Source organism: Poecile atricapillus, chromosome 4 (assembly GCF_030490865.1).
Source record: "Poecile atricapillus isolate bPoeAtr1 chromosome 4, bPoeAtr1.hap1, whole genome shotgun sequence".
NCBI classification, from domain to species: domain Eukaryota; kingdom Metazoa; phylum Chordata; class Aves; order Passeriformes; family Paridae; genus Poecile; species Poecile atricapillus.
In genome coordinates this window covers 19,242,495-19,386,673 of record NC_081252.1, presented here as the reverse complement: position 1 = coordinate 19,386,673, position 144,179 = coordinate 19,242,495, and the positions used below count along the sequence as shown (strand labels likewise).

At 40.9% G+C, this 144,179-nt stretch overlaps 2 protein-coding genes across 5 annotated transcripts; one reads left to right on the top strand and one right to left on the bottom strand.

Moving 5' to 3' along the window:
* The first annotated feature begins 15,715 nt into the window (after positions 1-15,715).
* MMAA (metabolism of cobalamin associated A) lies at positions 15,716-22,241 on the top strand. 2 transcript variants are annotated; one of them, XM_058837517.1, is made up of 7 exons: positions 15,716-15,736; positions 16,638-17,114; positions 18,114-18,236; positions 19,304-19,474; positions 19,767-19,852; positions 20,278-20,427; positions 21,724-22,241. In XM_058837517.1, exons 2-7 carry the CDS (start codon positions 16,694-16,696, stop codon positions 22,009-22,011), a joined length of 1,239 nt encoding a protein of 412 aa, XP_058693500.1. In that variant the 5' UTR covers positions 15,716-15,736; positions 16,638-16,693; the 3' UTR covers positions 22,012-22,241. The 2 variants fall into 2 exon arrangements, with proteins under 2 accessions (XP_058693500.1, XP_058693499.1); XM_058837516.1 differs by lacking the exon at positions 15,716-15,736 and adding an exon at positions 15,949-16,026.
* A 19,535-nt stretch (positions 22,242-41,776) lies between these two features.
* ZNF827 (zinc finger protein 827) lies at positions 41,777-142,387 on the bottom strand. Of its 3 annotated transcripts, none has more exons than XR_009277536.1 (16): positions 142,007-142,250; positions 117,064-118,074; positions 113,064-113,236; positions 103,182-103,665; positions 91,417-91,650; positions 79,702-79,953; positions 78,950-79,007; positions 74,353-74,456; positions 55,785-55,922; positions 54,069-54,240; positions 52,485-52,651; positions 49,357-49,548; positions 49,072-49,262; positions 47,640-47,715; positions 46,537-46,697; positions 46,133-46,268 (listed from the first exon to the last, which is right to left on the bottom strand). XR_009277536.1 is itself a non-coding variant. In XM_058837515.1 (15 exons), exons 2-15 carry the CDS (start codon positions 142,047-142,049, stop codon positions 45,461-45,463), a joined length of 4,014 nt encoding a protein of 1,337 aa, XP_058693498.1. In that variant the 5' UTR covers positions 142,050-142,075; positions 142,314-142,387; the 3' UTR covers positions 41,777-45,460. The 3 variants fall into 3 exon arrangements, 1 of the variants encoding a protein (XP_058693498.1); XR_009277535.1 differs by having other exon boundaries at positions 47,640-47,784; positions 49,085-49,262; XM_058837515.1 differs by lacking the exons at positions 46,537-46,697; positions 47,640-47,715 and adding an exon at positions 142,314-142,387 and having other exon boundaries at positions 41,777-46,268; positions 49,085-49,262; positions 142,007-142,075.
* Between the last annotated feature and the right edge of the window lie 1,792 nt (positions 142,388-144,179).

Genomic DNA, 144,179 nt, shown 5'->3' with positions numbered 1-144,179 from the left:
ATCTTCAGCCCCTGCTACATAAACTCCCAGCTGTTCCCAACAGTTTCATTCCTTTTTATGGAATGCAGCTGTGAAGTAGTGACTTCTTTTTTAATTAGTGCTGTAACCATCCATCATGCAAGTCTTAAGGAGTGTTTCTACTTGGATGTTTTCATATTTGGATGATCCTGTGCAAGTTTTGATAAACTTTGAAAAAGCGTTGGAGTAAGAAAAGACAGTTTTATGTTGTGACTACTTTGAATGTTGCTGTCTTTTATTTTTTGGGCTGCAATGCCTCTCTGTTTTTCCTAAATAGGGATTAAAATTAGAATAGAGTAGCTCTGCAGTGTCTCAGAAACTTTCAGCTGTAATTACCAGGTGGGACGTGCAGGATCCCAGTTTTTCTGAGTTGTTTCTGTTGACAGTTTTCCTAAAATACTGTTGAAGTGCTGAGTACCTAATATTTTCATTATCTGTTATCCAGCTTTTTGCTTGTGGTGTGGAGACATTAGGTGCAAGGAGAAGGTGTACCTTCATATGAGGGCACAGAGTATCTCAGCTGTACTTCATTGAATGAGTGGATTGGAGTAGCACACAGGGGAGTGAGCTACTTTCAGGTGGTTTTGTTTTGTTTAATTTTTTTCACAGTACTGGTGTAGGGCTGGTTTGGATTTGTGTTGGGAACAGTGTTGGTAACACAGGGATGTTTTCCTTACTGCTGAGGAGGGCTTACACAGATCCATGGCTTTTTCTGCCTCCTGCCCCATCCCACCAGTGAAGAGACTGGGGGTGCACAAGGAGTTGGGAGGGGACACACAGCTGGGACAGCCATCCCCAGCTGACCCAACATATATCCTGCAACATACAGAGTCATGCTCAGCATGTAAAATGGGAAGAAGGAAGGAGGGGTGTTTGGAGTGATGGAGTTTGTCTTCCTGAGTTACAGTTATGTGTGATGGTGCCCAGATTTCCTGGAGATGGCTGAACACCTGCCTGCCCATGGGAAGTGGTGAATGAACTCCCTGCTTTGCTTTGTTTGTGTGTGCAACTTTTGCTTTACTTATTAAATTGTTTTTATCTCAACCCACAAGTGTTCTTACTTTCACCCTTTCAATTTTCTCCTCCATCCCACCTGGGGTGAGTGAAGGAGCAGCCTCTGCATGGTGATTAGTTATCAGCTGGGGTTAAACCACAGCAGACTAACAGCTAGAAACACAGGGGGTAGGACAGAAGTTACCTGGGAGGAAGCAACTACTGGCCTCAGGCTGCTGTGAAAAATTTTGGAGCATTTTGAAGAAGTTGTCCTACTGACTTGCCCTGCTTTGGATAGCTGGAGTCAGAAAGCTGTAAAAGCAAAGTGAAGAAAGAAAGGAAAATAGTTTCTTCCTGACCTCTCACAAAACAGAGAATGTTGAGAACTGAAAACATGGACAGAGCCTACAGTGTCAGCTCTGTAACCAGGTAAGTTCCTGCTGCTTATTTGTTTTTTTTCCCTTACAGTGTCCTCCATTTAGTCCCCTGAACAAAAGAGTTAAACACAGAGACATTACTTAAAAGCCAAGACAAGCCCCTGTTAGGAGAAACTGAAAAGACAGTGATATCTGTATTGAGGAAAAGCAGTGTATGTGGACACAAATAATGCCATGGAGCTGAATGTGTTTTGAAGTCCCTGCTTTGGCTTTTAAGTGCTGGAAAGCAAATAATTCTCTCCGAGTGGAGATGAATCTTTAACATTTAAGAGGATCTGGTAAGTGTTTAAAAGATTCGTTGAAAGCTAAGAAAGATAGTCATGCTTACCTGTACGAGTTTAGGAAGGTATGGATAAAAAGAATTCATTTTTTATCATATAGTGTGATCATGGGCCTGATCTTTCTATGCTTGCTAGCCTGGTATTGCTGTCTATTCTGTTAAAGCCATTTGCTGCTAAATCACTCCCCTGGCTACTATAGCTATTGTCCTTTATTGTCTTAAGACAACTATAGTTGTCTTTTTTAGCCTCTAAACCATACAGGTGTGAGTATCGTTGTTTGAAGCCAATAAATCAGTGTAGAGGTATCTGAAATTGATATGGACCCGTCTCCATGATTTTCCTTTGTCTTGTCCTACTCTGAACCTTTGATGGACATCTTGGAAGTTAACTGTGTTTTGGTGCTCTCTTTCATAACTGCTGCTGTTTTTTTCTGTGAAGCACACTGTAGCCTCTTAGTGTGCTCTTGAGATTTGTGATTCATGGCCATGAACTGGCAGTCACCTTTTTCTGGATGCTTGCCTAAATATACAACATAACTCTACCATCGCCAGCCGTGGTGGAGCAGTATATTTTTTACACGCATCATCTCACAGTTCATTTTCTTAAATACATTTGTGATTCTATGCAGGAGGGAAAGGAAAATAGCTCTTATTTTCCTCTGGCCCTCTCTGTCCTTGACTTAACTCAGTGGAGAGATACCCTTGCCCTATTGTCCTTCAGGGGATGTTCTCTCTTCTCTGTTTCCTGAGGTCCCCTCGCTGAATTCTGTAACCTGGATGGCTTTCCCTGTTTTTTTGAACTCTGCAAATGGGTTTTTGCTATGCTCAAGAGGTGCTGTCCCTGCCACTGTGGGTCACATGTCTATGTGTCTTCATGTGCTGGGAGCTGCTAAGGCAGAGGGTTCTGGTTCCCCGCTTCTGTTCAGTTTAATTGAGGTGGCTGACAGGTGGCTCCTACTTCATTCACCCCACCTGTAGGAGCTGATGGTCCCTTCAGCTGCGAGGACTGTGTCCCCTGCGGCGTGTGGTGAACTGTTTTTAATGAGGCAAGTGTGATGGAGAGGTGGCCTCCTGATCAAAGCCTGTTGCAAACACAAAAGTGACTCCAGTAAGATTTACCATGTAAGCATCCACTGGGCTGGATGTGCTTACAGAGCTGAGCAGGTCTATTGCAGGGAATGGACAAGATAGGTACAGTTTTTATGCAAGTCTGATGATGCCTCAGTGTATGTTGTTAACTGACCTTGCGCAAACAAAGTAATCAAGAATAATGTCAAATTTTACAAAAAGTCCAAAAGTGTGGAATTTGATTCAGTCATCTTTAAGGAATGTTTTTTTTATTCTAATGTGTGCAGATTGATCATTTTTTTCTTAAGAATTGGTTTGTGATTTCCCCTTTTCATCCTGCCATTAAAGCATGAAATGAAAAATCTGTGTGTTCTCTTCATGATCCTGGCAATTCATCTGAGACTAAATCTGGAGGCTGCTGTAGTTTAATTTTGAAAAGGTAGGCATTGTCACTTGCTCCAGATTGTAGACAGGAGTTAAGATATTTCATAACAGTGATAAAAACCTGCCACTTAACAGTTGTCTACTGCAGTAAATAGAAAATGAGCTAGAACTGTATTACAGGCTTTCTTTGCTGAAAGAGTTTGGTTTATGTGGAGTAGTCACTTGCTTAGATGTGTTGGGAAGAGCACAGTTTGCCTTTGTAAAACACCTGATTTTCCTGTTGCAGCTTTCCCTGGTTTCCCTTTAACGTGTAAAAACATTATTTTCTATAAAGAAAAATGGCATGCATAACTTTCCCTTCCTCTTTCTCCTAATATAACTTTGAACTTCTTGGTCTGCTGTTCCTTTAGATTACTGAGCTGAGCTTAGAACAAGCAGGAGAATGAGACTTGATGTGTGTAGTGCTGCATTAACACTACTATTTTTTTGGAGCGCTTGGTTCTTGGCAGGAGAGTAAGGTCTGTCTCATCTCTGAGCCCTTCACTTCTGCCTTCTGTTGATACTTTAGGGATTGGTAATCCTGAGTGTTTTCAGATATACATGTGGAGACTGAAAGGTGGCTGCTGTCCCATCAGATATTTCTCCAGGTTTGTGGACCAGTCTCCTCAAGTCAAAATCACCATGGGCCATAGCGTTGGCAACAGCATTATTTAGAAACTGGATCCAAGCATGGCTTCATTTTGAATGTGATTCGGCCGATGGTTTGACTACAAACGCTTTTCAAACCTCTCAAACACAGCTTGATCCCTCTGTCTGCTGGATTTGGGCCATGCTATTTCTCAAGCAGCACAGAAATAAGCTACCTTGATCTGCATGCTCTGGAGACTCAAAAATCCAGGAACTGGGTTTTAATCTTATGCTAGGAGAGCAGTTCTGTAAATACTCTTTCATGGGGTAGCTTTTAATTGCAGTGTGGGGTTTCTTTGTACCTCTACTGCTAATGATTGATATGGACCTAATTCAGAATACATTCTGGGCACTGGGGCCATTCAGTTTTCTGACCCACTGTGTTGCTCTTGGTCTTTCAGGAATCGTGTCATTGCCTCGGGTGTCCCTGATTTCCCCAGGTCACAGGAGCAAGTTTGAAGAGATAAAGTGGTAGATCTTCGGTTGAATTGGATCTTACACTGATAGAAAGCAGCTTACAATCAAAATATTATCTAGACTCTCTAGAAATTGACCATCTTCAAAAAGATTCCTAGGAAAGCACTGGGATGTATTAATGTTGGCAAGGGCTCATACAGCAGTTTGAGCTGTCACCTCAAGGCAGGAACCTGGAGTTTGGGGACCCTGACTCGGCAACTTGTACTTTGAATAAAGGGCCATCCATTCCCTCACAGGATCTGCTGGCACCACACAAACCCCAGATGAATCCATATTGTGAGTAATCAACAGAAGCAATGGAAAAAGATTCATGTATATATAGTGGCAAGAGAAGGTTCACAGCCAGGTTTTCTTACCACCACTTGAGAAAGTACAGGAAATGCCCATTTCTGTGCCAGCAGCAGTGGTTGGTGACAGGGGTGTGGCAGTGCCATTACAAGGAACAATCCCAAGCATGGTCAGACAGCTGAATGTCTATGGAGGCTGGTCTTGCATGTGAGCATTCTGTTGGATAAAATGGGGTGAAAGGATTGCCTGACCACACCGTGAGTGATCTTGTATTTGGTGTTTATCTTCACTGTTTCAGAGTTGTCTGGGTGCTCTTGCACTGTTGTTCCTTTGATAGTAAGGTGGATGAAAGGATATACAGAGTATGTGGGTTTTCCTCTGTTTTTGTCCGTGTTCTGGTCACCCCTTGTGTTTTGTAAAACATTACTGTGTCTCCTTGTGTTGGGATTTACCATGGCCTGACACAGGCTGGGTATGCAAGAAGCCCAGTCAAAACAGATTCTCTCAACAACGGTATCTGGAATGCCTGAAAAATGTGACATGGCCTGTCACATAAACAGGAAACAGCCCTGTAAGGCACTGAGTGTAGCTGAAAGCCTAACCCAAATAACTGTTAGTCATCTTCATTTGGGAACCTTTCAGTGCCATACAAGTTTGGAAAACGTGGTTGTGACTGGCTTCCACATGTGGGATGAATGGCGGGTACCAGATGTTGCCTTACACATTCAACTCTTTTTCTTTAAATTCCATCTGAGACACAAGTGTTCTGTGTACAGCACTTGTGGGTGAAAGCCTGTGCATGTGAAGGTTTTGGTGTTTGCACAGGAACAGGGCTGGACCTGCACCACTGGAAGCAGGGTTGAAATTTCTCTGGTCATCTGAATTTTCTGATGACAGTGAGCAGTAAAAACCAGAGGTAGCAAATTAAATACGCAGTTGGCAGAGGTGGAATGCACTGTACTTTTAAGTACTGGCTAGAATGTCTGTCTAGAAAGCTGGCTTTATTTCCTCAAAAAAACCACCATGGAGTGTAACAATAGGTTGATGATACCCTCTTTGGCATCTGTAATAATTAGGCACTCTTAACTTCCATATTTTCAAATGTATAGGCTGTGGATTATATAAGTCTGGTTTTAGTTTTTCAAATGCAGAACTAGAAGGCTCCTTGTGAAGTTCCTACCTCTCTGTACTTGTAGCCTGCTCCCTCTTTCCACCTTTCTTCCTCCATGCTTACAGAAGTTTGGAGAGCACAGCAAAAGGCCTGATTACTGAAAAAAGTAGAGTATAAGTTCATGTGGTACCATGAGAAAATACTTAGTGTATACCTGGGAAAACAAACAGTTGTGTGTGTGGGTATTTTAATTTCTGTTGTTGGGCATTTTTGAAGTATCCTGTTTATTTTTTGTGGGTTTTTAGAAATGTAGCTTGCAGACTACAAGTCTGAGATGGTTAACCTGGTATTGCTGGTTTGTTACTAAGGTACAAATGTTAGAATTGGAAATAATTTAAAATTCTGTTTTTTAGAGAAAGCAGATTCTGTATATTCCTACTTTTAAGGAATACTTCTGGTTGGGTTTTTGTGTTTTGTTTTTCCTGGAATGCTGGATACAAACAGGTGAGAAATTTAAGTCTTCATACCTGTGGAGGGGGAGTACAGGGATCTGCTTCACTTTCTTCCCTGCCACCTCCCCAAAATGAATTATTCTTCTGTAGTTTCATGGAAGGAAAGGGAAAAATCTGGAGGGACTTGCTCCATGTGGTTTCCCTCTGGCTAAAGCTGACCCAGCCACAGGGAGAGATCTTTCAATGGAACAGATGCTGTGTTCTTCAGATGAATTATGAATTTCAGCCTCTGAAAAGATCAGTCTAAAAGCCGGAGGGCTATGAGGGGAGGGAAGATAACTTTGAAAAACTAAAACATCACTTTGGTTGCATAAAGATTTGCGAGAAATTCTTTCAGGAATGCTGCATTGGAAGCGTATTTGAGCCTTGTATGTGTTGTGCAAGTGCAGAAGTGCATTAAATGCCTGTCAGGTGAAGGGCTGGCTGCATCGTGCATCCTTTCAGTGGGGATGTATGGGATAGTCAGAAGGGCTTTGTGTAGGATTAAAGTAAAATTTAGAAGGTATTTTGCAGCTTTCCTACATATCCTGCTTCACTTATTCATCACTTTTGTAGTTAGAATGTTTTCTTTCTACTATTTGGTTAAAATTCACCTTTCCTACAAAATGGGTTTGCTTTATAGTTATGTATTATGTCTAGGTATTTTATATTGTCTTTTGCATTTGCCTTTAGTGATTGTCACTCCACTAGAAATACAGTGGGCTTCCATCGTGTTTTCCTGGGAATCCTGAGGCATTCATCATGTCATGATGCTTTCATAAGGCTCTTGTGAGAATGAGCAATGATTCTATGAAAAAGTTGCCTTAATCTCGGGACTGTTACGTGATTGAGCTAAAAATTTTAAATTTTATATCTCCTGGAAACTGTTCATATGGAATGTCCAGATTAGAGCTCTGAAAACATTAAACTAATTGACAAAAATTATCCCCTTGGATTAAACTATTTTTTTTGTTCTTGCCCTTTCTTTTTTTCACTGTTTCTCTGTCTTCTCCTTTTAACACTAAAACTCCTAAAAGCGTTGTTTGCTTATTTCCTAAATATTCACTGTTTATTTTTAAATAAGAGTTAAAACATTTACCCAAGAATCATCCGAGAGTTACCGTTGAAAAAAATTGCCTTAAAGTGAGGAGGCAAAAGTTGGGTGTTTTTTTGATTTGTTTTGGGGTTTTTTTTGTCTTATTTAATTGGAAAAAAATGCACGTGCTGTCATCTTTTTCTTAGATCACAATGAACAAAAAGAGTTTTCTTTTACAGGTCAGACTTTAAAGTGTGATCTTTGTTATTTAGAATGTATTCATTAAGAAAGTATGTGGTTAGATAACTAGCATTAGGTCTGTATTTGTAGTCCTCTTCCAGAAGAGCTGACCAAAGTGTTTTCAGAAGTAACCTCTGCTGAATTACTTGCTGCCCTGATGTCTGAGCCTCTGAGACACTGCAGTCATCAGTAACTAATGCAGGAGTGTTTGTGTGCAAGGTGGCAGAATCAAGTGAGGAAACGGCCTGCACTATCTTTTGTTCTTAAACCTCATGGTAAATAAAATGTGCTTTAAAATTAACTGAAAGGGTCAGACCTGGAGGTTTTGAAATATGTGTAGATAGCTACTCTGAGGAAGAAGAGTTCAATTCCTTTTCTCTGCTTTGAAGGGAATAGGACAAGAAATAGCAGGCTTAAACTGCAGAGAACAAAATTTAGCCTAATACTGGGGACAGGGGGAAGGAATTTGTGTCTGTTAAGGTATTAAACACTAACAAGTTATCTGGATAAGAGAGTTGGTCATTGGAGATTGTCAATGACAGGTTAGAAAAATGCATATTGGGAATAGCAAAGGTCTTCTTGATGCTTTCTTGGATGCTTTTCTGCTGTGTGCTGTGAGTGTTTAGGGTTTGGTCTGAACTTTGAATTGCTGAATTCTGTCAGAGATGTTGAGGATGCCTTTGTCACTTGAATATATTTTCATACCTACTGAGATACAGTGATTTAATATAAAGCAGGGCAAAGCTATTTTCCCCCTCTTCTCCTTGTTCTATATGCCTGTGTAGTTAAAGATGAGTTGCAGCTAAAAGATGTGTTGATTTGCACAGCTATCCTAGTAACAAACCTCACTTTCTGCTCAGGAATGTGTTCTGTATGAGAATTTAACTATCATTGGGAATGCTAGAGTACAAATGCCTCGTACGAGACCATCTGGAAAAGAGTTTTTCCTGTAGCTTATCAATATTCCTAACAGGAACCTACAGAATGTTTGCTCTCAGAGTAGCAAGACTGAAGAAGCAGTGACACCTGTAATGGCAGGGCACTAATGACTTTGGAGAAATGTTACATGTGTAATTGGAGATGATACAAATACCATCATTAAAACAGATTGTTGATGGCACCTTTGTTCTTCTCATAGGCCTAATTGCAAGAATGGATTCACTCTTAAGGAGATGATATCAGAATTTTATGCTTTCTACAACTAGATGGTAGAATATGAGGGTTTAACATACAAAATGTTGTTTTTCCAGAACACCAGCTAAAGAAAGTATGGATTTGAATGACTGCATACTTTTCCTTCACTGGAACAGGAGCACTGGGAAGGTGAAATGTCCTTGATAATATGATTCTGAAATGTGGAATAAGAGCTCTGACTCGAACTCTAATTTTCTTGCATTTTTTTGATTTGGTGTTAGCAAAAAATTCTTTATAGCTCAGCATTTGGTATAAAATATGAAAAGACAAAATCAAGATCCCTTCAAGAAACATCTCATTCTGCAAGTAACTGCTGTTTTAATCCTTTGAGTCTCCACTCATTCTGTCTTTTTTAGAATAAGGGCATACAAGAAGTCAGCAGCAGAAAGGGATGGTGAGGGGGAGAGACTGCAACACAGGAGGCCTCCTAGACTACTTTTAATGCAACATTAACAATTTTTTGCTTACTCCATCCTTTTAGATAATTTAAAAAAACTAATGGGCCTGTAAGGCCTTCTGTCAGCCATCCATTATTGGTGACTGCACTCTCCTTGACACACTCAGTATCTGTTCTAGTATCAATCTTGCTTCATGAGAAGAAAGTACCACCAGGGATATGTTCTCTTGGAATAAATGGCAAACAGGGACAAGGGATTGGGGGGAGGGAGTGTAACACAGACTTGTATTTAAGAGTTCCCATGTTCATTTTTTGATTATTTGAATAGTCTGCCTCTGGCTGACCAAGACAGAGCATTCCTGGAAGTTCCTAGAAGTGAAGTATTCCTGGAAGTTTCCTTCCAGAAATGACAGAAAGCCTGAGTCTAGGCCAGACTAGAGACATGCATGCAGATAGATGTAAAATTCTGGACAGGCCTAGATAGAGTTTTGGCATCTGTCTGCTGCTGTTTCTTTCTACAGCACAAGGGCCATCTAACATGTCTGCAAGATTAGCTTAAGACAAATAAACAGCTGGGTTTCTCATGCTGAGAAACTGAAATGGAATAGCTGATCAGAAAAAAAGCAAACCCTCAGTCTATCCCCTTCCATACTAAAATTGCAAGACATCAGATTAATCCAGTTGAATCTGCTCTGTAAAGGTTGAAGGATGCTGATAACAACAAGCCATATGAGTTGTGAGTACTGCAGATTTCTTGTTTTCATTCTAAACAATAAAACAAAATCCTTTAATGTTAAAGCAACAAAGCAACTATTCATGCATTTCCTATGAAATTTTCTGTTTGTTTCCCACACTGATACTCTGAGCAGGTTTCTTAACATAGCAGCAGAATTCTTGTTAAAATGTATGCTTTGTATTATGTTTCTGGTTTAGGTGGGGAAATAAGATGACATTTCTGTGTAAGCCTTACGTTACAGAGAGATCCCTGACTTGCTGCAGTGACCAGAGATAGGGCAACAGCAAAATCCTGCTGGGAAGTCAGAAACTTGCTGTAAGGGACTCCTAAACAGGGTTACAGCCACTTGCTGCTGCAATCTTCTGTGAGTAATTCTCCAAACTGAGATGGAACCCATGCTTGCAGAGAGGCTTTTGTATTTTACATTCTGAAGCCTCCTGAATGCACTTTCAATAAAAGTTCGGTGTGTTTAAGTTCCTCAGGTAGTTAAACTCTGCCGTGGCCAGACAGGGCAGATGTACGATGGTGATGGTGACCGGAATTCCCGTGTGTTCAGAATCCAGCCAGGCTGTGTGACTCTACCACATAGCGCTAGCTTCCCCTTCTGGCCAGAAGAAGTAAGAGAAGCCTCATGGCAAGAGTCACGGGAATTACTTCTCAGTTTTACTCCTCTGCACTAAACACAAATTTTCAGAAAACAAATTAACGGCTAACTTCCAGTGGGGGGAAAACGCAGGTGGAACATCTTTAATTCTTGCAATATAATGATATACTGAGATGGGGTTGCTGCTTGAATGTAGAATTCTTTTCTAAACATGGACCTAATTGGGAAAGCAATTAGATGAAATACCAACTTCTTGGATCCCAAATTTCCCTTCTGGACCTCTATAAGCTGGTCCTCGAAACAAATATTTTGCTTCTTTTCATATGCTCTATGCTAATTTTCCCCATGCAACTGCATCAGTTACGATTGCAGGGGGGTTTGTTGTTTGGACGCTGGAGTTTTTTGCTTCCCTTTTTGTCTTATTTAAGGATTCTTCTTTCATCTTAATTCTGTGGTACAGAATTTTGTATCATTAGGCTAAGCTTTGTAAATGTAGGGTGTACTTACATGAAGGTGTTTACTTTGTGGTATAAAGCAATGACACAGTATGATCCAACAGGCTTTTTAACAAGCCCTTTCTGAGTCAGCCTGTTAGAATGCTGTTGTACTGTTTTTCTGGATGGGTTGATCATACAACATTGAATCTTAGCAGAATCTTCCCTTTTTGTCCTGTTCCTGCCCATCTGCTACAGCTGCCTGGAAAAATGGGACATTTAGCTCACACACAATTTTGGGTTGTATGACCAAAGTCTTGCTTTTGTGGGCATGTTGGAGAGTAAGCAAGCAAATACCTACACAGCAGAGACTTCCAGCATGATAAACAGTACCTCGTGTTTAAGGGACTTGGGCAGCCTGCCAGAAACAGCCTTCCCTGTTCACACCACAGGTTTGGTCCCAACTGGAAACACTTAGGTTTTCCTACATCTCAGTCTTGAATCCTGCCTATCAGATTTACCATGGCCTTGGTCTTCCTCCTCATCTTGGCTGTGTCACTTTGGAACAGAAATGTCTTGATATGTTTTGCTGTAATGTTATGTTCCTATGGATAATTCTCCCCACTATCTCACTTCTACCAATTGTGGTTTTCATGTGCTAGTGAGGCACTCAGGGTGGGACAAAGATCTCTGAGCACCAATGCTGCTGGAGATGCAGGGAAAAGCACCTGAATGTATGAGAGATTTCTGCTGTCACTCTCAGTGTTCAAATTGTCTTCAATGGTAAACTGACTTATGCATTCATCATTGATTCCTTGCCCCAATGGATGCTTCACCTTGTGAACCACAGTAGTCACTTTTTGGTGTATAAGACTGTGCTCATTTCAAACTGACTTAATAAACCTTTAGCACCCTGGGCTGGAGGGAAGGAGGGTTATATTTAGTCACTTTTAAGTCTCAGTCCTCTGCTCAGGAATTGAGTTTTACTACAGAACTTAAAAACTGCAGCCAATCAGGCCTTTCCTTAAGCAAAAAGTAGCTGGGAATGAGGGTGTCTCAGCAAAGTCAGGTGTCAGATTGTATTATATTTTTTATGCTTACTTTTATGCTTGCTTGCTAGCATATATAAAAATATAGCATGGTTGCTATGGTTTCATTGCTGTATTGAAAAAAAAAACAAAACAGGAGGAGGCAATTAATGATTTCCTTTTGAGCTGCGCAGTAATGAACTACATGAGAAATACTTTGATATCATGAGTCATTGGTGGCTATGAAGAAAAACATACTCTAAGTCAAGCTTTTAAATACTTTTTTAATTGAAAGCGAAAGAAATAATATTTTACTGGCAAGTGACTTGCTCTTTCAGGTTTATAATTTTAACAGTGAATCAGTCTTGGAGAACATTATTTAACTGGCTTTTACAACAGGTAGTAGTGTTATGAATGTTTGGGGGTTTTGCCTATATAGTAAATGTCTTTCCTTTTTTTACAGAAAAGATAGTTGCTTTTATAAAAAAGATAGTTTTGGCTGTCCCCTTTAAAAATAATTTCACATCAGGCAGCTCATCATTAACAATTAAAAATCTGGTGTATGAGCAGTAAAAACTTTTCTGTAATGGCTGATGTCTCACTACTGTGCAATCACTGCCCAGTTCATACCAACAAGCAAATGTTGAAGTCACTGCTGTAAGGTTTTGTAGAAGAAACTTCAGCTGCCTTGTTTATAAAAATGTTGCACAAATACAAACCATAGTTATTTAAGATCATTTTTCCTTCTGCTTTCTTCAGATGCTCTCTTACAGGTCTCAGCCAAAGCTCCGAGAAGAAATCTATTTTTTCCAGGCTTTTAAGCTCCAGCAGCCCTGACAACCTTGTGGCTCCTCAGCAGCACAGGTACATCGCATCTGCTCAGCTGGGGGTTGTCCCTCCCCTCTGTGTAGGTGGCTGACCCTGGGAAGCTGTGGAAAGGCTGTTTTGTTCACTGCTATCCAGGCAACTGTCCTGCTATCCTGTCCTGGCCTTTGTAGAAAAACCTTGGGATGCTCCAGTCAGCCATCACCTCTTGATGTAGCAGTTGCAGAGCTTTTGGGGAGATGAACTTTTTTTCTGGTATTTCCTTGCCTGAGTTGTGTTTGCTAATCTGAGGCCTGGGCTCAAGTTGCATTTCAAGAGGCAAACTTCCAGCTGTGAATATGCTTTCTAGTGATTTTGTTTCAGGTGTCCACCTATCTTTTAAGATAAGGCCGAAGGTATATTTTGTCTAAGAGTGCTAAGGACTTGAAAGGCTTAGCATTTCTTCTTGAAAGGAAGGCTGTAATCAGCAGTTACCTTACTTTGTGTTTTGCTGTAAAGAAAAGGTTGGATCAAACTTCTCTGTTTCTGTGAAAACTGAAATGAATTGAGAGGTGCCTTCTGAAATAAAGGGAAAATGGTCATTTGGTCACCACTGTACTTTCAGTTTGTACCATGGCAGGAACTGTGATTTTGTATTGGCCTTTTCTGTAAAGAAAATGTTTTACTGGTGCATTTCTGTAAAGAAATGTCTGTGACTGTATTAAATATCATTGTATTATTTACGTGCACAAACATTACTTTGGGGGTTTTTAAAGAGGGGCTGAACAGAGCAAGGAAATCAGTGTGGCCAGAGAAAGAAAGAATTAACTAATCCAACTAAAACTGCAAGGGCAAACCAGTTATAAGGAATGTATATTTGCATAGTTGAATTTTGGAGATTTTAATGTTAATAGCATTCCTGCTGTGAGAAGTTGCAGAAGGGTCTTTTTCTATTCTTTTGTAATGATCTGGGTTTGGTTGCACATTTTCCCTGAATATCTGTGCCTCCCTGCACCTCTAGGTTGTGGCACAATATTTATAACACTTTACAGGATGTTTGATTTAGTATTGGCTCAGAAGGAAGACTGCTATTTCATGAGTTACCAGCAGTACCCTTTTATTTAACACTGGGATAAATTCAAAGCAAGGAGGTTAAAACAGATAATTTTCTTAAATCTTGGACAAGTTTGCAGACTGGGAGGGAATAACTACGGGGTGCACATTTTTATTCTTTTGACACCCCTGGGGAAAAGAAGCAAAGAGAACACAGAATGAGAGTTAAATTTGAAATTAACCTCCCCCAAATCCACAAACACACTCCCCCCTCCCCAAATCGGAAAGATAATTTTTAAGATAAAGGAGAAACAGAGGCTGATGTGGAACACTACTGAATTACCCTCCTGATTAGCTCAGCAACAATGTTAAGTAAATTAATGATGAATGGATAAAGAATACAGAAGCCAAGAGAAATCTGTATGTTGGAGATGAGAAAGCACAAATAACAGTGAGTCTGACCAAAATTTATTGGGTGTAATAACAACCAAACCCCCCCCCCCCCTTTAGCTGCATAAATTAAAAGACCATAGGAGAAACAGAAGAACACTGTATAGTATGGCAGGATATAGATTAAGAAGACTCTAGATATGATGCAGCCTCTAAGGGAGTATTTTGCCTATTTTGGATGAGGTTAGAGTAAAAGAAAATCAGAGTGGTAGAAGAGCACATGGTTCTAGGAGACCTATATAATCTCCGATATATGAAAGAATATTGAAAGAAAGAGTGTATATAATTGACAAGGAAATAGAAAGTCTTCCTCTCATATATGGCATTTGGAGACTGTAGTCTCTGACTGATGGAAAGCAAACTTCTCAAATAACAGATTTGGGGGGGAAAGAGGAACAAAAAAAGAGGATGACTTGAGCAATTTAGAGTTCCAGAACTCATCAGTGTGTGAAGTCTTGCAAACAGTTCTTGCAGCAAGACACTCTAAAGCACATTCATGCCTGTTTGTGGCCATTTCAGATTGGCAGTACAGCTGATGGGCTGTATAAAAGAGCAGCAGTTTTGTTCTCAACTGCTGAGTGCACACTAATCTCATTCCTATTATTACGGTCCACAAGGTTATCATAGAGAACTGAACAATCCCCTCTCCTCTTCAGCATTGATGAAATGTGCAATTTTTCACGCCTGTTCGAGGTCACTGACAAAAGTATTCAATTTGAGAGAACGCAAAGGGGCATAAATTGAAGGATCAATTAAGTAATAATAGAATCGGGTTTTTTTGTTGTTGTTTCTGTTTTTATTAAAATAATAGTGGGGATGTATTACCTAGGTGTAAGCACAGCACTTGAAAGAGAGCCTTAGAAAGCTTGTTAATGAAGAGATTATAGTGCTCCATGCTAACGCTGGCGAATAAAGATTTGGTTAAACAGAAAGACCTCACAAGGCTATTTTGAAATGGAATTTCTCGTCTCTTTCTGCCGTGGTTTCATCCCATGCTGATAGGGACACAAAATCGTGTATTTTCTTAGCCCTGAAGTGTTCAGTTCTCTGTGTACCGTCATCTTCTGGACCGGAATAACAGCAGTGAAATTAAACCGTGCATTCGGCAGTTTGGAACAAAACTTTTACAATTTAATAGTCCGTCATTTTCACTGCCCGTGTTGATGACACTGAAAAAGTCTTTGCAGGACATTGCAAGGCACTGGGAACAGCTCAGCCAGTGGATTATGTGCATTTACGTTTATTGGAAATAGATCTGTGTACTTTAACAAGAAGACGGGCAGAAACAGGGTGATGAGATGGCTGGAGAAATAGTAATAGTTAAATAAAAAATAAGGAAGCAAAACAAACCCCGCCTCACAATAAACCAACATTCCACAACAGGAAACTTTAAAGAGGAGGTTTAGTAAGACTGAGAGTCAATGTGATTTAATAAGTACATGCGGTGATCTGAGCATTTCTTCTCCCCTTCCTGGTGTACGAAACGAAGCGGCAGGACTAGTAAATCGTCACGCACGGATTCAAGAGTGGGTATTTCTAAACCAGGCGAGAAATTCTTTGAAATATCCTTCACTGTAAGGCCAGGGCAGGGAGACAGTGACTCCATGGCCATAGAAGTTTGCGTACTCATGCGTACTCGGCCAGACCCGAGCCTTGCGGCCTTGACCCCTCGCTCTGGGGCCCGGGGGATGGCGGGCCCGCTCCCCGCCCTGAAGCACCCCCCTTTCCCGGCCCTGCTCGCCCTTTTCCCGGCGGGACAGCGGGTTCCGGCTCAGCCCGAGGGCGTCACTTCCCGGGGCGGAGCGGGGCGGCTCCGGTAGGTGCCGGGAATGGCGGGCAGCGGCCGGGAATGGCTGGGAGCGGCGGCTTTTCCCGTGCCCTCATCCCCTCAGCGGCCGCCCCGGGCTGAGGCGGCGAGCGGGAGCGGGGCTGGGGCCGCCCGGGGGCCTCAGGGAGGCTTCAGCTCCTCCTGTTTATTTCTAAGTGTTCTTGTGTCTGAACTCCCTGCCCAGCCCCCGTTTTTTCTTTTCATCTCTCTGATGGAAATAAGTGCAAATATGCTCTAGTTCCGAGTAATTGTTAAAAGCAGCCCGAAAAATAGCCCGTCAAACTAGAATATACCGCCATTTCCATAAGCGTAAGGATTGATTGTTCCTGGACTAGTAATGCGCTGCGTGTGCTCTCAGAGGCTTATTTGAAAGTACTTGCTTATATTTTCATTTATGAAGTATGATAATAAAGAGATGCTGTGCTTTTGATTCTATAGCTTGTTTTTTATTGTGTCTTTAACGGGAAAAGTGGACAGTCATATTTTTATTCAAGGCAGCAGGTACAGGTCAAATACAAGCTGATTATCATGGCTGTACGTACATTTGAAGTCCTCACAAGTACTTTGAAGAAAGTAAAGATGTTTTTTCTTCTCTTTAGGGTGTGTGCAAACAGAAGAGAACTGACAACTCTGGTACTTTTTAATTCCAAACAAGATGAAGATCCCCTCTTTGCTGCTGAGATTCCCTCGTTGTTATTTCTCCAGAAGAACTTACTTCATGAGCTTTTGCTTCACTTCCCGAGCAGATTTCCTGGGCATTGAATCTCTTGGGCCAGCACATCACTGTCAGACAAAATGGATTTGTTCATCAAATGCTTTGAGGAGAAAACTGTGCCAGCAAGCAGCCCCTGAGCAGCAAGTAGAGGGACTTTCTGACCAGGAGCAGAGACTTGTAGACAGGCTTTACCATGGGCTGATCCAGGGTCATAGAGCCTGTTTAGCTGAAGCCATTACACTTGTAGAATCAACTCAGAGTAGGAAGAAGAAAGTAGCCCAGGTGCTCCTTCAGAAGGTATTATCCTACCACAGGGAACAAGAAAAGTTAAATCAAGGAAAGCCACTTGCCTTTAGAGTGGGTTAGTCCTTTTATGCCTTGTCTAGTATTGCTTACATGTAATTACTGTCCTCACTGTTTATTATCACTGTTATTTGTGGTCTGTATTCTTGGATTTTTATCTTTTTGTGTTTTATAACCAATCTAGATTACTTCTGTTTTCCAGTGGAATTATGGCTTGAGATGAAAATGCTTTAAAAATTATCATTGCTTTTTGGGAGCGTGTTATTCAGGGTGGATTTTGTAACCATTATAAGGTTGAAACATTAGTTAATTTGCAGATTGATGCAGGTGTTATCTACACTTAGGGAAAGAAGTAGTCAAGCACACCTGGTCTTTTCCCAGAGTTTTTTTCTTGAACACTTTCTGAATCCCTTTTTTTAGTCTACAGAAGGGAGAACATGCACCTTCCTGTTTTATGGCCCTCTGTTAAGCAGCCTACTTTTCAGCTGAAGGAGACTTGAACCTGCATCTCTTGGAAGCTGTAAAATATTTTTCCCTTATAAAGAGATGGACTGCTAGCATGTGTCATGCCCAGCTGTCATCTCTCCTGTCTGTGCAACAGTAGTAAGAACAAGAACTGGGGCATGGGAGTGAGAAAAGTTTGGTGCTAATCTTAGTTTGTGAGCTTTGACATGCAAATAAATGGCCTCATTTTTTTGAAAGAACAGCTCTTCAAGGTAAGGGCTTGCTTTTCCTTTTGTAGTGTTTCTTTCACAGTAAATCTGAAAAATGCAGTTCTAATATATAACATTTTGAAAGTTCTGAAGGGTAAGTCATACAGTGTAAGTGATTTTTTTTGGAGAGGATAAACTCAATGTTATGTTGGTGTCAATAGGATGAGGGGTGATGAAGTGCTGCTGTGTTGCCAAACTCCTGTTTTGTTTTGGCATAGCTTTTATTTGCTTTTGTTGTGATGCTGTGTTAAAGTATGAATTGTTATCAACTTAGATGTTGATACATGAGATGTATTATTTATTTGACTAACAAAATGTTTTTTCTTCCTAATGTGATTGTTTAGGGTTGTCTGGTCCTCCTGGTGCTGGAAAATCGACCTTCATAGAATGCTTTGGGAAAATGCTTACAGAAAGAAAACACAAAGTGTCTGTGTTGGCTGTAGACCCTTCCTCTAGTACAAGTGGTGGTGAGTGTGAATTAAAGTTTGAGTCAAGTTTCTAATACTTTGTTAACTGCAGAAGTATGTCTTCAGGCCAAGTGGAAGAAAATTTGGTGCCCATAACAGTAAAATATAAAATAAATCAAGTTTTCATATTTTTTTCCTATGTGATACATAATTGGGAAATAGGAATCAGTGTTGTAATTCTTTCAGATTTCCTCTTCTCCAGTGTTCAAATATTGCCTTACAGTTTTTTTTTCTAAATTTGAATTTTTTGGAAGTTGTGCAGGATTACTGATGACAGGCTGTGATCTGTAACTCTCCAATAAAAAATTGTAGGGAAATTATAAGCTGACCATGCCTGATTTGTGGTATCTCTGATACAAATAATACAATCTTGATTTTCATCTTTTTGTAAAGGGCAGCTGCCAGGCAGCATCATTAATTCTTCCAGCTTCTGTGCTGTTAGAGGTGTGTAACTATTTATAAAGAAATAACTAGAGCATTGCAATGACATGGAGCTAAGACAGACTGTGTTCTTGAATGCATGCCTTCAGGATGCATCAGTAGAATAGCAAAATGTGACAGCAAGACTGTGCCAGTTGGAAGAATTGAGCATCTCTCATCTTTTGGAGTGTGCATCGAGTGTAGATCTCACGGAATCTGAATTACAATTTGTTTGAGTAGAAGGGAAGGCAGGGACACGTGTCAGCTCTCTTAAAATGAAATATCCAGCATCAAGGCACGTCAGAATCATAATGCAGAGATTTGTCCCCTTGGACAGGTACAAGGTAGAATCATCTGCGTGGCCTGATGTGTACAGGCTTCTTCAAAAAGCCATTCAGAAATTGTAGAACTCATTCTGACCTAGCACAAATTCTTTGTATTTGGTAGCAGTCAGGCCTTTCCATCTTCTGAGAAGTAGAAGAACCAGGCAGTAGCTTTCAGCTAAGTCTTGAGCAGCTATGACTAGGATATTCTTATTTGGCTGACTTTGTACAAAAGATCTGTCTTTACTCACTCATTTACTGGTGGGGTGAGGGGAGAAGGGGGAGTTTGGCTGTGTGGAACTTTTGAAATAATTTAACATTAAGGTTCCCTGCTGGGTGATAAAACACGGATGACTGAGTTGTCAAGAGACATGAATGCATACATCAGGCCATCTCCAACCAGTGGGACACTGGGAGGTGTCACAAGGACCACAAATGAAGCCATTCTGCTCTGTGAAGGAGGAGGCTACGATGTTGTTCTCGTGGAAACAGTAGGTATGTGTGTAGGGATTGCTTTGACTGTCCTGTTGTGGTATGAAAATAACATGTGCAAATAATGGCATACTTCTTGCCTTGATTTTGCCCATGTTTTCCTTCGTGGTCACTGGTTAAACATGAATGCTCATTCTGTCATATTTTCTAGTCCTCTATCTTTTACTAAACTGTTGTGTTTCCTATTGTCTTTGTTCTGTTAGTGGGATTTGTTTGTGGGGCAATGCTGGGATCTGTCATAATTATGTGACTGAAAGTTTGTAGTAAATGGTCAATTCTGAATTTAATTCTTTAGGTGTGGGCCAGTCAGAATTTGCTGTGGCTGATATGGTTGATATGTTTATATTACTGCTACCACCTGCAGGTGGAGATGAATTACAGGTATTTTTCAGTTTCTCTTATTGGTTACTACCTGGGACTAGGAAGAGAAACTTAAATTCTGCATGTAGTATCTGTGCAGAAAGTCCATATCAATAGTGTTTTGTGCATTATACTGTTATTAGGTATTTTCAGTGTCATCCACATTACTTACAAGCACAGTTAAGATCCCTTTTTAGGATGGAAACTTTTTATACTCTGTGGCTTAACTTTGATACATTTACTATATATATATCTATATATATATCTATATATATATATATATCTATATATATATATATATATATATATGTTTGGTTTTGTTTTTTTTTTTTTTTCTGGGGGGAGGAAACTAGAAACTACCAAACCATCTTGACCTTCTTTTTGTGATGAATCAGTGTGTCATGGCCCCTCTGGGTACTCCTGATTTCTGTCCCTGTTGCACTTAGGGCATCAAACGGGGCATCATTGAGATGGCAGATCTGGTTGCTATCAATAAGGCTGATGGGGATTTAGTTGTGCCTGCCCGGAGAATCCAGGCTGAGTATGTCAGTGCTATGAAGCTGCTTCGCAAGCGTTCAAAGGTTTGGAGGCCAAAGGTTCGTGGACTTCCCTGTGTTTTGTGGGGCTCCTTGGGTCTGGTTTGGTTTTGTTTGGGTTTTGATGATTTGTTTTGGGTTTTTTTTTTGTATTTTTCGCCCCAGAAAATTTGCTGATGCATTTAGATTGGTATCTTCTTATCTAGCTGTCCTAGTCTCCCTGAGCTCTTTTTAAAAATTGCAGTTGGTTGTTCAGTCTCAATATGCTGGAGAGGTGATTGCTACTGTCTGTGCTTCACCTCTGATCTCAAGGTGCCACATCAAACACTGCAAAGCCAGTCCTCCTGCCCAGGACTTCTGCCCTGAGCTACAATCTCTGCCCTGGCAGAGCTATTACTGACATCAGGGGTGCTGCAAACTTTACTTGCTTTCTGTAAACTGTGCATATCTAAAAATGTCCCTTTAATCTGCTTCTCCCTCTACTATAACTCTGAAGCCTGTGATTATCTTTGGTCTTTCACCAGTTCACGTGTTTCCTTTATTGCTTTAATTTTTTTTTAGTTTCTCCCATGATGAAAATTGCTAGATAATTTGAATTCTCATCCTGTGGATCTTCAGCTTTAATGCTGTATTTTATCTACTGGAAAGTTTTGGTGAATTTTTAAGAGGAAGATTCAGTACTACTTTTTTAATATGTATATATTGAACTAGCACACACACATTGTCACTTCCTTTATAAATAAACTATCTGTAAAGGAGGTTTGTTCTACCCTGGTATTGAAATTGGCCCATTAAGCTGAGTTTAAATCAGCTGGGCTGCCTGAGGATTAGCCTTTGTTTTGTAAGTGTGGAAAAGGAGAGGAGCTTTTTTTAAAAGAAACAGGCTGTTCAATTTGAAAGACTGTGCTGCATGTCTGAAATATTATTGGCAAAATTAATTCCTGGTCTGGAAAGCAAAGGCAAAAAAATTAAAATACTTCACTTCTGGCATATTTTAAGTGCAAAAGAATAGCTACCAGAATATGCACTTAACTCTAAATTTAAAGTAAAAGAGCAATAATGTACCTTTTAGCTGAAGAACTTACTAAAAATGATTCTCATAACAAGCAGCTGGACAAATATCCCAAATAGTATGGATCTCAGGGTCTACTTCTAGTTAGTAGAATCCCAAATTTGGGGGGGAGGTGGGCTTGGGTGGAGGGGAAGGCACAGAAATGCTTAGAGCCTCATGAAGTGAGTATTGAAGGAAGCTTCCCTCACACATTTCTTAATTTCCATGCAATCTACCTGGTCCAGTAATTGAAGCCTCAAGGCCAGCAGCTTACAGGGCTTTAACAGTTCCTCTGAATCCAACAGGTAATGCGCATCTCTGCCAAAACCGGGGAGGGGATCTCGGATATGTGGGATAAAATGACCGAGTTCCGTGAGCTCATGCTCACAAGTGGCGAGCTGGTTGCCAAACGGCGGAAACAGCAGAAAGTGTGGATGTGGAACCTCATCCAGGAAAACATGCTGGAGCATTTCCGGAGTCACTTGGCAGTCAAGGATAAGATCCCACTTCTGGAAGAAAAGGTTCTTAAAGGAGTCTTGTCTCCTGGGCTGGCAGCAGACCTGCTGCTGAAGGCATTCAAAGATGGTCTCTAAGCATTGTTTTCTACTCTGTTCTTGATAAGTGCTTTATGTAAACATGAACATTAAATACACTTTTTCTGTGTGTGAATTCAGATGTTTTACTGCAGCAGACACTAATAGAATCCAGTACTCTGCAAAAGGATTCTGTTGGATTCTGTATATGCAGCGATCATGACAAAGTTCATCACTCACTAAGAAGTTACTTCACACTCTGTTGGAAAAAAATAAATTTCCAAATCTTCTATTTGTACGTGCCATTGATCTGTTGATAAAAACTGGATGTCCATGTAAAATGATTGGGTTTGGGAGGGCAGGAGAGTGAGGTTTGTAGTGGTGTAGGGTTTGATTCTGGTTGTGGGGTCATCTCGGAGCAGTTGACACTGCAGCTTTCCATTCTAATATAGCAGCAGCTGTTGCCAGAATGGATTGCATTTTCTTTCCTCACCTTGAGTGACAGCAAGAACATTGGACTGCCTGACAGCACCAGACCACAGCCTTAGTTTTAAATAAATTGTATGCATATAAATAGAACACAGTGGTGTTTGGTCCCTCTTTGGAAGCTGCAGTTAGTTATTACTTGCTGTACAGTAGGAGAAGGGAATTTTAACCATCCTGGTTTCAAAACAGATGTTTTATTAAAAAGCAAAATGTAGTTAGACTTTTTTTTACATACAGACATCAGATGGAACAAATGTTACCCATGATGTTTTAATAGCAAATGTCTTAATACTAGAATAATTATCTCTAAAAATAATATTTTGTGGTTTTCTTATGTGACTTATTTTTTGGATTTAAAAAAAATGGCTAGTTGTGTTTGGTATTTTTTCTTTATCTTTTGCAGAAGACAGGACTGTTTCCAACCAAAAGCACTTTTATTTTTCCTTGAGAAAAATCTGGAGGAAACATTTTCCTGATCCATGATCTAGAAAGCAGAGCTCATCTGATACCCACTAAATGTTTAGAATAAAGTGGAAAAATGCTGATTCTTGGACATCTGACAGAGAATCTGAACATCTGAACAGAATTTGGACATCTGAAAGAGAATTTGTGAGCCTGTTGATGTTTAGCTAAATTAATTTTTAAAGAAATATGTTGGAAGTTTTGATTTTCTGGACATGTACATAAAAGATATAGTGACTTTAGCTCAATTTCACCAGTTTGACTTCTGGCAACCCAATTCCAGTATAGCAGTGAATTTGATTACTTAAATCCTCTTTTTAGCTTCATGGTGTTTATTTTTGTTTGGGTTTTTTCCTCTCAAAATAATTTTTTCTCTTCTTTCCCCTTGTTCCAGTTGTTATATTGTGTTCCCAACTTTTACCCGCTAGGCACCGCTTTGCAGTGAAATGCAGGAAGGGAATTGTGGTGTTTTGGGGGCCATACAGCTGAAGCATTTCTTTGGTAAGAAAGTTTGCGCTGGGGTAGCTGGTGTTAGTGGTTTCCACCACCTAAATTGTCAGAACTTCTGAGCTCTGGCCACTTATTCCTGTTTCTTAATCACTCCTTTGGGATTGCTGCAATCAGTCACAAAGAAGCAGCTGAAGGAATGTTTGGAGTGGCAGAAGCACAGTGACTTCGTTATGGCCATGCTGAATTGTGAGAGAAATGCAGTGCTTACAGTTTCTTTTTTATTTAAACAACCTCTGTTGAATATGACAGAGAGTGCCCCAAACCAAAAGCAATGTCTTGCATCCTTTGAGTCCTTTCAGCTTTAAATACTGACTGTATTTTATGGTACCTTGTAAAAGAAATGAGAGTGAGGTGGAAAATTAATTAATGAGAGCTGCAGCATTTTAACTGGTGAGTTTTCAACTTTTTGATCATCCCTTTGTTTCGGGTGGTAGTTTTTGAGGTGACCTCATTTGTGTTTTATCTGTTAAATCAAACCCTTATTATGGTCATTACTACTTCTGTCAGGGGCTGCTGTTTTCCTTGTCTGTTATACATGAGCTGCCAAGCGAGTAAAACAGAACCTGCAGCTTTGTTTAAATGGCACCTGCTTGAGCAGAATATGTTCTTCATAAGCTTCTTCAGTATTTATTTTATGGTTGCAGATATGTTGATCCAGTCAAGCCATGGACTATCATTACATTCTCATTTTGTTGCTGCTTTTATAGTATTATTAATTTACAAATGAACTCTTAGCAGAAGTTAGCAATGGCTTAAGCAGGTTCTTCAAACTGCATTTTCCTCTTAAAGCAGAGCATTAAATGAAAATCTGATTTGCCTTCTTTATGTGTTTGGTTATGCCTCATGTTTCAGTAGATGAAGAAGTATTCTTACATTGAAAGACGTCTTTGGAAGTAAAACAGTAAATGAAGGTCCCTCTTTTGTTTTTTCAGTGATTCCTCTACCAAAATAAAAAGCTGTCCTGTGCAAACTGTGAACTGGGCCTTCCATGTGGTAATGAAATAGTTTGTTTTACAGCCTGTAAAATTTTGCTGTGATGTGTTTTGGAGTCAACTGCTGTTCAGTTAATTCTGCAGATTTGTTTGTGCTCTCGTGGGGTGGGCAGGTGCATTGTCTTCAGAAGGACTGCAGAACTGGTCAGCTGCAACTCTGTAAACAATCCACTATGTCCCAAGATAGGGAGGAATGTTTCAGTTCATCATTTTTAGCTCTGTGGGATTAACTTGGCTAAAATGCATTAAAATATTGTTACCCAAGTAAACAGGCTTCTGAAAAAAGATAGTAAACAAATCTGTTGAGTAGAATGTTGACATATTCTTAGTTTCTGGAGCTGTCAAGCTGCTCTCATGTTAACACTTAAACCCACAACTATTGCAGAATAGTATGGGAAAATAATATAACTTCATGAGAAGCGAATAGCAAGATGAAGTTTGCAGCTGAAGGTATGACAAACTGTTAGACAAATCAGTATGGGAGGTAAGGAGTAAACTTCAGATACACAAGGTCGATTCCTACAAAGTCTTGCAGTTGTCTCTAAGTGTGAAACTTTTCCCCAGGTCCTTGTGTAATAGATGTTTCTGGTGTTTCACAGCTGGAAAAAACAAGTGTGGTGAGATCAAGTGATTTACCCAGGACTCTGAAACAGGTCAGAGAGTGTAAGGGTTGCAGTTCAATAGTCTTTACTCTGAGCCCCACGTATATTTACAGCCATGTTACTTAAGGTTGAAAAAATGCTCTTAGCAAGTTCATGCTCTTAGTGTGACTTATTCCTTTCATATCTAATCTCTCTGTTTTCAGTGACAGGACCCAGTGACCCCTTCCTGACTACTGTTCTGTTGTAATGTCCTGCTTTAAGTAATAAAAAACTTTCCTTTGCTATCTAATCTGCCCTTGGCTTCTGTAAATGCATTACTTCCTGTTCTGCATGCTGCTTCAGCCTTTATATTCTCCTCACATATATTGCTTATTTGTGAAATCTGCAATGTGTTGGCTATTCAAGATTTTGTGGCATGGGAGTTTAGTAAAGCTAAATAATGCAAAAGAACTTCTTTTAAAAAGATTGGATGTGGCACTTGGTGTTATGGTTTAGTTGAGGTGTTAGGACCTGGGTTGGGCTTGATGGTCTTGAAGGTCTCTTCCAACCCAGAGATTCTGTAAACTGTATGTACTCCCCTTCCTAAAGTTTTCTTTCTTAAGAAAGAAGATTCAATTACTGACTGGCAGGATTCAATTACTGACTTGCTCTCTACTGGTGCAAACATCCTTATTTCCCCTTTATTTTCCTTTGTCAGAGTGCTCTGTTGCTCCCCCTTGGATGCAGAGTCATAAGTAACATACTCCATGAGTTAAAATGAGAAAAACATTTTCACAGAGCTTAGTGCTTCTGTAAGTATTCCTACTGGACTGTTCTGAAACATCTTTAATTTGGTGAGAGATTGAACAAAAGTTGATAGAGAATGTATTTAAGGAAACATTAGCGTGTTCCCCTGAAGAGCTGGACAATCATCAGTGCACAGACTGACTAGCAACAGGATTCCTTTTCCGAAAACCAGTTCAGCTACTCCACAATCATATTCCTTACAGTTTATTTAAAAGTAACCCACCTCATAATGGAACTTTACCAGCATTTGTAAACTGAGAATAAAAATTTCAGAATTAAAAACTCAGAGTGCATACTTAGAATGAAAGGATGACAGACATACTCTGTTCCCTCCTGTCATACTGAGGTATGGTTCAGCTGATGAACAAGGAAGGAAAAGAAGAGCTGACATTCATGATAGTATATGGAGAAGGTACATTATGGAGCAGTTGGAAGAATGCCTATTTTTCTCTATTTTTCCTCCTGTGGGAGCATAAGAATTATCTTGGATAATTCACTGTGAAGCCACAGAAACTGATGTGACTGGCAGTGTTTGCTGTGTGAGGCTTACAAAAACTATAAATTCAACTCCCGTTCCTAACTTTTGGATTTGTGTGTTGCATGGGACCATGTGACACTTGTCCTTTGGCACTAGGTGGGTTTGTTTGCAATTGTGCTCTAAGTGGGGAATAATTAGAAGTTCTTGTAGTTGGAGTAAAACATTGTTTATTTCTATCAAGTTAAAAGCTTCACCTTTCAGAAAGCTTTATAAAATTCCTGTATTTTTCCTTAAAATACTGTGTCAGAGTGATTTCCTGCTCTGTTTTACTGTGTCTTATATCCTCTTCCACTGGTAGAGTAGCCTATAAAAGCTCTAGTTATGCACATTTTAACATGACTCACATATTCATGAAGTTAATCAGGGACTGACAACACTTCTGCTTTGTTTCTTCAATTGAAAGTGACCACTACAACGTAAAGATTACAACCTATGAGAAGCTAAAGGCTGCTACAGCTTCAGAGGCCTGGGCTGACCTGCCCTGTGCAGGCTGCAATGGCTGGGGATGCGGAATGTGTGTCTAATGAGAAGTTGCTGCACAAGCTGTGTGGCTGGGAGCAGTGCACACTCGCTGCTAAAGGTTTTCTCCCAGCCCTGAATCTGTGATCCTGTTTGTAGTTCTCTAATTGCAACCAGCAGAAGACAAGGGTGATGTTGGTTTTTATGACTTGTTGCTTAGCAGCGTTGATCAACAAAAGTGCAACCTTTTCTTTTGCTGTAACCTCGGTGAACCCGGGCTTGGACGGAGCTCACCAGCAGAGAACAAGGGTTTCTGAAGCCGTGTGAAACTCCTGTGCTGTGCCTTGTTAGCAGCATCTGAGGGAATGCGTCTCTTCTTGACCTCTTGGTTACCTTTGCCCTTTACTCCTCTTTCTCTCTCTCATCAAATCTTAGAAGAAAGCAGGCACCGTCCTAGGAAGATGTGGAGGATGGGAAATACAGGGACAAGTTAACTATACTAAGATGTATCCTGCCTCTTTTCAAGAAGAGGAGCTAAGCTGGTTCCCAGACTGTGATGTCAGACCCTCCTCTCATGGAAGGAAAAAGACTTCAGCCATCACTGTAAGGTCTAGTCTTATTTAGAGAACCTTTCCTAGGATTTTGAAGTGGGCAAAATAATCCATAGAGGAAAGAGAAATCAGGGTGCTAAGAATTTCTGGTTTAACTCCTTTAGAAGAAATTTCACAGACTGAACCAGAAGGGGTATTGAACGTGGTTGAAAATGATTGATGGTCTGCACTGAATGTGTGCCTTTATCTGATCAAATCTAGCAAAGCCTGTAAAGTAAGAGCAAGAAGTTGCTTGTTTCACCTTAACTCTAAATTGTAAATTGTTAGTCTGACTGGACAAAGGCTCTTTACTGACACCAGAAGCTGCAACAATTAATGTGCCTTGCAACATCAGAAGCTTAGACCAGGAGCTTTTACTCTTGCTCATATGCTTGTCTTTTACACCTGGATCTGAGTAAGAAACAGCTGGGTATACTTTTTCTGCCAGAAATGTTATCCTGAGCCACCTTTGTGCTCATGGACACTGGGTGGAAAATAATGCCTTGTCAGTATGGTGGTTTTCTCCTTTCCACCCTGTCACTTCGAGCACTGACTTCTCCCCTCTATTCATTGGTAGCTTTTCAGAGCATGACAGGTCAATGTGTTGAAAGGTCAGCATGTGTTTCACAAGCCTGTTATGCTCTGGTGTCCCTCCTCTTCTGAAGTTTAAAGAGAAACTCTGCTGTTCAGCTATCCCAGTCTTGTAAAATTCACAGAGGACTAATATTACTGTAATTGCATAGTTGAGGTCAGATAGATCAGATATTCATTCCAGAACAGGCAGCTGCATAATACACATGCTATATCAAAAGCATGGCAAGTGCATGGTATCTGGCAGAGCTCAGTCAAGTAAAACATTTAGCAAATGGGAAAGGGAATTATGTTGCAAATATTGTTATTTTTCTTTTTTTTTCTTTTGTCTTTTTTTTTTATATTGCATGAATCTTAACAAAATGATCTACCTGTAAATCTTGACTTCTCTTTGAGGCTGAGAGGAATGACTTTTCACGCCCTTGATGAACAGAGAAAATTGTGTTCATCCAAACAGGATTTCTTTATTTTGAGCTGTGAGTATGATTTGTCTGTCCTCACTGAACAACAGCTGCTAATATCTGATGTCTGCAGGACTCAAAACAAGAAGCTGAAGTCATGTTCTTAACTTCTGATTTACAGGAGAAGTAAGGACCTCTGGTCAAGATCAATAAGCTTTTAGAAACAGTTTCAGTAAAAGTAAAAAAACCTCTTTTTTGTTGTTTAAGACTGCTATGATGTGTCACTTATAACCTGACTGGTTCTTTTTGTATGCAGTGGCAATAGAAATGGATGAGATTTGAGAATTAATGTTTCAGATTTCAATTCAAATATTGTTGTCCTTCACTTTTCTTTTTCACTATCCATTAGAATGTGACATTCTTAGAAATGAAGGAGTCTTTAATGTGGGACTCTTTAGTACCGTCATTTCCATACCTGCAATGATGGAGCAGAGCACGGCCACTGTACAGCACTAGTACGACTAAAAGCCACTGAATGCTTTATTTCTGTAGTGGCATTAAGCAGTTATTCTGAATTATGATTTGTTGAAAGTCCCAGTTTCATGTCTTGCACAATGTACGTGGCTCTCAGTATAGCTGGAGACACTGCTCCAGACACTCACTTTCATCACACACAATTCCTTCCATGTCAGAAATGCTGCTGCTTCTCCACACCCTGAGGTCAGGAGAGGTCAGCAGTGGAGCATGTGCCGACATGTGATGGAATAAGGTCCTAGAATAAAGGCTGCCTGAGGTTTGTCCTGCTAGGCAGGTCAGTTCTCTGGTTTTGGGGTGATAAACTTCATCTGCAATGGAACAGGAAATCTAGGAGGGAAACTGGGATAATTCAAATAATTTTGTTTGGCCCATTGCCAATTCTTTCATCTGAGAAAACATTGCTGTGGAGACAGGCACGGATCCTGTAAACCAGTCTATTCTGAATATCTTTCATCTAACATTTTTAAATGTTGAACCTTAGTGAACATCTAACATGCAAGGGCATTTCTGCGGGACAGTTTGAATACTTTTGCTTTCATAATTTTTTTTTTTCTTTATTGGGTGTTCCTTGAGATTAAGGCTGGACTAAGTGGATCCTCTGGTTAGTATGGTATTTCCTTATGTAGATTGCATCACAAAAATACTGCAGAAGATGATATTTTCATGAGCAAGACTTGTATAAATTATGAAGAAAAAAAATTTGCCTGGAAAAGCTGAAATAGAGATTTAAATACTGCACAAGCTGGATAGAATTAAAACTACTCTTGTTTCTCAGTTTCTAAATCTAGAAGCTATAACATTTTTTCCTCCTGTTCTTAGAGTGTTTGTAATGAACCACCTTGTCTGCATGCCAAGAGGTTGCCACAGAAAGAAACAAATTGCTGCCGATGACAGAGGTAAATCTTGTTATTCTGAAAATTATTCCTCAGGCAGCTTCTCGGTAACTTTGTTTTCCAGGTGATTCCTGATGAATCAGTGGCAGTGACTCAGAGAGGAAACAGGTGCTCAGAGAGTTTTGCTGTGGTGACGCTGGTGTGTGCCTGGCTGGGAGCATCCAGGAGCCAATCCATAGGTGTCATTCCATACATCCCCTCAGCAGTACTTATGGAGAGCCCTTAGATGGTGCTGTATGGCAGCACTCGGCCCGTCGGCTCCTCCGCTGCCTTAAGGGATGCCTGTGCCCCACTTCAGGGCTAACATTTGGCCGTAATTCAGGCTAAAGAAGGTGAAAATGCAGTCTCTGGGCACTGGTAATTAGGAGGGTAAATGAAATCTGTCAGTAGAGACAGATTAAATATTAAATTCAAGCCTGGATTTCAATAACTGCTGTAATGTAGTCCTTATAAACCTGAATCATGTCATGCTTAAACTTCCGTGCCAAATGTATTGCTGTCTGTCTGTAAAACAAAGGGCTTTTAAATAATAGTTATGGAGTTTTTAAAGGGCATTTGAGGATCATCCTGATGGAAGAATAGTGCTCACCCTGGGAACTTCCTCATGTAAATATGGGTGTGGTGGTGTGGCTTTCAGGTTAAATCTTCCAGGCTGTGAAACTTAATTTCTGAAGAACTAGGGATACACATTTAGGAATTTGAGTTGTGCTGTCAATTATAATGGAATTGAAATGGAATTTCCTCTAGCAGGATGGGTTTCAAAGCCGCAAAGTAAATTTTATTTGGAAACTCTTGGTTAAATTATTAAAGAGAGTTATTAGACAGCTTCCAAATACTGATGGTATCATCTGTAACAACACAGGAGAGAAGTGAGGTATTGAAAACAAATTGATCTCTGCCCCTTGGAAAGGAGTTATGTGACTGATTTTTTTCTAAGTTGGGAATATAGCCTTCCTATAGTTTTACTGCATGCTTATTCATGTTCCTGTATTTTGTGTTTTACACCTGTTCCTGCAGCTTGAGGGGGTTAAGCCTGGGAATATTCTGCCAAAGCAAATAAAATACGCATATAAAATAGTTCATGTTTTCAGAATGACTTCATTTAGTCATGACTTTTATTTATTTATTTAGAGAGAGAGAAAGAGCTGGTGTTACAGTCTCCGCTCTCTCTGCTCTGTTTTTAATCTCTGAAACTTCCTATAACCCAACTTTTTTTTCTGACATTTGAAATATCCCAGGCTGAGTATCTGCTGTGTGTTCCTCTTGTCCCAGGAATTCTTATCCTGTGGTCCCTGTATGCTGTTATTTTAGGTGTATGGGTTGTTAACATTACCCTGAATTCTGCTGCCATGTAGGTGGGACCAAGCACTGACATTTTCTTTCTTGTGAGTTGAGAAAGAAACTCTGGCTTGAAAACACTGACAGGTTACTGGGTGGTGATTTGTAGCCTAAAGCTGGTGACTATAAATTCTCACCTGTGAAAAGAGAATCTTGTAGCTCAGCACAATATGTTCTTCCAGCTGCAGATGAATTTCTGCTCTGTTAATGTCCTTAAGCAGCTGCAGCAATGTGTCGCACTGATGTGGCATTTTGCACCCCCAAAGCTCTGCTAAAATATTTGAACTTAGGCACTCCACTGAGCTGAGAGGGAGGCCAGTGTCTACAGCTTTGTAGAAAAAGAAACAGCACCTGGGACATTAAAGCAACTTTCCCTCACCACACAGCAAGTCAATGGTGGAGCTGGAATTACAGCTCAGGAGGTTCCTGGCTCGTGCTACACCACTCTGTGGAGAAAGGTCATTTCCCAAAATAGTGCAGAAGGTTTGTTATTGATAATAGGACAACAAAGGGCTCTAGATGTATTAACAGGTCACTGTGTAATAGGTCACCCTTAGTAATACATAATTTAGCAACCGTGCAAAGTGGGCTACATCATATTTTTCTGCAGCAGTATCACTTTCACGGTTAGTTTTGTCTGCTATACTCTGGGTAGGTATTTTTGTTTTGGCTCTTCTAACAGTTTTATTTAAAGTAAATAGGGACACTTACTAAGTAGGCATGAAAAGCCTCCTGATTAGCAGCCACATTAAACTGCAATATCCAGCTCACCTTTCAGGTCAGCACAGCTCCTCTGCCCCTCGGAAGCCACTGAGCAGAGCTCGCTCTGCCTGAGGAGAACAGAGTGGTGACGGATTTTGGTGGCAGTCATACCTGGCAGTGCAGCAGCTGGGGTACAAGGATGGGAAGCCCACAGGGCTGCCAGGTTTGGTGATGGCCTTAGGCCTCCCCAGAGGGGCAGGCAAACCCTATCCCCACCCAGTGGGACAGGGTAGAGGGTACTGGCACTTGTGAAGGGGTTTCATTGAGATTTGGTCCCAGCTGTTCCTCAAATGACCTTGGGGATGGGGTATTTGGTAGCTGCTGTTGGATCTTGTAGATTTTTATTTCAACTTGCCTTTTATAAAATGGTGTTGATCCCCTTTGAACTCTTTTACTTCAGCAGTGTACTTACTGAAGGATTTTGTTTCTTCTCAAAATGAATTATTTGACCCGCTAGGTTATTCAGCAAATTCAAAAATACTGTGTAGGAAACAAGTTTATTTTTTCACCAAGCACCCAGATCTATGCATCTGCAATTGAAAGAAGAACAAAATGGTATTTTGCCTTAGCCAAGTCTGAAGAATTGCCGTGAATAATGGTGGGAAGAATGACATTCACAAAGCAAATAGGTATTGAATCAATTTACTAATTGATATTCACTCATTATGGTTTGAGTTTGGGGTGAAGAGTCTCCAAGCAGGGAAACACCAGGGAAAGAAATGGGGAAGCCAAAATGCGTAAGGAAAGTTAAGCAGAGCATGTACAGCATCCAGAGATGGCAAGGGTTCTGTTGTCTCCTCTGAACTCATGTCTGTGGATATATGTATTTGAATTAACAGAGCAATGTGAGCTTTATGTGCTGCACTTGCTTTTTAATGCGTGTTGCTTGAAGTAATTGGATCTATTGTTGTGGGCATTGGGAATGCCAGCTTGGCTCTTCCAGCCACTGACTTGTGAGCATGACCTTCTGGAGGTCAAAACACTGGAGAGCTTGCTCTGTTTCATTCTCAGAGGTACCAGTCATAATAATCACTGCTTTGAAAAAGCAATGTCAGTGTTCCCTGTCTTTATCTAGTTTGTTGTTTGTGCTGAATTGTGGTGTTTGATTTTGTTCTTGTTTTACTAATTCATATCTTTAACTATCTTCTGGTGGGTTCAGAGTTTTCGAAGTTTGGTTGACTTTTTTTTCCCACCGTGTGTTTGTGTGTTTTGATTTGGTTTTCTTGAACCACAGTTGAGTTTTCACAACTGAAACTTGTTGATCAGAGATTGAATTGTAAATGTTAGTGGTTTTGAGTGATGTTTGGTACTTGATTAGGCATCCTGCTTTCATTCTTTCAGATGATGAGGTCAGCCAGAGGTAGTCAAGCAGTGCCATGTAGGAAAAACAGTACACTTCCTGGGAGAGACAAAAAATCCCATCTTGTGATTGAGGCCAAATGATTCTTGGCAAATGCTAATGGATACATAATTTCAGCATTGACTACATCTGCTTTACCTACTAGGGAGCTCAAGAGAGACCCAAGTAAAACATCCAATAAAAAAAGAGACAAATGATTTCTCTAGAGTGTCCTTAGTTCATGCTCCTGGTCTGGAGCATGCTTGAGTTCTTGTGGCAGAAAGGGAGGTTTCAAAGTCTGTGTGGTTTGTATTTTCTGGCATCAGATGGTTTTGTGGTTCTTCATGGTTTGAATCCTTTCCAGGAGCTTGTGGAGTTGCTGTCATTCCTCAACTTTCCTTGTCTAAACACACAGGATTAAAGCACCAAGCATGGCATGAAACAACCCATAGATTTTGTTGGCCATCACTGGATTGGCTGGCCTTAGAGCAAAGCAATCATGGCACTGGTGATTAGATTGCCTACCATAAAATTCCTGGATGGTTCACATGGGGATAGCTGTGCTTCCTCAGAGCCTCTTTATTTCTCCCTAAAAACTCACCAGGATCTAAGCTATCATGTTGCCCCTATCAAAGATGTTGTTTTAGCTAATTTGAATATGTTATTTCCCAGTCTTTAGCCTTTTTGCACCACACTGCTCCTTAAAAATGCTCACATTACCAGCTGAAATTTGCATCTGTTATAGGAATTCTGTTTGGGAATGTGGGTGGGCTTACTCTGTCTAGGTAGTGGTGTTGTTTTTCTGGAGTTAGGAGAGTTTAGACCTCCTTAAAACTAAGAACTCCTGCTTACAATGGATTTGAGTATTTTTATGTCTTGCTAGAGAGCCTTATTTTTTTTTGTGCTGCTCTGTGGCTTGATCAGGGCAAGCAGCATGTTGTATATCTGCCTGCACTTGTTTGGAATTGACGCTGTGCCCTGGGTGTTGTGCTCAGATTTACAGCTGAGGTAAAAAGAACAACCACTTGTTACCATCTTTTTTTCCCTCCTCCTCAATGTGTCAAACTGCTCCATGGTCCTTCAGAAGCGTATTGGGCTACTTGGAACCAGGGGGAAAAAAATGGTGAGCAAAGTCCTAAATCAATTGTCTCAGGTCCCATTTCCTTCAGAGTTCTGCATTTCTGACTCTTTTTGGCAAGGGTTTTTTCACTGCTTTGCAACGGGCAAGACCTGCTGAGGATATAAAATGTTTTGTCGCTGGAGAAGAAGCAGGGTTGGGAAAATTCAGAGTCCCAGCTGTTGTGTAAATAACTTTAAGGGCATAACTTTTTTGAAGAGGCCTGTTTGTGATTAAGTCATTCCAGGCATTCTCTTAGGAAACCTGTTTTTTGTAGCCCAAACAGATTAAAATTAAAATCCATTTGGATCACCTTACACTCTTCCTTTTTTTTTTTTTTTTTTTTTCCCAGGGTATCTTTTGCTTATGTGATGTGGCTTTGCTAAAGCTATCCATTCCTCAAAGCTTCCTTCTGCTCATACTTTTAGATTCTTAGGAAGTACTGTACAATTCACACAGTGAATTGTATTGTGTATTCTCTTTTTCCTTATTTCTCCCTGTAGAGGGAAAGCTGCTAGAGCTGGGGTGAAATCCATGCTACCTTTAATTACTAGAGGCAAAGTCCCACTTTTGCAAAGCACTTCTCTTTCTTTCCACTCTGTATCTTTGCATCTTTGTCTTGTGACTTGTTTGGCAATGACTGACAGACCCCTTTCTAGCCTGAGAGGGCAATGCTGGCACAGGTGCCTCACAGGTGCAGCTCTCTTCACCACTGTTAGATGAGGGAAAATGCATTTTTCATCTGGAGTTAGAAAATGATCCGTGCTATAGTCTCTTGCCCAAAATCCTGGCTGTTTCTCTTCAAGAGATACTGAAGTTATATCCTGCATCTGACTGGCTGATGCCACAGTATGAAGCCTTTATTTATAGATGTGCATAAATAAAATCAGTCTTCTTCTACAAACTGTCAAATTGTGTTTCCCAAAAGCTGAGGAATCTGCAGTCCATTAAATCTGAAGGTAATGAATGAGCCCAACTCTCTAGAAAAAGCACCTTTTGTTCAGAAAGACTGGTTCGTTTTAATCTGGCTTCTGACATGAGTTGTCTACAGTTTTTTCCTGCAAAAAATTAAAGTATTATTTCTGATGTGTTGAAAAAGTTGCTGCACCGTGGCAACTTTTATTAAAAAATAAAATAAATAAAATTGTCATTTATAAAAAATGTTAATAATGTTTATTTTATTTTAAATTAAATAGTGTAATTATGTTAATTCATGCTTTGAATTAAAGAGATCCTGAACAGTTGAATGTGTATGTGATATGAGCACAGACAAACCAGCATGTGCAGGCAGGGGATGAGGAGGGGGAATTACTTAAAGAAGGTGTTCATCTTCTGACATTTGTGCAAGGGAGAGGGTAGATCATTGGCAGCAGGTGCCCTGAGCAGTTGGTAAGGCTGGCTGCCTTTCATCTTTTCAGGATGTGAGTTTGAATTACAGTGTTCTGTTTAATCATTATCAGGAAAAAAGAACCACATTTTGAACTGAAGTACCTCAAGGTTAACTCCCATGTCTTATAAATTAAGAAAAAACCCCAGTTGCTTGTCTTCATGGCCAGCCTATGAGATATGCATTACCCATTTCCTAGTTAAACTGCATTCATCTGTTTTCTGACACCTCTCATGTCCAAAACAACCTGCAGGCTCTGTCAGGGCACAGCCATATTGAGCTTGCTGGTGAGAAAGGGTTGGTTTCAGGACCCTCCAACAGGTCTTTGATTAGAGTCTCAAACTCCTGCCTCTCCATTCCTGGAGAGATTTATTGCCAATCTCAGGTCATGTAATGACTTGTAATGAGCTGAAGACTGGATGGGCTTTGGCACATGCTTGCTTGTGTATTAGCAAGAGAAATTGTGCTAATTTCCAAGAACCCCACAAGATACATTGGGCTGGGCAGACAGATGGTGTGAGGACAGGCTGCTGTCTTCTCGTGCCTCTGCCCAGTGTCCCAGGCTGCCCTGGAGTCAGAGGGTGTGATTTTCCTCTGCACTTAGCAGCAGTCTCTGTCTGTGGCTGGAAGGTTTCCCTGTGCTCTCTCACCTTGCTGGGAGATCTTTCAAAGACCTTTGAAAGAGTTGGGAGTGTATCTTTCCTTGAGGGTAGCTTTCTTTGCTGGCTGTTCTCTTTATAGCCAGGAGGGAGAGGGTAAACAAGGATACCCTCAGAACTCAAGCTGAATGCATCCTTGGGATGGTGTAAGATGTCAGATTTCACTTGGCTTGACTGACAATGTTAATTGTGTTCTTGGGTAAGTGCTTTTTCCTTTTTGGTTTACAGGAAAGGAGTCTTCAGAAAGTCCTTTCCAGAAAGCTTGTGATGATGTGAGGGACTTGGCAGTCTTACACTGGAAGCAAGAGAACTGACTTGAGTTCTTTATGATGCTGCAACCTGTTAAAACAAGCAGTCCACCCTCTGCAAGAGGAGACCAGGTACGTGCACTTCTGCTGGGGTGGAAGTTCTCTGGCTTCCAGTGTTTGCACAGTGAATTCAATGTCAACATATGTACAGACAGCAGATCTCAGAGGAGTCAGAGGTCAGTAGCCTGGCTTTTTGAAGTTTCTAGAAAGAGCTGCAGAGCTGAGGGATTTCTTCTGAGTTTTAGACCTGTCATGAACTGGCAGATGACATGGGAGGAGGTAGTCCCTGGTCATTTGGCAGTGCCAAGAGCAAGCTTTGAACCATGCAAGCTTCTGGCAGGTTAGGAAACATTCCCACTAGACATTTCAGAGTCCTGGCCTCTTGGCTGCCAGTGACAGTTTGGGGTGATCTTTTTATTTATATCTGGTCATCACTATTGAGTTGTCTCAGTTCCTTTCTTAAACTAGCCCAAGAAACTAAAAGACTTCAATGGGAAACAGATTTTCTGAACAGTGCAAAACCATACCACATCTGTTTTCTTTTGGCTCTCTAAATGTGGAGGATTCTTGAAGTCTCCATCACCAAATAAGAGCCTGGATCTTGACAAGCTATTGATTAGATGACAGAAAAAAAACTAATGACAGCACTCATGTGACTTGGGTTGAATGGCAAATACAAAAGTTGAGTGCGGTTACTAGTTTTAATGGACTAGTTACAGGATAGTAACAGTGTGAAGATGGGGAAGAAGACTGGCCTGACTGAATAAGAAGCTTTTGGTGAACTCAGGGAAGAAAAAGAATTTCTGATATTTGGAAGAAGGGGCAGGCAACTTAGGAAAAGTACAAGGATGTCATTAGGTCATACAGAGAGAAAATTAGAAAGGTGAAAACTCAGCTGCAACTCAATCTCACCTTTCCTGTGAAAGATAACAAAAAAAGTCTTAATAAATTCATTAAAAACAAAAGGAGGGACTTGGAGGTCTTTTCTAACCTTCATGATTATAGGATTCTGTGAAATACATTTATCCTTGAAACATGATACCCTAATTTTTGTGAAATGCTTAAATTCACCCTTAGTTATATTTTCCTGGTTGGAGTTGCTGGAGCACTGAATTTCCTGGCTCTGACTTAGAGAAATCTGTCACTTTGAGTAGGAATGAAACTTGACTGATGCAATCTTATCACAGTATCACTATATAAATGGATCTTATTTATTTTTAATTGAAATGTCAACTTAAAAGATGCAGTGCATATTTTTAAATCACACTGACATTATATTAGATCTTTTCATTAAGTTCTGGGTATGCAGTCCCATTAAAAATAGGGATCTAAGTATAAAAACATGAAGTCTTAATGCTTGCTTACTAAATGTTCAGAGTGCAAGTGGGCATTGCTCTGGTAACACCTGTGAACAGAGCTATTCTGGTACATTTAAAAAGTGTCACTTGCATGAGTGACAGCCACTGATGTATTCATATTATTTCAGAACCCTGCTGATGGAAGGAACTTTCCTGCAACTATTTATCTTTACTTACATTCCCATCCCATTTAAAATGTTTTCTCAGTTTCAGGAAAGAAAGATCCAGTGATTTTTATTGCTAAAACAAGCACTGCTTCTAACTGTGCTGGAATGCAATTGCACACTATGTACTGGAAGTCTGGATACCAGGGAAGTGTTAATCCTTGCAGTCGAGGAATACCAGACATGGATAGTTTGTCTTAATTTATTTTGCTGGTTCTAGCCCTGAGCAGGGCCTAGACCAGGCTCATGTGGTAATTTGGCAGTGAGAGCAAACTGGGAGAAACCTGCTCCTATTCATTGATGCAGTCTTGCATCTGTGGCTCCAAGGTCCTCCTCACCCATGTGAGAGCACCTTAGTTAGGGCATTGACCCTTCCAGCTGGCTTCCTGGTAAATCTCTGAAAAAACAAATTCTTCGGCCTGGCGTGTGAATGAACATTCCAGGCTTAAGTATCAGGGAAAGAAACAAGAAAGTATTTGATGCTTTGTTGATCAGCCAGGAAGCAAGGCCTATTTTTGGGTTTGGTCACTTTAGGCTGTGCTGCAAACATTGGCATGAAGGTCCAGGGGCTCAGCGAGAGAACATTTTTCTCTTCTTTATTTAAACAGGCACATTCCCAGAAGAGTAACAATCCAAAGTTTACACTTCCAGTGAAATGCTGTCTTAGAAGTGCTGGAAAAAGAAATGTGATAGAAAGTAGAGGTCTAAAAAATAAAGTAGAGCAGAACTAAATGCAAACAGAAGAGGAACTTCTACTACAGAAATTTGAAATATTTTAAAATCAACTATAGACTAAACTGGAAAAAAAAATTGGGGGGGGTTTGACTTTTTTTAAGAGATGTGTCATATGTTGATTTTAATTATGATTAAGGTGAAGGGAAATGAAACCATTACAAAGAAAACAAAACAAAGCATAAGAGAGCACAAGAATGGAAAGGCCCTCCCCATTTTTAATATGGAAATAGGCTGCCCCAGGCTGCCAAAAGAGTGCCATACTATCACTTGATGCGCTGTTCTTCTCCTGTACAGTTGTTGGGTTTTTTGGGGGGATGCTTTCTCTTTTCATTAAGTAAAAAAAAAAAAAAAAAAAAAAAGAAACATTTCCCATCAGTGTGTTCCCCTAGCCTTGCTACTGCTCAGTTCTAGCTCTAAGTTTCTTTCCCTTTCCCTTCTTTTGTCATACTTGTAAATCAAACTCCTGCCAGGGTTAGTAAAAGGCAGGTGTTGTGCCCATGTGGAAGCCCAACAGGTGCATTCCTGATGTATTTCCTGGCATTAGGCTATGTTCCCAAAAACTGCAAAGAGCCCAGCAGCCAGGTAAAATCACAGACTTTGGTTGAAATGGAACCTGTGGATTCAGTCAAGGTGTGCCCCTGTCCCTTTTCCAAGGGCTCTGCTGGACACTGAGGCATCAGCTGCCCCATGTTCAAGGTTAGCTGTCAGTTCAGGGATTTTTTTAATTGCATCTCAAGGAGTTTTGAAAACTTTGATGCAAGAGAAGGTGCCTTTTTCCTTTGCAGGCTCCTTGAGTGCTCTGTGCTGGGAGGATGAGGTTCCATTTGCTGCAGCTCCAGACACTGTGGTGGCTGGCAGACTCTAGGCAGGAGTGATTGCTCTGGTTGTTTTATTAGCTCCCAGAAAATATATAGCGGGGAAAGAGGCCATGCAGGCTCCAGCACGGTCTGCCTGAGCTTTGACCCTTCGGGCAAGAGGCTACATTGCTTTTACAGCCAGCACTTAACCTTGCTGCTGAGACTTGTCAACAAGGAGGCCAATTAGCAGCAGATAAGATGGTGGATGATATAATGCAGATGTTTTCTGTTAGGAGCATAACTGATGTATTTTTAACATAACAAGGATCTTAACACTCTGCATAAATGATCCCACCCCCTCCACTCTTGAGAAGTCCTGTTGAGACAGTGAAGTGTTACAGACAATTGCAGGTTTGTTGGTTTGGCTCCCCACCCCCCCCCCACATTCTCACTTAATGCCTTGTTCTGCTGGGCTTATGACTATGGCATGTGTAGGATTGTAAGAAATACTACTTGAAAAAATGCCAATTTAAGTTTATTTTTAAAACATATTAAAAATGTGCATAGATTTGGAATGAAAACAGGGCATTTTTTTGTTTTGCTGAAAGGGTAGTACACAACTGGAACTGTCTTCTATAATCACACGTGGATATTGGAATATTATTGGAAGAAAAGACTGATGAAATTTGAGTTAGTTGATTAAAATCATGCAGGTCTACAAGCCAGTTATAGCCACCTGCTGCAAAGGACAGGGGCTCCTTAGCACATCTCTGCATGTCACACTAATTCCCCTCTCTGGGTGCACACAGCAGTTTTCTGTCAGACTAAAGCTTCAGGGGATGATTGCAGGCAGTTCATGTTTTGGTTGAGACTGGGCTTGATCTTTTAAATAAAAGCTTATTATAAATGACTCAAGGACTGGAGTTTCTACAAGACTTGCACTTAACTGCTAGCTGACTACAGTCAGGATAATTCAGTAAGATAATTCAGGCCCCTCCCAGCTTATTTTAAGCAATTCTTCAGTCTGGTTTTGGTGATTTAGAACTTTTTTAAACAATTAAGCCACTTCTTCATAGAATCACAGAACGGTTTGCACTGGAAGGGACCTTAAAGTCATCCGGTTCCAACCCTCCTGCCATGGACAGGGACACCTTCCACTGGACCAGATTGCTCAGAGTCCCATCCAGGCTGGCATTGAACATTTACAGGGATGGGGCATCCACAGCTGCTCTGGGCATAATTTGCATGATTGCCTTTTAATTGCTAGGATAACTATTTATGTCTTGTGCAAGAAACTCCACAGAGAGCAACACTCTATATTTTCTATTACTGTATATTTTCTATTACAGATACAGCGTGGGCAGGAAGAGAGAGAGAGAGAGACACACCATGTCTTCTTGAGAGACACTGTGACTTACCAGCTCTGTGTCTAAGCTTTTCTTTCAGCTAAGGAGTCAGCAGCAGAAGAGGAGCAGTGAATTCCAACACCCAGCAACACGTACAAGGTACTGATAAAGGCCCTGAAAATTAGTATCCATATCTCAGTAGAAATAACTGGAAGAAATTTTTGCAGTTGAGTAGACATTAACACTGCCCTGAGGCAAAAAGGCAGTCTGCATTTATTTAATGTTAACATTAATATATCTGAGGACAATTCTTATCTAATGAACACCCTGATTATTTGCTTTCCTTGGTTAGTGTTTTAGTCTAACTTCTTTTTAGGATGTTGAGTATCTTTTCTTGTTCAGTGGAGTCAATAGTACCTTTGCTTCTTGGAAATTTGTCTGCTCTTAGGGTTTCCTTCTTTAGTGTCCTCTGTGCATTTTAATTATTCCAATAATCTCTGGTTAAAAAAATAGGTTTTTCTAAAATGCTGAAAAATGAGTACACAATATTTTTAAATTAAAAAGAATTATTTTCATGACAATGTTTTAGTGCATTGTGTTCTTTCATTCACTGCTTAGCTCATCTTTAAGGAAATTTCCCTGATTTCACTTGGGCTACTTCCAAGCAAGAGCAAGTCCACCAAACTACTGCTTAAGGATCTGATTTTTCTGAAATGCATGACTGAGCAGAGTGCGCAGAGGAGGAATTATCCCCCTTGCAAAGCTGACCTGGAAGGTTGCTACAAGCACAGAGCCTACAGAGTGAAGGCCTAGAGCTGTCCTAGGACTATCTGCTGTATTTCTTCATCAGGAGTAAGAGCCAGAGCTTTCCTTTTCAATTTCAAAATTAATATAAGATTAATAAATTTCAGTATTAATATAATTGATAAGAAGAAAAAAAGGGAAGATGTTGTCTTCTGGTCTTGTAGGAGAATCCTTTACCCCCCACTTCCAAATCAACTCTAAATCTAAAAAAAGAGAGGAAGGAAAACCAGAAGAAACCAGAATATAGCCAACCTTTTTAATTAGAGTATATTGTACTTCCAAACTGGATACACTAGAAATTGGCAATGCAACATAAGATGCAAAGAAATATACCAGTTACTGTCAAAATGACCCTGTACAGCCTTATAATGCAAAAAGCTTTATACAATACAAATTTTTATTAATGTACACAAACCTTGACAGAATGATATTTGAACATAATATAAGTAAACAAAAAAAAAAGAAGAAAAAAAAAAAGTGCTGAGGCCTTTAACTGAATTACTGAATGGAAAAACACGCCAGGTTTAGTTAAAGGATGCATAGTGAAAACCAGTATGAAATTACCTTTATGGTGGGGGGAATTTATCAGAACTGTTGGTCATTAATCAGTAGGGGGAACCTCTGGAGAACATTCCTGTCTTTAGTCTTGAACTGCAAACAAATTATTTTAATATGCGAGAGCTCTGATAAATAGTGTATTTTTTTTCTTAAAAAAATAAAAACCTCCTAACACACTTTTCCTTACAGAGAAAACTTCTATAACTTGCCAGAAAGAATGAATTTATCCTTTCCAAAGTGCTAAACAAATTTCCCAGGTACACTAAACATTGCCAGGTGCAGTGGAATATGGTCAAAACACATGGCGGTCACATGCGGGCAGCTCATTCTTGGAAGTTCCAGCCCCATTTAAACTACCATTTGATTTAGATACTGTGGCCTGCTATTATAACAGTCCTCTCCTTCTTCCTCCTGGACAGCTGTACCTTACCTGTAGTTGGTGTGAAAAACAAGCTTTTTGATTTGGGAGCGTTTGATTTTCTGTGGTGGGGTCAGAGATGCACGTGTGGAGTGTGTTTCACAGAACTGGTAGAGCTGCTGGATACAGATTGCAGATGTCATGCTGTCAAGATAGTAACTATTTCATGCTCTGAGTACTTACCAACACAGTATTTTCTATTTTGTCTGTAGTCCCAGGGAGGTGTGAGCAGGAGCTCTGATGGAGTAAAGCATGGTGAGCAGGGCCCTGAGTTAGGCAAGTTGTTTATAAAGGTTTACAAGCAGTTTGGAGCAGATGGGTTTTCTTCGCTGCATACACAGAACCGCCAAGTGCTCATTAGAACCAAAACTGTCTGCTGGAATGTAAACAAATGGTGACACTTGTCTGTCCTGTAATTAATAATGCCAAAGGATAACCTGCAATGATTTTAGATATTCCCCCCTTGTAATTAACTCCCAGTATGGTAACAGGAGTGTGCAGGTTAGGATGTCCTCCACAAACAGGAAGAATTTGGTCATGACAGTGGAAAATGTTTGGCCATCTCAGTACAAAACAAATGTAGGACTCTTGCAAATAGGTTGAAGTGATGCAAGTTTTGCATCCAAAAAGTCTTTCTACACAAGCTTCATTTAAGACCTAATGAAGATTGAGTTACATTTCTACTTGTCCATACGGCTAAGAGCCCTTGTGGACAAGAAATGCCTTCCTGAACTGGGTCGTTGCTTTCCTGCTGTCACAAACAAGGGGTGGTTGGATCCCCCCATCCCACAACAACCTGCAGAGGAAGTTCCTTCAGGACAGCATGAGGGTGGGTAGATAGCATGAAAGATGTGACTCAGGGCACCTCTTACAGTGGCTTGGCCAAGGGACAGGGAGGGGACTGTGGCAAAAGCAAGGTCAGACAGTTCTAATAGCTGATAAAAGATAGCCAGATCCAGATCCAAGAAAAACCAGGGAAAACAATAATTCAGTATGAAGGCATTCCTGCATGTCATATGATCATTTTGAAATGTTTCACATTTTATACTTCCAATTGTAAAACAGAATGCTTTTAATCCAGATCTTTCTTCCCACGTATGATGTTGTCTAAGGAACAGAAATCAATTAACAGTCAGTTAGCTTCTCTTGCATTAACATCACTCTTGGCATTTTGAGATTAACACAGGTTATACAACCAATCTGCATTTGCTTCTTCCTGCAATAAAGTGCTACATATAACATGTCATTTTAATGACCACAAGTAGGAGCATTAAATAAGTACAAAGTTAGTTTCCTAGCAGGACACACTTTATCTGCCATCAACAGAAAGGAATAAAGTATTACTGATGACATGGAGGGGAGCGAGAGGACTGTCAAATTTGCAAGTACAATTGAAATACTGAGGGTATAAAAGAGAACTTTATGGTTCCAAAAGCATCTTTTTATAGCTTTATATTTCAAAGAAGTTACTGGTACCTTTTCAAATAAACAGTCTTATTAACTTCAGCCCACAATTTGTTTTTTTTTCTTTTTTCTTTTCTTTTTTTTTTTTTTTTTGCAAGTGAGAAACAAACTAGTGCAAGACTAAAGCACTGTGCAAAACTGCCTTTTTTTTTAGTCTGAGTATTTATACCCAGAATTTATCCATACCTTTTTTAAATCCCCTTGTTGGATTTTTTTTTTCCCACCATAGAATTCTAGTTATACAAGTTGTTCCTGCAAACTAAAAGGTAACCACTGCATAATACAGTATATATATAATATTTATATGCCCTTTTAAAACAAAAGATGTATGCTGTGGCCCAGAGGCAGGTGTTTGTCACACCTGTGCAAGAGCTGAGAATCGGGCCTGCTGTGTGGGTGTGTAGGCTGCACACACTGCGAGTGTGTGTGGACATACACACTCTTTTCATTATCGTGCTCTCATCCTGCAGTGCTGAAAGCAACTTTTTTTCCTCACCAGTTCTACCCCAAATCCTCAACTGAATGCAAGGCATCAAACAACTAAAGGAAGCTGCAAACAGCGCTGAAATAATACACCAGGTGCCCCCCTGCCCCGCCCCAAACATTGCTCCTTCTACAGCTCCACAGTTCAGGGGAAGGCAGGGGGAAGGCAGGGAGCCAGTGTGTGAAAAGGGAAAAAGAAAGATGATTAAATAAGCCAATCCAAGGGATGTGCAAAAGCAATGTCATGGCACGCTACAGGCAGCCTCTCTTCCACGCACCCGCACGCACACAAAGCCCAAAAATAAAATGCATCAATATGTCATCTTACAAGTGCTGATTGCCAATAAGGACACTCTTTTCTTTTTCAGCTTAACAAGACAAAATAGTTTCTTAGATAAGAGTACTGGGAACATGCCTCTGAAGGTAGAAGTATGCAGTAGGTCACCTCTTGGAGATTTAATAAAGCAGCTTTCATGTCAATGCAATAAGTATACACACAGAGCCATTTGCTAAACCTTACTAATGATATAGTACAAGTGTTCGTTACCTCTTGGGGCTACGTTTTGCAGCAATGTATAACCTGCTGGGTTTGTTGGGGGATTTTTGGTACAGAATGCAACTGCCCTCAGACAGTTTCTGCCCTTTCTGTTAGTCCAAGGTAGGCGAGGAAGGAGTGTTTAGGTGAAGAGGCACCTCCCGGTGCAGTCTGAGGTCTGGGTGGATGGAATGTGAGATCGTAGTGGTTTTTGGGGAAAAACATTGTTAAAGGAATAAGGTGGGCAAACTCTGAGTTCCAGTATTTATCAAAGCATAGGGAAGTGCCATTGATGGCCAAGGCTTTCACTGCCAAGTTTGGCTCTGCCCCGCTGCCGTGTGCAGCGGACATAGCTACTGTTTGCAGAGCCTGGGAGGCAGACATAACTGAGAGGGGTGACAGAAGGTTCCTGGAGCTGTTCACTGGTAGGAGCGGACTGGCTTCCTTGGAGGTCGAATACTGGCCCTTCTTCTCCTCTTCGGAGCAGTCCCCGTTCTGGTGCTTCTTCACGTGGCGGCTGAAGACAAAAGGGTGGGTAGTCTTGAACAGGCACTCGTCGCAGCTGAAGGTCTGGCGTGGAGCGTGCTTCAGTTTCTTGTGCAAGTTGAGATTGTCTTTGCGTTTGCAGCTGTAGCTGCACTGGTCACAGTGAAAAGGGCGCTCGCCGGTGTGGACACGCACGTGCTCGATCAGCTTGTTGGCCGTCTTGGACAGGTAGCCACACTGGTCACACTTGTAATGGTTGCCAAGGCGGTGCTCTCGGATGTGCATCTCCAGCTCCAGCTGGTTGGCTTTCACTGTCTGGCAGATCCGACACTTGTACTCCATCTTGTAGTGAGTCTTCAGGTGGCACTCCATGGCTGCGGGGCGGTTCGTGGAGTAGATGCAGAATGGGCACCTGGCAACACAGCAAGGAGGGGCAGGGACAAAGAAAAGAGGAGTCACTCAGCTGGCAGACCTGCGTTCCTGCTTCAGCCCTGGCACTCAGCCCCTTTCTGACCTACTGAGGAGGAGAAAAAGGAACTCAGTTCTTCCTGTGAAGCCTCTTTCCAATATTTGGTTCACCTTGTCACATCTCTACTTAGAGGAGGCTTTCCCATTTAATAGCATTCCTAGGAAAATACTGATTCACTCTGAAGGAGGATCCCTTTAACCTTCTGGCTTACCTTGATGGGGTCTTCCCCCAAAGCAGGCCGGGAAGTGCAGGGTGGGTGACTGATGCACGGGTACTTTGTGTAACGATTCCTAGTGTTTGCACGAAGTCACTTTGGCCATTTTTTCCATTAAGTGGTTTAAAGTGAGTGTTTACAGATGAGTATGAAAACAGCTGTTTAAGTAAAGATGGAATAAACTTGTAATACCACATGTACAGCAAAAGCTTAGGAATTCCCTTTCATGTGACCTTGAACAATAAGCTCGCTGGGTATCCTGCTAGGAGCAGCTGAAAGCCAGGCTGTTCAGATGATTTGTAGGGACTCTCATTTCTGGGAGATGAGCTAGCTGTGCTGAGAGGGGCGTGGGCTTGGCACTGTTTGCCTACAGCTGCCTCTGCCATGGCAGGAATTGCTCCTGTGTAGGAACAGGATGTGGGTTCTGCTTCCTCACAGCAGCAAGCGTCCAGCCTGGGGTGGACATGCCAAAGGGCCTCACCCCAGTTCCTGAGCCAGGAGGGGCCAAGAAGGGTAGAGGAAGGAATTGTGAAACTTTGGGAAGAAGCCTGAGCTGCACGTGGAACAAGCCTGGCCACCCACCAAACCCAAAACACACCCACTGTTGCTTGGTGCAGCTGAGAGGAAGTTGGTGGGGACAGCTCCCTGCCAGGGACCGCTGCTGTATCAAACCAAGCACACACCTTCCACATGGAACTGGTGAGCTCAGAGAGTGGGGCTGGACAAAAACTTGCAACTAAGGCAGCTGGCTACTGTCTTCCAACATCCCTAGCTGCCACACATCTGCATTCACTGTTTAGCAGGTCTGCTAATTGTGTTCTGGCATCTTGCATAGTTTCTAAGCTGAGATTCTCTCTCTCCCTATGCGTGTTTTCCTTGCTACATCTGGTTGCACATACAGGTATAACATTACTCTAAAAGTTAATCAAGAGATTTTTGAGGAAAGTGAGTAATAACAGGAGGACAAAGAGATACTAAAACACCTGGACACATATCCTGATGCACATCAAGTACTCTGATCCAGAGAGGGAACCTGTCACTGAGGCATCTAATGTGATTCTCTCTTTCACCAGAGGACTTGGCTGTCAATGCACACATACCTCTCCTGGGCTGGGTGCTCTCTGGATCAGAATCTCAGATTTTGACCTGGAGCTGGAAGAATCATGTTTTTTTTCTCTTCCCCCACAGCAAACAGGAGACAGAAAAATACAATTTACTTAGATCTCTTCAGGCTCTTCTGGATGCCTTAAAAAAAAATAAATCAGAGCTTTTTCTTAGATGCAGCTTTCAAGGTACCTAATTATCACTTGAGTTGGATAGGAATATAGACTGAGAAACCCATTCTGTCGGGAAGACTTGAGTCATACTGTGGTCCTGGTTTTTCCTCGGTAAATAGAGCAGATTTTATGCAGCTTAAACCAAATGTTCATTAGACAACTGGTCTGTATGTCCAAGGCAGACATCCCATCGTTCTCACAGACTTCTTGTTTCTCAATCTGGTCTTCTTCCTAGATTCAGTCATCTCATCTCATCTCAAGTTACCACAGATCCCAGCCTGTGGAACAACTGAGTTGGAGACCAGAAGCTGCCTGGCAAACAGAACCAGTTTTCCAAAGCTGCAGGCAAACCGAGGGAGCTGCACGCGGTAACGTTGAACGTGGTGCGCTCCTCGTGTCCCAGCCACAGCGCACTGAAAACATCAGTCTGCCCAGCAAGAGCAGTAGAAGCTGGGAGCCCTGTGCTGAACCCTAGCTGGGCTCCACGTGGTTCCAGCCTTTTTTTCCTGCAGCAGCTGGACCAGACAGAGACCAGGGATGTGCCTCTTTCATAACATGACACTGCCTGTCCACAGAGCAAGCATACGGCCCCAGCAGTCCCTCCTTCCCTCAGGAACTGACTTTGACATAAGGGTACATTCTTTAGAAACACTACTCTGCACCAAAAGACCTTAAAGGACACCACCACAGCCAAAACCAAAGGGCTTTTATCTCAAAATACTGCATTACTCATTGTGTTAATTTATACAATAGTGATTGTTATGGGGCATGCAAACAAAGCAGAAAGCGTCCAAGTTATTCATTCTTGGAGAGAAATAGCTTTGGATTTGGGTATACAAAAGCTATAACCTTTGAGGTTGTAACTTCATACTTCGTTGCAGAGGCCATACAGGATTCTTTGAGCCAGGTGCAAAACACAGCCCGTGCTGGGCGCTTCTTTTTGCTATGATGTCTTGGAAAAAAACCTTTATTCTGCCCAAAGCTCTTTGCAGCACTGCCTCATTCTCTGTAGGACCCATCACATACTGTCTTCTCTTTGTCTTGAACAGGGAAAGGACCACAGTTTGTTACATCTCCTCTGCTGCTAGGTTACCAATCTGCTGTAAAGATGCAAACCTGAAGAACAGGTCTTGCGTCATCTAAATACAAGGAAACCCCAAATCTGAATTATTAGTTAACCAACCCTTTCTGACTGACTGACTTTTGTCCTATCCCGACAGTATTAAGGTGCTTAACACAGTAAAAGTTTGTGTACTTGCTTTCCTTACTTGAGCCCACCAGTGGGGACAGTGTGGCATTTCTTGTGCTCCAGTAATTGCTCAGGTGTCTTCATGAACTTGTGGCACACGTCACACTCGAACATCCGTGTGATCAGGTGGATTTGCAGGTGACGCTCAAACATATTTTTTGTTTTGCAGACAAAGTTACAGAAAACACATTCAAAGCCTGAAAAATAGAGCAAGAAAACTTAGTCCTTACACTGTGGCCAGATTTACTGCATAAAGAGTGAGAGTTTGTATTTGTTAAACAAATTTTTTACCTTTCTCTGACTTCTCTTCAGTGTTCACTGAGGTCTGACTACCAGGCACTACAGAAATGACCAGCAGGTTATTTGACCCCTTGTTTTTTGGGGTTATATCTGCATCTTCTTTGCTGTTGGCAGAGTCACTCAGTGCTGACAACGAAGATGAAGATGGACTGTTAGATTCACTGGGTGTCTTTCTCTCTTCAGCTGAAAAACAAAGAACAATAACTAGGTCAGCAGATTAGATGGAATCTCCATGATTCTGTTTTAAACTTCAGGAAGTACTTATATTCAAAGTTAATTCAAAACAAGTCTGAAATTAATTGAGCTGATTAAAAAAACATTGTTTGGCCTGCTTCCTTTTTATTAGTGTTTAACCACAGTACATCTCTCAGTTTATCCTGCAATTGAGTGTTTCTGTGATGGTAGTGGGAAGGAATCAAGCAATTCTATCTCATTACTGGACTGAAAAAATTCCCAAGAAAACACTTTGATTAATCTGAGTTCAAAAGCTTGTCATTCAGAAGGGAAACAGTATTTTTGTAGGTTTGAGGGGCAGAAACCAAAAGTACCTACTGGTGCAAGCTAAACTTCCCCCACCTTTCTATTTATGTGGGTTTTGTCCAGTGAGTAAATTTGGGATGAAAGGTAAAGGAGAATAATTTCCCTCATTGTACTGAAGAGTGTCCTCAGTGTCATTGCAGAGGTAATAGCGTGGTCTCACGATTTTTACGTTTTTATTAGGATGTCCAAAATTATCCAAAGATAACTGAAAAGCATGTTATTTAACTGGACCTAGAGATAAAGCTTCTTTATGAAAGAAAGAAAGCATCAGAGCTTCCTTATGTGTGCAACAAATGTATGAAGTCCAAATCCCAAACCCTATCACACACTAGAACTGAACAAGAGAGAGAGTACCCATATGAGAACTGCCATAAGACAACGAGGCAAGGATGGGCAAATCACTCCCTCCTACCCATGTCCTGGTTCAATGAAAGCTGTGTTAAAAGGAGACCTCACTAAAACTTCAAATTCTCCATGTGATGCAATCCCCTGATCAAAGCCTCTGCAAACACCAGCACCTGTGTACTTAACTTTAAACTGATGAGTGGCACCTTTAAGATCAAAACGTAGGAATGCACTAATGAAATCTGATGACCCGAGCTGCCAATAGGGAGGATGACTGGAAATATACAGAAAGATTCACTGACCTTGGGGACAAGAGTGATACAAATGGAATGAAATTTAATAGCACAGAGAACAAGGTTATGACCTGAAGGGCCAGCAACAATAATTTTTGCTACAAATGAGAAGTGCTTAGGTTGGAAATAGTCAAGGAAAACAAAAGTAGAATTGGAGCAGAACAGGCGATGAATATGAGCAATCAATGTTGCGGAGCCTCCAAGGAAGGTAAATATGATCACAGAATGTTACTGTGTGACCTATCCCCAGTAGCTGCTACTGGTTTGCACTGCCACCACTGCTTATTTCATTTCAGCATGTACAGCTGTGATTGCAGATGTCCAGAGAAGGGGTTCCAACAAGAACACATGCAGTGAGGAATTGGTACAGCATGAAAACTGTGTTCCACATAGGAAAAGGCTCAGTGTTCATTAGAGGGGAGAGTGTTGTTCTCCAGAAATATACTAAGGGAGTAAATACTGTGGAAGGAGGGATGAAAGGTGGAGGGAGGAAAAGGCAGACTGCTGCTTCAGACAGAGGGCAGTTCTGGACAAGAACAATGTATGTGTAATCACTATGACACACAGAGGAAATTTTAAAAAGTTCCCTAATCTTTAATGCAAGAAAGTCTACAGCTGCCCATCGCTCAAAATAGTTTGTTTAAAACAATGACACTTCTTTGAAATCATATGCCATATCCTCACAAACAGTCCCTTTATGACCTGGTAACATCACAGGATAAGGAACTGGAGTCAAGTGACCCAGAAAAAACATTCTATTTTTTACTCTGTATTTGCCATATGTGTGAGCATTTGGCTGAATCACCAGCTGAAGGGCTCAGTTAGGCAGGGTGAAGGAAGAACAAGGGAGTTTTGCCTATCTTCAAAAGACAAGTAGCTGCTTCAATCTTTTAGCCACAATAGGAAAATACAGCAGAGCACAGCTCACTTTTGAGCTCTGAGGCTTTTCACATAGCTATGGGTGGTGTTTCTCATTTGCCTTCAACTCCTATTTATGAAGTGCAGTAGTGCTGAGAGCTATGCTGGCATAAAATCCCTTGAGAGCTTTCTAGTAGTTCATATTTCTGTAGTTCCATTTAACTTATGTATCTGTGAACACAACCAATTGTATTCCTCTCTCCCTTTTTCATCCCTCCTGTTTTCCCAATTTTATTCCTGGTAGGACAAGAAAAGCAATTTAGCGATGGAAAAGTTGTGCTGGATGCAATCAGGTTCCGTATTGTAAATACAACTGTGAGTAGTTTGTGGCAGGAAAAACACTACTGCCTGGTCTTATAAGAGAAATTAATGAGCAAGATCTCAATTTTCTTTTCCTTAAATTATGCCAGGCTTCGTTAGTTGGACTAAGCATATGGAGCTTGTTTGAAAACTGCTACTGCTCTTATCCTTGGCTATTAAGTGAGCAAGACCGGGGAGTGAGCATGACTTGTTCTGCTATTTAATATAAAATACATTTCTGGTATTGCTGAATCACAGTGTCAACTAAATATCAGTGTGAAATTCCAAACTGATGGACTGTGGGGGCAAACACAGTGAGGAGCAAAGCTCAACATAATGTTTATTTCAGATTTAGACCAGGTATGCACAATTAGCCCTCAAAGTCACCTTACCATTGCTGAAGTCAAAGCAGGATTTTGATGAAATAGTAAACCAGAAAAACAAATGAAATATTTGACTGACTCCAGCAGGGGAGGGGATTTGGGAGATAAGGGGAATAGGAAGAAGAAGGCTAAGTAGTCCTTCATTTATTTCACAAAACTTGAAAACTGATCTGCACTACCAGATAATTTGCCTGGCTGGAGTCCAATTCACTTCAACTTTGAGAGATCAGGCCTTAATTAGCAAGCATTTCAGTGAAAGCAGAGTGCTAATGGGAAGTGTGAAGGTTGCACCTAAAAAGCAAGGAAGAGATCACTGCAGCTGGGAGAGAGGGATCATCACCTGTGTGCTTGTTGTTGACATGAGCCTTCATATCTGCCTCTTCCATAGTGACAAAATCGCACGCCGTGCAGCAAATGGAGAACATCCACTGCTCCTTATCCACGTGGAGGGACATATGACTGACAAACTGGACATTCATCTCTGTCTCAAACCCACACACATGGCAGCTGCAGGCAGAAGAGAATTCAAGAGTAAAAGAAACATTAAAAACCAAACCACAAGCAGAAGCCTATTGCCTTTCCCCGAATTTGCAAGAGGAAACTCACAGCAGAGTTTTCTGCTCTACCTCGCTGCCCAGTGTTCACTGCAAAATTCTTTTGTCTGCTGAACTGCCTTTGAACTGATGGCCGTGCCAATGTGATTAAGGGCAGGCACAATGCAACAATCCTGTACATGCTATAATGATGCTAAATAATCATAAAGTTAATTAAAAACTACAGATTCCAGATGCTGTGCATCACCTAACTGATTCCTTTGGGCAATAAGAGGCACTGCAGCTTTGCCAAGATGTTTAGTACAGCTGATACACTGACAAACAGAGCTTGCTGCACACTCCAGGAGTGATTTTCGAGCCCTGGAATGGTTCCCATGCCAAACTGGGATCTTGTGCAAAACTGCCTGGCAGTTTCAGTGTAAGCAAGTAAAAATGGGTTCAAACATTTCTTATGCTTGACTGGAAAACAGCAGTCTTCAGCTATGTGAATAATTCGCAGGGATACAGATTTTGCAGCCAGCATATAAACAGAGTGATACTGAGAGGCAGTGGAAAGGACCCTTTAATTTAACTTTCTTTGCAGAGTCCTCCTCTTGCTTTGATTAGGCCATTAACATTTAAAACAAGCCAGAAAGATTGGAAAAGGCATATACTCCAGGGCACTATTTTGCTTTCCCAAAGGGAAGCACTAGATAATCTAATCCGGCAGGTCTCATTTATTTCTTACTTCTATGATTTTGTAATTAAATCTGCTCTTGGCACTTTGACTCAAAGTAAGAGTGATTTGGTAATCTGCTTGGCCACTAGAGTGCACATCACAGTTTGCAGAGTGCACAATAGTGCATACAACAAGAAGAATGTCTAAATACCCATTTTATCTGGGCAATTCCTTTCAATTTTTTAGGCAAATTCTCCTGAAGGTTTTCTTTCTTTCACCATGTTGGTCAGAGAATGTATAAACCACTAGCAAACAGACGAAATGTGTAGGTTGATTTCATGGATTTGGCTGAAGACAAGGGAACAATCAGAGGCAACTGGAAGCATCGGGCTTTAGATTTGCTGTGAATCCATATACATAACGAGATGTTTCCAAACACAGAACTTTAAGGAACACTGCTTAAAAAGTTAGAGATGCTTCTGAGAGGCCCAGCTCCCTCACAAAGCCACTTAAAAAACCAGCCCCACAGCAAACCCCCAAACAGCACGAAGCAGCCAGCCAGGGCTCACTGCTCATCCTAAACCAGATACGGGCAAGACAAATAATTCAGCCATGGCTCCAACCCCGCAGCACCAGAAGGGTGGCCCTGTCACAGGTCCCCAGCAGGCACAGGAGACGGTGCATGGCTCACAGCCCTCGCCTGGGTGCTCACCTGTAGTAATAAGGGTGCTTCTTTCCGTCGCTGCCCTCGGCCGTGACGGCACTGACGATGTCCTCGGTGTCGGTGCTCACCAGCTTCACCGAGTGCACAGTCAGGTGCTGGTTCAGGTTAGCACGGCACTTAGCAGCATAGGGGCACAAGTGGCATTTGTATTTTCTCTCTTCTGAAAAAAGGAGCAGAAAGATGTGAGCGTATACCTCCGTCTGAAGCCAGCTGCTTTGAAAGCTGCCAGTAACCAAGTGTGCATTCCTTTGGGTTTCTCCAAGCGGCTTTCAGGATGAGGTACTTTGGAAGCTCGACATTTTAGAAGTTTATAGGAGCAATTACTCAGAAAAAAACCCAACTAATTTGAAAGTAGTTTAGGGCTACTTAAAATTTGCTCTACCATTTGAAGTCGGATAATATAAAACTTTATAAACTGGAAAACTGGGGCTACTTCTGTTCGGGGAGCTGCAGCAAAGCCAGTGGAGAAATAGGTCAATAGTCTACAACTACCTCCTTTACCTAGCATCTTTTATTTGATTTTTGGACTTAGTTAATGTTGAGGTTACCTACGTGATCATTTTCAGAGAGCTGATAGTTGATAATTTTGTATTAAAATCTGAGGGTAGGAGACAGTGGAACACTGTATATCATCAGTCCAGTTCCAAAAATAAACTAATGAAAAAGCTCACTCAAAGAACAGTCAAAAAAATAAACTAATTCATTATGAGTTTCTAATGCTTCACATTTTTAAATATTCTTCTTTTTTTATTCTAAATTAATAATTTCTAGATATTGGCAGCACAGTTTTTGTGCATGCAGCAGACTGCGTTTTGTGAAGGGTCGATTAAAATAACCAAACGTTACATCAGCTTTTACAACCTTTTCCTTTGCAGGTCTGTGCCTCCAAAATTGAAATATGATGCTACAAGTGTATTCCATAAAGCAACTTAGGACTAAGGAAACCCCACTAGACCATGGAGCATCTGAGCCTTTACAGGATGGCTCTGCTGGATGGCTCAACATACACTGGCATTGTACCAACAGGATTTCTCAGCACTACATGGGAAATTCTTGCTTCTGAGTGTTATTTTGTGCCATGCACCTCAGCAGACTGACAGAGCACATCTTCCATGTAAAAACTCTGTTTGTCTCAGCTGATTTGAAGCAGATTCACTTTAAGAAAGTTGATATGGGGTAGAAACAGCCCCTGTGTTCCTTTCAGAACTGAGAGGATGAAAGCAAAGATGAATGAGTTATTCAATGCTTTCAGTTTCACAGATTTAAAACACCAAGGCCAAATCTTTTGTTGATCAGTGACACTTGAAAAGCTCATCAGTGTGGTGGGTTTAGCGCTAGCACAATCAGGTGAATGTTATTTCTGTCCAAAAAACCCCAAATCCATAAAAAAAAAAAAAGGCTGTGCCTTCTCTTCAGAACCCCATTACCAGTCTTGGTTACCAGTTGGTGTCTACAGTCTGGTGTGCTGGAACCTGGACAAGCTTGAATCGACAGGTAAGGAGAAATTTCATGGAGGCTGCAAAGAAATAAAATGTTCACTCCCTAAGCCCGCTCTGACATTGTGTCCTGTTCCAGCCATTGCCTCTGCTCCAGATGAGCCCAGGATGGCTCACACACTCCTCTCTTTATGTTCTTTCTCCTCCTCAAAACAAACCCCACAGAATTCCCGAGTGCTGTACCAACCACAGGTAAGCCCTGCCTTACCTGTGTGCAGTGAGAGATGCCGGGACAGAGTCTGCTGGCGACCAAACACTTTTCCACACACATCACAGGGAAACAGCTGGTCATTAAATTTCCAAGATGGCAATCCATTTCCCACCTCCAGCCCCAGCTTTTCTGTTTCTATGCCAAGAAACACAAAGTCATCTTAAGAACTCTGAAGACTTGCAGATTTCATTCAGTAGAGCCCTGTAGGCGTCATATAAAATGCAGCACTTCGGCAGCATGCTGTATGATCTGGCACATGAGTTCATTTAGAAAGGAAACTTCCAATGCTGGAAAGGAAATTAATCTTTCATACAGCATCTTTCATACACACTCTAAAGCAGAACACTGAGCCAAAGTGTTCTGGACATAGGCACAACCAAAGAGTTAAGCCAGAAAGAAAGTCAAGAGTGAGCAGGGCAAGCATTAACCTCTAATTATGGTTTTGTGGAACAACCACTCCTTCAGCTTTTTCAGTCACCCACCTTTGCCTGATGCATGAAGAAGCCTGGTCTGAGATGGTCTTACTTTATTCATGGCTGAATAAAGACTTTCAGATAGGTTTTTTTTCTACTGAGGCAGGAATTTTTGCTACATAGAATCATTTAGGTGGGAAAAGATCTCTGTGATCAAGTCCACCCATTAACGTAACATTGCCAGGTCCATCACTAAAGCCATGTTCTAAAGTGCCACATCTACACACACACGAGCAGTCTGACTCTGAAGACCAGAAGATTGCTCAGACAAACATTAGAACAAAAGGAAGCAGCACCCCAGTATATGGCTGGCATCCAAGGTAAGCTCTACCCAGCATTGCTGTCCTCTGGCATCAAAATCCCCAGCAGCTTAGAGGGCCACTGAAAAACTGTGACCCAGAGTGAGCTATTAGCTTTTAATAAGTGGTTTAATTGTTTCAGGAACAGAGAGAGTCTGCAATACTGAAAAAAAGAAACCCCACAGAGCATAGAGCACAGATATGAAAGCACTTTGTAAGGAAGTTGAGAGAAAAGAACTGGGAATGAGGAAGAGGGAAAAAGGTTACACAATGCTTCAAGAAACTGAAAGCATGGCCAGTTTTGATTTGGACAGAATGGAGCAAAAAGCAGGTAGAGACTGGGGAAAGCAGTGTACTACTTAAAACAATAAGAGAAAGAGCATCAGCAAGTCCTGAGTAAAAAAAAAATACCCTGTGCAAGGGTCCTGTTCCCTGAGGAGAAGGGACTGCTGCTGTAAGAAGTGCACAGAACTGCAAGGGTACTTTTTAAACACAGAAGCCAGCAGTGAGGGGCTTGGTGTAATTCTTCTAGTTCCACTGGAAGGAAAAATGCCACCGGCAGAGCACCTTTCCCCAAACCAACACTGCCTCTGGGATCGCTGCCCAGAACAAGCTCCACCAGTGCGTGTGAACATGCCCTGATGGAGGAAAACCACTTGGCTGGGATTTCCAGGTAAATGCAGGGAGAGGAGCTGGGGACAGGAGTTCAAAAACATTGTAGTGAGCATAAGTCAATATGGTGGAGTTTGGCATAAACTGCAGAATCTTCATTCTATGAAGCACTGAGGAATAAACACCTCCCCTCCTTGTAGTGGCAGCCCCTCACTGACAGTCAGCTACCACTGCAGATGTGAATACCATGGCTGAGAGAGTCTCCTTCAGACAGAGCTTTTCAGACAACTCCATTGTGGTTTAGGCAAAGAGCTGTCAAATACTGTATTTAATTTAAGCAATAATAAAAACAATGCCTCATTTGGGGCAGAGAGTCCACATAGCAATCTCAGCAAATTTAGGGCTGGCCATACTTGCCAGCCCCTTCTCCACTACTGTTTTGTTCTCCTGTGACCCTGTAATATGTACAATATTCACACCAGAGGAATTCTGAGCCACCTCTGAAAGCTACCATCCAACAACACATTTTTCTTAAAATAATTTCTAGTTAGAAAACAAGTTCTGCCTATTCAAAATACTCATTTTGTGAAATTAAAAAGGAAGACACCCCCCCATCTCCTAAGGGCTGTAAGTGACCCATAACCTCTAAGAACTTCAATAAAGAAGGATTCTTTTTATTGCTACCCTTGAGTTCCAAACAATGGAAAAATCTGACTCTGTGGTAGTGCCACAGATGTTTCAGCAGAGCTTTTTGATAATCAAAACAGTGCTTCAAACAAGGAAAATAGTAATAATTATAAGAGAAGGTCACAAGGGTGTAGGTTGCTTCAATATGGTCACAACAAAAATGAATTAATTGGGACACGTACCAAACAAGCAGGCTCAATTAAGTAAATAAGTTTCTTAACAATTCACTTCAGTATAAGTTTTCAGCCCTCTTTTATCTCTTAAGAAAAAGAAATATTATATCCTTCCCTATGAGGGATTGTCCTGGGAAGCTCATGAGAAGCTGGAAAAATAGCAGCTCTCTGATTATCTCAAGCTGGTGACAGCCAGTCCCTTGCAAAGCAGCTGCATATCTTCCATGGATGCAAAAGAGAACACTGAGGTGTTTTGAAAGTACTTCTGTTTACTTTAAAGAGGTATTTCTGGAGTCCTAACTACAGCGCTTCTTCTCTTTTGACTGAATCTTCTCTCTGCAGAAAAGTGCTTTTTCTGTTCAGCAGCTTCCTATCTTGCTCATGGCAAACCAGAACTGGTCTCTTGCAACAGGAGCCTCAGCACTTTGTGAAAGTTTTCTCAGCTCCAAGGAAAACCACCTATTTCCACCCATCCTAACCTCTGGGCAAGCTTTGACTGCATGCTGGAAACTAGAGCTCTGTGTCCATACACTGGTCCAGAAATCTTCCCAGAACATGCCCGGCACCTGACCTTGCCAATGACCTGAAGAGTCATGTGAGTCAACTTCCACATTCATTCCTTGGGCTCTGGCTCCAATTAATGCCAGGGAATGGTGTTTCCTGGGAAGTGAGTGCAGGCCCGGTGAGGCTCCAAGACCACAACACTGGGCTGTGCACAGTGTTCTCTGTGCATCCCTAAGCCCTATTCCAAAGCAGTCAGTATTGTTAGCCTTAAAGAACACCTTACACATTGGCCAGGAAGATGATGGAATGAGACCAACAAATGTTAAATAATAAATCACTGTTGTGAAAGATGTCTCACAGAAATCCATCGTTCACCATGACATCCCTGTACTAAAATGAAATGAGAAAAAAAAAGAGAAAAAAAAAAAAAAAAAAGACTTGATACAAGATTTCTGTAAATGTCCACAGCTAATTCCAAAACTCTTGTGTTAGAAAATCATACAAGACAAAATTATGTTGAAGTTATTAAGCAATAGACTGCATTTCTGTGTGAGTTTTGGAATTTAAAACAAAATATGCGCTCAGTAAAATAAAAGGCCTCCAAGTTCTCCAGTACAACATTAAAAAGAAACAGAAGGATTAAGACTCAGGATATTACAAAGCTAGTGATAAAATTATTTTGAAATAACTTTGCATAGAACCCTTAAGAGCTAAGAATCTTATGTAAAGGTAAGACTTTAATTAAATATAGTGACATACATCTTTATGGACCTTTCCTGTCCTCCTGCATCACTCCCCTTTTAGCCACAAGTCAACTTCATAATGAGTAGCTGCGTAGAGCTGATCATCCAAGAATGGGTTAGGAACTGCCACCATCTGTATTTTCTCTGAGATGAGGACATGAACTGCAGAAACATTGTTCTGTGCCTCCTCTTCCTTTTCCAAATAGATTTAATTTCTGACAAACAAAGCACTGCAGTTTGAAAGAGTCACCATTTACCCTTTTCCTGAGGTGTTGGGCATAATTCTGAACACATATGTATTTTCAGTTTTCACATTTAGTGATTAATCTTTTCCTCTTCCTCTCCAACTGGTGATATCAATACAGAAAGTGTGTTAACCACCCCTTCTGAAAAGTCTTTACCCTGACTTTTGTCAGGATATGTTTGGAGAGAGGACACCGTATCTGGCGGAAGCTGTAACTGAAGAAGAGGACAAGGTGTAACCTGAATACAAAAGTGACTGTCTGGAGTCACCCAATCAGCCTTGTGACTGCTGGTGGCTGTCAGGCACAAGAACTCCCCAGGGACTGGCTTTGGACTCTGATACTTTGATTATTTATTTTATTTGACATATTTGTCAATTACTGCTTCACAATGTTTTATGCTACATTGTGTTTTAATAAGCTGTCCAATGCCGTGACCAGCTTTATATCTTATATATTAAGAATGAAACCACTATTTAAGTGAAAAAGACAAGCCTAGAAAGACAAACAAAAAGTGTGCTGAGGCATCATTCAAAGAAGATAAATTCATGTTTATAACCTCTGCTGGTTTACTGTCTGCTCTCACATCCCGTAACTCACTTAAACAGCTGCTTCTCTGTTTTATCTTCACACCTCTGTAGACCTCAGAAGCAACCAAATCCACAAGGGCAGATCCTTATGGTCAGATGGAATCCCATGGATATAAATTAAATAGATTGTTCTTTGCAATAAGTATTCCTTATAGAGATGAGATTGAGAGGTGCTGATAAGCCTTAACATGGAAGGTCAAAATTCATTTTCTCTCCATTCTTCTGGAAGTGTATGTCAAAGTTATATTTTGGGTTATTCAGACAGTTTGACACCACACAAATGGTCAAGGAGAAACCAGGTAAGTACTTTTGAAAATTAAATGAACAGAAATCCTGTGAAAATAGAGAGTGGTGGTTAGAGTGTTTTCAATAAATGCTGCTTGCAAGCCACCAAACCAGAAAATTAATAAACTGGCTAAGAAACAGTAGACAAGGTAACCAGGGTTCTGTGAGCTCATGGCAAGAGGATAAACACTCCTGTGCAGATGTCCAACAGCAAGGCATCTCACTTTGCTCAGAAAGACTTGGGACATTAAACAGTTATCAGGTAACTTTTGGCTGCTCCCAGCCTGAGATGAATTGCTGCTTTTTCCTTTGAGATCTGTCAAGTACCTCACATTCACACAAGAGGTAAATACACTGCATGCAGCTCTACAGGAATGTCACAAAAGCTCGCTCCATTTGTAAGGTTATTTCTGTTTGGTTATGTCTAAAAGACAAAAACTTCAAGAAATTATTTATTCAGAAACAAGGTATTAGGGTCAGATAATCATCCAAACATTGCTTTATAAACATTTATTTGCTCAAATAAATTTTCTTTCCTTCTTCTGTCTGCATTTATCTATCCTATTACACAGTCTCCCTATTTCTGCAGTGTTCCCATCATCAAAGATGCATTTTATTGCTTTGGAGTCTTCCCCTTACATGTTCATCCATCACCTCTGGCAAGAACACTGTATTTAAAAATTGAGAACTCCTTTTATGAAATATGTAATTATGGCTCTGTTGCAAGCTTGTTTGCCAAAAGCCTGTGAAAGGTTCCCAAGCTCAAAAAATATATTGACTATGTGGAATTGCAGTGCTCCAAATAGTATATATCTTACTCCCTTTCCAATTTGCTTCCACAAAGGTTTTATTTGTAGGGCCAGAATCCTTATTTCTAGTAATTCAGTTAAAATAAACAGTGTAATCCTTCCAGGTACTGTAGTTCCTGACTAAGATATCTCTCAACTTATCTAAGGTATAAGAGATCCCCACTGGCCCTGTGCTCTTCATTTGTCACTCCCTGCATCACTGCATCCTGTCTGGTCTTGGTTCAGGGTGGATCTTTTACTGCAAGCAGACCCCTCCACTGATAACTGAGATAAGCAGTTGCTTTCTAGGCATAACATTTTTCTACATTCCCCACAGAAATACAAAGAAGATAGAGAGCTCTAGTTCCATGTGTGAGGGACTCATGTCCTTTTTGATTCATAAGCCCCAAAAAACTGCACATAATCAATCTGAACAACAGAACAAATGCACAGAGAAAGCATGAAAAAGTCTACTTTACAATAAAAAAAAACTTTACTAACAAATGCTCTTATTTTTGTCCCCTCAAAAGCTTTGCAATTGTGTAATGTTACTATGGAGCTTGATAAAAAGTAGTAATGTTATGATAATTTAAAATCCTTTATATGGAAGGAAGTAGAACCCAAGTGATTTTATGTATCAGTAGCACAGTACTTAACCTGCTCTTTCTGAAAACAGCAATCATCAAAGTTGGAAATACTTCAGTAAAGTGCTTGCACAGCCCACCAAAAGAAACATTAATATTGTGCACAGTAGTCCAAGCGCACAATAATAGACAGCAGCACTTGAAAAGGTCACTGAGAAACAATAAAGATGTCAGGGTTTGGGAAAAGAATAAAAACAGGTAAAAGATGAACTTTGAAACTGACTCCATAGAGAAACATGGTGGAAAAAAGTGAAGCCCCCCCTCTTCACTGCTGCGCCCATTGCACAAAAACGGATGATCAGAAGCAGAGGAGAAAGGGCAAAGAAAAGACTGGAACAACCAACTGACTTTAAAACACAAAGCCACTCCCACCATCCACCTCTGCATCAAATCTCACACCTATTTTCACTTCTCTTTTGCAACAGAAGACTTCTGAGCAAACCATGAGATACCTTGTGATAACCTTCATCTGCATTACAAAGCTCTGGGATTTGCTTTAATTCTCTGCATTAAACTCAAAACTTAAGAAACAACCAAGAAGAGAGAAAAAAATCCAATAAATTCTGTGCAAGGTGGCTGAAGCTACAGATTTTTAAGGAACCCTAAAGCTACAGTAATGTTTCATTACTTGAAAACCTCTTTTACCACGTGTACATCATGGCATCAATTTGAGGATAGTGCTGGGTATCAGCCTCCTTTTCCTCCAGCTTGTGTTTACCACTGCCTTGCTTTAGCATAAACAAGACTTTCTTATGGTAACTGCATCCCTTACACAACAAGAAAGAATAGAACAGTGTAAAATTCACAACAAATACAAAACCAGGCCTTCCCCAAGCTGTGAATTTGCTGGCTGAGAAGTAGCAGTCCTGGCAGAGTCCCCTTATCTCACTGCATGACTCCAAGAGCTCCTCCATCATTCAGTTATAGGGAACATCAGCTGGGTTTTGTGACTGCAGATGAAGTCATGCAATATGGCCCACAGGAAAAATGGTGGTTTTGCTTGTTTTTTTTTTCACTGAGAGTGCTGAGACACTTCAAGAAAGGCAAAGGAAGCACCAATGAATCTGCTCCCCAAAAAGCATTTTTCAAAGTTTTTCTGATCATTGTTGGCCAAGAACAACTGTGCCTTTAAGTAGCAAAAGGCTCTATCACCATTATGACTTTTTTTTTTCCTCGTTTAGAAATAACAGCTAAAGTTAAATCCTGCATCTATTGTCAGAGGAAAACCTGGTAATGTTCCCTCTTATCTTTGCATTATATATTTAATTTCATTTCCTCCCAAAAATATCTTCATGACAACAGTTAGATGTGCCGTAATAAACTTACATAAGTTTCCTCTAACTCCCAAGCACATGGGCCTCACATCTATCTCAAGCATTTACACTGCTTGTAACACTTACTTTGGGTGCTACAACACTGAGTTCCTATGAACTTAGGAAAGTATAATTTGGTCCGATTGCTATTTTTAAACCACAATTAATTCATTTCCATAATGCCTTTTTGACTTTTTCCCTACAATTTTGCTTAAGACACACATCCAAAAAAACTCTTAAAAATCACTCAAACATTTGTGCACATTAGGACCATTATGGGGCATACAATTTTTCCTTTTTTGCTTTTGTTTTTGTCAGTGTGACAATTTCTGCTTGTAAGTCCACGGGAAATACAGGTTTTTCTTTTGTAATGAGAAGATAATAAACACACCAAGGACACTTGGCAGAAACCAACACTAGTAGTTCCCCATCCAGCATTCAGATACAAATAAAGACAAATTGGCCTTTAGATTGTATTTTTCTTTTCAGCTTTCTGCCTCTTTTTGAGTGAAGCAAAAATCTCCTGTACTTGGAAGAAGCTGATGACCAGAAACCTCAGTGGGGGAATGCAAAATAAAGTGCCAAATGCAGGTTGAGTGCCTGAGCTGAGTGAATTAACACAAAATAATCAACATTGTATGAACAAGTAACTACAAACATTCAGCCAGAGCCACCTTTCCCAAAGTGCTTGTGATTGCTGCTGTGAAATAAATGTTTTTGCTGCTTTTATTGCAGATTCCCCAAGTGATAAACATTGATTCTGCCTTTCACTCACTCTTTTTAAGATATTAACATCTCTCCTTGCTCTCTCTCTCCTATCACCAGCACATCCATCTACGTGTAAACCATCCCCTCCTTCTGCATAATTCTCCCACCTGCATTCTACTTTTACAGGGCACCAGTGAGCACCACAATTGCCCCAAACTCAACTAAAACACCCAGCAACAAGTTAGGGTAAATTTGTACTCAGATTGAAATCATGCTGGTAAGAAGGAAAAAACCATAAACTTGCCTTCAGCTTTGCTTAGATTATTTTTAAACAATACTCTTTATGTCTATCTATCCATCTGTCCAAACAGCTGATGAATTTTACATTTAATTTACTCTTAGGCAGACAAATGTTATAGAAGACAAATTTGTACAAGGTAAGATAGGTGAAGACTGAAGAGTCTCAAGGTAACTCTAAAAAGAAATGTCAGGAATGATGTGTTCCAATTCCTTCTGCAGAGCTAGAAAAGTAATTTTAAAACCTGTCTTTCTATTTCATGTTGAGCTTGTATTTGGAAAAATTTCATCTTTGGGAAACAATTGGACTCAGTGCTGATGCTTACATTTACAAAAGATTCTGATATTAGGAAAGACAAAAGAGGATATGAAACCAGAGATAGGTTTGAATGGAATGCAGATTCTAAACCACAGCATGCTGAGTAGCTGTAAGCCAAATGCCTCATCTATCAAATCTCTTTCAGGAGGTTGTTCAATCACCACTCCAGTTTTGTTACTGAATTTATATCCCAGAATTAGATCTGGAAGGGACCCCAGGAGACCAGCTTGTCTTTCCCTCACCCAGAGGCGCATCAGCCACTCACCAAACTTACCCATCATCCTAACAGGTGCTTTTCATATTTTTTTAAAAACCCTCCTGTGATAGGGGCTCCAGAGGCAGCTCTGACTGTTGTGTCAGTGAAAAACACCCCACTGCTAGAAAGTTTCGCTTGGTGTTTAGCTCCGCATCCCACTGCTAGAAAGTTTTACTTGGTGTTTATCTGAAATCTCCTTTGCTGCCATTTAAGCCTGTTATTCCTTATTCTGCTCACATGAACACAGACAAGTTTTATTATTTTCCTCTCAAAGCTGTCATTTTACATATCTGTATGCCATTATCATATCTTCCCTCTTTTCTTCTCCAGACTAAATAAATTGGTAAAATTCTTCAATGTTCACACACAGCTCATGTGTTCTAAACCTCTGACCACTGTTGTCTCCTCCACATTGTTCTTGGATTACAGAGCCCAAAATTGAACTCAGGGCTCCAGCTGCAGAGCAGAATTACCACATGGGCCTTACACACAACATTCCCAACACCTCAGCCAGATGTTTGTCCTTTCTGCAAAGCCAGCTCTAAACACGGTGTCTGACCAACACTAATCTGAATCCCTGCCTTAAACTGAGCTGCCTGGGCATTCATCCCTCCCCTTTCTTCATGGCTTTCACCATTCCCCCAGACACAGAACTTTGATCTCACTGCATTGGCTGCTATTTTTCACAGTTTCTTCAGTTCCTCAGGGTAAGTCTGAACTCTAGTTCTGTGTCCTCTGAAGTGATTATAGCACCTCCTTGCAAGGCGTGTCCCAGACATTTAAGAAACATCCTTTCTCCTCCATCATCCACAATGTTAATAAAATGAATGACAGCCTCTTGCAGACCCCATGTAATCCCTGGGCTTTGACAGCTACACTTCACCCTTAATTAAAGCCGTACCCACCCTTAATTAGAGCTGTACCTACCCTGGGTTTCCCTGCTCACTATGGGCATATTGAGGGAGGACACATCGGAAGCTTCACTCAAACCCAGAGGTCATTAACAATTGTTAGGCTTTTTTCCATATGCATCTCCAAGTTGTTTCCAGCTGTCCTTCCTCAAGCCAACAGGCTTCATTTTGCTGTTTTCTTCCTTTCCCAATTCCAGTTCTACAACTTCGTGTCATTCTACTCCAAGCTGTCTTCTATCACCTGCATCAAAAGACAGCTTCCAAGAGCTTGCTGGGCAGCCCTGTGCATTCACTTCCCAGAATAATACATGGTAGACAAAGTCTCACATTTCTCACTAAGTACTTCAACAATTGTAGCTGCTCAAAAAACCTTTCTCAAATTTGACCTCCACTTGTGTTATCCGGTTAAGAATATTTGTGGCAACAGTGATTTTACTTTTTCAAAAATCACTTGCTATTGAGTAACTATTAGTCAGCAAACTTATTATGGTAAGTTAAATAATAAGAGTTGCCAAAATAATAAGACATGTCAATGAGTATCTCTGCCAGTTTGAGAACATTGCACAGTATTGGAAGATAAAATTTACCCTCTATAAAGACAGCCCAGAGTAAAACAAGAAACACAAGTTTTCAGATCGATGTCAAGTGCCTTTCAAGACAGCCATTAGACACAGACCTGAACTCCTTCTGCTTGTTTTAATTAACACCTTTCATCTTGAAGGTCCTTTAAACAGGAATACTGCAAAATAATCAGTGCAGTGACTTCACAGGGAAAAGAAGTGAAATCTATGTGGCCACATCAATTTGTGCGAAGTCTAAATTGGTATTTAGCCTGTATCGAGAGACTGGCCAGTTCACCAGGAGTTTCATGCGATGCTCAGAAGGATATGATCACATTCTCTGCCCAGTAAATACTGAGGGTTAATAAAAACTAAGACATGTACAACAATGCACATGCCACACATTTGACTTGTCCTGCTTTAGCCAGAGAACACACCGTACACATGCTTGAGCAAGAGGCTGCTTGCTGATTTGAAATGGTTTGTTCTGCATAATAAATGGTATTTTCAGCTCTGAAAGAGACTCTGCTACTTAAGAAAACTGTGTGTCTGCTCAGGACACAGCCTCTATTGCTGCACCACAGATCTGCACCACACCTGCAGGAGATGCAAATCTGCTTGGGAGCAGATCCAGAAAATGCTGCAATCAGTTGAAGCTGGCCTTTGTTTCAATCCCATGGAACCAGAAATATGGAAGCCTCTGCTCAATGGCTGTGGCACAAAGTGGTTGTCAAGGCAGCTGAGCACACAGGGAGAGAAGGCTGCACGCAGGCAGACGGTCATGGGAATCTGAAGACAGGATGTGATAGATGGAAAACGTGCCAGAGCCACTATCAGGCAGTTTAGCACTGAATTATGTTGAACAAATTCTGCAAAATCTGTCTTGCTTTGGAGAACTATGCCAAGTACAGTGCACTTCTATAGCAGTCCAACTATGTCACCTTCCTAGAATGACTTTCCACAAGTAGCTATCTGTCTCCTGCTGTCAGACTGCAGAGAGCCCTGGCCTTCCAAAGAGCTCACACCAGTCACCTGTACCCAGAGAACACACTTTTTATGGGAAGAATTAGCATGTTGGAGATAAGGAACTCTAATAAGTTACTAAAATCAATCTGCCACTCTGTCACAAAAAAAACCACTTTCCTACTGTCTATGAAGCTGTCATACCAGTTGATTTGTCAGAGGGACATCTCTCCAGTATCCTTTTTCATGCACCTGCATGGATTTTTATGCAGTCATACACGTGCACACCCACACACAAAGAAGAGTATTTGGTTGAATCTTACTCCCAGACAAGTACCAGAAGAAAAGTAAAATTAAAAGGGTACTTTGGAGGACCAAGAGAGGCAGACTTTGCACTACAATTGTGCCCTGCAGGTGGCAATGACTGTGGCAAAATCTGCTTTCAGCACCACTTTCCCCAAGCACATTTCACAGAAATCCTAAGACAGAAATGAACAGCAGGACCAAGTGCCTGATGGAACATGCCTTGGTAGTGAATTAAGTGCCACTCTCACTTTTCTACCCTGACAGGAAGCCAACAGGGGTCAGGGACTCTCATCATCAGGAAACTGAAGGGGGTATCCAATGTCTTGGATGGGCAGAGCTCATAACTCAGACCAAAACTGAAAGGAGATAAAATGATCATAGGCATTAATAATGGGATAAAGCAAGGGTGGAAAAAAGCACTATGTAAGTCAATTCACATGCATGTGCACTCCCCCTCTGCAATTACATTGGCAATAAAAATTGCTGTTCCATTACAGGGACAGAAACAGCTGCCAGGGTCTTGAAATGTTCTTTTAGGCTTTCAAAAAAAGCCCAAAAATCTGAAGTCTGGCAAACATGATTAAGGGAATGGAGCAGCTGTCATACAAGGAGACCCTGAGAGAACTAGGATCGCTCAGTGTGGAAAAAAGGTGACTTGGTGGGATCTTTCCGTCCTGGATAAATACCTGATGGGGGAAATAAGATGAAGTCAGACTCTTCTTAGTGATGTTAGTGGAGAGGAGGCAAGGGCACAAATTAAAACACAGGAAAATCCAATTAAACAGAAGAAGACAATTTTTCTTATGGTAAGCAAGGTCAAACATTGGCACAGCTGGCTCAGAGATTGTCCAGAGTCTCCATTCCTGGAGATATTCAGAACCTGACCGGACACAGCCTTGAGCAGCAAGATGACTCGGCTCTGAGGAAGGGACTGGAACTAGACTTCATACCTCAGCCATTCTGTGATTCTCTCAAAAATAATAATCCACAGGTTCTGCTGCCCTGAATAAATTCAAAATCGATTGCTTGTAATCATGCTCTTAAGCCCAGGCTTTCATTTACAAATTCTAACATTTGAACATTTTAAGAAAGCTTTCCTACAGTAACTAGGAATACCCACAAAGTGGAGTTAGAGTCTTTTTGGCAGATGTAAGCCAACAACTGTAAGAAGGTGTGAATCATTCTAATTAACTCCATGGGTTCATAGCAGGGAAGGTATATAAGGGCAATTTAAATGCCAACATTTCACTGCTGGTCACTTCAGTGGAAATTCAGAGGGTTTGTGTGTTTCATAGGCCCTAAGGCCTAAGGGTATTTTCCAGGGTGACAGAAGTGGCAGTGATCCCACACACAGAAGTCAAACCCTCAAGGTGTCCCTTTATTTCTCAGTGTGCTTACAGTGGTTTCATGGTGATGACCCAAAATTCAGAGCTGGTTGCTCTAGAAGGCTGCAGAAGTTTATTTTGCTGCAGAGCACAGGAAACCAGAACAGAACACAAATACTGCCAGAAAACAGTGAGTATGAGCACTTCTGCTGGTTGGACTAAAAGAATTCTTGCTATCTACTTTCTAGATGCTTGGAGTCACAGAAAATTACAACATCAAGAGCTAAATTGACCTTAAAGCATCTTTCAAAAGGAATTAGGAAGGAAGATACATGCAAACTCATACTAAAGTGGCATCTGCACAACACCACCACTGTGATTATTTATCATATTCAACCTAAAATTCTAAACCTTCAGGAGGTATTTCCCAGCTACAGTAAAAGCAGAAAAAACAAGATTGTGGGCTCATGGGCATACCAGTCTCACACAAATGCTGAAATTTCACATGGTTGAAGGATACAGCCTCCCTTCACCCTGCTCACATCCCAACATTCACACAAACTATTATAGGGAAATAAAGGAAAATTTAAAAAAAAAATGAAAGTAGTTCACTACTTCCCCTGATATGGCCACACAGGTGCTGGTACTGCTGTGAGCAGAATGTGCAAAGATGAGGCCCTGGGAGCAGGCAGGTTTTCACCTTTTAGTATTATTGAAGTTACAGTGGAATTACTGCTCTAGAGAAGGGGACAGTGTGAGTGTGAACAGTAACAGGAGAAACCTGTACACTTGCAGAAGTCCTGCAGTTCCAAACATATTGGAATCTTTGTTACACTTATTACCTTAGATCAATAAACATAAAAAGTGGCTGTTCCCACTAATTGTATCATCAATAAAAGAACAACTAACAGTGCCAAAATGCAAAATTTTTGCACTGTGTTTTCAAATTTCTACTGAACTAAGCACCATGTTGCTGATTCTGGATAATGCTGAAGAGGAGGCACGGCCTGTCTGTCATCTTACAGGTCAATGCAGAGTGTACTCACACATGGCAGATGAGGCTCTGATGCATTTCAAAAAGGAGCACAGAAGCTTTACTGGCTTTATTTCACTGAAACAAACCAACAACCAGTAAATTAAGCTGTGGCAAAATGAAAAAAGAGGGCTATTCCTGGACTACAACTCCCTAAGACCTACATCCTCTGGTTCCAAAAGTTTATTTTAGTCATGTGAAATTCATTTACCATCATCAAAATTACAGTGTTGCAAGTAGTACTAAATTCTCACAAAAAGATGGATTTAAAAATAAAAAATGAAACCACTGCAGATGGGATAGTTTCAATATTTGGCACTGACAATGCAAACGAAGAAGAATACCAGGTCCTTGGTAAACAGGAGAGAAAATAATGAAATACTATTATGCTACACACAGGTATACATGGAGAAAAAATACTCCCAAAAAGCCATGGCTGAGGTTTTCACTACTATTTATGAACCATCCAGAAAAGGAATAGTGACTATCACTCATCTGGCTTCCATGAAGGCAGGTTTGATTTGCAGGAGTCAATAAGATGGTGGAAAACTATTAGAATACATTAAAGACTAAGGGTCAGGATCAGCAGCATAAGAGCAAGTTTTTAATTTATCCAGTGATCTGAACTGAACCATATAGTCTGACAAAAACTATTCTGTCAGAAGAATAATCTTATAAAACAGAAGAATAAAATGTCATTTTTTAAAGTGACTGTTCGAAAGAAAAATTTTACTTTCTTCTCCCTACCTTTTGCCAGATTAAAAGAGGCCACATTCTTATAGGGGGCAGCTGAAATTATTGAATTGATTTGTATATGACTTTGAATTAGGTATTATTTTGATACTACGGTAATTTTTGAGCAAAGTGTGTTTGGTTGATGTAGATATCAAAACTATTTTATTTCCATTTTTGAGTAAAAATGCAGTTATTTGGACAGTAAGATTAATGCAGAAAAGTGCAATATACCAATATGATTATTAACATAGAAAATACCTTAAAAAGTGAAAGAAGCGATTCCCCAAATCTAACCAGGAAATTTGAACTACATACCCTAGGAAACTCTGTCTTCCTTTCTCAGAATATTAGGAATTCACCATGGATTTATCAGGGAGATACTGTGACTTCTGCGGGTCTGATGAATCCCTTTCTGACAGCTGTTGGGAATTTCATTGTTATTTCCTTGAATACCTGAATTAAAATCAACTCTCCTGCCTGCAATACTGCTTCTGATTAGAAATACTCCACCCTTTTTTCAGGCCAAATCCATCACAATATCATTATTTATTTTGGATTTTTCCCCCCTCCACAAAATACCCTGATCAGTGCATTGCGTCCACACATCTTTTAATATTCTTTCCTAATTATTTCATACTCCTTGGGGGATCTTATCTAATCAATGCCCTACAAAGAGTGCTCTGCCACTTAAATATCCAAATTTGCAATTTTCTTATAAACTGGCTATAAAGTGAAGTGGTTTGTGCAGAGGAGGCCACTAAGCTTAAGTCTCAAGAACTGAACTTTGGACCCATTGTACTTAAAAATCCTCTTTAATAGCTTCAACACACACACATACAAAAACCACCCAAACAAACCAGAACTGCATTGATAAAAGCAGTATCAATATGCAGAAATTTCAGAGTACTACAGAAATAATCTTCAGAGCTAGAATAACAAGTGAAGCAGTTCATATTACAAGGTCATATGCCTAAGAGCGTAGGAACAAGAATTTCTGTTGCTGAAATCATTAGCTGAAATTATAAAGGAAAAGAAGAACATGTTACTATTTGACCAGCAAGAGAGACACCAGCATGTTCTAGTTACAAAGGCTGTGATTAATCAGCAGAGGCATTTCCAATATGCACTCAGAAGATTGCAGGCCACTGAAAAACTCAGGGGTAAAAGCTTCTATGAAAGAGCATATATAGCTCTGACTACTCATATTTGCAGAAATTAATACCCCTAAACAGAGGCAGAAAAAGGCTGGGAAATGGAAACCCTATTGTGCTAAAAGAGACTGAAAGACATTGGTTGGCTCACTTTCCCAAAATTAAGGCAGGATTTGAGGAATGTAAGATGGCACGTCAGATGGTGAACATTGCAAGGGAGAAGAATTATCAAAGTTGAAGGACAGCACTGGTGAAATAACAAAAGTAGAACTTGCTGTGAATAAATTCAGGCTGGAAAGAGTGGTCCCAATTCTTCAAAGCAGTGAGCTTCTGAAACAACATCCTCATAAAAATAATACAGATGATGGGGTTTAAGATGGAGCTTAGTAATGAATTAGGTTGCATAATGTTACCCAGTACAGAAAATAACTGAATTTCACACATGAAATATCTTACTGTCCTATGTTCCTGTGACTTTTCCCAATTCCTCTGCATCTAGGGTGCCAAAAAGTCTGCAGGCAGAAAGTTGGCAGCCACCTGTTTTGGTGCTCACTTGAGAAGAGACAACTGCATATGTGGGATTCCACCAGGGCCACTGGACTGGGAATTCCTTATCATTTTCTTATGCTGCTCTTTTCTGCTTCTTACTGTCCTGTTTCAAGGATGGAGTAATCCAAAACAAATCTCAAGCGAAAGCATTTTTATGTGGGAGACCACATACACACTTCCACAGCATTTTCTGTAACACTTTCTGTAGGCCTTTCAAAATGCTTTGTTTCTGTTCCTTCATGCTGCTCTTTGAAGAAATAAAATGTTTTCAGAGCTATCAATAGCACTACATAGGCTATTTCTTCTTGCAAGGCAGAAACTAATAGGAAATTTACATGTGGGAATTCTGTTACTCTTTTACATGAATGTAATATTTGTAATAGATTACAAATTTAAATTACATTCTTGGTGCTACTGTGAAGTAGCACTTCAGGCCCAAGAATTTTTTGCAAAGCTGAGAAAAAACAACAGATTTGGAATTATATGAGTTGTTCCAAAAATAGAAACATAGCAGAAACTGGCATTTTAAAATTTTCAGTATGCTTGCTACTATATATCAGAATCTTATAACCACAGAGCAATATAATACACAGACCTACCAAAGTTCCACAAAACAGATTATGGAGCAGCACAAACACATAAAAACCCAGTTCCTCAGAAGCCATTCTAACATTCTAGGATGATCTAACCAACAAGACACTTAACATCTTTTAAGAAGAAGATCAAACATGTCACCAAAACTCACCCATACTTCTAGTGGCCTCACTTAAAGGGAAGTCTTAGAGAGAATTAAAATTCTTATGCATTTATCTCGGTATGACGTTAGCCTTGCTGCTAGAGGCCATGTCCTCTGAGGTATTGAGCCCTGCCTGAGGAGGCTGTGAATTCTCATCTTTCATCTGGGCATATGAATATTCCATGTTATGCCAAGGTCAAAAGCCAGGATTGAAAGTGCTAACCTGGTTTACATTTTAATACTTAAAAGCACCACACCTGATCTGGGTCTCCTCACCCAGAGGTACAGAATCCACTTCTTCCTTGCAGAAGTGTGTCTGTGCACAGCCTGGAGACCCTTGTTCTTATCCTACATTTTTTTTTCTTCTTGCTATGCATATTTACCCTTCGACAGCATCTAGCTCTTACCCTCATCTGCCACTTTGCAAGCTGTCAAATGACTATTCAAGCATTAAAAAAAATGAAGGGTCTGTTAAGTTGTAAATTAAATGACAGTCTATAGCTGAAAATTAGCAGTAACGTGCCCAAAAGTTTATTGATTGCTAAGAAAAGGTGAATAACCCCCCCTACAGCTGACTGTGTAATTACTGACCTTTAGAACCCCAGAGCTATTAATTTAAGAACAGATAGCAGTGAACTAGCAAACGAGTTATTTTGCAGCAGGACAGTGAAGGCACATATCAAGTTTTTGCATGTGTTCAGTGCGACCTTGAATAGCATTATTACATGCCTGTATTTTCCATTTTAATGCAGAATATAACCCAAGCTATATCTGGACATAAAGTGCCTGTCAAGTAGTTCAGAAAATCAGTGGGAAGGCACCCACAGACACTGTGGTCTTTCAGTATATTTGAAGAACTCCACATCCATCCAGAAAGGTTCTAAATTACTGTTAAAGGTAGGAAAATTGTATTGCCAAGCTTGTTTTTGGCAATTTGGCAAATTGCCATTGCCAAGTGTATGTCCTGCAAACATTTTCATTCCATACTCCACAGATGGAGATGGAAATGCCCAGGAACAGAAGAACAGCAGACAGTAATTCAGCATCAGTACAGAGGCAGACACACACACATAAAACACCCTCACCTCTCTTGATATTGTTAAATTTAATCTGCTATAGACTATTACACAATTCACAGAAACAGCAGCCTAAAGACTATTAACACAAATGCTCCAGCAATATTTAACTTCTCTCTTTTTCTTCTAAGTAATAAGCACTTATAATAATGGAGAAATAGCTGCCTTTTGACAAAGCAAACCATAATTTAAGAGCATTGGTCTGGTGGTGGAAATTTTCTTTCTTACAGTAAGAAAATTTTAAAAAATCTGTTAATTAGAAGTAATGAAAGAAAAAGGTATCTGACCTGGTGCACACGTCCTTCCATGAAGAGTAGTTTCGTTGGGCAGGAGATCTTTTGAGTTGGAAGTAAATGGTGATTGTCTAAATGTGTCTTCAGAAAAGAAAGGGCTATAGGAGAAAACAAGATGCCTTTTTTTAAAGAAAACAGCAGTTAACAGAAGAAGTAGTAAATATGATTTTTGACCTCAACATCTTAATGTTGTACGAAATACCATCTTGTTAAAAAACCTGTTTCACTTACAGAATTCATGCTGAAAAACAGGCAGACCATAAGGCAGTGTGCTTTGGTAAAATTGCATTTCAGAGTGAAAAACTGAAGACCTAGCTAACATCTGGCTTTTAGCTAGATTTCAAGATCTTACATTTACTATATCACAACACAACATGGATCATTAAAATTAACACTTCAAAAATTTGTATTCCATTTTCATATCTGGAAAGGGAAATCAGGAAAGGTAAAAAAATATTATTATTTAATAATCGGAAGAATACAGTAGTTATCTTTAAAACAGAAGTTTTTCAAATATTAGATTAAGATGCTGAATAGTTCTATTCTGACATGGCCTTCCATGAATGAAACTACCTCCATTTGATTTTTAAAGCAGTTCATAAATTGAAAGGGTGCATCCCAAAGAGTATAAAGCACAAGAATTACAAGCTATATGATTTCAAAAATAATATTTTGCATTAGTTTTAATTAACAGGCAGAAAAAAAGTTAATTTCAATAGTGAAATGGCATCTTTGTCAAAGTATGTTTTCTGCTCAATTAAAGACCATAACAAACAACAATTCCTTGTCTGCAGGACAGTCAGACATCAGCAAGAAGTACATAAAAAAAACCAAAATGGAAAACTACAGTCTTTCTTGGAAAAATGCTTTCTATGGGAATGCATTCCTCCTGCATGCAAACTATCAATTTCTTCTAAGCAAAGTGAGAATCAGTTTTAATCTGATCTCTCCCAGACTGAGAATCCTTAACAGGCTGGTGTATAGTGGGTGTTTTAAAGGTACAGGACAGGAGGCCAGACCATTTCTGCAGCCTTTTCTTACCCAGGAATAAAATCCAAGAATCTTTTCAGGATAAAGGACCTACTATAAGGTCTTACAAGGTGTTGCACAGTGAGTAGTCCTCAAAGAAGACTGAAAGTACGTGCCAGCTGCACCAAGCTGACCTCACCAGTCCAGATAGCCAAAGTTTCTCTCCAAAAGGCATCACTTGCCTGTGTTTTCCCTCGTGCACTTTTTCTGCAGAGAGTGAACAAGTCACTTGTATCCTTAGTCAATCTCTTCTGCCTCAGGAAAACTTCTGGATAATTAGCTGGCTTGATTATGAAACACTTTTGGCAACTACATTCTTTTACCTTCCTATTAAGTTTTTTGGACATTATTAATTTTGTGCTGTTCCATATGTGAGTTAATGGGATATTTTGGTATTTCTACAAAAGTCTGAACACATCCATAAACAGTCAACATTAGGCTGTGCTGAAGGGGAAAGTGTGAAGTTGCCCCAAACCTAAACCGTTTGGTGAATGCAAATATCTGAACAATGCAGGATTTCTGGAGAAAACAAGTGACCAGGATAAACCAAAACAGCACCAACGTACATGTGCAAAACTTAACTTCTTCCAAGACTCATACTCCCACTCAGGGGTGACATAATACAAAACAGACCGACGCTGTATAAAAATATGCCATGATTTATTGCAACATTCTTCTCACTGGTTTAATAATGATTTGAAAGAAAAACAGCAATAAAAAATGCTTTATTACTATTGTAACTCTTGAAAATCTTGTAATCCTCTCAGGTTCCCATGTTTGCCTTCCTGCTTGTGCCTTAGTTTCAGTCACTGGGACACTGCTCACTGCTGGTTCTAAGCAAAACAGATGGTGCAGGGCTTATCTATTTCAGGTTAGGCCATAGATCATGAGCAGGTACTGCAGGAGGCCACATCGTGCCATATCCCAAGGATTTCGTTCTCCTCCACTGCTGCTGGTGAATTACAGAGCCATCCTTGGACACCTCTTTTCTGCTTTCCTCTAGAATGGCAGCTGAGTCTCTTCAGTGGTGGGCCTATTCTTATTTCCATTTCAGCAGATACGTCCTCCAATTCCCAGTGCAAAGTATGGAGGGAGGAGCTCCTGCTTCATAGCAAGAAATTACACACATTGTCCTTAATCACTGTGTAAAGTCCTTTCTGATGAAGGTTAAGCTTTAGGATATTTTTTATTTTTCATCTGGTTACATATTTCCAGTTTCATGGCTACACAGTTCTCTAGATGAAAGAAACTTATCTTGGCATCTTTTGCTGGTGTACTACTTGCTTCCAGGTCACTCACTTCTGCACTTTCTGTCTTCTCATCACAGATGGCAGGCTCTACCATCTCACTCAGCCATCTCACTGTGAGGAATCCTTGCCAGTTCTGGCTGCTTAAGCAATGTCACATGGAAGTATATGCTGGCAAAGTCCAGGGGTACTCACAGGAGGAACAGCAACAGATAGTTGACGGTTATAAATGTTAATAACAAATAAGACAGCAAAAAGTGCTTGTGTACCCCATCTTGCTGGGGTTTGCTGATTTAAGCCTCACCAGTGCCACAGCTCAATCTTTGTGCTTCCCAGCTACTCACAGGTGGACAACAATGACCTCACCTTGGCTCTCTGCAGCTCTCAGCACATTTCACACAGCAATTGTGATTCAAATGCCTTTCTGTCATTATTCCAGATGTGGGTTGGTGAGCCAAACTGCATCACCACATTTTTTCTTAATGCAGTCCAAGTGCCTCTATCCTCCACTGGCTGCTTCACCACATTCTATTTTCGAGAAGGCATCATACCCTTACCAGTAAAGACTTCCAGCTGTTTATTTGGTTTGGGGTGTTTTTTTTTTTTATTTTGGCAAGGTCTTTCAAGTCAATCTCTTTGAACTCGCAGGATTTAGTAGACTGACTCACTTCCCTCTTAAGAAGCTCTCCTCATTCATGTTTTCTTCTGCTGATAAATAGGCAAGATAAGAAAAGCACCCAGAGAAACTGAACCAGGCACTCAACATTTCATGTCCTGATGCATAGCAGCCACTGTAAGGATATCTCAGTAAAGCTCAACACAAGTTTAACAACAGCCAACTGTGCTACCCTCTCAAAAATTGGCAGCCAGAATAAGGGCAAGTTATCTTTGAACTGCCCTCAACCTTTCCAATTGGAATTATCTTTGACAGATCCAAAAGTAGCTCTGGATTCTCACACCAGTCCTGCTAGTAACATCATGAGACATTGAAATCTATTTTCAACTATTTGTCAGCCCATCCCTGCAGTGCACCCTGGATGGTTAATGAGTAGTTGGACAATATGTGCATTTCTCTGTTTGTATCTCAGGCTTATGCTTTTTAAGTAGCACAGAAAGGCTGTGCAGGCTGCATATCTGACAAATTCCCATACTAGCAAACATGGGAAGCATTCACTGCAACCAGAAGCCAAAAGCTCAATTGAATTATCTTTCAACTTGTAACATCAAAAAGTCCCTAATGTACATTTACTGAGCTGGTCAGTTTATTAAAAACAAGTTATTTATTGCAGCTACCATGAATGAATTGGACAGGCCTAGAAATTTAAGTACAATGTATTTCAGAGACCTTTTCTTTGCAACTGAAATGTTTTTCCATTCTGCCTGGGCAAAGCTGTTATAAGTTAGCACTGAGAACTTCTATAAAGGGTCTGCAGATGCAAGAAGCTCTTACTCTATTTTGAATGAACTCTTCATCACTTCAGCATGCTCAGTCTCCAACCCATCCACAACAATTAGGGAACTTTCAGGTAGGAAATAAATATATCCTTGCCAATTCTTGCCTACTCCTCCTACCCTACCAAGGGCTACTAAGTCTTTACCAATTCCAGCTACCACTTACTGCATAAGAGACTTAAATCTTCCCACAGGGACACCTCACCTTGCTGCTCATGGATATGTAAACACCTTGTGGGCTTGTTCTCAGCCACCGTACTGCAAAGTGCACATTTCTTTAATAGCACAGGCCACAACAGGATTATGTTTTTAACTCCTGCTTAGTTGAAATTATTTTAATAGTGTATCTGTAATCTGTAACACATTTTTTTAGCACTGTCTTACAGTCTGACTTTTAAAAATTCATCTCTAGAATGTATTGAGATGGCAGAAATACTAAATTGAAATTTTTCTAAAGAAATCTAGGTAGACAGAAGACAATCAAAATCACCTCTTCTTAAGCTGGTCCATGTCTTAAAATCCAGTTGTCAGCCTGGTCTCCCCTCAAGCACTGCAGGTACCATGCAGTTTAAGTTTCAGGTTTTTATTGAAAAAAATAGAATAAATAATTCTTAAAATGATGTGTGACTACTTGATCAGAGGAGAATGGAAAAAAGCCCTTTGGGCCTTTTTGACTTATGAACCCTAAGCAATCAGATCTATAATTGTAGCTTTTCAGATATGGGTTCCATTACTCTTGGAAATATCTTACATTTGTACTGTCAGGTCCCATTTTCAGGAGACAGATAGGTTTGAGCTCACAAGGCAAAAGGAAGCAATGCTATTTACAGTGCAGCTTTGCAGTAACCACGGGCTGTACTTACCTGGCTGTAGTTCTGATGGTGTTATCTTTATTGTGGTTGTGCTCTTTGCTCACCTTTTCTGCAGAGGAACACACATGAGTTTTGTGATTAGCATATGTCATATGTTCTCGATCAGATTTTATTCAGTGGAACTATTTTAATACTTTCAGGTAACAGCATAACCCAGGGTAATTTAGGGTAAATGGTTCCAGCATGATTAGAGAATGGGCAAGACTTTATTTAAATTAACACCCAACAAGTTTTTTCAGCTCCACACATCAGTGTTAGAGCTCCATGCAGAATGTGCAATGCAAGTGTTCATTGAGCACACTGCTGGTCCTTTGTGTGACAGATGAGGTTCACCTTCTTTGCCAAGGGAAGCGGGCAGTGCAGCCCCAGGAGTGCTGAATCTTGCAGCCACTGGCCACTTCAGCCAGGAACTGCCATCTGCAGATTCCCCTCTACAGGGACCAAAGCAGTCGTCACAAATTATTTAATTAGCTTTCAAAAATACAGGAGCTGAACTCTGGCTTTTCCAACCCAGTTGAAATACTGTGAACCTGACCTGGCTGCCACAGTGCTTTAAAGCATATGCAAACTATGGGGGACATTTGGCAAGGCCTCTGTGTTTCAGCTGTGATGGTAGGAAGGGTCTAACTCCTATTAGTTTTCAGCCCTGGTGATCTTACAGTTTTCATAGAACTTTGGGATTACATATAAAAATCTCATTTTGTTCATTAACTTCAGCTATTGAGCAGTTGCACTGGATTTACCTGATAGCTGGAAGAGCAGCTCAGATGCCATCTTCACTGATATGTCCTGGCTGAACAGATTTCTCTCTGGGAGCACACGGCCTCCTTCGGGTGCCTTCTGGATGTGCTCGCTGATGTCTCGCCCCAATAAAGTGCTGTAGCCAACGTTTTGGCTGGGTTGGCTGGGTGACACCAAAGCCTGCGAGTCGGGGATGTCAACTTCCATCGGCTCTTCCTTTATCTTTACCGTCTGGGTTTCCTTGAAACTCTCAGCTGCAAATATGTATTACAAAAAAAAAAAAGAATAAACAACCGCCATAATTATTTAATTAGGCTGTAATTTTTCAGAGTGCTCAAAGCAGAAATCACAATTACCAAGTTATAATTTGCGTACCGCATCCCTGCAAATGGGAAGGGAAGCAAGCAGCTGACAGCCTCAGTATTCTTCTGCCTGTTATAAATAGAAGCAAGCTCTTGAAAATAATTTTTCAAACTAGAAAGCAGAAAACAGTTGCATATTTGCAAATATGAGAGTTACATCACTTTCTATGAATAATGTGTGTGTGATGACACACCAGTTACTGAGGCTTTGTTCCCATTTATTAAATGAAGTTGCAGCTCCACACAGCTCTCCTAAGGTGGGCACTGAAGGCCCCTTACAAACTCCAAATTATTCTGTATCAGCAGAAGTACCAGCACCAACAGTCAGAAGTATCAGTAGGAGGATAGGGGCAGAGGAGGAAACCTCATCTTCTCCTCTTCCACTCTTTTTATGGAAAATTCCAGACAACCATGTGAAGAACCTGTTTGTTACACCTGCACAAGCTTTCTAGATGAGAGGAGTATTCTAGGTCTCATGCTTTTCTCAGGGCTGACAGATATTCCCTCATACATTACCAGGTCCATTAACCTTAATGAACAGTTTTCTTAAGTCTATATCCCCCCCCTCCTTGCCTTCCTCTCCAGTGTCCCAGATCTAGCAAACAACACCATAGTCTAAAAGCCAATTTTCAGTTCACTTTCTACACTTGGGATTCTTTGGGAGTTGCTGAATTCTTTGGTTTGGTTGGAAGGTAAGTGATCATTTTTTATTCAGAATGAAAGCCTTGAAATCTCAAAATCAAGACTCCAAGGTAATTTGTTTACTACACCCCAAATACCTATACAGACCAGATTCAGACTTTCTGCTGTGAAAAGAGAGGTTGAAGACCTGTAGAATTTACTCTCAATTTAGTTTCAGAGAAAGAGGATGATTTTTTTTTTTCGTAATGATTTTCATTCTGAGCGCTTGTGAAAGGGCACTGGTATCATGGCAGAACTCCCCAATAAGGTGTTACTTCTGCTGGCTGGATGCTGACCAGAAACTCCAGAGACAGACAACATAAAAAAGGCAATAAGCCTGCATAACCAAGAACATAAATAAATGCATGAACAGAGTTAAGTACTGGAAGGGACACCCAAGCAAGGAATTGTTGAAAAAAATTTTGTTTTCTCTGTTTTTCCCATCCTCTCTAGCTCATGTGTGTCAGCTTCACAGATTTTATTCCAAGTGTTAAAGATTCAGGCCTTTCATTTTCAATTACCCAATAGTACAATGGTTCTCAGAGGCACCAAAACATGGCTTGGTTATCCCCAAAAATGTTTTCAACTTGCTCAGCTGGTTGGCATCATATTGTCACCTCCAGCAAGAGATGGACGGAATCCCTTTATCATGAAGGCATAAGCATTCTACCTAAAATTAAACTGATATGTATCACCAAGTTCTTTTTCATTACCTTGGTTTTTGCCTCTCTCCACATTCCAGGAGCAGAGAAAAAGTGGTTTTACTTCCCACAGCTCTTAAAGAAAAAAAAAATTTGAAGCCAGGAGATAAAAGCCACTTGGATATGTTCCAGGAACAATTTACATGAAGTGCTTTTAATCTTTTCTTATGACATTTCTTGACCTTTAAAAGACACATATAAACATTGATAGAAATCTATCTACTATCCACAGATGCATCTCAGACTTCAGAAATTTTTATAGTGAATTCTCAGCTGAAGACCAGTTAGAAATATCATAATGCTTTTTTTGTCGTGTTAAGAAGATTTTTCTCTCTTTAAAATTTTGTTTAAATCTTCCATTACTCTCTTATTATAAAACCACAGAACCTTGCATCTGTGTTTAAAAGTGTAAAAATAGCATGCTGTGCATTGAAAGTGAACACAGAGCAACAAAGGAACGCATCAGGTAACAGTGTCAATCAAAAGCTCAGGTAACTCCACAAACAAATGAGTTCTTCAGATCTCTGACAGACTGAGCTCTGCACCCAGCTGCCAAATTTAGGTGCAGAGTGAAGCTGACCTTTGTTGCTCTCTCTTCTTTTAAAATATTCTTTCTATTTCTGTTCCTGCTCCACACAGTTTAATTCCCTGTCCTGCAAATGCTTTTGTATCAGACAAGCTGATAGGACCCCAACTAAGGCAAGAGTCAAGCAATACCAGTGACCTTCTCTCCCTCACCATCAGTGAGCACTGCAATTGCCCTAACTAAATCTACATATTTGATCATTTCCTTTGACCTTTATCTTCCCAGCTGCACCCTTTTGATCTGACAGAATGTCCCTGCCAAATGTGAATTCTGTCATACTCTAAATCCCCAAAGCAAACACACAAAGAGAAGGCTGAAGGAGAGTTTCTGATAATTTTACAAGAGCTAATGAAAGGGAAACAGTCAGTCTGTCCCACAAGCAGGCATAATCACAGGCATAACCCTGCTGTGCTAGATCTTGTGCTGGCAAAATACTGTAATTAAGGTTATGCCCATACCTGTCTCACCATATAGGCAGTCAAACTCCAGCTTCTCGAGGATTATTTTCCCTTCTGTGCTGTTCATTGTGGAGTAAGGTGATAGCCCTTATTTCTTTACATAGGTATCTCACATGGTTATAGCGCAGCCAAAGTTTTTGAAGTCAATTACAGGTACACAAAAAGGTCTCCTGCTTTAAATAATGAAATAATTTTAACTCTTAGAGCAGATCTAGTAGATGAGCTGGTTAAATAATCTGCAATGTATGAGAATATGAAGTTAGTGTGAGAGTCAGGTTTTTTTCTTCATGTCAGATTTCTATAATAGCACAGATTTCAAAATCTGTGAGCTAAAAAGACTCAAATAAGCTCAAAAGAATCCAAACCATGATCTCCAAAACACGGTCTGCTATTCATTCAAAACTAACCTGGGTGGAGCTCAGAATAAAAGCACAGAAGTGCTGAGACACTTCATAGGGCAAAAGATGAACTATATAATCCAAAATGTCTTTCTGTTAATAAGTTTGTTTACAGAAACACCTTAACAAAACAAGAGAAAACTATTGTACATGGATGTACTTTATCAAGCCACAGAGATGCTGTTTCTTTACAGAGCAATATAAATTTTAATCATCTTATATATGAAAGCCTTAATGAATGTCATCCTAATCACACTGAGTGAGACAACTTTCCACATCAGATATGAAAAATAGAGTACTGGACAAGCTTGTTCCAGGAAGAAACAATTTCTTCCACAGTTTCCAGGTTCTCTGGCATTCACAACTGCAAGGAATCACAAAGTAGCGATACTTGCTAAACGAACCCTCCAAACCTAGAACAGCAGAAACAGAACAATACTTGTGCTACCTAAAAGCTCAGGTACAACATTTAGCCCTGAAGGCCTGACAGTATCATCTCTGTAAGGTGTAGCAGTAAGAGCAGTTCTGAAATTTAGTCTCAGACAACACTGTTCTACAGCCTAGAACAGAGGCTGACAAGTTCTAGAAAGACCTTATTTAATCTCGCTGAAAGTTGGGACTATCACAATCCAGCTCCAGCTGAGCACAAGTCAGCAAAGTGCCCTTTGCTGTGGCATCCAAGGCTATTTCGGGCCACATTATCAGGTCTGTAGCCATCAGGCAGAGGGAGGAGATTCTTATACTCTGTTCTGCATTCACAAGGCTGCATTTAGGGTATTGTGCCCTATCCATGGCTCCTCCAGTACAGGACAGACACTGACATCCCTAGAGCATGTTCAGCAGAAGGCAACCAAGGTTTTCAGAGGGCTGCTTCAAGACAGAAGAGAACAGCTGTGAGAACTGGGTTTGTTCAGCCTCAAGAAAACAACACCAATGGGACACTTTATTGCTGTCGACAGCTCCCTAAGGAATAAAGGGAAGGTGTAGAGAAGCTAAAGTCAGACTTCTCATAAGTACACAGTAAATGTATCAGTCAACAGACAAGCTAGAACATGGGGAATTCTATTGATACATATAGGAAAAAGAATTCCCATCATGATGGGGAGACACTGACCCTCAGTAGCCTGCCTGATTTGACCTGCTCTGAGCAAAGGTCTGGAATAGATGACCCTAGAGGTCCCGTCCAAACAAAATTATTTCATGAACCTTCTGCACTAGGCAGGTTCATCTTGCAGAACTTTCAAAAGGAAGACAATGCTTGTTCTAATGCAGCACTATTTTTCTTAATGTCCACTCTGAACTTACCAAACTGCAGCTGGCAGCTGTTACCCCTTCTTTTACCATCTGCCAGCAGGGAGAAGAGTTTAACTCCACTGCTTTTCCAAGTTTCCTTCAAGGTGCAGGCTGCAATTAAATTGGCCTTTAGTTCCCCTGTGCCAGACTGAACAGGCTCAGTTCCCCCAGTGCCTCACAGCACAGGGAAGCCATGACCTGATGGACCTGATCAGAAGGTTGGAACACTTTCCCTATGGAAACTGGCTGAGAGACCTGGGGTTGTTCAGCCTGGAGAAGGGAAGGCTCCAGGGAGACCTTACAGCAGCCTTTCAAGACTTAAAACAGACTTGTAAGAGAGGTGAGGACAGACTGCTGAGCCTGTTGTGATAGGACAAGAGGCAGTGGCTTTCACCCAAATGAGGGCAGATTCAGACTATATACAAGGGAAGAATTTTTTACAATATGAGTATTGAAACATGTTAACAGGTTACCCAGAGAGGTGGTAAATGGCCCATCCCTGAGAATGCTCAAGATCAGGTGGGACAGGGCTCTGAGCAACCTGATCTTGATGAAGATATCCCTGCTCATTGTTGAGAGGTTCGACTGGAAGAAGGATCCCTTCCATCACAGGCCATTCTGTGATTCCATGAATCACTCACATTCTCTGGAGGAGAGACTGAACATACCCATCCTAGTGCAGCATACTCTGCTTTTCCCATTATTTGAGATAGAAGTCAAAGGTAAGGGATAGATTTCATAAAAAACACAAGTCATGCTGTAAATATTGCTTTGGCTGGCACAACAGCTGTCCAATAACCTTGCCTTGCCAAAATCAAATGAATACTTGTTAAATCATTCCTGTTTCTTTCAGCCATTTTATTTAAAACTTTACCCTGCGACTAAAATTCTAAGTTGCTCATATTTGCTGAAATGCCCATCAGCTTTACAAATCAACTTTATGAATCAACTTAGAGAAGAAAGCCTTTCCCACATGTCTCATAAATTGGACTCATGTACCAGTCTCCACAATGAAGCAGACAGGGGTAACTAGTGGGTCAACTTGTACCAACTTCAAAAGCTTTCAGCACGGAGAATCAGGCGTTTTGTTATGCTAATTGTTCTGATTTGCTAGAAATAAACATGCCCTAAAACAGCTTAAATAAAACCTCAGAGGTAAGGAACAGTTGGCAAGCCCTGAAGGTTCTGCTACAGAGACACAACAAGGAACATCTGACATTCCCTAGGGCGCTGTGCTTGATGCTGTATTTTGCTAGTATTTTTTTCAAACTGCTGTTTTATATAAGACAATGTCAATGAATCAATGTAACAGGATCCAACACTAAAAAAAAAAAAAATTAAAAATCCTGAAATGGCTCATATTTATTAAAGTGGAACCTCTGAACTCCCATGTTACAGAATTTTGCAACTACATGCTGCTTCACAGAAATGCTATCCAAGGAAAAAAAATAGATCAAATTAAACCCATAGACTAATTAGAGTTGTGACAGACACCTGCTGCCCCTTCCATTTAAATGGTAGGATGATGGTGCTTACCTGCAAGACCCCACTTAAAGAACCTGGTTAAAACAAAAAACCAAAACAAGAAAAATCCACTTGGCTAGTGGCAGGGTTTAATCTGGGATTGTAGCTTGACGTGGTTTGCCAATTCTCTACTTCCCACAAAGAGAAAGTCTTATTTCGGATCATACATGCCCCCACTTATGTTCTGGGCTCCTTCAGAAGTCCCAAAGAACAAAAGACTTCCCTGTATTTTCCCTTTTCTGCCCATTATCAAGGCTTTCTAAGCAGGGATGAAAGCCTTGACAGCTCTCCTGCAATCAGTCCAGGTGCAGGGACTCTCACGAGGTACCAGCAACAGGAATCTCCAAAGACAGCAGCCTAACTCTACACTCACACTTTCCAGAGCAGTCCACAATGCTGTGGAAAAGAAATATGCAGCAAGATTAGTTCTGAGCTTTACCTTATGCTAGAATTGTACCCTCATTCTTTTCTCCTTGTTTTACTCTTTTTAAATAGTTGATCTAATCCATGTGATTTCAATTAAATGTATGATAGTGTCAAAAAAAAAAACCAACTACAAAGCATGAAATACAAAATTACCATAAACATTTTAAAGCAGATAAAGGCTTAATCAAAAAAATGCCAGAACCCCATCACACCCCTCCCCTGTAATAACCAGTTGTTCCAAAAGAGGAACTATCATATAATTAGGTGATAATAAATGGAGTTGATCAGGAATGCTTTTGGATTCAATTGTAGGCAGCACTCACTTTGTGTGCTGAGGTCATGAAGTAAGTCTGCACTAATTGCATGTGCTGATAACCCAGAATTAAGACTCTTTGTTGATACTGGTGTATTACAAGAAAACACTGTGTGACCTGAGGATTGAAGAACAAAAAATCCAAAGGAATCAAATAGCACAAACATCATGCACTTGCTTGGGCTAACAAGGAGATGCAATACATGGGGAATTGACCCACAGAAAAAAAAGAGGAGGAAAACCACCTGACTTACATTCAAAATGAACACATCTCAAAAATAGGATATATCTGAAATGAAGGCAAATGTGATTCAGGCAACACTTCTAAGAAAGACAAGGACATATAAATGTCTCTGGGTAAAATATTACTTAAAAAGTGCTAGTACCTGGGATAGATTTTATACACCTTCACCTATATGTTCATTTTTGGAGAAGAAGCCAAAACATTACATGCTTCTAAAAGCTAATGCATGCCCCAAACATATTAGCAACATGACTATTTCAGCCAAAAATTAGTTTTTCAGCTCTAACATTGGGATGTAAATGCAAATATTTATTCTTAATTTCAGTCTCCTCTGAAACCTACCTTTTAATTTATAAGACTGAGTGTATAAAACTGACCAGGAATCATTGAGGGTGCCACTTAATTAAACATTTTGAGAAATAAATTAGCTTTTTCATGAAAGAGAACAGGTAAAAATGTAGGAAACCTGTGTATTTGAAACACATTACTACCATTTCTTCTAACTGATTTTATGCAATATTTTATGGGAATTTAAAATCATGCATTGATGGCACCCATCCAAGTAGATGAGAGCAATTTGCCCCACTCCACTCTCTCCTCAAATGTGTTTGCTTACCACTGGATCTAGTCTCAGTCAAGACTTATGGGTAGAATTCCCAGCTCACCTTTGTGCACTCATACATATCACAGTGGTAATTTTATTTTCTTATGCAGAATGGAGGTGGAAAATCTGCTCAAACTTTGCCTGTTAACTTCCAAACACCAGTTTTTTTCAAATGGGCATTTGATTTATTCTGAAATAGCAACCTGATAGCTAGAAAGTTTTGTCCTGGCTGTTTGGGTGGAAGTGGGTTCTGCACAGACATGCCCAAGAGACATGAGCCCTTTGACCTTGGATAATCCTTTGGAAGAGGTGTGAGTAGGTAACAAGACTATGAATTGTGGGGTAGAAGACCTGAATCCCAGGGGAATATGGGAGAGAAAGAACTGGTGTAAAAGGTCCAATTCCACCAAAGTAATATGCAGGGCATGGGCCTGATCCCAAACTCTGGTTATGTTGCTAGAAGCAAGCGTCTGAAGAGCCCTTCAGCTTGAAGGAGGGAGTCTTATCTTATATTCTACAATGGCAGCCAAAAAATGTTCTGCTAATGTTCTACTACAGGAGAAGATGGCTATTCTAACGTTTCCTAGCTCTAGAGTAATTTCTGAGTGGCTGACAAATGGAGGCTGACAAAGGGCTGGTGATTTGGAGTAAACCTACCCTACAGTATGCACCAGACCAAACCAGGCTCCAGAGCTGGAAAGGCCTTCCACTACCCATTACAGCCAAGGGCTGGCAACACAGCACCTACGGTTGGGAAAAGAGATTTCCCAGTGAAAAATACAAACCAGTTTATCCTTGACATAGGAGATAGCAAGATCTATGCCCAAATCCCAAGAAGCTCCCACCCATGAGGCTGAAACAAGCAGCAGTACTCTTGCTCAGAGGATAATAGCAGCATGTATATCAGGAATGCAGGAAGCACAACACTGTTATGTTGGAAATTCCTTCTTGAATTTGTATGTGATGTAGGTTTTGGTGATCAGTATTATGCAGAAGAAAGTGAAAATAACAAAGTAAGAACACAATCTATTCAGTCCTTATCAAGAATATAGAGAATCTGGAAGAACTTGACTTAAACCAAATTATAAAATATATCAAATCTACTAAGGGCACTTGACTGAGGATTTCCCACACAGAGTAAAACATCAAGATATACTTTTTTTTTTTCTTTCCAGTACCATGAAAAAAGGAGTAATTTTGGTTTTGTTTGCCTTTTCACCTCAAGAGGTGGCTCAGGAAGAAATATGGATGCTTCATCCCTAGAAGTGTTCAAGGCCACACTGGATGAGGCTCTGAGCAATATTGTCTAGTGGAAGATGTCCCTGCCCGTGGCAGCAGGGTTGGAACCAGATGATTGTTCTCTACAGCTCCCTGAAAGGAGGCTGTAGCTGGGGAAGTCTCTCCTCCCAAGCAACCAGCAACAGGACAAGAGGAAATAGCCTCAAGGTGTATCAGGGCAGGTTCAGGCTGGACATCAGGAAGAATTGTTTAACAGAAAGGGTTGCCAAGCATTGGAGCGGGCTGCCCATAGAGGTGGTGAAGTCACTATCCCTGGAGGTGTTCAAGAAATGAATGGATGTGGCACTCAGTGCTGTGGCCCAGAACAAGGTGGTGATCAGTCAATGGCTGGAGTCCATGACCTTGGTGGTCTTTTCCAGCCTAAATGGTTCTGTCATCTTTAAGGTCCCTTGGTGCCTTGAGAGGCTACCTAGAACAGAGGCTAGACAGAGTTAAAGGAATAAAGTAGGTATTTATTAAAAAGGCCTTTAAAGGACACACCTTGGGCAGTACTAGAGCCTGGCCACAGCTACACTCAGATGGACAATGGGTCACACATTTTCACACTTTCATAAATTTTGGTCCATTTACATATTGGGGTTAATTGCCCAATTACAGCATCAGCTTATGAAGTCACATCCTCCCAGTTTGCTCTCCTCAATTTGCTGCTGTTTATACTTTTTGGGTCTGAAGCTGCAATGGTGTCCTTGGTTCTCAGGCTGGAGAAGGATCATTTTGTCTAACTAAACTGTGAGAACTTGCTAACACTTTATATGAAGTTCAGAGTTACATACCAATGCAGTACAGAATCTGGAAAATATGAAAGCTAAAACTTATGGCATCACCTTCTATGATTCTTTGAAGAAGTGGCTTAATTTTTTTAAGTAAGTTCTAAGTCACCAAAATCAGGCTGCAAAATTGCTTACAGTAGGTTGTGAAGTCAACAGTAATATGGGAGTATTGTACCAGATAAAGATTTAAAAAAACCCAAAATAAACCACTGAAGAGGCTAATAATGTAAAGATTTTCCTCTTGTAGTTGTCCTACATTGAACTATGTCTCAATGTTTTCCTCTCTAGTTTCTGCCTTAGATGGCAATTCAGGGAAGTGCAAGTTGAAAACTGTCTGTGACAAACTGGGTGTAACCCCACCCCCTGGCTGATACAGGAATATCAACAGCAGCAATACCAACTCCATAAATCCAAATCACTCTTCACTTCCTAATCTATGGATTAGCCAAAAGGACCAATGTCAGAAAAAACTACTCAGTCTCTAAGAGCTTGTAAGAGAAATGTTACACTGGTGTAGTTCTTACTACAGTCTTTAAAGCCTGGGAAGTCCCAACACAAGCTGAAGATGACCAAGATTTAATACACGCTGGATTTCTCTCATATAAACAGGTATTTAAGGCACAAATATACTAACATAACAGGCAGCAATAGAACTATCTAAATACAGCCTGCCAGTGTTCAACTCCAGACTGACAATCCAGAACCCTTGTGTCTCTGAAGTACTTGACAATACATTAAATTACTGAGCTCTTTCTTTATAAAAGTAATTATATAAGTTTATATGCACCAGGAAAAATAGTCACAGCATTCATTAGGTTGCAAAGTTTTGTTACCAAAACACCCCAATCAAACCAATTACCAGCAGCAACTGTGAATTACACCAATAACTGAGTGTTTTGTATTTGGGAGTCTGAGAAAAAAATCTGGAAACTGGTGTTCTGGTCAGCTTTTGTACTTGGGGAACACGTTTTTTGCAACACTTCCATTAACATGGAAAGCTTTCAAATCAGTGATTCAAATTCTTCAGCAAATTAAAGTGTGGAGGCATGAACAACAGTGAATTAATTATGTGTTTTATGGGGGAGATCCTAGTCAGCTAAAGTCTTTCAGATACAAGTTTGAGCTCAAATTCATGGCTGAGAGTGTCCAATTGAGACAACAGATTTGACAGGCAGGTTTAACAGGGATCTCAGAAGTTATTAAACATGTAAGCATTCCCACCAGCACCTCTTGCATGATTTTGGCATAATGAAAAAATTAAGTCTTGTCCAGTTTTGGAGAAGACTTAAAATCTATCAGATCCAGTTCAGGTGCAGAAACACAAAATCCAGCCTGCCAGACTGACTTTCATGCCTTGGTCCTAAATATTGGTCTGTTAGAAGTTCAAAGCCTTTCCATCATTCACTTCACCTGATTCCAGTGGGAAGAATTCAACCCTTTTACTTTCTCTTAAACCTCGCTTAATTAAATGATTAATTAATCATAATTAGCAGAACATGCGTTTTTGACTCCCTCCAGCTTTAACACTACCTATGTACGTACACTGTCTACTTGTCTGGCAGAAGAATCTATCACTGAGGCAATGTAAGCAAGTTCAAGTGGTCTTGCTAAATGCAGAAAGCTGGCTCAGTTTACACAGTTTTAACACTGGATCTTGTCATTTTGAGTACAATGTATTGTCAGAAAAAAAATAAAAGCTTTAAAAGTACAGTAAGGTACAGAAACTTTCTTACTATGTTAATGAAGTGACACGTGAATAAATTGGTACTAACATGGTTTTGTACATTTTAAAAATTACAGCACCTAAAAGTATTAAGGCATCATTTCTTCTGACTTATTCCATAGTCATTAATTTGAAAATCAGAGCAGAGATAATTAGATAGTGTGGCTACAGACCAAACTGAGATGTTTCATGTACATGACACTTTGTAGACAGGCCTTTTCAATTGTTCCTTGGCTTGCTACTAAAGCTGAACCTACCTTCTTGCAAGGTAACCCTGCTAGCATACACAAAAAAAAGATAATCAGAAATTTAATATTATTAAGTGAAATATGTACCTGAGAGCTTCATGAGGAGCTCAGATGCTGCCTTAACTGACATGTCCTGCCTCATCACCTTTGCCTGTGTTTCTTGTGGCTTGAGTTTCTCTTCAGGCACGTTTGGAGCTGAGGCTTCAGATTCTTGGCTGAACACATAGCTGGGCTGAGATGTGGCTGAACTTCCAGCTTCTTCATCCTTAGGCTCCTCCTTCACTTTAAAATTAGGAGTTAAGGGCTCTTTTTGATTTGCAGCTGTCAAGAGAAGGAAAGAAGTGAGACTTAGTGTAATATTTAATCCTGGAACAGCTAGTAACAGGAAGAAACCATAACCTGAATAATACTAGAGCACGTACTGGAAGCAGACACATCAAACTGTGCTCAAAGATGCTTCAAGGGACAAACTTCTGCACCTTTTCTACAAAGAGGCAGTTTTGAAACACAACAACTGCACGTACCAAAGCTCAGAAGGACATCCTCTCTCTTTTCCCCCCCCTACTCCTCATAAAAGCTCTTCCCTGGTCATTGGTTTGTAGGTTTTCTGCAGGCTCGGTGGAAGTTTAAAACATCATTTCACTTAAGGGCAAATTTGGCAAAGCCTATGGGTATGACAAACTAAGGTTTTAAAGAATAAAAGAGAGGTGAGAGATGAAGAGTAGGAAGATAGAAAACCCAAGAGTGGAGTAAAAGGGAAAAGACAGCAAATTCTTAGGTCCTAAAAGTTACTGTATTAAGAAGAGAACTAAGAGATTTTCAGAAGACAGCTCTGCAATGTTCCAAACTCTAAATCCATAAAAATAGAGTAAGTTTAAAATATTTCTCTCGAATACTCCTCCTCACAGCCTCAGGAGGGTAAGGAGACTTTGGGGAGCTGCTTAATATCTACACACTGAGCAATGCTTTTCTTGAAGGGTCTTTCCAATACCCCTTGACAGCAGTAGAACCTTTGCATGGTGTTTGATTAAAAGGATAAAACCAAAACAGCTCTTAAACAATACTTCCAAGCCCAGACAACATAAATTCATGGGCTAAAGAAAACTAAAGAATTTGCACTACTTTTCAAGTAAATCTTCTTATAATTTTTTTTTGTTTAACCATGAAGATATACTTCTTTCCCTATCTCTTCATGACCTTTCTTGGCCAAAATATCACTTTAAATTCCCAGTAACACACAGCAGATGACTTGTTGAGCGCCTTTATCTTTGGTAAGTTTACATTTTTCTCGCCTCTCTAAACTTCTGTCTCCACAAACACAAAAGACTGAGCATTGTGCCTGACAAAATCTGGCAACATTTACCTGCTTAAACCCTTGGTCTCCCCTTTCTCCAATTCACAGTTTCTTACCTACTCTCAGTCTCCTGACTTTTTGGCTTATTTTCTCAGACACTCTCCTCAGCAACTCCCTCAAAACTCCTGGAGAAACTGAATTCCTGCATCCTACCATGAAGTGCTCACTATCTCCCAGAGACCAGAACTCTAAAATATGAGGTACAATTGCAATCTTTATCAGAATTAGACACTTACATTTACTACTTTGAGCCTTTGTTCATTTCCACACTCTTCAATTTTTTTATGTTTGCCTTTGGGAGTGTGCTAATGATTTTTAAAGCTACTGCATTTCCCTGTAACACAACACATCTTTTCAATTTATATTTCAGAGTTGTTTGATTTTCCTCCTTGTTGGTTGGACAGCAATTACCAAAGAACAAGATTAAGGCAAGTAGTAAAGGAGTGCACACATAAGCAATGTGCACATACACATTAGTTCTATTCACTTCAGAAATTACATTACTTTATATCTGGAATTTTTAACATGACCTATAGGCACTTTCACCAGCACTAGGAATTGCTTCTGCATTTTTTATTTTTTAAAGAAGAGCAAACCTAGAAACATGAAACATTAAGACATGCTTTAAACCATAAAACTACAAGTTAGAGCTCTCAAGCCAATCCTAACTATACTAAGGTACTAACAAAAAATTTCATCTATCTTCTTTAGCCTGGCCTCAGTCTATTCTGGGGTTTGTCCTGGAGTGATGAACAGTCACAAAAAAAGAGACCCAACCCTTCACTGCTAAATTACCTTCTGCTCTCCTTTGCTTTTAAAACATGCCACTCCAGCTGCTTTGCTGATATGAAAAATATCTCCACCAGGATCTGAGAGAGAGCAGTCTGCCTGAACTTTCAGAGAACATTGGGGAAAGAAAAGGTCTTTTGAATTTATTCCTTTCAAAAAGGTATTAATTCAAATTTGTCCCAGAAAATAAAGGAAGCATGAGTCCATGTGAAGAGGTAAAGACAACCCACTGAGAACAACCATTAACCTGTGGACCCAGCCTTGTCTCTGCCATGAAGCAGGGCAGAAAACGAGCCAGGTAGAGCAAGCACTACAGGCTGGGTGAGCCTACACTCTTCCACCATTTAAAACAGAGGTTACATTAAACTTGCATAGATCAGTATAAGTTTGCAACCATATACCATGGCAAAAACTTCCATAAACAAAAAAATGTAACGGAATTCATAAAATATCACAGACTTACACAAGGAACTTATTACAAGAGTTAGGTGCTATAGTATGCAGTGACACATGCTTATTGCATTATCCTACCACAAGAAAAAGGATCAAAAGGAATGCTTTTGAAAGAAATCAGCATATTTTTAACCCCTCTTATCACCAAGGCAAAAGTCAGCAGCCAATTTGACCCAGTCCAAGGGCAGGTGTAAGGTGGTGCCTCTATACTCACCATCCCAGGGTACCCTCAAACCCTACTAAGATGAAGACAAGTTCTAATAGCTCAGAGGACCAAAAAATTCAAGGTAGGTCACATAAGAGTTTAAATAGTTTAGTGATAGTCCAGTCCTTGGCCCCTCAATTCAGGAAGAACACTGAGGTGCTGGAGTGAGTCCAGAGAAGGGCAACAGAGCTGGTGAAGGGTCTACAGCACAAGTTTTATGAGAAGTGGCTGAGGAAGCTGGGGGTGTTTAGCCTGGAAAAAAGGAGGCCCAGGGGTTACTATCACTTTACTATTCCCTGAAAGGAGGCTGTAGCCATGTGGAGGTCTCTTGTCCCAGACAGCCAGCAACAGGATAAGAGGAAATAGTCCCAAGCTGCACCAAGGGAAGTTTAAGTTGGACATTAGGAAGAATTTCTTCCAGAAAGAGTGATCAGACACTGGAATGGGCTGCCCAGAGAGGTGTTTAAGAAAAGACTGGATGTGGCATTCAGTGCCATAGTCTAGTTGACAAGGGGATGCTTGGTCATGGATTGGACCAGATGATCTCAGCGGTCTTTTCCAACCTGACTGATCCCAAGAAATGACAGATCCAGAATGAATCAAGTTTCCCTCCTTTCCTCTGTACACCTTTCTCTTTCTATCCCTACCCCACACGTGATCGCTCCTGCAGCGACAGCATGTGCTGCCAGGAGCCACTACCTCCTCGCACTTCTGAGCCATCATCCAGGGTAACAATGATAAACTAAACCATGTTGATAACAAATCTACCAGCACAGCATCAGACACAATCTAAATGAGCTCTTCATGAGGTATGTATACTCTGTGTGTTTACAATACTTCACCAATGAGAAAAAGAAAACAGTCAGGGTCCCCTAACCCAGAGGAAGCCCTGAAGGTGCGCCTTTGGCAGTATTACATGAAGGAAAGGAATCCCAGACTGTTGTTCTTACCTATGTCACTAATTCTGCCTACTCTAGCTGCTTTGTTTTGGACAGAAGAACGAATTAATAAATTAGGAAAGAAGTAGAGTCATATTTCTTTAATTATCTGACAGCACATTCCTTGAACTGATGATGTTTTCTAAAAACCAAACATTTAAATTGTAGATAAATCACAAAAATAGAAGAGTTATTTACCTCATTTTTCTTTCTCCAGAAAACAAAAACAAAATCAAGCAACTACTGGGTCAGTTTCAAGCCAATTACTACAATTAACAGGGTTTTTACTCCTTCTTGAAATATACTAAAGCAGATTTTAATGTAAATGAAGCCTAAAACAGAAGGACAAATAAAAAAGGTTGTCTCATTTATCAGATCCATACATTAAAGCTAGAAGGGAAGAAATTCCACAACACAAAAAAGACCATCTAAACAGCAAAAGTCCTCACCACTCTTGTCTCTGCCCCATCTTGGATCCACAGCTATGGACAAAATTACTAACACATGGTTAATAGCAAGGGTGATGCATCTACTAGTCATTTTAGGGAAAACAATAAACAGATGGAAGAAAAAAATGTTGCAAATAAAAGTTTACTATGACCAGTTTTTACAAATCTCATGACTGAGGAATCCTTAAAAAAATTAGAACTAGACAAGAATGAAAAAGAATATGTTGAAGATTATTAAAGTATATTTGAATGACAAAATTATTACTCCCCAGAAGGGAGAGTATCTTCTATCTTCATACAAAAATAGATACACATACATATCCTAATTTGTATTTAATTTACATTCATTCTGAACAGCAGTGAGAACAGAATGAAGGATGTGTTGTCTGCAGACTGAATAAAAAAAAACTCAGCAGTTTAATTTTGAAATGCACGGTGAAGAAACAAAACAAACCCACGTAGCAAATGAAACCAACAGGCAGGAATCTCTCAAGCACAGTGGATAATGCTCCATTTGTTCCATTCCATATCCAGAAAAAACACAGATCAAAGAATATTCCAGACTGCTGATTTTTATCTTCCTGGCAACTGGAACCATTTGAGCCATTTGGCAAAAGTAGATGATGAAAGTTGTAACACTTTCCTGAAACTGCCAAATGCCACAAGAAAAGCTTTGGGCATCTGCCACTAATCTGAAACACTCTGGTAGAAGCTGCTAACTCCATCAGTCCACTTAAGAGGATTTCTAAATGCTCAAAATGTTTATAACTGAAAGAGGAAAAATGGGCTGATTACTTCCAACTGAAGCTCAATGTTACAAGTCACAGTCAGCAAGAAGTTGGTCACTGCTTCATCTGAGAGAAAAACATAAAGGAAAAAACAGAATCCACAACAAAATTCTGCCACAAAAAGAAGTAATGAAAAAAAGCATCCATAGAGTCTGAGTTGAAAGGAACTAAGATGAACCTTCCATCCCAGATGGTAAACTCTGAGATGTGGTGGTTAAAATGAACCAAGGGCCTTAGATCAGTTCTGCAGTATTTGGAGGACACAGTCCCATGACAGTGCACATCACATCACCCTGAAGGCAGCTGTGGTCAATAAAGTGTGCGCCATGGGTCATCTACTATTTTACTCTCTGGCAATTGAAATGTCTAGGTAGGAATTGGCATTCTGCATGGAGACCATGGCTTATATTTGATGATTTGATTCAAGAACTGAGAAAGGAGCACAAACACCAGAGAAGCAGCCCCCAGTGAGCTAATTGCTTTGCAAGAAAAATCTATGGAATTTGAACCGGTTGGAGAATCTCCAGACTAAAATCCAATTGGTGTGATAAATTATGTTCATCTTATTAAACATAGAGGCTGCATCCACTGCAAGTGGCCCAAAAGGAGCAATACTGTTCTTCTGGGAGGACAGTCTAGCTGGTCTATCATTTCCTTTTAGTGCCTCTTGCCCTGGAGTATTAAGATGTCCCAGAGAACTTCATGCTACCTAGCCCTTCTAGGAATTCTCAGTCAATTACACATGAATTTTAAAGCCCTCTCCTCTGCCCTTGGCCAAATAAATTATCCTACAGGGCTATAAAGCACAGAATGGGCATTACCAATGAAAAAGCTACTCGTGACTCAAGGGTGCTCAGCATTACAATGTTTCTTTTTACCAAAGCAGTGCAATGGCAGAATAGACAATCACAAATACAATGATACCACAACTTGACACCCCTGGGCTTCAGGATACCACTTAAAATATGAGGCCTTCCAAACCATATTGCTTAAGTACATTAAAAACTGCAAGCATAAGTTGAGAAAGGCCAGCTAACTAAACTGATCTTTAAAGCTGCTCTGTGTTTAGAAAGCTGGAGTCAAGCACAATGAGACATAGCAAAGGAGAATGACCAGTCCTGCTACTGTGCCCTCAAAATTTCACAATGTTCTAGTCCAAGTGGAATGGAGGAATCAGGCAAACTGCTAAGGCAGGTGCAGAACCACACATCCCTCCCAACGCCCCAAGATGTTTGTTGTGCAGCCAAAGTCCCACAGGCTAAACAAGGCTGTAGCATCTGCCAAGACCATTTCCTCGTTTCCAGGTAAAAACCAAAACAGCAGCAGAACAGGTAAGGTTGTGAGGACACTGGAGAAAAGAGAGGGGAGCAGTGAAAGGAGCAAGGAAGCATTTGTTGCTGATAAGAGAGAATTGCTTGCAATATGGGAATGTCTTCTTTCTACAAAGGAGCAAAATCAGAAGAGAGAAACACCACCAGACTGACCTTTATATTTGTTTAACAAAACAAAAACCAAAACAAACAATCAGAGATGATTGAACTAACAGTGTTTTCAAATCCTGTTTTGGATGGGTGCAAGAGAAAGGCTCATGAGCTCGGACTTCTGCCCAGAATAATGGTGTATTCAGGGAAGCAAAAAGCCATCAGCCTAGCCCAGTCCTATACTCCAAATGTAAGAGTTTGTACAGACATTCAATTGTAAGCACAGACCTGGTTCAGGATAATATTGCTGGACCAAGTGCACAAAAAAAGGAATTTGTTATTCTACATTTTAAATTGCTGAATTAGACCAGAGACTACACTGCTCTATCTTGCTATATTCTACCTATTCCTTCAAGATGTAAAACACGATGGGTGTGATTTTAAGGATGCTGCAAAACTGTGGATGCGAGATTAGTAATTGCTGAAAAGAGATTACAAGGGTGAAGATATATCAGTAACAAAGATTAGAACAAGATTTTGTTTGCCCAGGTTTTAAGTAGATGTGCTATTGCACATCAGAATTTTACTTCAAACTAAAGGTCTATGTGGAAACTAGGATAATGTGAATGTGGAGAGACTTCGAAGAGAGAACTTGATGACATCAGGGATATTTACACTGACAGCAGCGTCATGGAATTGATGGTACTTTTAAATTAAGGACATGGCTCAATAATTGTCAGTCCTGTGCACTTACATATTCTAATTGAAATTTTACATTCTGACATAAACGATGTCAGAATCCCAAATTTAGACAGCATGTTTTTTTCTTTGGAACTTGCTACTCAAATACATCAATTATGGCAATTTAATTGGATATACTTTTATTTTATTAAAAAATAGCTGTTTGAAGAGTTCAAGCCAGCCAGTTCAGTACAGTCAACAGCAAATGATAAAACATTTCAAGTTACTTGTGTTACCTCGAAGGAATGCAATAATTTTCAAGAGCCAAACAGAACAAATAATCTAAGTGATTACTTAGCTTATCTACTAATATGCTGTATGTAGCTGTCTGATGATTTACTCTCTCATTATTCCATTAATGGAATCAGCTAATAAAAACACGAATGAAAAGCCCAAATATTTTGGATGGTCACCAAAGTCCCATGGTGGCTTTATTTCCCAAAATAAAGTCTTGACTCTTCGCACGACAGCGACAGAAGATACGACAAAATGAGAGAAAGCAGTTTCTAATTGGTTTAACATGGCCAGCCCCAAACCCTCAGCATTTTAGCTCCTTCCCCATGCTTTTTTTAAGGTTTTCCATGCAAGTAACTTGGGGGAACATAAAAAGAACAGCAGAGGCAGGGCACACTTGATAGCACTCCACAAGATGAAGAGAGCTGCTTGCTGGAGCAATGCACTTGTTTAAACGCAGAGAGGAGGGGGAGAGAGGCCAGCAATGAAGGATGTGTACCAATTACTGTTTCCACACGGAATCCCATGGAGAGCAATAGTGCAAGAATTCCATTCATTTTGCTGGGATTCATTTATTTCCAAATGTTAAAAGTTACTGCAGCACATAATGTAGGCACAGTAATAACATCACTAGGGTACACTGGCCATTGTAGTTTGGATCGTTGTTAAAGAATTTTTTATTATGAAAAAAAAACCCAAACCAAAAAAAAACTAAACTGAAAAAAACCAAACCCCCCAAAAAATCAAACCAAAAAAACCAAACCAAACTCACCTACCCCCGCAAAAAACCCCCAAACCCAAAATAAAAAAACCAAAAATCCCCAAACCCACCCAAGCCTGAAAAGTGGGTGGAAGGACAGCAGTATTTAAAGACATGTGCTGTATAATGTCTGTCACTGAAACCATTGAAACGGAAAAATTAAATACTCTTTAAATTAAGATATGAATGTGTTATAAAGTTTAAACATGAAATTAATGGACTGGGGGGGGAAAACATTCTGACAAAGCATTGATACAGCAAAATACTGGAAAAATTTGAAGTGTACAAGCGGACCTACTGAAATCAGAGGAGTAAGATTTGAAGGTAAAAACATGCTTAAATATTCTTCTCTTTATGTGTTGAGTCATCTGCTAATTATCTTTACAAAAAAATCTGAATAAAGTTTCAGAGAAACCTTTTAAATTTCTTGTGAATTTAAAATCCTCTCCTACCTTAAACTAGGACATAGAAAATTGAATCTAGGGGGAAAAAAAATGAAGATTTGTTCTAATTTTTAGATTTACATTTGGTGATTTGTGTTATGCCTTATTTCATAAAACTCATAAGTAAAGATCTTTCTGGCAAGTAGTGGCACAGAATTTGGCATGAAGTGATCTTGAAAAGGTCACCCACACCAGTATTTCTCAATCTCTTTAAATCTAAAGCTCCCCTGAGCCTTTCTGAAAAAAACCTGAATGGCTGTTTTGAGCAATGTCACCATAATTCATCTCTGGCCCGCTCCACGTTAGGTCTAACTTTGAACATCTGTAAATTTTCCCCCAGTTTGCATCTCTGCAGCTTGCTGCTTGTTTTTGTTCAGATAACATTTCTTGCCACTGCTTATGACATCCTATGGTCCACTGATTGTGATACACAGATTTAGTCCATCTTACTGTTTAATATGTGACCAGCCATATCTGACAGGCAGTTGTTTTTACATTTCCCCAGTGGCAGAGATGCCACAATCTCTCCAGCCAAACTATCCTAGAGGTATAAATACCTCAGCTTGGGAAAGATTTTCCTAATACCTAAACCTTACAGCAATACAATCCTGTTACTTTTTGTCCTAATTACAATGATTTTATGATTATTTAATATAATCTCCATTCTCCTGAAAACTATGCTAAGGCACATGGAAAACAAAGAGGCAGTTGGTGACAGCCAATGTGGCTTCATCAGAGGCAAATCATGCCTGATAAATTTGGTGGCTTTTTATGGTGAGGCTACAGCACTGGTGGACAGGGGCAGAGCAGACTTGTGCCAAGCATTTGACACTGTCACATGTGACACCCTTGTCTCTAAACTGGACAGACGTGGATATGAGGGATGGACTTCAACAAGTTTCCCATGAAACTGGAGGTGTACAAATTGACACCAAGCGAGTAGAGGAGTAATATACATTGGCAAGCATAAATAAATGTTCATTTAGAACATCAATATTCGATAACAATAAATGCCAAATTCTAAAAGTCTATATATCTATCTACTGCTTCTTTCCTAGCCACAAGGCCTGTCAGAGAAGAAAATTAGATTGTTTTGACATAATTTGGTCTCGAAAAATCTGTGTTGGCTGTTACAATTGGCATATACAATTTGAGATGTCAAAAGATTTATATCATTGGAATGGTAGGGCAAATAATTGAAGCTCTGATGGGCCTAACAAGACTGTCGTAATGAAGAAATCACTCAAAGGAACTTCGTTCAGCAGAGCTGAACCATCAAAACTGCAGCTAATTCTCAGCCAACTGGCTAAAAGAGAACTACTTCTACCCTAAATTTATGCACTTTGTATAGAGGAAAGCATGAACCAAATGTATGTAACAATATAAATCTCAGAAGAAAAGAAATTCCCTTTCTTCTGACATTGCTCTTCCTGTGTAGCAAACTTGGTGACTGGCAGTACATTTTAATCCAAATATGCACACATACAAAATTACAGATACATCTTACTCCCCCAGTGACTTTATAACATGTTGCTAGGTAACAGTGCATACAAGTCAGGTTTCAAGACCTTTAGTAAGTCACCATAAAATAACTGCATAGGCCTTTTGCATGAATAATGTACATTTGTATCCTTTCTCTGATGCCAATAGAGCAGACACTGAAAACATGACCGTCTGCCAAACTGTGAACAGCTTCCCATCAACTGCTACATGAAAAGCCACACACCAAATTGTTGCATGTTCTCTCAGCTTTCAGGTTTTTCCCCCTCTCCTGCACTCTGCTCTCGTTCCTGCTACATGCAGCCATCATGAGCACCACCCTCCCCAGGCCAGCCCTGCTGATGTGCAGAGCATCTTCGTGCACAGCAACCCAAATTTAAAATTGACATCAAAACAGCAACATGTGTGGGACAGCTGTTGGACAGTGTAAGATAGATTTCATATCGAGTCCAAATTTGAAATCAAGTAAAGAAATGTACACGCAAATCCAAACAGACTAATCCTGCCCACTTTTTGTCAGTCAGAGTAGTATTTTATATTGACAGATTATTTAATATTTTTTCAGGGGGAGGTGCAACACTGCAAACCATTTGTGCCAGCCCAATTCACCTCCTGCTTGCCCTCAGCTATTTTCTCTTTTCCTCACTGGCTCCATGAAGCCCCAATCTTGATTTCTTGTATTAACCCATTCTACTCAATTCCTCAGTACTGTACTCCCAGAGGTATAAAGATCTGGGAAGATGAGGAGAGAAAGATTTTCGTAAACAAATGGCTGTGGTTTCACCAAGGCTGGGCATTAAGACAGAGCTATTTCCTTAGTTTACTTGACAATAAAATCTGCTCAAATACAACTTACTTTCCATTTAAAGGAGAAAGCTAATTATTTTCTGTTGTAAAGATTATCTTCTATCTCCAAAGCCTAAAACTTCCCATGGGGACCAAGATCTCCATGTGAAACAGAAGCTCCTTGAGTGACATTTTTCCTGACTTCTTTCTCTTCAAAAATTCAAGGCCAATTTCGAAAACATTTGGCATAGAACACCTCCCCAGCATATCAACTGTTCTGAAGAATTCAGTCAAATCAATAAAAGAGCACATAAAATATAACAGATCCACCCTGAACACATCCTACACTTAAGTTTCACACATGAATATCCTTCTTACAGCAATAATCTGACAGTGAAAAAACACTAACATGTTTGGCATTAGATATGGATTTAAATTAAAATAATAATTCTTAAAAGCTTACATGAATGTCTAGGACTACTCTTCTTTTAAAAGTGTTAGCAACAAAACCCAAATGCAGTAACATTCACATGCATTTACTATGTAGGCCTCAAATAGTACTTGGAAAAGAAGGTGACCAATACTTTATCAGTCCTTTGTAATAAATGAGTAAAGGCAGAGAACTTAAGAACTGATTTTTTGAATATGCTGGGCATTTGGGTGACCCTCAGCAATTTCAAACTAGAGCTACAGGTATTCAGCATGCCTGGAAAATGTGCCACAAGAGATTTGCCAAGGTAAACACTATTGAATGTGAAAGCCTGGATAAACAGTTCTCACTCCTAATCCCAGCAATTAAACAGCAAAATCCCGCTCTCCTCTCACTGCTTCCCCTCTGCCCTCCACCATACACCTCTGCTATCAAAAGAAACAAGAAATTATAAGTTAGGAAGCTACAATGTTTTGCTCCTAGCAATTCTTTGACTTAGCAAAACCAAGCCAAAGTATCTCCTAGCCCATAAAGGAGCAGCCAATGCTGCTGCTCAATTACCTGACAGCTTCATAAGAAAATCTGATGCCATCTTGACAGAGATGTCTTGGCTGAATAGTGCTGATGCTGTATTGGCCACGAAGTCAGAGGAGTCTTTCAGTTTTGTGTTGTTTGGGGCTCTGTCAACAGTGCTAAGAGCAAAAGGTGCAGCTGAGGCACCAGTGTCGTCTTTGGGCTCTTCTTTCACCAGCAAAGGTGGAACCCCCCCACCAGGCTGCCCAGTCACATCGGGTGTTTTGGATACAGATGCTGATCCCGTGAGGTCAGGCCCCGCTCCTTCCCTCTGTGGTCCTGGGCAGGAGTCACTGTTTAGCTGTGGTGACCCCTTCACCTCAGTTTCTGGCATTTCCTCCTTCACTTTAGACTCTGTCCTGAGGAAATGTTGATGGCAGCGCATGTGGAGTTTCAGGCTGAAGTGGCGGGAGGAGGTAAAAGGGCATAGCTGGCATTGGAAGGTCTCACCCCTGTCTTGGTGCTGATGAACCTGGTTCAAGAGGTGAAAGATAAAAGCATGTATTAAACCAAGCAGAGTAGCAGAATTGCAGAAATCTCAACTCTGCATTTCTCACACTGTAAAAAAAAAGAAAAAAAAAAAGAAAATATTAACTAATGAGTGAACTCTTCCTTCTGAGCACTTGGAAAGTCAGACCCCAACAGCAGTAGGATTCTTTCACATAAGTCAAAGAACGTAAACATCAGACTCAAGTAAAAACAAAAAAAATCAGGAACATCTGTTTCTGCAGCTTGGAAATGATGGAGTCTGCTTTGGATCAAACAGTCCTTACAATCAGATCCTGATGACCTGTCAGTGTGTAAAGACTTCCAAGCTATAACTAATAGCTTTCTTGATTAAAAAACAAACATCACTCTGTGAAACCTGAGTAATAAAAAATTGTTCAGAGCAACCCAGGAAAAAAACCCCAGCCCAACCAGCACAGCAATGTCCATCACTGATTTATGTATCATTAGAGTAAAAACACAGCACCTGGCAATACCAAGGAGCTATTGAAACAGTTTGCTGCAAATTAATTCTACTAGAAAATAAACAGCTCTTTTATGATACAATAGAAACATGAGAGATGGTGTCTGCCATTTATTCTAGTTTATCAGTCAATTAAGGATCACAGTTAATCTTACTGTCCTCATATTTTGACTGCAGGCTCTTTGTCATAGAGCCTGCATGCTCCAGAATGAATACAATGCCTGTTATCCTCAGGCCCGATCCCAATTACCTTTTAGAGGGAACTCCATCCATCCATATGTAATGGCTCACGTACCATATGAACAGGCACACACATTAAACTATATAAGCTACATACATATAATTATACAATTTCTCGCTTCATACAGTACTCATTAAAGAGAGGGAATAACTGAGCCCAGCATAATAGCAGCAGGGCTGTTAAAAAATCTTTTTGCTATGGCTTCACAAATAAATTTTACATCCTGACAGCAGCACTCCAGGCTACTCCCTGCAAAAAGGCTGGCAAATACATACATTTGTTCCTTACTAATGGATGAACATGTGATCAGGGCACACTGGCAACAGCTCAGCTCCACACATTCGCTTTCACTTGTGACTCAAGTTGGTTGGAAACATTTCAGTGAGACAGATTTTTGTTGGAAAATGGCAATTTGTTGAATGCAAAATATTTCACCTGAAACATGGAGAGGTTCGAGGAACTCTTGGCAAACAAGGTGTGATTCTCCTACCCTAGTGAGTGGCATTCTTCCTTCCCCCTGCTTCCTGGGCTTGGCTCAGAAGCAGCCAGCTGTGCCAGGGATCCAAGGCTTGCTGCTACAGCCTGGGAGTCCAAAAGCCCTGAGGGCTGCAGATCTACACAAGGCAGCTTGGAAAACATAGCTTTAGCTGAGACTTTCAGCACCTTCCAGCCTCCTGCAGAGCTGAGATCTAGATCCTGAGGGTCCTGGTGCAGAGACTGCAGAGCTCTGGGGTAACAGTAGTGTTTCCTAAACAAGGCTCTGTCAGAATTCAAGCTGAAGTTTCCCACAGTGGTAGGCTTGGCCTGACTGATTTCCTATGTTGCAAGGGGAACTGTGTCAGAAGATCAGATCCAGGATTTCCCCCTCTACACAGGCCCTTGACTCAGGTCTGCTGAAATGTGAAGCTGGGGGATGTCCCTCTTTTTGTACTTTTTGCATTCAGTGAAGAGACATTTCACCAGTGCTGTGTAACTTTTCATTCAGTGGTTCTTTGGTGGCTCTGGATGTGCTAGACAGACAGCAAGAGAGAATTTCTCTTGTCTAAGCATGCCATTTACAGACTAAGCAATTCTGGAATCTCATCATTGCACCTGACAATGACAAAAAAGAAGCTAATGCTAATCTAACACAGATTTAAGGCAACCTTACAGAATAGCAGCACAATAAACTCTAAATATTAGTAGGTTACAATGAAAATGGCAACCAGATTGCTTGTCTACACTACTGGAAGCAGGATGGTCTGTGAGTACAGCAGTGTGTGAGCGCTCTTCACAGAGAACATCAAGATGTACTCAGGGCAGCAAGCACCCTCACCATGGCAACTTTATCTCTCACACCCACAGATTCTGTGTGCCAGGGTTTCTCTCCAGGATCCCCTTCAATCAGCATTTCCCTGCCTATGTGTTTAACCATGTCTTCCAAAGGCCTTTATCACAACCAACCATCAATACGATGCCTTCAGAAGGCTGTCACTGCTGCAGGCAGGTAACAGAGCCTGTGTGGGAGCCCACCTTCTCTCTCTCCCCAGGAGTATGGCATGCCACCCCTGCAATATCTTTTGAGAATGGATGAAAATAGGAGCCACTGATTCATTTGATTTTTAATTTTTTTTCTCCTGCCCATAGACAGTAACTTCATCACCAATGGATATATCCTAAAATAAAGAACATTTCTAACTCACAGCCAAAGAATGACAGAGTTCAAACACAAATATTTTGAGTATTGAAAAGAAAAATTTTAGACCCAGAAAAAGAAAAAATTAAAAAAACATTAAGCCAAAGACTTAGCCCCACAATGTCCAGAGTCCTTTCCTGCCAGAAGACTTTAACTTTTATTTTATTTTCAAAAATAAATAACATTAATTTAAAAATCTGAATACTAAAACTAAGCTAAAATCCCTCTACAGGAAAAACTATCTCTTATTTTCTCATTCAAAGGCAGCTAAAACAGCCAAGAATTGCCATTCTCTGCCATTTGGGGGAAAAGTCAAGGCAGCAACTACTTGCTACAAAATAAAAAACAAGAAACCCCGTAGAGCTACACAGAAAGCCACAGGGGAGATTTAGGGGATGCAATATTACAGTCCAAAAAACTGCCTGCTCCCTCCATGAGGCAGAGAATGGCTCTTAGACTGTGCTAATGCTACCCAAACCATCAGATGTCTTCTTTAGACTCAAACAGGCTCTTCCTGCAAGAACCACAGGCAGGAGACAAGAGTGCAGCTGGCAGGTTTTCCCCAAAGTGCCAGTCTGAGCTCAGCTGCTGCCAGATTTGGATCTCTCTGAATCGCACTGCAACAAACCACAGTGCACAACCTGCTCATACACAATGCTTCTTTCAAAATCCCATAAAACTACTGTTTGACTTATGCCAGAACCACTTAGGGGCTTCTGGCTTCGGAGTTTATTTCCTTTAAGCAGGGATGTTCTTCTTGACTGGGGAAAGGACTTGTATCATCTTTATTCTAACCCTACAGCCTGCCCAGTCTCAAATGATATTTTGTAGTTTTGCAGTTTTTTTCCAGTGTGTGCTTGCTATGACACATGCAGTAATTTTCAACAGAATTATGGTGTCCTCACAAACTTTAGGCCTTGTTTGAGGACTTGGGTACATGTTACGTACTGGTCAAAATTTTTAATTTCTGTTTTTCTCAGTTTGTCTTGGTGCCTCCTCATTCTCACATTACAAGAAAGAAAAAAAGAGGCCATTCAGTTCATCTTCTCTATCAGGCACTATTCTGATCACACCTCTCTCACCCTCCTGGCAGTCCCATTCTTTTCAGCTTCATTCTTCAAAGGCAGTCCTTTCTTGCCATCCCACTAATAATTTTCACTTCCAGCTTTTAAAATCCCTTCTTATTTCTCATATGTGTTTTCTAACGCAGTAACCAGAAGTGGCAGCATACCATATGCGAATAGTAACATTGTTACATTTTCAGTGTTATTTTTGTTTTATTCTCCAGACACTCAAATATCTAATGTGCTTTTTAACCACTGCTGTGCATGCCAAGAAAAGGTTTTCATTGAACTGTCTACAACAATATCCAGATATTTTTCCTGAGCAGTTACAGTTCATTATATCCGACAGCCAGGTGCATTATTAGACTCTGGTTTCCAAGGTACAGTACCTTCTATTTGTCAACAATAACTTAATTTCCCCCCTTGTTTCTCAGGCAGCCAGCCTCCTTTTGTTCCCTTTCAAGCTTTGCCTTTTTTAATCTCGATTCATGCACATAAGGTTGTACCATCTATAATTCTCTTACCCACAGTCATCACTCTGTGTACATCACATTTGTTAAAATATGCACAAATCCACTTTTAGTAATGGAACACTCCTCTGTTAGCCTTTTGTCATGCTTAAAATTGCTAATTCCTTCCTACCCTTTGTTTTACTGTCTCTTGGTGAATTTCTAATTTGCCATAGTACATCACATCGCTTAATTTATTTGGCAGCTTCTCTGTGAGAAGCTTTGCCAAAGGCTTTTTTTATAGACCAAATAAATTTCAACTGATTTTAAAGTCTGTGATTTTCCTGACATGCTCAAAACATCTTAGTAGAGGAACACATGATTTTCTTTTACAGAAACCACATGTCTCTATCGTATCACATCATTTGTATCAATGTGCTGGTTTTTCTGTTACTTTTTTTTTGTGTGTGGACATTGTAACTTTCCCAGTATCATAAGCCACTTCTTATGTCATCTTTTCATAGTTACATGCAACATCTCTGCTGATTTACCAGCCATACAAATGTGCCACAGTTACAAATACATGTGATCCCACCCAACAAAGTAAAACAGGAATAGGAGTAAGAAGAAAGGTGACACAGGCACAGCCTGCAATTTTGTGGTACTGCTGAGATTGATCTTTTCCCTTCCCTAAAGCTGGGAAAAGCTTAGCACAGACTCTCCTTTCTGGTTATGAGACACAGGCATTCACGTTTCTTTTGTGGCATTATTTTAAAAATTGAGTACATTTTCCATTTTAACATCAATCATGTGCCTTCTGCTTTTTCATTTCATGCTCTTTTCCAACAAATTCCCTCAGTTTTAGAATATTGCATTTTCAAAAGTTGAGTGCTGTGGTGCTAGTTTTGATCTGATCCTTCCCCTCAAGACACATATGTTATTTATATAGTATTTTCTTCTTTAAAGTATTTCCTCACTTTGCTGGAAAACAAGGGGAGGGAAAAAAGGCCTCTCTGCAGTGCTGGACTGGATTAGGTGTTATAAAAAATATTTTTTGAAAATATTTAAGGTCCCGTCTTATCTTTGTTTGATATGCAAAAAGTAAGATTAAAAGGGAGATACTTGAAGTCATTTGTGGTACCTGTCTGAGACTCTGGGCATAGATTTTATATATTGAAAAGCTGTGCAAGTTTGCATTAGCTCCCCTCAGATGACGGGGATGTCATAGAATCACAGGTGCCTCCCAGGGCTCTTAAAGTTCAACTTAAAAATAAACAAAACCCCAAACCCCCTCCCGTAAAACACAGTCAACCTCCCTCTCCCAAGAAGTTGAAGATTCTTTGAAAAGAACTGGTCCCATACTTCACCAAAATGGATTAGGAAAGCTTATTCAGTTGTCTGACACTAGCTGAGGAAGAAAGAGGGAAAAGCAGACCACCAAGAGGCACTGAGCACCTGGCCCTATTCCTCAGGACCTTCCCTGATTCCCATTATCATACAATTAATAGGCTCCCTAACTGCAAGGCTGATTATAACCCTGTTTGTATTAGACAAGAACATTAATCTGGATCTCACTGAGATGGTTGCTCTTCATAAGCAGGAAAATCCTGTGGTTGAGCATCACATGACCTGCCTACCACTGCATTGAACCTTCCTGTAAAATTTCATCTTCCTTTCCCTCATTTTCTATCAAACCCTCATGTTTCAGCACATGTTCACAATGCTAAACTTCTTTTCTACTGCTACAACGGATAGCTCATCCATTTCTGCCTTACGTGCCTATATAGCAGCACAAGGAACATTTATAGGTATTGTTTTTGGCCATATGCTCCTCTTCCTCACTCCCCCTTCCAAGTCCTCAGCTAATACCCTGTTGCTTTCTTGGAACATATCTGTATGATCTCACAGCCTATCTGTCCACCAATTGCTGACAAAGATATGTGTATGATCCAAAGGCACCAATTGGCCAAAGTCTGACTGATGCTTGTGGTATTGCTCTGAGGAAAATGTAATCCCTTTCAGGAAAAACAGAAAAGCCTGACTACATCTTGCTGAATTACACCACAACTTTCCATTGCTCTCTGCAGAAGTACATATGACACTGTCTCAAGAAGAAAACATATTCCAACTGAACATATATTTTGCTAAACAGACAGAACTCAAGCATAATACTTGCTGCCTGCTTGGACAAGACACCTCTCTCAGCTACCCATTCATTTTGTCCACCTCCATTTTCAGTTCAGTACTCTCAGCATCCCTGGAAACCATGCTATGATACCAGAATCAGCTGCTGAGATGCTTCCCCCCAGATTCCTGGGAATAACAGCCCAAACTTGTGGTTATGCATGCACTACAATTTGCCTCAAAAAAAACCCCAAAAACAAACTAATAAAATTCTGTACTGTATCTATTTTAGGATTTTTCTAAGGTGCCCATCACTGTGGAATTTAAACACAGTATAACAATTATAGTTAACACTCTGTGCCTTAAAAGGCATGCTACTCAGCCCCGCTTGTTTGTTGTGTGTCTGTGTGGAAACTTTCCTTCTGTTTCCCTTCTTGTGCCTTTCACTTCCTCGCCTCCAGTTGTGAGCTGGCCCTGGCAAAGTGCCCTTAGCAGAGGAAAGCTTCATCCATGTGGTGAGTAGCACATGCAGATCTGAATATGGGTCAGGGCTGGAATCATTCCAGATCTCTATTAAGTTTTTCTCCATAGCAGGGGATGGGACACCAAAAATGTTGGCAACATTGTGTTCTGGGTCAGTCACTTAGACACATTATAATTATCATAAAATTACACACTCTATATATTATATAGTTATTGGTCACTAGGCTAAAGACATGGTAAGGAAGGCCTATATGGACACACACAGACCACTCATGGAAATTAAATCTCCAAATAACCAGTTGCAGTGGTGAATGCCTACAAGAACCTAGGAAAAAAAAAAAATAAGGTGGTTCAAGCTCATGGCTATGCTGCTTAGGAGGAAGCAAAGACAAAACAATCAGATTTTGAGGACTGCAGATGAACAAAATACATCTTGCCTGTTATCCTTATCAATAGAGCAAAACTGCCTGAAAACTAAAGAGTAATATAAAGAGAAAAAGCTTTGTTACAGCATCCTGGAATAAAATTTGCCTTGTAATGAATGACAAACACCAGCTCAGTACCTTAGCTTTAAGTGGCCTTTTGGTTTTGAAAAATGTGTCTTCACCTGTAGCCACAGCTGACACATGGGGAGAAATGGGTGGAGAAGCAGAAGCAGCTCTACCTTCATGGGCTGCCTGCCAGAAAGGAGATAAATCCAGGTAGCTCCCAAAGGATACTAAGACAATAAGAAAACCCATAACCCAACTGGCGTAATCAGAACACTACACCCTCAATAACTCCCAGCTGTACTGTACCATTTCTGGTGTGCATTCAGTCCATTTTGAATGCTGCTGGCTTATATATGTGCCAGTTTTTATCATGTCATGTACATAGATTTAAAGGCAGCACTGTTTATAATAAGAAAGAGATCTGGTAATTTTAAAATTTTTATTGTTGTTATCAATTTATACTTCCACCAAAAGGAATTCAAATTATGTCTGACATTTTTGGACACAAGACTAACATGCCCCTTCCTCATACTCCTGCTTCAGTTTTGATGTGATAGAAGATAATTCTACTAATGGCTTAGTCAGTTGAGAAAAGTGTATGAAACTGTTTGAAACAAAGGTAAAATACTATCTTTCAGACTGTTGTGCTTGTGATTCTTTACATCTATGAGACCAAGAAACAAATACAAACCATCTGGTTTTGTAAGACAATTGCTTTCACCTCAAATAAGGACAGTTTTGCCAGCAAAGATGCCCAAGTCCATCATGACCTTTACCACTGGATTGCAGTGATGGAGAGACTTCAGATTGGGCCTCCACAGCAAGACTGAAGGTGACTGTCATCTCTTAAATTGTGTTAAGCAGGTCTGTCTTACCTCAGGGATTTCTAACTGAGCATTACCCAGTCATAATCACAATATTACCAAATAATTAACACTACATGCTACATGATTGTACAAGGAGGTATGTTTTAAGCAGATGCAGGCTCAGTTAATGAAAGCATTAATGCTGGGAGTGGAGCAGAAAAGAGCACAAGGGCCTCAGAAAGCCATCACTTTGGGAACACACAGAGACAGTGAACTAGTGTCTGATTTTGTCCAGCATCCCACCTGCAGAAATCACCATGCCTAAAAGGAAGGGACAGATCCTCAATCTTCAAACAACAATTTTTGCCACAAACACTGAGCTTACATGATAATGATTACCATGATACACTGAGGATGCCTGGGAATAGTGTGCTGATCTACAGTAGAAGTGTTAAGGAATGAGTCTTCAGACTTTAGGGGGATGATTTAAGACCTAGCAACAACTTAAACCATAGCAAGATATCATTTTGTGACCAGAGGAATCTGAATAATTTACACAGAAGGGAACAGTTTCTTGAGTGTAAGCAAGACCATATTCTTGTCCAGGAAGCTCAGATTCTGCAATAGTATACATGAAACCTGAACAGGCATTTCTGTGCCCCCTCACACCAGTCTGATACCCTGTTACACACATTCATCTAAAACAGACAAAATTGTAGCTATAATAAAACCTTTCACTATTATTATAAAACTCAACCACATTAACAAGGGAAATGTTTTCACTTCACCTTATTAATCAAAGGGCTAAGAGGACAGGTACCATTTTAACTTCCTTAAGAATATTCTACAGCTTGCAAGACTCAGCACTTTGTGTTGCAACCATGTAGTAGTTCAGCTAAGCAGACAATCAGTTTCTTCACACTTTTATATTTTTCTTTATCAATACAGATGTTGCTTCCTTCAGAAGGTCATCTTCAGCTTGAGCCCAAAACTTAGGCTGAATTAAAAACATGCTTTAAACTTGAAAACAAAATATTACAGCATAATCTATCATTCATTTTGTTTTGGATCATTCACTGCTGAAATGCCTGCAGTTAAAAGCTACAGCATGAAAAAAGTTGAAACTGCAGGCCTGTCTGTAGAAAGCAATGGAGACATCCCTGCTAGAGCTAGCCAAGTTGCTTTGTCCACTTAGAGTGAGACACTGGCATGCAGGGTTATTAGCTGGCATCCTGGGAGAAGCACCGATAGGATTGCTTTGTGTCACATTCTAACCAACATTGCTGCTTCTGGTGGCTCCAGGTCTGGAACACAGCCACAGACAGCTTGTGCTGTACCCAACTGACATAACCCAAGGCAGTTTCCACACTGCATAAAATGGAAAGGCAAGAAATGGAATAAAAGTTCTTTCTTACTTTTTATGGCCTCTTTACTTAAGTACAGGCATCATTCGTAGTACAACTAGGGAAATTTTGTTCTTGCAAATGCAAATGAAATAGCTTTGTTATACTATCAGTTTCTGACTGATGATTTGAGAATTTTGATTGTCAGTAAAGATTTCCCTTACCTTCATGTGTGATTTGAGATTGTCCTTGCGTGCACAGCGGAAAGGACAGAGTGGGCACTGATGGCTCTTCAAACCTGTGTGAATCACCATGTGCCGTTTCCAGTAGCTCTTCCTCTTGATAACCAAACCACAGATGGGACACTGGAAAGGTTTTCCCCCTTCTTCTTCAGAGGCTTAGAAGGAAGAAAGAGAGGATCCTTTACAGCCACTTGTCAAATACTTTCCCCTTGTAAACATACTCAAGATATCATTTCTCAATGCTAGAGTTTCATCTGTAAAGCGACATCAGTTAAACAGCAACAGGTACACGAAGATTCCATTCCCTCCTGCATATACTTTTCCCCCCTAGTTATTATCCCTGTGACAAAGGTCACCATAATTTATAAAGGTTAATGCCCCAAACTTCCTTTCAGTAATCAGTAGAGGATGCTACTCTCTCTCACCTGGGTCCTAATGTTCCTTATAATTTAACTTCACTGAGATGAATGCCTCTCATAATCATCACTTTTCAGCTTCATTTCCTATCAAGGGCTGGTTGTAACAGGGTATGGAAAATATGCATAACTGTTAAAAAATGATCCATTTCCACATCTGATGGTGAGCCAGCAGGGAAGCAGGATATAAAGCACAGAAGAATCCACAACTTAACTGAAAAGCATGGTAGTATTGCACAGCAGATATATTTAATACTAGAACTGAAAGACTTCGGAAGTCCTGCTGCTGAAATTGTTTAGTTATGGCTCAAGCAGATACTGCTGCAGCATCAGCCATCAAAGGTCTTCAGGTCATAGGTTTCCTTCTGCTCCTCTAATTGCCAGGGCTTTAAATCTACTGCCTTCCTAAATGTCTGCACTCTGCTTTACTGCCCAATTCACCTAAAAAAGGATTTGGTGGCATTGATCAGGAAAATATGGTTAGACTTTCAAGTGCAGAACCATCACAAGGTTGAAGGAGAGAGAATTTTCTTGCTGCTGACTTTGCACAACTAACCTTGCATCCATCCAACCTCTCACAACAATTTCTTCTCATTATTATAAAGAAATTACAGTGGAACTGAATGTCCTTTTCCTCACTGTAAAAGACAAGACTGTTTTCAAATATCCAGAGCTCAGCAATGTGCATCTTGCTACTCAAAAATTCTCTCAGACTATTTAATCTCATTACTATCACTGATAAGAATATAGCAAACATCAAATTCCCTTGATGAGGAATTAAATGATAAAAACCTCCAGAAAGATCTGTCATGTCCCAAAATACAATTCTTGCTATCAAGCAGGAAACAAAACCACTGTAATTCAACTGATTAGGCAGTCATTATGTAAGTACAGAAAGGGACACAATGTCAAAGCATGTACTATGGCAAGTTCAGAAATTTTCCTTGTAAAATATTCTATCACACTTAAAATATCAAATTGTTCCCCTCTCTGCATCTCTAAAGAGTAGGCTAAAACAAATGTCATAACTGCTTATGTTTGTTTTAAAATATTTTTCGTTTTTTCTTCACAAAAGGCAGGAGAGAGACAAACCACAGAAAAAATAAATGGGTCTACCACGTCTTTTCCTTCTATCACATCTTTTCTTCAGCCCCAGAAGAGAAATGTGTAAGAAGATATTACCTGGTTTTAACCCCCTTAAAAATAAGTCTGCAATCAAGCTGAATCAACGGTGATTTAGCACATTACAAAATTTGCAAACAAGTGGGATAAATGCATGTGACTTCACCAATAACAATGACAATTAGTGTTACTCAGGAATTGTACCAGTGTGCTCCAAAGCTGAACCATGTTAGCTCTATACTGCATAAAGTTCAGAACGAGAAGAAAATCAGGGGTTTCAGCTTTTCTTTGTTTATATTGATGTCTATTTTATATCACAATATTACTCCAGTGAGGAGAGAATCAGCCAGTGCTTCCCAAATGAGTTTTGGGAAAAAAATTTACAAGCATCAGGCATTAAGTTACACCAAATAAGTATCCAGTCAGTAGAAGTGTCTGTCACCCACACCCTTTCAAAGCAATCAGAATTTAAGAGATTTTCCAGGCTTTCTTTTCAACTTCATCCCAAATGTGTGAATAGTTTATGAAACTGGCAATATTAACAGATTGATAGAAAAGTTAGCCTCCTCTGTACCAATTTACTATAATAAAAATGCAAGTAATGATTAGGTTGACCAAACCTGACATGCCATTTCAGAGGCAACTACACTCTGATAAGCCATGGCTCCAGCTTCTTGCCTGAAATAATTCTGAGCAAATAGCTCAACATGGTGGACAAAAGAGCAGCAGGCATACTCTTGTTATTAACTTAGTCCTCTTTAAATAGCCTCCATCTTTGCTGCTCCTTACTTACATCTAATTAATCTCACTGAGTATTGATCTCATAACCAAAGCTACAGGTTGCTGGTGGGGAAGTTAATCAGATTCGTAACAGCAAAGCAAACTCATCAATGCATTAAAGGTTCAAAGTATGAGAGCAGGGAAAAAGACCTCTAAAGCTATACCTGCTGGGAACACAGGTATATACAGGTATATACAGGTATACACCTCTCTGGGAACAAGACAAAAAAAGTCTCCAGGAACAACCAGACAGACACAAAAAGATAAAGCATTATATACCTTTTTTTTTTTCATCTTTTAGTGCCATAAGGTTTTCTGAGCAAAAGGAATCATGAATGTGTAACATTTATTTTAATGGCAAATGTACACATTCAGCTTTTAGCTTATGTTACAGCAAGAAGGACTTCATCAAACTAATGAAAACCTTAGGCCAGGCCTGTGCCAAAAATATTTGCCACTTTAATTGCCTTGGCAAAACATAGGAGTAAAGCATTTATAGAACACATGTATAACAGAGCAAAAACTGATACTGGCTGTAACTCATTGCATCCCTCTCCCTACTCTTCCAAGGGAGGGATGAGCATTGCTGCCTATCCAATAGCTTCTAACCCACGAGTGTTGACAAAGAGCTGCACAGGGACAGTTCAGGCCTCAGGATACCCCTAAACAAAGAGGTGAGGCCAGAAGAACAGCAAGGAAATGACACAACATCCATGTCAGGCTTCATATCTGTACAATGGCTTGCTACACCTTGCAGCCAGGCTAGTACTCCTGATAGAACTCAGCCTGATAAAACTACTTTGTGCATCTTGTGAAGATACCTGCCATGCTTCCTTTTCCTCTGCAGCAGAACACTGACAACACCTGAAGCCGTATGTTCCACCAGAAATTTGAATCTGTGATATGAACTTTTTATAGAAAGAGATGAAAAACCATTTTTCCTTGTTTTGAAGATGGATCATTTAAATTCCCCTGCATGGCTTGCCAGGTCTTTAAAGCTTTTGTTACCCAGACAGTTTCTTCTTCCCTATAACCCTGATTCCTTGACTGTCAACAGCTGGAACTGATGGAAGAAAGTCAGATGTGTAAAATGGTTCTTGTTGAGCAAATTAGAGAAATGCAGTTGAATTGGATTTTTTTTTGTTACAACAAAGGATTGCAAAAAAATTTTAATGAAAAGTGGCAACACAATAATATACTCTGGTAAATTAGGACAGGGTAGTAAGTGATTACACAAAAGTCCATTTGTGACAGAGACAGCAGGAGGGAGAATTCTCCCTTGTCCAATATTTCAAAAGCACTAGTTTTGTACATGCTCACTGATACTGTGAGCTCCCTCACAGGGATTCTTTGATCTTCTCCATTAAATATTTTTGTGGACACATTCTAAACTTGGTAAGAGAGGAAAATACTATTGTATGGAATAAAAGGGGGAAAAAAAATGTACCGAACTGTACACTCATACCTTTAAAATAGAGAAACATTTGTGACAGCTTGGTCTCAAAGTGGTACTTCAAAAAGCTTTTCTATTGTTCACCTAAAGTATCTGTTTCTTATTTTCATAAGACATGGGATCAAACAAATCCAGACCCACTGAAGATACGTTATATAAGCCTATAGCAAAACAAACACATTCTACTTAGTGTTTCAAATTGTATCCATACCTGTACTAGTGGGTTTGGATGCTCTTCCCTTCGGGACTGGTAGTAACAGTAATTCCAAAGACTGTGGTGGAGTTGCTTTCTCTTGTTTCATCTCTGAAAGCTGCAGGGGCTCCTCAGGAACCAGTGATTTCTTCTTCTCAGCCAGGAGGGTGCCTGCAGCCCTTGCAGCAACCTCCTTGAGAAGGGCAGCTGAAGAGGTCATGGAAGCCAGGGAAAGGAAAGAGCTGGCTGGAGGTGGGTGCTCCTGCCCAGGAGTCATGCTTCTTTCGCTCACTTTCTTAGATAAAGCTGCTAACGTGGAGCTGGCTGACTGAGAGCTAAAAGGCGAGGAAAAGGATTCGAATCTTATCGTGTCCTCAGTCCTGGAAAAAGATTTGTCCTGCAGAACGGCATTGGCTGCGGCTTTCAGCTTCAGGATAGCTGAATCAGGGGACAAACCACAGGTGGTGGTTGAGTTTGGCAACCACTTACCTTGATTCCATATAAAGTGACTGCCTGCATTGTATTGGTCACTTTGTTCCTGTTTCTCAGCAAGCTTTCTGGCAAGCACACTCAGCTGCTGGGCATGGTGAGCAGGTGGAGAGAAGGAGATACTTGAGCCAAGATTTACAGGGGACTCAACTCTGCCATTGACTGTAACAGCAGCATCCAGTTTGAGGGAGCCAGCCTCCAGGAGCCGCCTCAGGTTACTGCTCAGTGGCTTGTTTGGACCTGGAGGCTCCTCTTCACCCAGAGTGGACACATCTGGAGAAAGGTGCTCCTTGCTCTGTAGCGTGTCTCTTAGTGCCTCATTTTCATTGGGTCCCAGCTCCGCTGTGTTGCTGCTCGGTGTTGCACTTCCCAAAGAGGTATCAGGGGAAGTGGACTGCTCTTGTATTCTGTCCTCAAGAGACAACTTAAAGTTCTCCTGGACTTCTCCATATGATGCTTCCGAAGGAGTTTCTGAAGAATTCCCAAACCAGCGTTCTTCTTCACTGAGCTCACCTTCCACTTCTTCCTGTCTGGTACCATCTGTGTGGAACCATGAACAACAGCATTACTCCCAAATCGGTGTAAAGCAGTTTCTTAGCATTAAGCATGCTTGACCTCTGCATGACCCTCCTGAATAGTCCCCCAGCACCTAAAGTGCACAGGCTTGGAATCAGCCTGGATTCAGTGACCAGAAAAAAATAGCTTTTCAAAATGAATAAATCTTTCTTAGAAGACAAAATGATGACAAACCTGTCATCTTTCAGTCTGCATAACTAAAGCAGCTAAACTGCAACAATACATATAAGCATAATATATATTCATATCTTGCAAACAATTCTTTATTGGCATAGTCTGTACATCCTGCAAAATATTATGAACTCTCTGGTGTAAGGCAGGGATTTAACAGATCAGAAATTACTGGATACTTGTGTATTTGTACAGCCAGCACAGGTGTGCCTTCAAAGGTAGACCAGGTGTGTAGCTACTCAAATCTCAGACCAATCCCACAGTGACCCCTATCTAAAATAAAATAAATTTGTACTGATAATTCACAATTCATTCCTGCAATGACTAATACATGAATGCAGGCTAAAGCTCTCATCTCTCCAACTACTTGGGAAAGGAACATCATACACACAGCGTTGTCTTTTACAGACTCTAGTTGTTCTTATTTATTTGTCACTCTTTAATAAAGTTTTAAAGATCATCCTAAACAGAACATAGTTTAGGTGAAAAGAAAAAAAAGAAAAATATGTTGGTTTCACTGCAGTTAAGTTAAATAGTCTCCTCTCTAGTAACTACAAAACACCTGAGTCTCTCCTGAGACCTGCCAGTGTTCAAAGCACTGTGACCCTGGATTGCTCCTCTTCCTGATAGGTATTCAAAGTCATACAGATGTGACCAAGACTATTTTTTTTTTTTTTGGCAGATCTTCCTGCCCAATCAGAACATAGTAAAGAACAACAGCACTGTTAGAATTAAATTCATATTATCTCCTCTTGCCAGGTCTCACATTTCCTGCTTTTAGACACAATGTCCCAAGTTGCACAAGCATCTTTCTAATCGCACCACAGCAAGACAAAAGTATTTAATATAACCCTCCACTGACATTCTGGAAATAAGCCTGCATGTGGTATGCATTGTGCCTATGATCATGTATTATTCCCAGATTCCCAATTTAATTCCAGCAAATTACAAAACTTGGAGAGAAGTTAATGAATAAAAACTTAGATTTCTATTATTGCTTTGATCCAAAGAATTTAAGGAGGAAAACCTCAGACAGATGTATCATGAGTATAGAGATACAAATGTACACTCTGAAAGCAAAGTTTTGGGACTTTTTTATGTTATACAGAATATGAGGCACAATCTCTCACAGAAAGTTCTTTTACTCAAAACCCTTTGGAAAAAAGTTACCAATATTTTAGAAGCTGGCAATAAACTCAGTTGCCTTAGGTTTGTAATTCAAGTAGAAGAGGGTTAGCTTATTCCCTTTTCTAAATAAACAAAAGCCAAACAAACATTCAAGCTCTTAGCTAGAATTATTTTGGTATTGTCAAAGTTAACAACACAGACTCAGCAATAACACGTGCATAAAGGCCAGTACCATGTACATTCGAATAAAGGAGAGAGATGCTAATCAGTTGAACCAGCACTTATACAGGTTAAAGGAGAACTGAATGTATTCCCTTTTCACCCCATGAACATTAAAAATGTAACTTGAGCATGTCTGTACAGTTGGGTGCACTCACATGAGAGATCCACTCATTCATCCCTGATGCAAACAATTTCTGGATTGGAAGCCAAAAAAGCATCTTATTGGCACTTTGTCTAAACTGATACACCAAGAGCAAGGCACATCCTCTGGGAGAGCCTGGAGCTGACACCACTACACAGCTCTGGAGCCAGAGCTAGCCTGCTTCCTACCACTTAATCTGTCTGTTGAAACGATCTCTCCCCTGCAAACCCCACTCTGTCTCTGTACTGGCCATCCATTCATAGGGAGGAAGAATTGCATTTCCCTTTACCCAAAAAAACACTCAAACATTACAGTCTGAGGCATATTTTAGAGTAAATGGATCCAAGAAGAAACAGACTTTTGTTTTAGAGAGATCTACCGCTTACTATACCCCAAATTTCTCTGTTCCTTGCTGTGTACCTCAATTTCTTTTTCCAGACATGCACATTCCCCATTGGTCTTGCCTAAACAAAAGGGCAGCCACCACCATGTTATTGACAGGGAGCTGCAGGAGAGGAGGATTCTTCATTTAAAGGCTTTCTCCAAAGCCCAGGATTTCCCTCCTCTAGGTTACCTAAAGGATATCGCTCTCCTGTTGCTAATCTACCTGTGACCACTCAAGGCCTCTTAAAGCTATATGCAGTTTCTATAATAAAGGGCAAATTTCCTCTCCAGGCTCACTATCCCAAAAGCCAGCAGGATACTTTTTTTCCACCAGTGCAGCTTCTTTCTGTAGCCAGAAACCAGACCTCTAACTGCTGACACTGTTCTAATTTTCCTCTTCTCAGTAATTCCCAGTTGCTGCAGCATCAAGCCCACTGTATTTGAAGCCTGTAAGGTTAATGCTGAAAAAGCCAGCATCAGTGTCTTATCACTAGCTCAGTCAAGTCTCCCTTTAAACACCAGTGAATTGGTTTAGAAGCAGAACAGTGAAGCCTGGCAATTTCATTTCTAAGCAAAGTTGCCTGTCAAGGCCTTCAGGGCAGAATTTTAATTCACATTGACTTGTGAGCCTGTGAGTTTGAACAAGCTTGAGCACTCCAGGAGAAATCAACCCAATCCAACTACTTCTTTATGATTTGAAATTATATAAAAACCTTCTCTCAGAACCCAGGGGGGGTTCATGGGTCACCCAGATCAGGTTTGTCTGAAGCAGGAGCCAACCTTCACATGTCTGTCAAGAAATTCCAGCTGTATTTCACATCTGTGACACAAATCTGCATGACATGTTTTTCCCTTCTCTCTCAACACAGTTATGGAGCTTCTCATCATGATTCAAGAGTCAAGACCTGTCAATACTGCTTCTTCCTGATTTCCAGAGTGATTCTGAAATGAGAACAGCTTCCCAAGCCTTTTGCCACTGGCAGGGACTAGTTGGAAATTACAGACAGCCTGCATGCTTCAGGACTATCACATCGCACAGCACCCAGGAGCCTCAAAAAAATATTTTCAACTCCTGTCAGCAATGACAAAAGGCACCAAAGTACTGCTGGGTGACTGCTGCCACTGATGTTGCCCATGTATCCATCTCTGGCAAAGCCACAAATGTGCGCAGAAAGCAGTGTTTGAAGAAGAGCCAGTTTCCCTCGCTCGCCAACTCATCTGCTTGTTTTCAAATACAGAGAAGTTCATTTTCCTCTTCAAGAGATCAGTTTGACAGACAAATCTTATTGATCCTAAAGTGTGTTATTTCACTTTGTGACCATCTGCCCTTTTATTTAGAGTGCTGATTACAATCTGACCCTGGTGCCAATAGAAATGTAAATATTAACTTACTCAAGCTACTTATATCTCAAAACTGAAAAAGACAAACATGTTTGTTGATTTATACACTGAGCCACTCGTTTCAAATGCTGGAAACTTTAACTGTACCCAGAGCAATGTACACATGCCATTCCTGAAAGTGGCAAGTGTGAGATGATCCACAGCTTCACTTTGTAGGACTTGGAGGGGAGAAATATCAATGTAGTGAGTTAGATATGCAGGAAAGGGAAGAGTCTCAAAGTTGTGTTACTGAGCAACAGATGCAGGCAGTGAAAACATGATGCAAAGAACACCATTTGAAACACTAGAAATTATCTGAGAAGAGGCTACAGCTAAGGAACCCACCTCAGAGACTGATTTTTCATGTTAAGCAGAACAGAATTCTACTTTAATCATTCACTGTAATGAGTAAATTACAGAACTTCAATACAGAAGGCCATATGCTACAATGATATGAAACATATGGAAATTGTAATGATGGGATTACAGAATGAAAATTAAAGCAAATGCAAAAGTAGGTAGAAGTCAAATAATTTCAATTTTCATGTGTGCATTTCAAAGAAATGCACACAGGAAAATTGCTGATGAGATAAGTTAATCAAAATTGCCCTTTTTTCAGCACTTACATTTCAAGGAAAACTGGGAACCTACAGAACCAAGATTTAAAGATATAGGAGAGCCAAACCTCATCTTTATTATCTTGATATCAATTATCCTGATTTGTATAAGGATTTCAGATATGATCATTCAGGTTTGTGTCAATCTATATACAGTTGCAATTACAATTGCTGTCCATTTGACACCCTGATCATCTTCCTAAATTGCTGCCCCAATAACTCTATCATTTAATCTCTAGCACCTACCATAAACCATCCTTTGGATTATTTCACACTGAACACTGTACCTAGGCCTACTGAAAGAGCTAGGATTAAGTGATAGCTTTACACTAGGGAACCAAGGAGCTCTGCAAAGATACCTAAAGAATTTAAAAGAACGCATTAAACTTAAATGAAGCAGGAAGCCATCCAAGAGGAGTTCTGCGGAAACACTGGCTCGGTTGAGCAATCAGTTTAAGGCCAAGTAAATAGGCAGATGCATCAAAAATAAGGCAGGGACAAACCTGAGCAAGCTAGGACTTAGCCTTGGGTGACTTATCAGTGATAGCAAGAAAAGTGGAATGAGTGAAGAGAAGAAACAGCCGACAATCAAGAAGGCAAGGATAACTGCAAAGGCTTTTAACAAGTCATGGACAAGGAGAGGCGAGACAGATAGTGAACTGGAATGCTCATATCCAGCCTCCAAAATGGGTTCCCTTGTTCTATTCCCTTCTGATTTTCTTAGAACCCTCAAATGAGGACTAAGGAATCAGGCCATGATGACAGGATTCACTGTCCTGGCAGTCCAGTTCGGGATACCCTCTCCTGCTGTAATCCAGGTTCCATCATGACTTGTCATCACCATCATATCCAAATAAGACAAGTTTTCCCATCACATGGTGGCTGTTAATTCAAGATCAGCACAGGCTCCCCTTGTTGCCATCTTACCTCTGCAGACCAGATAATATGGAGGAGAAAAGAATGAAGGAGCTAAGGACCAAATACAATGGATATCTTTAGGTAAACTGTGTAAGCGCATCACTTTAGCAAAGGTTAAGAATAATTACAAGAGACCACTTACTAATATCACACCACTTTCTAATTCATATTTTCTCTGGGTATCAGCTGCACATAAGCCCTTGCTGATTTCACAATCAGGTACTATAGAAACCAGAAGGCACAGACATAAAAATGACAGTCATATCTGGAAAGTCTATTCTGTGGTATCCTACATAAATTGCTCAATCTAGCTGCCTGCCTACAAACTACCCTTTTGGTATTCAGGCTGATTTTTAAGCATTTCAAATTAAAAAAAAAAAAGAAAAAAAAAAGGGTGAATGTAATATCTTTGGTCTGAGCAACTTTTATGGGTTCCCACACACATCAAACCATGCAGATGTGTGTGCTGTAAGACTACCTCCAAGAAGCTGGGCACAAGGTGCACCAACACCCCACAGTCTCCACCTCTAAAAAGCCTTTACAGCCACAACTGATGAGGGTACACATCCAGAAGAGCAGCTGTGTTGATTTTTCCATAGGGATGTTTGCTAGAAAATAATGATTTTAATAAAAATGCAAAGGCCTACCTTAAATCCTTTTAATATATCTACAGCCACAAATAAGACTTAAAAGTCACAGTTGCATAGTCATGTGCTGCAGTGCCCTTGGTCTCCCATTTTCCCTTCATGATTTCTGTGACCTCTAATAGGTAAGCAGCACAGGAAGTCACCGTCCTCTTTGAATGGAATTTCTGGCTTACCCCTTATCAACAGGATGATTATTCAACTCTTGACCTCCTCATAAAATGGTTTAGTAGTGTTGCTAGTGCTTGAACCAGATTACTCTGCTGCAGGCTGACCTAAAGAGAGCAGCACAGCTGCAAGAAGGATCTGCCAAAAAGCCACAGCTCTTCTGTTCTCTCCTTCTCTGTGTTTAGGTTATGTGAAAATACTCATACAATTAGACAGGGAAAGAAGCCCTGGGTAGGACTCTGTATTTCATCTCCACATCTTCCAAGATAACGATTTTCCTAACTGGAGGGAAGGAGGATAGGGGAAAAAGAAGGCACAGCTTTTAAAGACAGGGCATACATTCCCTACTTTTATCCCTAACTTAAAGTGTCTTTGAAAAAATAGAATACTCACCTAACAATTTCCCTAGTACTGCTTTTTTGAAAAAGAACTCAGAGCCCAAGAAAGATTAGAGAATGTTAATTATTTTGCAGTAACTAGAACTCTTCCAGATGCTTTGCCTATACACACAAACAATTGAATATGCCCAAATATTACACATTCATGTTTTTAAACTGCTAGACAGCCATAGATTATCAAAATACATGTACAACACCTCAGTTTCCTCTCAGAGGCAGAATCCAGGAGTGATGGACTCTCCTAAGGAAAAAGGGAATCAGGACAGATTACTGAAAAAGCTTTTCACAGACAACATAAAACTACTTTTATTTCCTTTCCTTTCCCTCAAAGGAGAGAAAAATTGTGGTAGATGGGAAACAGAGGCAGTGGCCTTCTACTTTCAGCCACAAGCCCCAGAATAAATGTGCCAAGCGGGTTTCAGTAGCTGCCAAAAAGATCCTTTTTTTACTAGCAAGCATCCATAGAAGGAGACAAACACATGGTTTCTCCTGAGGAGAGCTGTCACTACTTGTTGAAGGTTCTCAGGGCTGGTTGACAGACCACAAGATAGGACCTTACAAAGACAAGCCTGATCTCCCCCAAAAGCAAGTTCAAAAGAGAACTCCTAGAATGATGGATGTTTGACATCTTGCCTCCAAGAAAGATTAGCTATTCTTCTGTTCTAGGCAGGAAGTTATACTTCGTAGCTGGGGGATTACTGTTTAAGGAGGTTTGCTTCTACTGGGACTCAGATATTTTAAGCTACAAATGAACAGGCATCACCTTACAGTGCAAGTGAGGCCACAAAAGCTCAAGACCAACAGAAATGGTGGTCCTGTACCCTCCCTCAGATTTGCTCTTTTGTTTGACCGTTTCATCAGCCAATTTCAACTCATTAATTTGGCAGAAAACTACTCACTCTGTCAAGAAAAAAAAGATTATGCAAAGGAGACAGGAATGAGAAAGCAGGTGGAGTCAACAATCTGAGCCACCTATGTCCTCTAATCTTGTGGGGTGCAAAGTACATCATGTCTTGTTGGTGAAAAACCAACTGAGGATTCTCTCTCCCAATCCCAAATCTCAAAACACTACATCTCTCAGGGAAGAGCTGGCCTGCACATTCAGGATGGCCACAGGAATTAATGTCATGTAGACTTCTTTAGAAGCATAATCTGAGACATCTGTAGCTGTCTTGGCCCCCAAAAACTGTGATCGTAATTAAAAAAAAACCCTCCTCTCTATGACTGGTAGGCAGCATCTTTCTGAGAGGAGTTACAAAGATCCAGAAATAATATCTTAACAGTGAGGCACAGTAATCAGCAACCACGAAAGTAGGAGGGCAGAGCACTATGTCTTATAAAGTAATAAATAGCAACGTTACATATAAATAGTACAAGTGTATAATAATACATGTATGATGTTTGCTTACTAGAATTTAGAATTAGTTGATTCTAGCTGGATTTTGCCAGTATTTCAGGTCCAGTAAGCTGAAGAACTTGAGGTGTGCATGTGAAACAGAACAGAACACACACAGCCTTAGAGGAGGGGAATGTTTTTGAAGACCATCTCTCAAGAGATGCACCACAAAAGAACAGCCTGCACAAAATGCTTCCATCGGCTGACTTGACCCAACTTGATCACCAGGGAGGTGATCCTGCCTTCTCTACTCTCTACTCTACTCTGTGCTGAGGCACTTCTGGAAGGCTGTGTCCAGTTCTGGGCTCCTCAGTACAAGAGAGACATGGGGCTCTGGCCCAGCTACAAAGACATTTAAGGGACTGGAGTGTCTTTCTTACAAGAACTGGTTGAGAAACTCAGACCCATTCAGCCTTAAGTAGAAACAATGAATTAGGGACCATCAATGTGTAAAAGTATCTAAAGGAAGGGGTGTCAAGAAGATGGATCCGGGCTCTGCTCGGTGGTGCCGGGCAATAGGACAAGAGGCAACTGCAGAAACTGATGCACAGGAAGTTCCTGTGAATATGAGGTGTGCAGGAACCATGCACTGGAACAGATTGACCAGACAGGGTGTGGAGTCTCTCCTTCTGGAGATATTCAACAACCATCTGGACACAACCCTGTGCCATGTGCTCTGGGATGACTCTGCTTGAGCAGGGAGGTTGGACCAGATGACCCACCATGGTCCCCTCCAACCTGACCCATTCTGTGATTCTGTGATCAACACACAGAATAACTGGAGAGAAGGTATACAAACACAGTTGATTTTTATGATGGAGGTTTTCAGAAGAAACAAATATTTCTGAGGTCAGCTTACACTGCAAAGACTGCCTAGTAGCCCCAAGACAGGTTCATAAAACACATGAAGTGTCAGTAAAACAATAGAGAATCATGTTCCTTGCAAAAGCTATTTTATGTTACCAATGTTCGTGCAACAGTTTTATGGAGGCTGAGCAAAATACCACAGCCAGACTTACTGTAAGTTTCTTCCACAGGCCCTTACAAGTATCCTAACCTGTAGCTGAGGCTGGGCACACGTTTCATAAAGCACAAGATACCGATCAGACTGACTTATACATTACAGGAATATGGAACTGAAAATCTGGAATTGGTACATTAACATATCAAAGGAATACACCTCTTCTTCCTGATGTGAACAGAGAAGATGATAAACCATTTTCTATAAAACCAAACAATTTTTAGGCAGCAACTTCTGATCCAGATTAAAGTCCCTTATCAGGAATTTCAGGTTTCCCTGTGTCTTTTAAAACCAGCTATGATATCAATTTTTGACTCAAATAGATTATTATAAAGTTGAGGAAAAACTGTATGTGCGGGAGTTCCACTGTTATTCCCACAGCTCTGCTGGAAATGGAAAATAGTATTAACAATCTGTGGTGGTTCAAACGGTTCATGTGCAAGTCTATCCAGAGAGATTCCCTGCACCTGGAATGGCAGTGTATCCTTAACATCAGTGAACATTTGCCACCTACATGTAAAGCTCAACACAGCAATCAAAAATTCTACATTCTGTTATAAAGAAGCTTAACTATTGCTTAAAGTTGTTTCTAGTTAGCCAAAATTTACTTTGCTCATTTGTTTTGCTCTAGATAGATGTCTAACTCAATAGGCTGCTGCAGTGAGAAAACATCAACTACCAAATGATAATAGGCTGGCACCTCCCAAATAAGAGGAGCCAAAGATTATTCTCAAGACTTCTCCTACCTTTAGCATACAGAGGCAAGACCTATCATGTCAGCCTGTCTCATAAAGGAGGGAAAATATTACAAAATTTCATAATATGTGTCTTCAATGAAAATGAAATCTCAAACAATTCTAGCAAACTATTTGCAAAATCTGGCTACAACCAGAAAAGTCCCAATAGGAGGAATTTTAGTTTCCACCCTAGATCAAATTATTATGAGAGAATTACATGAATGAAAAATATTCAATATAGGAATCCATAGCATTTTAAAGCCATCCTTCAATAACATCTAACTCCATGAATAAGATTTTAATCCTTTGGCAGGTCATTAATGAAACCTTTAAGAAGTTGCTTGTGGAACACAGAACTGGTGTGTCTACTAGGAAATTCTAATCAGAAACCCAAAACGACCTTATCTTAAACATAGTCTAGCTGCAAAACAGAGGCTCAGTTACTCATTTCCAAATGGCTACGTGCTTTCTGGTAGTTCAGTTCTCGGTCACAGAAGCCTCCATGCCAAAACTGAAGTAATTATGAATACTACAGTTTCTTAGGTCATATTTTGTATCTTCTAGGTGCCAAAAAAACCCAAAACCACCAAAAAACACAGCCCAAAACAAAAAACAAACAAAAAACCAACAACAACAAAACAAAAACCAACCAAACAAAAAACCAAAAACCAACAAACCACAGGAAATCTTTGCTTTCTGATCTTCATTTAACCTGGCAACATAAAATTGGTGGTCTGCTGTATTTTGCATACCTGTGTTCTCTGGTCTTGAGCTACACCTGTAAACTGCCTGCTCTTACTGAGTGCCTTCATCAGCCAACAATTCATCTTAATTAAGGCCTCCCCCTGACCTGCCACCTCCCCAGAACCAGTTGCAGTGACAGCTGTCTCAACTCTTTACTGCGACAAAATGCATCTTCATTGCCTGAAAGGCACTGCAAACCTCAGCAGTCACAACCCCAACAGAAAAAAAAAAAAAAAGGAGGTACAGGAATCCTCAAATATTCCTCACAACTTACAACAGCCATGAACAAAGTGAACCATTTGTGCAGCAGATTATTGCACCACTGATTAACCCCCAACAGCCGTGACTCATTTTATTGTGTCTTCTCATCTAAAACTGACAGGGTCACCACAGCAACATGATTTTAGTTGCCCTTGCAGGTGGAAAGGAAGCAGAGGAGAAGTTGCAAGTGTCTATGCAGCTGGCAAAAGAAGTGAGTATAATGTTCAAACATACTGCTTTGTTGTACACAGACAATTTGCAACAAAAATAAATAATTCGCTGATCACAACTGTGCTAAAATATCCTGCAGTTTGGCATTATGGCCTGGGAATGGCCATAAGTTTACAAAAGTTCTCACATTACCTGAAAGACTAAAATTGATCTAAAATCTCCATGAAAAAGCTGTAAATCACCTATGTTCTGAGCTGTGCATAGCAATTCCCAACTTTCCTAGGAGACAAGCCATTGACCAAAAGGCTAATTGAGGCACCAAAACCAAGCTGGCTGATTACCTGCTCCTTCACCCATTCATTCCAAGGAGCTGCCCTCGTGTGTTGTACACACCATACAGGATAATGCCCTTAAGCAATCCAGAGTAAATTTACCATAGCCACCACAATGTATCAGAAAAAATTGTCTGCTAAGGTTGATAAATCAGTCAATTACCTGCTTCCTCGACTTTTTATTCTTGTGTAAATGTTTTCAACCTGACATTAGCAATACTTAGAAGAAGATGACCTGCACATTGCCAAAACTAACTATTTAAATTACTAGCAAATCCTTAATTGCTATAAACAAGATTACAACAGGCTTGTTTAAAAAAAGGTTTCTAAATACCAAAGTGATAGCTCCAGAAAATAAAGCTCCCTTGCTATCATTATCTGAGGCTGCTGGTTCCACATTACCTCTGGCTCTGTGTAGGACCCTCAGAGCTCCCTCAGCCCACCTGAACATCACAGCAAGAGCAGCTGCTGTCTCTCCATCACTGCTCCTTGCCTGGCTGAACACAAACAGGGCAGGAGGTTCCCAGTCTCCTTAACTCCTCCTGTGAGGTCTAAACCACCTTCCTCCCCAAGCCATGCACGTCTATAAAATAGGGAGAAACCTTTAATGTACAGAGGAAGGTAATGATAAGCAAATATTACTGAAGCACTGCAATTACTGATTTCATCTTCAAGGCAGAGCTGCTTCAGTGCCCCTGGTGGGAATCTTAAGAACAGTCCAATTCTCACAGGTGGCAGAAGAGTGCCAAAAATCTACAGGCCATGGTCCTTGCCAGCGAGCTAATTTGGGCTAAAAATAGAATATTAAACCTATGGCAAGGTAGATGCACATCAGGTAAAATTTCCCTTTCCATACCTCCTCTCTCACTGGTAATAGCAAGAGATTCCCAGAACAGGAGAATAGAAAATAGCTAATGCACAGATGCTGAAACCAAAAGAATAATTATACATATCATCCTTCTTTCTCCTCACAAAGTTATTAAACACAATGGAGTGTGCAATAAAACTGGTTTCCTGTATCTCTTCAAAGACATAGTCAAGTTTTGAAATTGAGAGGTGACAGACTGTGACCAGATTTTGTACAGGGACAGGCTGATGTAAGCCTAGCACAGCTTCAATATTTGAGGAAAGCTCTATTAGAAGTTTTCAGCTGCGCTGCAAAACACACAGCAGCATCCAGAACACATCTAGTCATTTAAAGCAGTATGTTTTCCAACTTTTTCCCCACTGACCACTGCTCCTCTGAGGGACAACTGCTCTACAGATGCTCAACCTCAATAACTTAACTCAGCTTCCCCAATAACCTATTAAGTGTATCTTTCCTACAGCACCTAACCAGAAAACAGGCTCTCTTTTAGGCTGAAACTATTTTTTGTTTGGTCATATGTGCCTAGGACAGCAGGTTAACTCTCTGGCTTGTACTCCTATGCAATGTACATAACCAACAAATGTGGAAGAAACAGAATTTCCTTGTCTCTCATGTACAAGGTGATCTTTGAGAGCACTTTCTGATGTCTTACTGTTACTACAGAAAACAGAAATTCAGGAGACATTTGGCTGTAAGGGTAATCAGAAGTCCTACATGGTATTTCTGATCTGCCTTCTCCACAACTACTGTCTCTAATTTCCTAAACCAGGCCAAAAATGTCAGGGATGATACAAATGGCAACCTTTACTTTTCCTCTCCTCTCCAATGCTTAAAGGCATGTTGTATCTTCTCTTGAATCAGTTCCAAATAACTTCTCTTTCTATTAACTTCTGAAACCACCAATAGCATTCAGGGTGTGACACTGATAAAGTACTGCTACTGCCAAAATGAAAAATGGCTATTTCTTTCTCTGCTTCCCTACCTTTTCCTGGCCAATCTTCTTCAGCTGGCATAGAAAGCTTATCATAAATACTGACTAGCAAAGGGTGAAAAAGAGAATTATTAGTGATAAAAACAGTGATTACACCCCAAGTGTTCTTGAAGAAAGAGAAAAAGAAGAAAAATATATCCCACCAATGTACTTTTACTATACAAGGGTTGAAGCTGAAAAAAGCTGTGTGTGAAGCTTTGCCAATAGGTGTGAAGATTCTCTAAAGAAAACTTCCTGTTGAGCCACAAGGGAAAAAAAAAACCAACAACCAAGCACTCAAAAAGAGAGATCTAATGTCTGTAGCTCCTGCTGAGCCTCCAAACATCCCCACAACCATCATATACCCCAACAGCTCTGTCATTGCAATCTAGAACTCTTGGATCCAAAACTGTTTAAGGAACACAGTTTCAGCTTGCAGCACCAGTAAAATAGCAAGAGAAAAAAATCTTGCTTGCTGAAGGCAGGTTTTCATCTCCCAGGCACAAGTTTAAACCAGGTAGCTTCTGGGGAAGGCAAAAGAACATATTCTCTCTGTCTCTTTATTGCTGCAGGTGTCTGGCTGGCTGATCTTCATAGAATGGACATACTGGGGTTTGAAAAACTGTCAAAGAACTGGTTGTGTTTGCCTGCTTTGATAAGATGATGTGCTGTTGTACATCCTGACCTATGCCTACTTTGACTTTTTTGGTCAGCTCATTATCTCCTTCTCTGAGCATGAATAAGACATCATCTCAATTTCCCAGTCCCTCTGGCATCCTGGCAAAAGCAGTTCATTCCACTCAATTCAGAAGCATAGTTACCACTACAAATTCAGTAATCCCACCACTTCTGTCCGATTTACACACAGGGCCAAGTTCTCTCCTGTGAGATACGTGGGTATTTGGCAAAGGAGGAACACAGCACGAGCTCTGATTGTCCCTTGTGTTTTCTAACCCAGTCTCAGCCTGGAGATCAGCTTAGCAGCAGCAGCTGGAAATGGCTCTTAACTAGCAGTAAGTAGATCAGAATGCATTCCAGCTGCGGTTTCATCTCTAACCCTTTCCATCTCTGATTCACAGCCTATTCCAAGCTGCAGTGATATGAAGACATATGAAATAATAGGATTATTCCTCTCCTAGACACATCCCCATGCAATAAGAATCTCCATCTGGGGACCAAGGCGACTTCCATAACATTTGCATCACCCTAGCACTACAAGGGAGATCAGAAGAAGGCTGCAAAGATGGCCCATTCCTGATAATAAACATTAAGTTCAATTTTAAAAATAATGTTAAGGGAACTCACTGAAGTCATCTTAAATTATTCTAAATATTGAAGTCAGAAAGGTAGCAACAACAAATACTGTGAACTTTCCCTTTTACTAACATACAGTAAGCACACAAAACATTGACTCTTAGAAAAGGATTTTTAAAATACATGAAATTGTTGCTTTAGAACACATTTATTAAAGACGTTCCAGGAATCAATAAAGAAACAACAAAGTCAACTAGAAATCCCTGTCATCTTAATATGCAGGTGGCAATAAACAGAACATTTAGATGTTCTCTTCTCGGATGAAGCCTCAGATCAAGGTGCTATAGTGCCTGTAATTATCCCTACTGTGCTCACAACCCCTATGAAGAGGTCACAAAGCAAAAGAAGGAGCTCACAAACTGTGTGGATGGCAATATTCAACCACAGCAGGTAACAACAACCGGAGTATCTGCTTTAACAAAAATCCCATTTTGTTTTAACTAGTTTCTGTTTATTTTTGCTATAAGCAACTTCTCCTGCTAGATTTCTGGTAAATAATGGGCTTCTCATTTACCATTTTACTCTGCCCCATTAGTCACCTGAGGTGTTTTGTTTTCATTAGCCTTCCAAGTAGTTCAAAAACAAAAAGTTCAGATTTCAGATACTGAAATTATTCCCTCCTGTACATGTCACAGGAATCTATTTGCCTATAATTTAACCTTTTCCTCTCTCCCAAAGTCAGATTAAAACACGGTAAATTATATTTCCTGAGTTCCTAATTCCTCCCACAAGGATGATATTATGGTGAGGTACCTAAGAGAAGTTTGAAGAAGTGTTTGTTTTGTCATGCTGTGTTTATTACCAAAGACAGCTGCTTTCTCTGTCCCTGAGAGGATTGCTTGGGGTTAACAAGCAAAGCCAAATAAGAGAGGATTAGGAAGCTACTCATAGCGGTAGGATAGCATACAGCCACAGAGATACAGCAGAATAGGCACTGCTTACTCCCAGACACATGGTTTTAGGCACTACACCTCAGCTCTCAACCTTAATTCAGAGGTCACATCATTAATGTGCAAGCACTCAATTAGAAATGGACATTCCTCAAACCTTATCTTATTTTGAAGAAATTCAGGATTTTAAATTGCCAAACTCCCAGTACAAGAAACTACTGCTATGGCTACTTAGGGGACAGATATACCAGAAATGACAGCAACCTATTTTGATATTCTGCCTAAAAATCCACATAAAATTTACATAAAGAGGAATAGCTAGAAGTGAAGAGAAAGTTTCACGTTTCCAATGTTCAATCCATTCATGGCTTTTTCTGCTGAACAAACAAGCAGGTGTGACAGTGGTGGTGGAATTTGATTTTATTTTTCCAAAGAGCATTTTTCAGCTGAAAACTCTGTGGGCTTTACCGACAACTTTTACACAAGCCAGTAAAAGCCTTCAAAGACAACAACTCTGAATCTCCTGGGAGTGTGTCCATACTAAATAACGCAGTGCTATGTGGTGATATCTGAGCCAGCTGGAGTATACCCACAAGTAGTAGAGCTGAATTAACCTGGGCACACTGCTGTGATAACAGCCTCCTGTACACAAGGCAGCTTATTTAGAGCTTGCTTTGTTATCTCAGTGTGGCACAGCACTGTGCAGGAAGACAATATAAACAATTATGATGAAGCCTATTTAGGTCTTACAGGCAATGTTCAAGTACCTCAAGGTGGGCAGAAGAGCTCCCTTCAGAGTTATTTGCTGTGCAAAGAACTCCCTTTGGCAACGCAGAATTGACAAAAGGATTATGTCAGCCTTTCCTTTCCAGAATGAGGAGCAGGGTGAGAGCCTGGAGGCAGCAGAAATTGGAGCAGCTCTAGGCTGTTATGCTTACTCTGATGCCTGAGGAGGGCTCCTCATGGGCTCAAAGTGACAGAAACACAAAGGTAGATAAGAGGAAGTTCTGCTCCAAGCACATAAAGAAATGGGTCCTCGGTCATTAGTTGCCAGGTCTAGATTTGGCACAGTAGTTTATAAAGGCAGAGATTCTGGCTGTGCTTCAGGAAAGCATGCAAACACAGCTACACCACCAGCTGCTGTCTAAATACTCTAGTCTGCCACCCTCTCTGTTCCTTACTTTGCACTCCAGATAATGATCATCTAGTCGAGGAAGATCTGTTAGTATTTTAATTTTTGAGATGAGTAATTATTTGTCCTACTACACAAATCAAAGTGAAGTCTAGAAGCTTACAAAGAATCTGCGTTCATTAAAGTCACACATGAGGATTATTCATTAAGCTAAATACACACTTAGTAAAACCAGCAGTTCTTTTAACACATTTTTCTAAAAGTTACTTGCCCTGATACAAAATCTAACAGGCATAGAGATTCAGGACATGTCCAAAACATTCATTCAAGATAAGAAGTTGTAATTTTAAAGCAAGCTTGTGCCAAGTCTTTTCCCGTTCAGAAACTTTCAGATAAAACTTGAGACCGTGCAGGAGAGAATTCTTGCACCTGCCTAGAAAAGCATAGAAAGCCTTGCAACAGAAGAAAACCACATCCAAGCTGCAAACCCCAGATGAGGGCCAGCAGAGCTACAAACCCTTCTTGAGGAAGGGAATCCTTGGAGCAGGGCCATGCAGAATTCAAAGGGGTGATGACAGTCGCTTGGCTTTGATTTGCTTAAAAAATATTATTTCTACCCTAGTGAGAGCACCCCAAATAAAAGAAACAGTGCCGAGGTTTGGAACGTGATTTCATTTACTGAAACTGCTGATTACACCACCTATTACAAGACCACTACCACTTGTTAACCCTTTAATTTTTAATGTGATTTATTCTAAACAGCAATTAAATCATCAGTCTCATGTGCAACCTTCTCTCTCCTGGTCTGCTGTGCTATCAGCACTAGTCACTCTTTCCCCTCTGCTCCCAATCCTAAGTTGTCTAAGTACTAAAAAGAATGAGGGAAAGAAGTATTTATGTGGCCCAGTTTCTCTCTCTTTACTGAATGTTTCTCAGAAAAAAACCTCAAACATGACTTTTGTGTCATTCCAAATTACCTGGACTTGGACTCTGTATGAATTCTTAACCTGAAAAATGAAACAGCCTTATCTTAGTGTTAGGCTTAGCTTGGGACTCCAATACTCAGTATAATTACACCACAAACAAGGAAATTCCTTGAAAGGCAGATGAAATTTCAAGGAATAGAGCTAACTCCTAAGCTGTCAGGTTTAGACAGGACATTCAAAATATTTGGTATCTAGACAAAGAAGGATACCAAGCAAGAAGAAGAGAAACTGTCTTTGGGAGCATAACACTACCATAAAGGTGTCTGTAAGATTGCAAAAAAGAAAACCTGGAAGACAAGCTTTCAAGTGAGCTTATGGGTACAAGTTGCTGACTCCCTCACTGCAGTAGCCACAACACAGTGTATTAAGTGCAGCATTGATACCGTCTATAGCCTAGAGCACGTATCCCAAAATGAACTATGGGACGGAGTTCTAGTATTTAACCACATTTTAAAAAGAATCCCTGGAAAAAGGGATACTATCCACCTTTTTGAGGTTTTTTTTTTATCCCTTTAGACCAATATAATTTATTATTCCTCATGCCCACATCAATATATAGCATGTGTTGTTCAGAGAAAACATTTAAGATAGAATGAAAAAAAGTTTTGCTTTTGGGGGGCAAAAAGAGAGAGGAAAAAAACTCCCCCCATTCCCATGAAAACTGGATTCTGTTACATCCTGCTGGCTACTTTGCACTCCAGGTATTTTGCATATTATTATTTTTGAGAGGCATGCGATACTTTAGCCTCCAAACATCCTGGAGGGATTTGTACATGCAAACCCAAATGATACAAATCATGTACCATGAATAGCAAACTAGGCAACAAAAAACCAGGAAAAATCTCCAAATTGTTATTTAGAATATATACTCTTACAGAACTCCATAGTCATGCTTGAAAAGCTCCAATAGTAAAAGGTTTTCACACAATCTGTATCAGCTCTCCCTAACCATCTGAACTCATGTCTATATTATGATTTCTTTACAATGTGAAAGGGAAATAAAAAGTCCTCTATACAGTGCTTCATGACAAATCACATGCCTTTTGAAGCTTCATGTTAGAAACCCTTTTAACTTCCAAAAAGTCCTCTTTTGTAGGTCATGCTCTCATTATCTTGCTCTGGGATCTGGTCTGATTAAATTATAGGAAATTACTAATACTTCACTTTGAACAGCCAGCTCCTCCTGGCTCCTCTTCTTCCTTCTTTTTTTTCTAAATTTAATTCCTCCTACTCCTGCCTTCTTACATATGAAAAAGACAACAATCACTCTCATACAAAGATTAAGTAATATTCATTCTTTATCCATTTTAAAAGTAAAAATGTGTTCTGTCTGCATGCGCTTACCTTTCCCATTCCACTGCTCTCCCTGCCAGTTTTCCTGTTTAGCCAACTATAAAGTTTGCAGTTTTGTTCTAAATCTTTGTCACCTCTACTTCCTCTAAAATCTCACTCAGAAGATCCTGAAGACTTAATTAGCTTAATGAATACAATACTGACTCTTTGGTAGCCTAATCTATATTCCAGTGTGACTTATCCATATTTTGTACCATCAAACAACACTAAGACATAGCCTACAAAAACACATTGATCTGCTTTAGACATTTATCACTGAATGATCTTGTAAAAGTGTCTTAGTTTGCATAACACAAAAATAAATAAATAAATAAATCAGCATACAAGTCTAAAGAGACAGACTTTGCATGTCAGAAAGGGTCCCCATAAAGGGAGAAGATATTTTTGAAAAATCTGTGAGGACTTCACTAGTACAAGAGGGACAAAATGAGAAAATTGTTTTTAGATGGAGTAATGGGGTTGTTACTCAATCAACCAAAAGGCTGCTGTTTATTTGAAAGGTGTATTACAGCACCACCAGGACAAACATAATGAGAGCATTGAAATTATTAACCTCATAATACCAAGAATAATAATTTTCCTTGTGTGGATCCTCTTGTGGACTATGTGCTATATCAAGATCCCTGCAGTGGCAAGAGGTCAAAAATAGTAAACATGCTAGAAGAATAAATAAAACATGTTATAAGAATAAATAAAAGTGTCCCCTTATACATGCTGTGTGTGCTAGTAAAGTAATAAACTCATCTGAAAGAGAAAGATTCCTGTTCCTGGCAGAAGCATTTTGTCTTGGAGGCAACTTAAATACCAAATAACAACAAAAGCACTCCTGACATTGGGAAGTCTTTTGAAAAGCCCATCCAATGCATCTTGTCTTGCTATTAGAAGGTATCAGATGAAGCAAACTGCACAAATAAAACATGAAGGAATCTCTAAATCACTGCTAATTTACTTGTTTGACAGCACTTTTTTTCCTCTGATGATATAATCGAGCAATAAAGACACAACGTAATAAAAAGCTTCACGGAGTTCAAGTGGTTTTTTCACTCTATAGAAACAGCAGAACACTTCAACAGAGTATCTGGAAGATCCAACACCGTACCTGACCATGAAAGGAAGGAGAGTTACACCCGCTCATAGTCAGATATCCAGCTTTTGATATGGAAACTAATATTGTATCAATTCCGCATCTCCTCCTTTAACAAAACAAATCCAACAGAAATTGCCACTGCAGTTTGTCCTGCACTGAAAACATTCTTCAGAAACTCGAAGCAGTTCAAACTTCTCAATGTAGCATTTAATTCTGCCTGAGACTCTGAAGTAAATGCAAGCTTTGAATAAATGGAATTGTGGCATTCATTCGCAAATTGCATTGCTGACAAGCCTCTGAGACAGAACCAAACCCCAAGGAGTATTGATTGCGGCACTTAAGGCAATGTAGTGCTCTAGATCTTAAACATTTACTCGAGTGCCTGAAGACTTCCCAAAACTTTTACTTTTCAGGCTGAGCTCTTCCGAGTCACATTGTGCTCAGAGGTAGCAGACTTTCAGGAATCCTCAGTAAAGAAAACAACAGCCTGAGGTAGAATAGAAAGTGAGGCAAAAGGAGAAGAAAGAAAGGGTTGTGTTTATAAATATATTTTCAAAGATTCTTATGCTGAGTAAATGAGAAACAAATCTCTAACTGCTAAAGTAGCTGAAAGGGAAAAAAACTCCTAACACACATACACACAGAAATGAGAAAAATTCCTTTAAACATTCCAGTGAAAATGAATTGACTTGTCCAAGTTAGCCACATCTAAATGCAACCATAAAACACACAAGTACTGGGCAAAATTTTAAGTTATAGACTTAATTCTGACATTGTAAATGAAGTATTTACACTGCTGCAGTATTTTGTTTGGGTATGAATGAGCCAGTGTCTGTCCAGGAACTTCTAAAATCCTTCCCTCATTCATTTGTACCTTAAATTAAGAAGGATGCACTTTCTTTTGTGTTTTACAGAGTGTGATTAAAGACATTCTGTTGGCATCTGTGACTAAACAGCTCCCCAAACCTGACTTCTTTGGACACAAAAACTCCACTTCACAATACATGTAAATACTGGAGTCTCAAAGGGCCCATCCATCTGACTGAACCCTGAGGTTCACCCTGCTTTGATCACAGGGCTAGGCCATACGACCTGCAAAGGACCCTTCCAAACTAAATTATGTTGTAAACAACTCCAGCGACTGAAAGTTCAACCTCAACTCTGTCATTTTAAGCAGATGCCACCCAAACACACTATTATTGCATCTAATAATATCAATCCTTCTCTTCCTTCAAACACTGAAACATCAGTATTTAGCAGCTCCCTTGGAACTCTAACTCTGGCAGCAGCCTGGTACATCTCCAGCAAAGTCTTGTAGAGAGAACTTCTTCACCATTGCATGTTTTTTGGCAGTGCAGTCTTCTGAAGTGAAACTACCTGCAAATGTAGGTGAGGGCTGTCCATTGGAGTCAGTGGCAGAAGTATAAAATCAGGGTGCTAGTCAGCAGCGACAGCAATCCTCAGGTGCTCTGCAGGGTACGTAACAATTTATGAGTAATTAATTAAGGCCTAGAAATCCTGAGACTACAGCTTCCTACCCGAGCTGTACTGGAGCCAACAAGGACTTGCCACACTAAGTTACATTTACTCAGTTACACTGTAACACTCAAATTATTCTGTGTATCGACATCTGACTATTTATTCGCAAACAATAGCAACAGAATCCAAAATATCCCAGGGAGGTTCGTAAGATGCTAGATTGCTTAGGTGCCCTGGAGAGCATTCACGCACCAGCAGCAACCTGTAACATGACTTGGGAGTGAATCACAGCACGGTGCCCTCAGTGGGGCAGAGTCAAGGTGAGCACAGCAGCTGACAGCTTCTTTTGGGATACGCATGGGGCATTTTACATTCTTCTGCCACCACTAATACCTCAAAATGAAATACAGCCTTTGTCCCGCTAAGAAAGGCATTGCTAAAACCAGCGAGAACCAGAGACTAAAAATGTATTTTACACCGAGTACCCATTAAAGCAACGTGTTGCTTAAAAAAAACCGAACACCCAAACAAAAAACCCACCCAAACCAAGTCACTATTTACATCATCTGCACACTGAATTCCAAGCTATTTGCTTAGTCTAGAACACTATTATTCTGAGTTATCTAAAGTATTAGTACTATTGTTAGATAATAGCTTTTGATCTAGTGCAATCTAGTTGCAAAAGAAATTAAAATTAACTAATCCCACGGGAAGGTGGGATTCATGTGAGACAAATGGCGAGTGCACCTTTCACACACGAGGAAAAAAAATTCTCCTCCTATGAACTGAACTAAAAAATTAATCTGAAAGAAGTACAAATTAGGCCGTGTGTTTAAAAAAAAAATAAAAAAAATTCAAAATAATAACACAGGCCGAACTCTATCAGCACAATGAGGGCAATTGTTCCTCGGCCCAGAAAAAGCCGTGACTTCCCCCGGCGCGGCGGTCAGGAGGTCGGGGCCGCGGGCGGCCTCAGCCGCAACCCGGAGGCGGGGGCAGCGCAGGGCCGGGCCCGGCGGAGCCGCGTCGAGCCGAGCCCCCGCCGCCGCGCTCGGCAGCGCCCGGCCGAGCTAAGATGGAGCCCAGGTTTGATGTCAGCCCCAGGGGCGGGCGGAGGGCAGCGCGCCGGGGCGGGGGCGAGGGCAAGGTCAGCCGCCAGCCCGGCGCGGCCCCGCCGCCTCCGCCCGCCCCGGGAGCCCCGCGGGGCTTCTGCCGAGCCGGGCCCCCCACGGCCGGCCCCCGAAACGCCCCTGCGCGCCCGGGCTTGGCCCCTGCCCTCGCCCGCCGCACCGGGGCCGGGGCGCTGCAGAGGCGGGCGCCGTGCTCCCGCCGCCCCCCCGAGCCGAGCCCGGCCGAGCCGAGCCCAGCCAGGCTCTGCGGGAGGAACCGGGGCTGCCGGCTCGGCTCCTCCGGCGGCCGGACCGCCAAAGGGCTATGGGGGGGCAAACGGCAAGAGGAAGGGAAGGGGGGGAAAAACCCCCAAAACCAACCTCAAACATCAACCCCCCGAAACGAAGCCCACCACAGCTCAAGCCCTTGCCTCGAGTCGGCAGGAAAGGAAAAGGGCAGACAAATCTTTGCGGGGCTGCAAGTGCTTCCCCCTCGCCCCCAGCCCGCCGCCCCCCGCGCCCACATCCCCCATCCCGGCCCATGTGCCAGTGCGGGAAGGGCGCGGGGAGCGCTGCCCCAGCCCCTCCGGCCGCAGAGCGGAGCGGGGGCCGGGCCGCGCTCCGCCCGCAGCGGCACCCCGCGGGCAGGGGCAGGAGCCGCCCCGGTGAACTCCCGGTGACCGAGCCCGGCTCCGGCACCGGCGGCTCAGCTCTCGCCCTGCCCCGAGCTCGGCGCGGAGGAACTGCAGGCACGCTCCGAGCAGATGTGTCGGGGACAGACAAATGACCCCTCCATCCACCCCACGCTCTCCTTAAACCAGCCCTGGGGCCACGCAGGGGCAGGGTATTTTTAGGTCCCTTCCCCTCCTCTCCGCCTCCCTCTCAATAGCTGCCGAGCGCTGAATACAAGGAGAGGGGGGGAGAGGAGCGGGAGAAAAGTTAACTATTTTGCAAAGAGGGGAGAAAACCGGCAGGGAGGGGGGAGGGAGCGATCAGGAGCAGGGCAGGGTGAGCCGTGTCAGGGGATGTGTGTGTGCGTGTGTGCGAGCGCAGTGGGTGCCCGCGGGCGGAGGATCGGATGCACTTTAGCCCTGTGCTCTGCTGCTCTCGTCTGGGGCAGCGCCGGCGAAGCCTGAGTCTCGCCTGGCTCGCCTGACCCTTCATTTCACTGCGGCCAGGAGGAGCCCGGAGCCCGCCGCCGCCTCCTCTCCCTGCTCTGCAGGGACCTCGCCTGCCACGGTCTGCCTCCCCGCCGCCCCCTCCCACGCCGCCGCCGCCGCCGGCCACGGCCCCCTCCGGGGTGGCCCTGGGGTCGGTGTGGGGTGCCCTGCCGGCCCCCTCCGCCGCCGCTGCCCGCCTACCCCCCGCTCCCGGGCCGCCCAGCCCCGCCGCAACCTTTAGCCGGGGACAGACCTCTCGGCTGGTTCCGCGCAAGACGCCAGCAGCCGCTTCCCCTCTCGCCGCCCTCCCCTCCCGTGTTTAGTCCCCCTCCCCACCCCAATAAAACAGACCCCCCTCCCTCCGGCCCCAAAGAGAAACCCACACCGCCCCCCCCCTCCGCCCCCCCCCCCCCCCCCCCCCCCCAGCACAAATGCACAATCACGGGCGAGGGGAGGGAGAGGGAGGAAAGGGCGAGAGACGCGAAGAAAGAAGGGGGGAAAGGAGAGAGAGGAAAAATTAAAAGGGCACAAGGCTGTTCATCACCAACATGGCTGCCTTAGCTCAGACCTAAAAGAGGAATAACCCAGGCTGTGTCTTTGTCAGTTTCACCTCTGTAACCCTAAACTAATGCACGAAACGACGGAGGCGGCTGCAGAAGGGAAGGAGACGGGGAGAGGAGGAAGGAGAAAATGGCAAAAAGAGGGGGCACTTACGTGAAGAGAGGCGCTTGGGCTGCTCCTGCTTCCTCCTGGGCATTTTCCCCCTTTTTTCACATTCTCCTCCTTGGTTTAACGGGAGATCAAATAAGACCGGGAGGGGGGGGCACGGACAGGCACAAAGCCGGGGCCCCCGGGGGAGCTGCTAAGCGGGGCGGGTTTTCCCTCTTCGCCGGGGGAAAGGGGGCTTGAAGCCGGTTTTCTCGGAGCCACCGCGAAGGGCTCCCTCTCCCCCTCTCTCTTTCTTTTCCTCTCCCCCCCCCCACCCCCCCCACCCCCCCCCCCCCGCAACCCGGTCGTGCACCTGGCTTGTCCCCGGTCGCAGTATCCCTCAGCGGCCGGGGATGTGTTCCCGGCGGGCGGGCGGGCGCCGGGCGCCGTGCCGGGGCGAGGGCTGGCGCGGCGGTGCCGAGGGCTGCGCCCCGCGCTCCTCCCGGCCCCTAACTAACACTAACGCCGGGATCAAAGGGCAGCGGCGGCGGCGGCGCTCCCGGCGCGCCCACGGGCGGGCAGGGACACCGCACACACCCCCGCACAGCCCCGGCGGGCGGGCACACGCACAGACACACGCACAGACACACGCGCGCCCCGCTGGAGCACAGGGGACGGTGCCCCCGCTCCCCGCGGGCTCCGGGCGCGGCGCTGCGCGGCGGCGGAGGATGCGCTGCCCCGCTCCTGCACCCGCTGCTAATCCGCTCTTGGAAAAAAAAATAGAAAAAAAAAAAATAAAAAAGAGAAAAGGTGTGTGTGTGAATTTGTGGGTCTCGACCATTCGCACTGTATTCCCCTCGTTTGTGGTGGGAACGAAAATAATAACCTCAACCTTTTTTTTTTTTTTTTTCTTAAATTAAGGCGTTTTGTCTTCCTGTGCTAGAAAAGCAAAATTGTACTGGTGTTCAGCTAACCCCATAGAATTTCTTGGATGGGTTCAGCTACCCCTTCACAAAGCACAGGGGCCAAAGGGGCTTTATGCAGCTAAACTTCGGTGTGGGAGGGAGAGGCTGCTGTATACACAACTCCCTCCAGGCCAAAACAAGCACCCAAAATAAACCAGAAATAAAGGTGCGCAAGTTGGTATTCTGACAATTTCTAGTGCAGGTTTTAAAAAGTGGAAAGAATACAAGCAGCATGAAAATCACAACTCCTTGAGAGTGTGTGCATGTGTGGAGGGGGGAGGAAATCAAGATTAGGTCACCCCTAATGGTTGATTTAACTGCTACGTGATACTTCTACAATGCACACCACAATCTGGACTTCTGAAATTTACTTTTTTTTTTTTTTTCCCTGCTGTAATGCAGGTATATGAAGCTTTATCCTGAAGCAAATCCAGTGTGCATTAGGAAACCAGGATAGCAGCTTTCATTAACTGATACATACTCTCATTACTTCACAAATCACACATCTTTCTTCAAAGACAGACATGAAGGTGGGGAAAAAAATAGAAGAGGGATTGGGTCTCACTAAAGCACAAAAGGTACTCCGTGAAAGAGAAGTGCTCTCTTTGTGATTTGCAGTCATTTGGATAAAAGTTCACACAGAGGTTGTTAATGATTTAAACTCCAAAACCTGTTACTACAATTGAAGTAAAATGATTTGAAGCATGGTTGTTTCATATAGCTCTCTCTTTGTGTAAGAAAACTTTGAACTTGGCAGAATACATAATCAAAATCGTGAGTCAAATGTTGCAAAAATAAAAATATGCATTATTCTAGCATGCATACCTGTTAGAATTTTTTGGCTTTTGACAACCTGACTCATCATTTTATCACACCCTTTTTTATCCCAACTTAATTTTTTAAAAAATAAACAGCTGCCTAGGAAAACACAAAACACCAAATCTGCAAACTAAATATTTTTAAACAGTAAATTTAAACTCTTAATCACCTCAATTTAGAATGGTTTCACATAAATTTATACCCATTTTACAGCCATAATGAGCCTTTCAGAAGGAAAAACAAATCTAAATAGTATTTAAAAGATTACATATATGACAATATATGCCTATGCAATTTGAGTTTCAAAACCACATGTACAGGATACACATCTACTGAGAGCAAATTCCTCCTGGCTTCAGCTGGTTTATCATCTCACAATACTTCTAAATTACTTCATTTTCATGGAGTAATTTATTTATTTTTAATCCAGAGGTAAAACCAAAGTGTGCAACTGT

Excerpts from the sequence above, each read along its gene's own strand:
- MMAA (XM_058837517.1), top strand. The coding sequence starts at position 16,694 with ATGAAGATCCCCTCTTTGCTGCTGAGATTCCCTCGTTGTTATTTCTCC. Across the intron at positions 17,115-18,113 it reads GCCACTTGCCTTTAGAGTGG|GGTTGTCTGGTCCTCCTGGT; the intron begins GTTAGTCCTTTT and ends GTGATTGTTTAG. Across the intron at positions 19,853-20,277 it reads CAGGTGGAGATGAATTACAG|GGCATCAAACGGGGCATCAT; the intron begins GTATTTTTCAGT and ends TGTTGCACTTAG.
- ZNF827 (XM_058837515.1), bottom strand. The coding sequence starts at position 142,049 with ATGCCCAGGAGGAAGCAGGAGCAGCCCAAGCGCCTCTCTTCAC. Across the intron at positions 52,652-54,068 it reads AAGCACCCTTATTACTACAG|CTGCCATGTGTGTGGGTTTG; the intron begins GTGAGCACCCAG and ends TTCTGCCTGCAG. Across the intron at positions 49,549-52,484 it reads TGTCAACAACAAGCACACAG|CTGAAGAGAGAAAGACACCC; the intron begins GTGATGATCCCT and ends TTTGTTTTTCAG.